We start from the raw sequence: 133830 nt of genomic DNA, 5'->3' as shown, positions 1-133830 counted from the left end.
GAAAGGCTAAGTCAACCCTGAGCCTTTTCAGGATCGAACTCCCGGCAGTGGGCAGAATTTGTCTACAATTCTAACCATTGCGCCATCACCGCCAGTATAGCAATAGCACTTAGACTTATATATCGTTTCATGGTGTTTTACAGCCCTCTCTAAGCAGTTTACAGAGTCAGCATCTTGCCCCCAACAATCTGGGTCCTCATTTGACCGACCTTGGACTGAGTCAACCTTGAGCTGGTCAGGATTGAACTGATGGCATTCGGCAGAGTTAGCCTGCAACGCTGCATTCTAACCACTGCACCACCATAGCTCTTATAGAGGCTACAAGAACAGAATCTCGAAAGCCTAATCAAGTCTGGCCTTCCCTCCCTTTGGGTACCAAAGCGAGTCAAGGCGAAGTAAGTCTTGAATTCTTTCTCAATTCTTCCTCCTGCGCTAAGCACAAGTTTTACCAGCAGTCACCTCTCCTCCAAAACCATGACTGTGCTTTTCTACAGAGGCACCCTGTATGCCTCCTGGAACTTATAGTTTTCCCTGCATGAGATAACAGGAGATGTAGGCCCAGCGATGTGGAGGAGTCCAGCTTGAAAGGGAACCGGTGAAAAATGTGGTGAATTTCTCCTTCTATCCCTGGGTGAATCTTTGGTCTCTCAATCAATTAATAGCTCTTGTAATATTGATGGGGGAAAGAATTGTTCTACTGTGACTTTGCTCAAGCATTTTGCAGCCACTGAGATGCCCAGAATGAATATATCCTCCTCCATCTCAGTTGCGCTAGACTTAAAAGTCATTGAGACGCAGGACAAATCCTTCTGAAAGCCCATATTCCCTTTCTTTTCCCTTTGCTGCTGTGGAAACCCCTTCTTTCTGGTTGCCACAGTGACTCTGAGTCACATGGCCTCCCCCCCCCATCTAGTTGCCATGGAGATTGGATGAAGGATGAAGGAGGCTAAAAATTGGTACTAAGGCCCAGAGACGCTCTGAATTCTGGCAGTAGCCTTGATCTCGGAGACCGGGGTAGAGATGGGGAGGTGGGGAATGGGACTTAGAGATGGAAAAACAGGACGATTCTTTGGGTTGAAGGTACAGATAATCCTCGATTTATGACCGCAATTGAAGCCAAAATTTCCACGGCTAAGCAAGACAGCTGTTAAGCGAGTTTTGTCCCGTTTTACGACCTTTTGTGCTACCGTTGTTAAGTGAATCTGGCCTCCTCATTGACTTTGCTTATCAGAAGGTCACAGAAGGTGATCCCATGACCCTGGGACACTGCAACCGTCATAAATCCGAGTCCATTGCCAAGCATCCAAATTTTGATTAGGTGACCATGGTTATAAAAATGGTTATAGGAAAAACAGCCATAGCTCCCTTTTTTTCAATGTCATTGTAACTTCAAGCAGTCACTAAATGAACGGTTGTAAGTTGAGGATTACCTGCACCAATAGATTGCTTTGTAGTGCAACTCTTCCAAAATTCACACTGAATTCTGCAGATTGGCGGGGGTGGGGAGGAGAAGGTGGTACAGTCTCGTAAACACATCAAGGTGAAAACTCCTCACTTAAATTTCTTTAGTCACTCTTTGGTAACTTGTGTTGCTGGAGCTAAAGAACACTTAAAAGGTGCAAATGCAGCCAAATATTCCTTTTCAAAGGCAGATGTCTCTGTCTCTGTCCGTTTCTCGTAAATATACTTTTTCTCCAAACTGATTGATTCTAAAATCCTGTTCTGCTGCTTTGTTCAATAACAAGATTCAAAAAAAGCCAAAGGACAAAAATATGAAATGGTGACTAAAGACACATTTTAAGCCAGGGAGTGTCCAACCTTGGCAAATTTAAGACTTGTGGACTTCAGCTCCCAGAATTCCCCTACCAGCATGACTTGTGGATTTAGGTTTTGAAGTTTAAGACTTGGGGACTTCAACTCCCAGCATTCCCCAGCTAACATGGCTGGCTGGGGAATTCTGGGAGTTGAAATCCACAGGCCTTGAAATGACCAAAACATCCCTGTTTTTAGACTGTAAGATTCTTCAGAAGTCTTGCAGTTGCAGCAAAATATTTGGATACTAGGTTAGCTTTATTGCATGAACAGAGACGATTTGGCTAGTTTATGATTTCCTAGACAAATCAGGCAATTGATACAGTTTAAGACTGATTCCGGGCTTTATTATTTACTACTATTTAATTATTTGGATTAAATTATTATTTTATTGTACTTGTTTCTTAACTTGTGTTCACCGCCTTGAGTCCTTCGGGAGAATGGCGGCATATAAATACATGTAATAAATAATAAATAAATAATAAATAATCAGTTTAAGTGTTTGTGTAAACCCAGTATTTAGTAATATTTGCATTTGTAGAGGTCAAAAGTGGCATAACATCTTGTTGGTACACAATACAAGTTGGTACACTATTTTTTCTTACTCAATATTTTAATTTTGTCTTTATTCATTTTAAATCCTGCTACCGCGCCAAATTGGTTTATGTCTTGTAATAAAATGGGTCCAGATTCTAAAGGTTCCTCAATAATAAATGCCAGATCATCTGCGAATGCTTGGACCTTATATTCTTGTGACTTAATTTTTAATCCCTTTATTTCCGAATTATCTCTAATTTGGGACATTAACCCAAATTAATGTCCACCGACACTATTTTCTCCACCATTGGTACATTATTTTTATTTATAGAACAAACTAGTACAGACTTGATGTCTTTGAGACGTGTGGACTTCAACTCCCAGAATTCCCCAGCCAGAATTCTGGGGAGTTGAAGTCCACACATCTTAAAATTGCTCAGTTGAGAAGCACCAGATTAAGTAGTCATCTCTAAAGCTGAGATTTGGGACCTACAAATTTTCTTATATTTTACCTTTTTTTTTGCTTCCGGTTAGGGTTAGCTTCTGGCTGAGTCTTGCCTCTCTTGTTATCATATTTTCTATCTCCCACAAAGCTAAAAAAATATATTTTGAGCACTCTTGAGAAATACTGACTCTTGGTCTGATACAAGTAGCAGATGTTCCTTAATAGAGGATCATTTCTCGTTTGTTCCATGAGCTTTTTAAGTGCAAAGATCAGAAACGGAAGTTTTGAAGAAGACTTCTTTGATTGGCAAACCATGTTAGTCTTCCGTTGCGCTTATTCTCTGGTTTATATTTGGCGGTTGTCTGTAGCTACGTTATATATTCTTACGTCTGGGTTAATAGGTAAAAGAGCCTGGTGGCCTCAGCAGACTGATAGCATTGTGATCAACACCAGCTGTCTGCAATTACTGTAAGTTCGAATCTCACTAGGCTCAAGGTCGACTCAGCCTTCCATCCTTTCTAAGGTAGGTAAATTGAGGACCCAGTTTGTGGGAGCAATAAGCTGACTTTGTATAAATATACAAAAGTATGAAGGCTATTGCTTAGTGCATTGTAAGCTGCCCTGAGTCTCCGGAGAAGGGCGGCATATAAATCAATTTTTTTAAAAAAATAGCTGCATTCCCACAACACCTTCAGCCTGAATTAACCCAGTCTCTGATTTGGGTAGTATACTGAACATCACTGAGCTCACCACAGATTGGACCACAACCCAAACCAAGGTTGAAACAGCCCCCAGGTGACCCCCCACCCCGAGATCCTAAATTGACCTGATTAAAATACAGCGTGTTGTGTGAATGCAGCCTAGATGTTGTTTTAAGAATGCCCTTGGTTTGCATTCTGACAAATCTACCGCAGAGACTGGGCTGGGGTGGCTTTGGAGGTTGAATGGGGGGGGGGTGCATTTAACCCCCACTCTGTGGATCGGGGGCCTGGTGCAGAACATGGAAACATGGCGTTTGTGGGTCTGTTTTCCGTAGGGATGAGAAAGGGAGGCGGGAGGGTGGATCCTTTTGATCTTTTTTTTTTTGAAAAAGTTTTATTTTAGATTAAAAATAAAAAAAATAAGAAAAAAAACACAACAATAACATAAAAATATCATCCTTACAAACAATTATAGACAGCATCTCAATCGGTTAAAATCATTTCGTGCTTACAATTCTCCAAATCTCCTCATATAGCAATTATTCTTTACTTAAACTAAAGATAAATATTTAAACATTTCATATATGCTATCTCATCTCCATACTTTTTTTTATCAAACCATTGATAAAATATCTCCCATATCAAATAGTATTGTTTATCTTCCTGTTCTCTTATTTCAAATGTCAATCTACTCATTTCAGCACAGTCCAACATTTTCATAATAATTTCTTCATCGGTAATTATCTTCTCTCCTTTCCAGTTTTGGATCCTTTTGATCTTGAGGTGGTCTACCTGCAGGGGTTGGTGTGCGCACCCAGAAGGGGTGGGCATGGGGAGGGGGGCACTGGGCTGGGCCCAGTAGTGGGTTTCAAAAATTTTTACTATCGGTTCTGTGGGTGTGGCTTGGTGGGCACGGCCTGGTGGGCATGGCAGGGGAAGGATACTGTCAAATCTCCATTCCCACCCCACTCCAGGGAAAGGATACTGTCAAATCTCCATTCCCTCCCCAATCCAAGGGAAAGGGTTACTGCAAAATCCCCATTTACTCCCGCTCAGCTGGGACTTGGGAGGCAGAGAATAGATGATGAGTCAGAATTTTTACTACCCGGTTCTCTGAACCACTCAAAATTTCTGCTACCGGTTCTCCAAAACTGGTCAGAACCTGCTGAAACCCACCTCTGGCTGGGCCTGAAGGGCATCCAGGAGGCTGGGACCCTAGGCCTAGATTTGCCCTGAGGCCCTTGTCTTAAAAAAATAAAATAAAATCGTATGATTGTGATGTATTCCCCATCTGCAGCTTCTGTGTTTTGCATTGGGGGGGCAGAGGAAGGGGGGGAGCTGCCTCAGTCAAGCAGGGGCATCCCCGGCTCCTTCCCGCCCCCCACCTTGGACAAGGTGAATTCTGCAGTAAAAGGGGCGGGGCTTAGCGGTGGGCCGGGGAGGGGGGAAGCGCCCGCTGATTGGCTGGCCAGCCTGCCCTGGTTCAGACAGCAGCGCCAGGAGTGCGCTACGTCCCGTCCTTCTGTGCCTGGCAGCCGTGGGCACAGCATCCCTGGCTGGGGGCGCCGGCAGCTCCCTCCTCTTCCCTTGTCTGTCTCTCGCTCTTCGGCTCCCGGCTCTTTCTTCCTTCCTTCTTTCCTTCCATCCATCCATCCATCCATCCGGCCATCCCGCTTGCCTGCCGGGCGTCTGCTTTCCCCGAAGGGAGCCTGGCACACCCAGGCTGAGACGCCAAAGCCGCCAAGATGGGGGTAAGTCGCAGTCTCTCGTTTTCCCACCCCACCCCCACCCCCACCCCCACCCCCACCCCACGATCCGCATCTGGCTCCTGCAGAGGAGCCCACCCAAGAGGCAGAGGGTGCCCGCTTTGCCACCCGGGAGAAGGGTGGCAATGGGGGCTTGTAAGCCCACGGGGGCAGGTGATGGAGAATGGTGGGCTTCGGATTTCCTTCATTACTGAGAGCAAGGACCCCCGCCCCCAATTTTCCCCCTTCTTTTTTTTTTTAATTTTGATTTATATGCCGCCCTTCTCCGGAGACTCAGGGCGGCTTACAATGCGCTAAGCAATAGACTTCATCCTTTTGTATATTTATACAAAGTCAGCTTGTTGCCCCCACAAACTGGGTCCTCAATTTACCTACCTTAGAAAGGATGGAAGGCTGAGTCAACCTTGAGCCTGGGGAGATTCGAACCTGCAGTAATTGCAGGCAGCTGGTCTTAATAACAGGGTGCTTTAGACCACTGTACTACCAAGGCTCTTCTGCTCTCTCTCTCTCTCCCTCCCTCCCTCCCTCCCTCTCTCTCTATCTCCCCCTCCCTCCCTCCCTCCCTCTCTCTCTATCTCCCCCTCCCTCCCTCTCTCTTTACCCCCCAACCCCCTAGAGATGCTCTTTGTTTCTCTGTGGGGAGGGGGTTGGGTTCTCCCCGGGACCCTTTGCCCCCCCTCCCCAGAGACGCCAACCGTCCCTTACAACGGGGTCCGTCCGTCTCCACAGGACCTGGTCCGGAGATAAGCGTCCGTCTGAATAACCTTGCCTGTGGCTGACTCTGCAATTGGGAAAACGCGCGTCGTTCTTGGAGCGACAGGTGTCTTGTGTGGGGGTGGCTGGGTGGCTGGGGGGGTGGGGGTTGGGGAGTCAGCTTTCCTCCCTGCTGCTGCACCCTCCGGAGAGGCTGGGCGACTGCTTCCCATCATCCTCAGCCGGCGTGCTGCTTGGTTGGGGACGATGGGGGTTTGTAAGCCAACGGGGGCAGGTGATGGAAAATGGTGGGCTTCGGATTTCCTTCATTACTGAGAGCAAGGACCCCCGCCCCCAATTTTCCCCCTTCTGCTCTCTCTCCCTCCCTCCCTCCCTCCCTTTCCCTCTCCCCCTCACTTTCTCTCTCTCTCTCTTTCTCTCTCTCCCTCCCCTCTCTCTTTCTCTCTCCCTCTTTCTCTCCCTCCCTCCCTCCCTCTCTTTCTCTCTCTCTCTCTCTTTTTTTTTCTCTCTTTCTCTTTCTCTCTCTCCCTCCCCTCTCTCTTTCTCTCTCCCTCTTTCTCTCCCTCCCTCCCTCTCTTTCTCTCTCTCTCTCTCTCTCTCTCTTTTTTTCTCTCTTTCTCTTTCTCTCTCTCCCTCCCCTCTCTCTTTCTCTCTCCCTCTTTCTCTCCCTCCCTCCCTCCCTCCCTCCCTCTCTCTCTCTCTCTCTCTCTCTCTCTTTTCTCTCTCCCTCCCTCCCTCCCTCCCTCTCTCTCTCTCTCGACCCACAATGCAGGAGGGCGAATGACGCATTCCAGGCCCTTTCCATTGGCCTCTACTTCCCCCCTTGGCTTCAGACTGTCTCCCCCCCCCCTTTTCATACAGTTTGGAAATTATTTTAAGCCGGGCCCGTCATATCGCCTCTTTTCCCTACCCCTGAACCTCGAGAAGGTTATGTGCGTGCCTAGATAACGTTTGTGTGAGTGTGTCCGCCAGAACCTACGATTGTGCATTATTGGGGTGACAGCGATGGACCCAAATAAGATCTCAAGGACCTGCATTTTCCTTTATGAGACTGGTTTTATTTTATTTTATTTGGAGAGCGGGCCGGGGGTCGGAGAAGAGGGCTGCCTAGGAATCGGGAAAGCCAAAGGTGCTGAAAAGCTAGCAGGGAAGTAGCAGGGCGCTCTGGTTAATCCCCCCTCCCCACCTCCAGGTGACAATATGTCAGCAAAGGGTGATGAACAAATGAAGGAGAAAGATGACTCACTGTCTTGCAAAGAGGGAAAATAAGAAAGGTGTGGAAGGGCGATGGAGAAGACGAAAGAGCAGAGACGGGTTTTTTTTCCTTTTTTTTAATTAAAAAAAAATTGGGAGAGAAACCTGGTTTAAGGGAAGATGATTACACCGAGGAGGGGGGGCGCTCGTCCTCCCTCATTGATATTCAGCAAGGGACGCCAGTCCTGCTGGGAGGGGGGGCGCATCCACAGAGGCTGCGGCAGCCTAAGGCGGCTGTTTCCCCCCTCCCTCCCCCCCCAAATAATTGTGGGATCCCCCCACACGAGACAACCCCCCTCCTTCCCCACCCCCCCTCCTCCCCTCCCCGTTGCTCTTCTCAAAGGGGGCTGCGGGGCAGGTGGGGAGCAGGGGGGCATCGGTGGGGGAAAAAAGAGAGCCCCCCCCCCAGACTGAGATAGAAGATAGAGGGGGAAAAAATCAATGGGCAAGAAAAAAACAATGCAAGGACAGGGATGGGGAGAGGGTGAGGAGAGGGTTGCCTGCCCTAGATATGTGTGGGTAGCTTGAGGGGGGGGGGGGAGAGAGAGAGAGAGAGAGAGAGACAGATGGCCTGGGTCCAGAAAGGCAGCTGATCTGCCTTCAGTCTGATCCCAAGGAGGAAGGGACGCCTGCAGCAGCGGCAGCTGTAACCTTGTAGGAAGGGGAAACAGAAAAATGGTGGCGGTATTGGGGGGGGGAGGGGAGGATGGGGATGGGGGGGGTTAGCATTGAAGTGAGGAAAGGAAATGCATAGGTCACTCTAAGGTGGCTGGAGTCTTCTTTCCCCCCTTATTAACATCCCCCAGGATGTTCCAGGAAAGATTTGAATGGCTGCCTCCTGGCTTCCTCCATGGCTGCCCCCATCCCTTCCCTTTTCCTCTCTCTCTCTCTCCCCCTCTCCTCCCCCCTCCCCATATTTCTATATTTGGTGTCTGCAGCTGTGGGAGAGACATCCTTTGCAGCAAAAAATGGGGTGGGGGTGGGGTGTTTGAGGATCCAAAGGGAGAGGAAGGAAAATAGACCATTGACACCGTAGGGCCCCGGGGAAGGGGATTCCCGCTGGCCTGGGTGAGAGCAAGCAGGACGCCCCTCCTGCCCCCCATCCAATGGCCCTCCTTTCCTTGTGTCTTGGCTCCAGGTTCTGGAGATGTCTTCCTTGTCCTTTTTTTGGGGGGGGGGGGTCTTTTGGAAGGTCTGAAGAAAAGAGGGGATCTCTTATTCCTCTCCCCAGCCTTCCCGTTCACCCGTGTCCTCTTCAATGGGGCACAGTGACCTCCAACGGGCTCCCCAAAGGTCGGCGCAGGCCGCCTCTTTGAGGTGAAGGAAAAAAAAGGGGGGGTGTTTGCCTTTCTGCCCCTCCTCTCCCCCATGGCATGGCCGCTGCAGTTGTCCGGGCACTGCTGCAGCTCTGGCACCATGCCAGGGATCTTACCACCCGCAGCACCGCAGAATCTGGGGGTGGCAGCCAGTCCCAGCTGAGAAAAAAGGGGCCCCAAAGCGCTCGGGTGAGGTGCAGGACCCCCCACCCCCCAAGAGCCCTTCAGCTAAACAGCCTGCTGTCAACAGCCTTCCTCCCCCCCCAAATCTCTAAGACAAGGAAACCCCCCCCCCTTTTTTTCCTCCTTCTCTGCACCGGCGAGTGGTTGGCACGTCTCCTTTTTCGATTGCCTTCGAATAGCTGCCACCAGGAAAAATGGCTCCCCTCCGAATGGCATTTTCCCCCCCCTCTTCTGCACTGCAGTATAATTCCACCCCCGCTTCTGTGTTAGCTATAGATTTTATATCTTCTTCTTCCTGATGTCTTTGCAAAAAAAAGAAGAAGATGGGAGCTCTTATTTATCTGCATCACAAACACACACACACACACACACACACACACACACACACACACACACACACACACAGGGGTGCGCCAAGGTTGAAATAATGTCTCTGCCTTGGTAAGGGCCACAGAATGGCCCTTACCCCCCCCCAGGCTTGCAGGTCCCCCCACCATCACGGACTAAGAACGGGGTTGAATTCTCGGGCCCAAAACCTTGTCCCCCCTGGTCCTGCGGCTGGAGAAGAAGGGGAAAAAAAAACCCAACAACAACAGGAAAAGAGCTGCAGTGATGGATGTGAGATGTCCATCCCTTTTTCACGGTGATCTTTCTGCACGGCTGCGTTGGGTGGGCCGCACGCGGGGGGCCCTGCCATGTGACGACGTCTGAGCTTTTGATATCAACTTCTTAACGGTGATTATGGGGAAGCGTGACCCATCAAAGCAAACAGCAGCGCCTATTCTGCGTACATTCATTTAAAAAAAAAAAATGGGTAAACTCTGCTTATTAAAGAGCGGGGTTAAATTAGACGCTCGGATGTCTGGAGTCAGGTTTTTATTGGCAGGGATTTATATCATGACTGACAATTCCATGATGGGACTTAAGAAAGAGGGAAGCAGTTTTGGTTTTTATTTTTCCTTTGCTGCTCATCCATCCAGCAACAACCCCCACCCTATTCCCAGTAAGGCCTGCTTGACTGAATAAGAGAATAACAGAGTGGGAAAGGGACCTTGGAGGTCTTCTAGTCCAACCCACCACTTAGGCAGGAAACCCTACACCACTTCAGACAAAGGGCTGTCCAATCTTCTTAAAAACCTCCAGTCTTGGAGCATTCACAACTTCTGGAGGCAAGTTGTTCCACTGATTAATTGTCCTCACTGTCAGGAAATTTCTCCTTAGTTCCAGGTTGCTTCTCTCCTTGATTTGTTTCCATCCGTCGTTTCTTGTCCTGCCTTCTGGTGCTTCGGAGAATAGGTTGACAAAACTCCCCCTCCTCTTCTTTGTGGCAGCCCCTCAAATATTGGAAGACTGCTATCATGTCTCCCCTAGTCCTTCTTTTCAATAGACCAGACATATCCAATTCCTACTTAAGATGGCTGTTGGGCCTCTGGGCAAGGACATCCCAAGGTCATTCAATTTCTCCTTGGATATTCTTTGCATGTTTATTGATGGCATCTCATCTTGCTTCTTTCGTGGATAGCAGCCAGGCTCGGCTTCAAAAGGATGCTCGCTTTTCCTTTGTTCACTGATTCAGCCCTGGGTGAATTCAATCCAAAAACGATCGGTGAAATTACCTACAAATTATACATTTCAGAGAGTTGTCTGGTCCATGATGCTAATTTCCCCCCTCCTCCTGTCGTGTAAACATGGCAAAGAATCACAAATTCAGGTGGTCCTTACTGCCACGATGGAGCCCAAAATTTCTGTTGAAATTAAGTGAAACCTTTTAAAGTGAATTTTGTCCCATCTTACGACTTTCCTTGCCACTGTTGTTGAGGGAATCACTGCAGTTGTTAAGTTAGTAACAAACGGTTGTTAAGCGAATCTAGCTTCCCCCATTGAGTTTGTCGGAAGGTTGCAAAATGTGATCGTATCCTGGGATGCAGCAATGGCCGTAAATATGAATATCTGAATTTAGACCATGGAGATGTTGCAACAGTTGTAAGTGTGCAAAATAATCCTAAATCATTTCAGGATCAAACAGCAATGATCCCCAGAATATGGATCCCCTTTTAAGCCAATTTCTCACTGGGGAAAGAAAAATGCATTTTATTATTTATTGGTTGGTTGTTTCACTGGCTTAAATCCTTCGATTCTTCCAGAAAGCAATGCCTAACACTTTCTTCTCCATTTTCCACCCACCCACCCCCACAAGAACAACAACAACAACAGTCTGGAGCAAGTTGTGTTAAGAGGGTGCTAAGGATGCAGTTGAATTGATATTTTCTTGCTCCATCCATTATTTCTCAATAATGGCTGGGGAATTCTGGGAGATGAAGTCTACGTATCTTAAAGTTGCTGGCTGGGGAATTCTGGGAGTTGAAGTCCACACATCTTAAAAGTTGCCAAGGTTGAGAAATACTGTGCTAGACTTATTCCTCACCTGTTCCAGAGGGATATCAGTGGCAAAGGATGCTAGCTCTGAAATTAAACCTTATCAGTGAAAAGTCCTCAAAGGAACCAGTTTCTAAAAAGCAGAAATTTTTCCCTCTGTAATTTCAACTGTGGAGCTTTGTAAGGTAGGCTAATCGTAGGCGAAGGAATGTAACGGAGAGGAACTGCCTTACTTACTTAAGACTACCCTGTAAGATTCATTTGAATTTCTTCCACCCATTGCTTCTTGTTCTACCCTCAGGTGCTTTGGAGAACAGCTTGACTCCCTCTTCTTTGGGGCAGCCCTGAGATACTGGAAGACTGCTATCATGTCACCCCTAGTCCTTCTTTTCATTAAACTAAAAATACCCAGTTCCTGCAACCGTTCTTCATATGTTTTAGCCTCCAGTCCCCTCATCATCTTTGTTGCTCTTCATTGCAGTTGTTAGATGAAAGATGGTCATTAAGCAGATCTGTCTTCATCCATGGCCCTTCCTTGTTGGAAGATGGCTGGGAAGGTTGCACAAAGACAACCTTTCGATCCTGGGATCGTAAATACATTTGCCGGTTGCAAACCAGCCAAATTTTGATCACAGAACCCATGGGGGTTGTTGCGATGGTCGTAAATTTGAGGACTGGTCATAAGTCACCTTTTCGGCACCGTTGTAAATTCGAACAGTCACTAAATAAATGGTTGTAAGTCGAGGACTAGCTGTAAATTAGAAATAGCCGATTCCATCATATTAATATCAACTAAAATTGATCAAGGCTTCCAAACCATTAGATACAAACTGGAGTTGCTTTCATATCCAAATTGTTATTGGGAGGAGAATTATCCACCTAGGGGCTTTTCCCCTCCCCATTTACTGACCTTCCCTGAATTTTCTCTGTTTCCTGTTCAGAACAGCTTAATTTATCTGTTACTTTCAGAACAGGTGTCCAGGTAGTCTCGACTTACAACAGTTCATTTAGAATTTAGTAACTCAAAGTTACAACGGCACTGAAAAGAGTGACTTATGGCCGTTTTTTCCCCACACTGGCAACCTTTGTAGCCTCCCCCTGATCACGTGATCAAAATTCAGACCCTTGGCAACTGACTCGTGCTTACGACCGTTGCTGTGTCCCAAGGTTACGGGATGCCCTTTTGCAGCCTTTTGACAAGCAAAGTCAACGGGGATGCCAGATTCACTTAACAACTGGGTTACTAACTTCTCAGTTGCAGCAATTCACTTAGCAACCGTGGCAAGAATGGTCATAAAATGAGGCAAAACTTACTTAACAAAGGTGGTTGTAAGTCGAGGACCTCCTGTACATGGCAAATTGGGGCAAACTGAAAAACAATTTGAGACAAAGATTGCATTTTTCGATGGGGTGTTTTACTTACGTCTCCGCCGATTTTCTCCATGCAGTACGGGCGCTCAGACAGTTATCGTGTGGCCACCACCCAAGACAAACATGATGACGATTCTTCACCCAAGAAGACCAAAGCTCAGCAGAAGAGTCGGGATCTGGATGATCTCAAGAAGGAAGTGGCGATGGTGAGTGATGACCTACCTTGATCCAACAGAGGTGATTGGGTGGTTGAGTGGAGCTGCAAGAAATGGGGAGTGATGATGACCTACCTTGGTCCAATGATGGCCATGGGGTGGTTGGGTGGAACTGCAAGAGATGATGATGAAGATGGAGGGAGATAGCAGGAGGTCCTCCTAAGTGTCGTCTTTTTGCCATGTGTTTCAGACGGAGCACAAAATGTCCATTGAGGAAGTCTGCCGGAAATACAACACAGATTGTGTACAGGTAAGGACTTTCCAGTTAGGGCTGGTGGGTGTTTCTTATTTTCCTCAAGGACTGGAGATAGGTTGAACATCTACCTGGAGGCTCCATAGCACCATGACCTAGCTGGTGGAGGATATCAGCTGACCAGCAGATAGAGAACTTTTGGGGCAGCTGTGTAATAAAAAGTTTCAATCGGGGACCTTGGAGGTCTTCTAATCCAGGGGTTAGCAACCTGCGACTCTGGAGCCGCATGTGGCTCTTTCATCCCTCTGCTGCGGCTCCCTGTTGCTGGTCGGCTCCACAATTGATAGGGCTTTTGGTTAGGACAGATAGAGGAAAAAGGATGCCACGCTAGGAGGAGACTCTATGGTGGGGGAACTGGACTTCTGGTCAGCAGAGGAAAAAGGATGCTACATTCTGCAGGGCCATTGAAACTAAAATTTTGGGCCTGCAGGAATTCTTGCAAAATGTTGATAGGTAAATCAGATGGTCCAATGCAAGAAAATATTGGAAGGACAAACTTCCTTGGCAGGGGAGATCCCTTGACTATGAAAGGGGTTTTCCACTCATCCCTTTTTTTTAAAAAAAAAATAGAATTATTTTTATAAAAGAAGTTTTGCACAGTATAAAAATACTACAAAAAGTAAAGTGTACTGAGCTCTATGATTTGTCCAAAGATAGAAAAAGTGGCTTATGATTTGGAGTAGTTCATGCTTTTTTTTTACTCCCCAGGGAAAAATATCTTTGGAAGGGTGAAGGGATACAGAGATGTTTCTCTCTGTTGTGGCTTGCCATTGGCCAGCGGAGCTGGCAGCAGATTCGGACAGTGAGGAGGTTGGGGAGGAACATGGGCCAGTCCTAGAGTCTGGGGAAGGCTGTGATGAGGGCTCTGCATCGGAGGCAGAGAGGGGGCCAGGACCGGATGCCAGTTATCAGCTGCCTTTGGAGTCAGACATCAGTGAGGCAGGCAAACAGCTGGAGCCTGTTCCCAATGTGCACATGCGCAGAGTTGCCAGATGAAGGGAACAGCTAAAGAACAAGGGTCGACTTGGGAGTAAGGCCACAGGTGGACGATGAATGGTCCCTCCCAGAGGGAATAAAAGAGGAGTAAAAAGGGGAGTGGAGTTTGCAGGAGACAAATAGTTCGCTTAATTGGTTCGTGACTCTCCGAGACTCTTTGCCAAGTTTTGAAGATATCGGCCTGGCAGCTCTCCAAGCCAGATAAGGTCTGTGACTGAAATTCTCCCTCGAAAGACTTTGCTGAAGGTGAATGAGAGGAATTCACTGTTCGTTTAATAAAAGGGGTTTTGTTGGGACCAGGATTCTGTTTTGTGCTTTTTGGGGGAAGTCTAGGTCAGAACACTCTCCCAGCCTATAGTTTTTTATCCTTTCTCTTTCTCTTTGACTATCAGGGTCTGACCCACAGCAAAGCCCAAGAGATCCTGGCCCGCGATGGTCCCAATGCTCTCACCCCACCCCCAACCACTCCAGAATGGGTCAAGTTCTGTCGTCAGCTCTTCGGAGGCTTCTCCATCCTCTTGTGGATCGGCGCCATACTCTGCTTCCTCGCCTACGGCATCCAGGCAGGAACCGAAGAGGACCCTGCAGGTGACAATGTGAGTGTCAGGTTTCGAGGTGGTCTCAAATAAATTGCATTTCAAACAAAGTCTTTGAAGAAAAATTCCCATTTATTAAGCACGACATTCTACTTCCGACTCATCGAAGCCAACATTGACTTCCAGACCCAAAACCCTCCCTTTCTGTTCCCCACTCCCCTGCACTCATTGGCCATCTTCCAAGTCATTCTACCTCTATTCTACCGCTCCAGCTCAAAGGAATTTCCCCCCTCCCATCCCATCTCCTAGGGGATATTATCTCCAGGGAAAATAAGTAGGTGAAAAGTCAAATGTCCCTTTCCAGATGCCTCCACTTCTTCTTATGTCAGCACTAGAGTAAATGTAGCTTGAAGTGCTGACAGTGAGTTTCGGTGGGATTTACGTGTTTGGAGAGTCTCCTTTTGGGAGGGATGAAGATTGGGGTATCTCAAAGACCTTCTGATGATCCAATCTTTCCTCGTCTCTGTTCTTGGACAGCTTTACCTGGGTATTGTCTTGGCAGCTGTGGTCATCATCACCGGCTGCTTCTCCTACTACCAAGAGGCCAAAAGCTCTAAGATTATGGAATCCTTCAAGAATATGGTACCCCAGGTATGGCCAGTTGTCTTTTATATCGACACCAACGTACAGTAGTGGCCAACATTGTGGAAACCTTTTGGGGAAAAGTGTGTTTTCTAAAAGTAGCTAATAACACCACTTTTTTGGAGTAGTAGTACCATAAAATTATATAACAATGGAAAGATAATTTAATCGAGAATGTAATGCAATAACTTTGATGAAGGATTTGCTATTAGAATAGCAGTTACAGTATAAAGAAGAAAAGTGAAGCACGTAGAAAAAACTAGATACACAAAAATGATCACTATAGAAAAAATTAGATATACAAAAATTATCACGTCAGTTAATCCTTAGTTGGGTAACCTTAAGCATGAATTACAGCCTTACAACGTCTTCCCATGGAGTGAACCAAGTCTTTTAATTCTGCAGCTGTTCTAATGTGAAACCAAGATTGAATCATTGCTTCTAATAAGTTTCTTGAGTCCGCTCGATAGATTTCCAATTGGGTTAAAGTCTGGGCTATTCCCAGGCCATTCCAGCAGTGGAATAGGATTATCTGGTGTTATTAGCCATCAAACCTCAAAAATAAACTTTTCCCAAAAGGTTTCCACTACTGTACAGGTAGTCTGCCAGAGAATTGCGCAGTCGGTGTCCAAATGGCGTCAGACAAGAACTTGTGGCTTTATATAAATAAATATATTTAAGTAAATAAGGAAGGCAAACGGGAGCATTGTCAGGTAAATTGACCCAGCAGGAACATTATGAGGTAAAATGACAGAGAGCACACAGCGCACAGAGAAAAAAAAATCCCCATAAAGTTAGGCCCAAGCCACCTTTATAAGTGATGTATAGGTATTATTTTCATTGCTGGTATCTTTCAGCTCACCTATTTGTAAAATGGGAGCAGAAATTAGGAGCCACTTCAGGGGATTTTGTGAACAGGAATGGGTGACGTAAGGTACCATGCTGAATTTAGTTTTAACCTTGTTTTTCTGGGGTATGTGTGTGTGTTGTGTGAGTCCAGGGCATTAAATTAATTTAGGATCCAGTGTATTGTACAATGTCAAAAGGGGGTTAATCAGAAGTCTGTCTGGTTAAGGCTGTTGAGTGAACACAACCATTTAGAATCTCGGGTTTATGAAATCAGATATGAAACCTTTGCAAATGTTGCACATGTGTTAAATACCGTATTTCCCTGAAAATAAGACCGGGTCTTATATTAATTTTTTCTCCAAAAGACGCATTATGACTTTCTGGTTAGATCTTACTTTGGGGAAAATACAGTACTAAACGCCTCCCTACGGTTGACGATCTTAACCGGGGCTTGTTTTGGGGGTAGGGCTTATATTACGAGCATCCTGAAAAATCATGCTAGGGCTTATTTTCCGGTTGGGTCTTATTTTTGGGGAAACCGGATAATAATAACAAGAATGACACAATGTTCTCTCCTGGAGACAATATGGCAAACTCCAGACGTGTTGAGCCCCCCCCCCCGCCCCTCATGGTACATTCTTAGGCAGTGTGAGAGTTGTGTTGCCAATGAACTTTGGAAAAGGATAGATTTACAAAGAAATATTTTAGGGGAACACGTGTCAGCATGACTGAAAATCCAGAATATATTGTTTTAATGAAGTTTGCTTTTCGTCCCAAAGCAAGCTCTGGTGATCAGGGAAGGGGAGAAGATGCAACTCAACGCTGAGGATGTGGTGGTTGGAGATCTCGTAGAGGTGAAAGGAGGAGATAGAGTCCCAGCTGACCTAAGGATCATCTCAGCTCACGGTTGCAAGGTTGGTGAAAATCTTACTAGTCTTCTTTTCAGCTGTTGTTCCTTTCAGCTCTGGAACAGACTATCAAGCCCCTGGGAATAAGAGCAATTTGCCGGTGTCCTTTACCAACTGTTCTCTCCCATTAACCAAATCTAAGTGGAGAGATCAGATTACCGAGCACAAGATCAATGTTGCGTAGGTCGTATCACTGTACAACCTTGCAGCTCGGATTTCCCTGTTTCTTTTGTTCGATGCGGAGCAGCCTCAGACAAGTGGGAGAAGAATGAATTTTGGATCCTTTTCACAAAAGTGATCAGCTTTCCCGGACTTACGTAACAAGCCCAAACCATCTGTCCTTTCAAATGAGTTGTGACGATTACTCTACGAGATCTGTCAGTTTGTTGACCTGCCAAATTTGAGATAAAACCAGGATAATTTTAACTGTGAACCCTTTCTGGATGGACTTGACATGGCCTGGCATTTTCTCTCTAGGTGGATAACTCTTCCCTGACGGGTGAATCCGAACCTCAGACCCGTTCTCCAGATTGTACCCACGACAATCCTCTCGAGACCAGGAATATCACTTTTTTCTCTACCAACTGCGTCGAAGGTAGGGGCTTCTGTCGGAGTTAGGACACCTTCTAGGCCTGACTAGAAAAAGGGAAACCACATCTCAGTAAAAACATTGCTGTGAATTGATATGAGTTTTCGACCCCAGTCTAGATATCACTGCTACGATTTGAATAGAATAACTTTATTTGACACCTTTCCGGATTATGATCAGATGACCTGTGTATTATCCTTTGTCTGGGAAATTTTGATCCACGCATCTTAAAGTTGCCTAATTTGAAAAACACTGATTTAAGAGAACATATTAGCACAGTATTTTTTTTTTTAATTTCTATTGGCTTTGCGACTGCTAGGGCATATATCTGCCTTAATTTATGGGAATAGAAAATAGAATAGAATAGAATAGAATAGAATAGAATAGAATAGAATAGAATAGAATAGAATAGAATAGAATAGAATAGAATAGAATTCTTTATTGGCCAAGTATGATTGGACACACTAGGAATTTGTCTTTGGTGTATATGCTCTCAGTGTACATAAAAAGACAAGATACATTCATCAAGAATCATAAGGTACAACACTTAATGATAGTCATAGGGAACAAATAAGCAATCAAATCATATCAAGAGCCTTGGTAGTACAGGGGTTTAAGGCACCCTGTTATTAAGCTGGTTATTAAGACCAGCTGCCTGCAATTACTGCAGGGTTCGAATCTCGCCAAGGCTCAAGGTTGACTCAGCCTTCCATCCTTTCTAAGGTAGGTAAATTGAGGACCCAGTTGTGGGGGCAATAAGCTGGCTTTGTATAAATATACAAAAAGGATGAAGGCTATTGCTGAGCACATTGTAAGCCGCCCTGAGTCTTCGGAGAAGGGCGGCATATAAATCAAATTATATATATATATATATATATATATATATATATATATATATATATATATATATATATATATATATATATATATATATATATATATATATATATATATTAGGAAACAGTCAATATAAATCTTAAGGATACCAGTCATACAGTCATAAGTGGGAAGAGATGGGTGATAGGAACAATGAGAAGATTAATAGTAATGCAGACTTAGTAACTAGTTTGACAGTGTTGAGGGAATTATTTGTTTAGCAGAGTGATGGTGTTCGGGAAAAAACTGTTCTTGTGTCTGGTTGTTCTGGTGTGCATTGCCCTATAGCGTCTTTTTGAGAGTAGGAGTTGAAACAATTTATGTCCAGGATGCGAGGGGTCTGTAAATATTTTCACAGCCCTCTTTTCGACTTGTGCCGTATACAGGTCCTCAATGGAAGGCAAGTTGGTAGCAATTGCTTTTTCTGCAGTTCTAATTATTCTTTTAAGTCTGTGTCTGTCTTGTTGGGTTGCAGAACCAAACCAGACGGTTCTAGAGGTGCAGATGACAGACTCAATAATTCCTCCGTAGAACTGTAGGATTGAAGAACTGTAAGGATTGCTAGAGAGGAATCTAGAATAATTCAGTAAGGGCTTACCTAACGTAGGAGTCCACCAGGCTGAGCCTGAGGGAGGTATCAAGCCCCTCATCAGTCTTGAGTCCCTTCATGACAACAAGAGATCTGAGCCCAGCTCACCATGAATTCCGTTGATTCTTATCTACCGGCTATTTGCTTTGACTGTTAGTAGTTCAGGTTCTTGTCGAGACCTTAAGCTTGCAAATACATCTTTATAGCTATTTGAACTGCCTGGATCTTCTGATTCCCCTGGCGCTTGACACCTAAACTCTCATCCTAAATTAGCTTAATGGTTTGTCTCTCTCCTCAAGGAACCTAGTGAGATTTGTAAGTTACAGTTATCAAACAGTAGTTCCTAAATTCATTTAAATATTGCAAGGGACATGGTGGCTCAGTGCTAAGACGCTGGGCTTGCTGATCGAAAGGTCGGCCGTTCAGCGGTTCGAATCCCTAGCACCGCATAACAGAGTGAGCGCCCATTACATGTCCCAGCTTCTGCCAACCTAGCAGTTCGAAAGCACGTAAAAAATTCAAGTAGAAAAAATAGGGACCACCTTTGGTGGGAAGGTAACAGTGTTCCGTGCACCTTTGGCATTGAGTCATGCCGGCCACATGACCACGGAGACGTCTTTGGACAGCGCTGGCTCTTCGGCTTTGAAACGGCGATGAGCACCGCTCCCTAGAGTCGGGAATGACTAGCATGCCTAGTACCTTTAATAGTAAAAAGATCTGAAATGATTCATCGGGGCCTATGCCATAAATACACTCCAATGCTCTTTTAATTAGTTCATCCACAGATTCCAAAATCCAAGGTCTTGAATTAATTAATGGATTGGCCCAAGGTTCGCATATTTGATGTGATGTCAATGGCAGCTTCGGGGGAACCTTACCTTTACCTTATGGGCAGTGAACATCCAACACAAATCAACAGCAGAGATCTCCAACCTGAGCTGAGATTACAACTTCTAGAATTTCTAGCCAGAACGGTCAAGTTAGCTGGGAATTCTAGGAGCTATAATCACCTACCAGATCTGGAAATTGTTAGATGCACAGAAAATTGGAGAGAGAATGCATGCCCACCGATTTGTCTCTTTTCCCACCAGGCACAGCCCGTGGGGTTGTCATTGCCACTGGAGATCGGACAGTGATGGGTCGAATTGCCACCTTGGCTTCAGGCCTGGAAGTTGGCAAGACCCCCATTGCTAGGGAGATTGAGCACTTCATCCAGCTGATCACAGGCGTGGCTGTCTTTCTGGGCGTCTCCTTCTTCGTGCTCTCTCTCATTTTGGGCTACTCATGGCTGGAAGCTGTCATTTTCCTCATTGGCATCATTGTGGCCAACGTCCCTGAAGGACTCTTGGCTACAGTCACAGTAAGTACCTGACAAGAAGTCTACCAAAGAACTTCCTAGAGAAAATGGATGGAAACTAATCAAGGAGAGAAGCAACCTACAACTAAGGAGAACTTTCCCGACAGAACAACTAATCAGTGGAACGACTTTCCTCCAGAAGTTGTGGATGCTCCAATACTGGAGTTTTTTTAAGAAGAGATTGGACAACCATTTGTCTGAAGTGGTATAGGGTTTGCTGCTTGAGGGCCGTAGTGGCACAGGGGTTAGAATGCAGCATTGCAGGATGACTCTGCTCACTGCCAGCAGTTCGATCCTGACGGGCTCAAGGTTGACTCAGCCTTCCATCCTTCCGAGGTGGGTAAAATCGGGACCCAGATTGTAGGGGGCCCTTAGAGAGGGCTGTAAAGCAGTGTGAAGTGGTATATAAGTCTATATCAGTGGTGGGATTCAAGTAATTTAACAACCGGTTCTCTGCCCTAATGATTTCTTCCAACAACCAGTTTGCCAAACTGCTCAGAAAGTTAACAACCGGTTCTCCCGAAGTGGTGCGAACTGGCTGAATCCCACCACTGGTCTACATGCTCTTGCTACTGGACTAGAAGACCTCCAAGGTCCCTTCTGGCTGTTATTCTGTTATATTTGTTAAAAAAAAAAACTACTGATATCTCATCTTGGTTTCCCAGAGGTGGTGATGATAATGATGTCTCAATGTTCCATTTGGAAAAAAAATGATGTGAAGTTGAGCTCACTTTTTGAAAAAGAATAAGGGAATAAAAGAGTTGGAAGGGACTTTGGAGATCTTCTAGTCCAACCCCCTGCTCAAGCAGGAGACTCTATATTTATTTATTTTATTTTTAAATTTCTATACCGCCCTTCTCCCGAAGGACTCAGGGCGGTGAACAGCCACAAGATAAAACACATAAATACAAAAATTTAAAATAGATTAAAAACGAATTAAATAATTTGGCTGAATTTAAAATACCCCATAATTTAAAACAAATTAAAATTTATATTTAAAATTTATATTTAAAAGGGGAGAAGATTTAGGCCAGGCCAGCTTGATGAAATAAAAAAGTCTTAAGCGCGCGACGGAAGGTGCGCAGATCCGGGATCCTCCGTATCTCCGGGGGGAGCTCGTTCCAGATCGTAGGATCTGGATATCAGACAAACAGTTATCCAATCTCTTCTTAAAAACCTCCAATGATGAAGCAGCCACAATTTAAAAAATCTCCAGTGATGAAGCATCCGTAACAGTTATCCAATCTGTTCTTAAAAACGTCCAGTGATGAAGCATCCATAACTTCTGGAGGCAAGTCATTCCACTGATTAATTATTCTGACTACCAGGAAATTCCTCCTTAATTCTAAATTGCTTCTCTCCTTGATCAGTTTCTACCCATTGCTGTTGTGGCCCCGCCCTCTGAGCCTGTCCCATCGGAGGAAGAAAGCTCCGAGCATGAGGAAGAGGAGTCAGCCAGGCCTCCCTCTCCAGGCCCCTCCCCTCTGGCATTGTCTCAAGTGCCGGCCGAGGGAGAGGAGACAGCTGATTTGGATCAGAGTGATGAGGAAACATCATTCCTGGACGCAGGCCTCCGAAGGCGTGATAAACATTTGCAGCAGTTTAGGAGGCGTGCTAGGGATTAGAACTGAGTCACTGGACCACACCCCAGAGACTATATAATAGAGGATGGTGGTCAAGGATCTTTGTGACGAACAAAGCAAACCTTGGATAGTCACTAAAGCCTCGTCCGGAGCTGCTGAGAGAAAGATTTAAAGTGTCGGACATTTGGACTCTTGAGTATTTATCTTTCTGTTTTACTTTGAAAATAAAGTCACTTGGCAGACGGTGTGTCTATCACTGCCAAGTGGGAGATAAGACCTGGGTGCGTTCCAAAGTGTTTCCTTAACCCTCGACTGGCTGTGTTTGTGTGTGTGTGGGTACGGGGACAGATCAATTGCTTCTTGTCCTACCCTGAGGTGCTTTGGAGAATAGCTTGACTCCCTCTTCTTTGTGGCGGCCCCTTAGATATTGGAAGACTCTTGCCTTTCAAGGAAAATGCCAGATTGGGCATCTCTGATGGGAGTCCTTTCCTTCAGCCCATCGCTAAGTTTCATTCCTCCCATTTAGGTGTGTCTGACCTTGACTGCCAAGCGCATGGCTCGCAAGAACTGCTTGGTGAAGAACTTGGAAGCCGTAGAGACCTTGGGCTCCACCTCCACCATCTGCTCGGACAAGACAGGGACCCTGACTCAGAACCGAATGACTGTTGCCCACATGTGGTTTGACAACCAGATCCATGAGGCTGATACCACCGAGGATCAATCTGGTGAGGATTACTGTGGGGAAAGAGACTACAGAGACCCTTTCCCCATCTTGCATTAAGAAGAGTTGACAGAGGACCTCTTTGTAACGGAAAGGATAGGAAGCTGAGGGGGGTTCATGTCTTCTTGGGATCTGTAGCTCGGCTCTAGATCCATGACAGATCCTCCCAGTTTTGCTGTGTAGGGTGAGAATGATGTGCAACAGACTGAGAAAGGCTGAGGTGGAACCTTGATTGAAATCCCATCTTTCTCCTCTTCACGATTTGACCCATTCTCCCTTACTCTTTCCCCTTCACCCGATTTCCCCTTTTCTCCCTGGTGTCAAAGAGTCGGTTTAATGTCAGGATTCCAAGTAATAAATCCATTGCAAGCAAGACCTCGAGGCCATTGAGTTCCTCAAACGTTGCTTTTATTGGATAATATCACATTGGCACATATCTGGTGAAAACCAACTCTAAAACTCCTGTGGTTTTCACCCCATTATTTATTTTATTTTATTTTATTTTATTATTTTATTTTATTTTATTTTATTTTATTTTATTTTATTTTATTTTATTTTATTTTATTTTATTTTATTTTATTTTATTTTATTTTATTATTTAATTTAATTTAATTTAATTTAATTTAATTTATTTGTCAAGCCTATATAAGATAACAGGTAAAAGTATAAACATAATTTGAATACATGAACAGAGTAAGAGTAAAAAAGGAATATTAGGACAGGGACGGTAGGCACGCTGGTGCACTTATGCACGCCCCTTACAGACCTCTTAGGAATGGGGTGAGGTCAACAGTAGACAGTCTAAGGTTAAAGTTTTGGGGGTTTGGGGAAGAAACCACAGAGTCAGGTAGTGCATGCCAGGCATTGACCACTCTGTTGCTAAAATCGTATTTTCTGCAGTCGAGTTTGGAAAGGTTTACCTTAAGTTTGTATCTGTTGTGTGCTCGTATATTGTTGTGGTTGAAGCTGAAGTAGTCATTGACAGGTAGGACATTGTGGCAGATGATTTTATGTACTACGCTTCGGTCATTAAAAGTAAAAGAGTTTCTACTTTCTCAAAACAATCAGTCACATGGTCCAATCATTGTACAGTCTGACAACCGGGTGGCATCACTCTGCCTTCTTCCTTCCAGATGTGACCTTGGTTCCCAAGAGAAAGTATTTTGTTTTGGCTACAACAATCCCTCTATCTCAAATCCCCCCCTTGCCTGACCCTCAGCTCCAGTGTGGCAACACTGAAGCGGACGAAATGGCTTCGGTCAGGACAGCTTCAGGGTTGACACCTGGCCTACAGTTCAAGTGATTTCCTTTCTTAACCTAGAACGTCCCCCCTCACCATCTTCCTTTATTTTTCATTGCAGGCACGGCCTTTGATAAGAGCTCCCCCACCTGGGTGGCCTTGTCTCTTATTGCTGGGCTTTGCAACCGAGCTGTCTTCAAGGGAGGTCAAGAGAATGTGCCCATCCTCAAGGTGAGCGGAGGAGAACCCACTCCTTGTGAGGAGGCATCATCTGGGCCTTAGCGGCATCTAGAAAATTGAGAATGGTCATTGTGCTGGAGATAAGGACAGGTGAAGATGTGAGGGTTGAAGGCCAAGTATAAGGAAAAAGAATGTTCATTTCTATACCGCGTGATGAAATATGAGAACCTGAAAATAGGCTTGCTGGATCAGGCCTCGGTCCAAATAATGAGCATTCCATCTTGGTGGACCACCTGATACATTTAGGAAACCCACCAGTAGGAGATCCAAGACATCCGTTGTTGCTCATCTATACCCTATATAGAAGTAGACTGACTCCATGCCTGAAAGCAGCACTTGGTCATCAGGTCTGGTTCCTTCTGATAGACCAGGGGTCAGCAACCTACAGCTCCGGAGCCGCATGTGGCTCTTTGGGCCCTCTGTTGTGGCTCCCTCCCCCACCATTGGCTGACCCCGCCCTCCCCTCCCAGTCACTCCTCGCCTGGCCTGAGAAGGTAAGGGCGCCGGCGGGGGATGGAGAAGCGGCCAGGCCAGAGACAGAGAGATACAGAGAGAGTGGGAAAGAGAGAGACATAGAGAGCTACAGAGAGTAAAGGAAAGGGAGAGAGGGAGGGAGGGGAGAGAGAGAGATGTCAAAAGAACTTTATGGTTCCTGGTGTTTTTTAACAACTGGTTCTCTGCCCTAATGACCGGCTGGGTAGGTGTGGCTAGGAGGTCATGTGACCGGTGGAAGTGAGTGACATCGAGTTGGCCACGCCCACCCAGGTTTTGTGGCTCCCGGTGTTTTCTTTTCTGTGGGAAACGGGTCCAAATGGCTCTTTGAGCATTTAAGGTTGCAGATCCCTGTGATAGACCTTCCTCCAAGAACTATATTGGACGTTTTTGAACCCATCTAATCTAGCAGCCAATGTTCTCCTGTGGCACCACTTCCTACACTTATGAATGTTGTTAGTTCCATCATTAGGATGGTTGGGTGATGGTGGGTGGTGGGGAGAGAAGGCCAGGCTGCATGTCCAAACACAGAACATTGAAACGATCCTATTTCACCCCCCCACTCCCCAAGCGTGACGTAGCAGGAGATGCTTCTGAATCAGCCCTATTGAAATGTATCGAGCTTTCGTCTGGATCTGTGAAGCTGATGAGGGAGAAGAACAAAAAAGTGGCAGAAATTCCCTTCAACTCCACCAACAAATACCAGGTATGGGTTCTTGAGTGTCCCTCAAAGAGGCCTCTAACTCTAGGGTTGGGTAACGTTTCATATAGACCAGGGGTGTCCAACCTTGGCAACTTTAAGGCCTGTGGACTTCCGCTCCCAGAATTCCTAGTCAGCATAACTGGCTGAGGAATTCTGGGAGTTGAAGTCCACAGGTCTTAAAAGTTGCCAAGATAGGACACCCTTGATATAGACCAAAGTTTTTCATGAATTAAAAGCGAAACAAAACTAATATTGTTCTCAAGGCGTTAAGCAACACTATTAAAAACAAGCAAACTGAAGATGGCTTTTTTAGGCGTAGCTCGCATTGAAAATATATTTTGATTTCCAACGTTGTCTACCCTGTTTCCCCAAAAATAAGACTCCCCGGATAATAAGCCCAATTGAGCTTGTGCGCAACTGCGCTAAAATAAACGCTTCCCCGAAAATAAGCCCTCCCTGAAAATATTTAAACACATGTGCAGCCGATCCCTGCCATTTCCTCTGGTTAGGGTTAGGGAGACAGAGCTGGAAATCAGGTAAGACAGCAAGAGGAGCCCCGTCTTGCTCCATGTATCCCAAAATAATAAAACCTCCTCAAAAATAAAACCGAGCACTTATTTCGGGGTTCAAAAAAATATAAGACAGGTCTTATTTTCGGGGAAACACGGTATTTTCTTACATTGAAAAAATTAAAGAACTGATAATAATTAGAACTATTTAAGTCTAATTTGGTTTTAGAACTAATACCGTAGTAAATACCGCTAGCCCTCGACTTAAAACAGTTCATTTAGTGACCGTTGAAAGTTACACTGAAAAAAGTAACGTATGACCATTGCAGCATCCCCATGGTCAAAATTCAGACCCTTGATAATTGATTCATATTTATGACCGATGCAGTATCCCGGGGTCACGTGGTCACTTTTTTGTGACTTTCTGACAAATGGGGAAGCCAGATTCAATTAACAACCATGTTACTCAGTTAACAACTGCAGTGGTTCACTTAACAACGGTGGCAAGAAAGATCACGAAATGGGGCAGAACTCACTGAACTTAGTTTAGCAACAGAACTCATTAATTGAAAAAGAAGAAAAATGCATAATTTGGAAGCTTGGATGAACTCATTTATCATGAAATGTGGGTCTGGCCAGCTTGTTGTATCAGAACTGTCCCACTTATGGTTCTCCATTCTCAAATTGTGGCACCAATACAGTCCCCCACATTCTGGGAATTTCAGGCCCGTCAGCTTTAATCCCCATCTTTTACGCCGACATATGGGAAGGATTAGCTAGGATTCCCAGTGTGCTATGACCTGGAATAAAATTGGCAAATCATTTCCAGAGAGAGAAGGGGCAGTGTTTCTATGTAATATTGATATGCATGGCCGCTATTGTTGCTTACGTCCAAAACCGGCAAATGTCCAACTCCTGGGAGGAGCAGGGTGCAGTGGGCAGGGCCAGCCAGGAATGGGATTTTGGGGTTCTCCAAACTGCACAGAATCTTAGCTAGAGGTTCCCCCGAACCCTTGCGAACCCCCAGCAGCCCCACCCCTGGTCCTGAGAGAATTTCTGCTCCTGTTGCAGCTCTCGATTCACGAGACAGAAGACCCCAACGATAACCGCTACCTGCTGGTGATGAAGGGTGCCCCTGAGCGCATCCTGGACCGATGCTCTACCATTGTGGTCCAAGGCAAAGAACAGCCTCTCGATGAAGAAATGAAAGAAGCTTTTCAGAATGCCTACTTAGAGCTCGGCGGACTTGGAGAGCGGGTGCTCGGTAGGAATGGCCAGGGAGAGGATATTGGGTTGTTGGAAGGACTAAAGAAGGCAAGACCCCTATGAGTAGAAGGCCTAGATGTCATACAACATCCTGGAGAAGTTAGTGAGGTTTCTTTTTTTTTAAAAAAAAAGAAAAAAACCAGTGAGAAGTCAGATACCCTCTATAGAAACTTAGATATAGATTAACTATTGTGCAGTGGTGCAGTGGTGAGAGTGCAGTACTGCAGGCTACTTCGGCTGACTGCCGGTTGCCTGCAATTTGGCAGATCGAATCTCACCAGGTTCAAGGTTGACTCAGCCTTCCATCCTTCCAAGGTATACAAATATATACTAATTTTGTTAGATGCGCTAATCTAACAATGCTAATCATTCTGATGCAGTAAGATGTCTTTAATCAATGGGCAGCGCTTATGCACACATCCCAAAGAGTAATTAAAAATAGGCAATGCCTCTTAAGATACAAGCAAAATCATTGGCTAAGATCTGGCCATCCAGGTCAAATTTTCCCTGGTTGTTTATTTTTTTCCTGACCGCCTTTTTTCCTTCCAGGTTTCTGCCACTACTACATGCCTGAAGAGCAGTATCCCAAAGGGTTCGCCTTTGACTGCGACGATGTCAACTTTTGCACCGAGAACCTCTGCTTTGTGGGACTCATGTCCATGATTGACCCACCCCGTGCTGCTGTACCCGATGCCGTGGGCAAATGCCGAAGCGCTGGCATCAAGGTAAAGCAGCTGGACAGTCTAGAGCAGGGGTCTCCAACCTTGGCAACTTTAAGACATGTGGACTTCAACTCTTAGAATTCCTCAGCCAGCTTTGGGAGTTGAAGTCCACAAGTCTTAAAGTTGCCAAGGTTGGAGACCCCTGCTCTAGATGAACTGCAAATATTTCCTTGAATGAATAGCGTTCATTGAATTTAGAGATGTAATTCCAGACGTTATCCGGTTTTGAAAATCTCTTTATCTCAATTTTGATATTCCAGAAGGCCAATTCCCTTTCCTAAGCAGCCTTTTTTTATTGTCTCCTAATAGTGAAAAATGGGGACGTGGCGGCTCAGTGGCTAAGACACTGAGATTGTCGATCAGAAGGTCGGCAGTTCAGCGGTTTGAATCCCTAGCGCCGCGTAACGGGGTGAGCTCCCGTTCCTTGTCCCAGCTTCTGCCAACCTAGCAATTCGAAAGCACGTGAAAAATGCAAGTAGAAAAAATAGGGACCACCTTTGGTGGGAAGGGAACAGCGTTCCGTGCGCCTTTGGCGTTGAGTCATGCCGGCCACATGACCACGGACACGTCTTCGGACAGCGCTGGCTCTTCGGCTTTGAAACGGAGATGAGCACCGCCCCCTAGAGGTGGGAACGACTAGCATTTATGTGCAGGGGAATCTTTACTTTTACTTTAATAGTGAAAAGATCTGAAATGGTTCATCTGGGCCACAGAAGGTCACTCAAACACCTATGCCATAAGTACACTCCAGTGCTCTTTTAATTAGTTTATCTACAGATTCCCAAGTTCAAGGTCCTTTGTCTTGAATTAATTAATGGATTGGCCCAAGGTTTGTGTATTTGATGTGATGTCAATGGCAGCTTCTGGCTTGGACCAGACTGAAGATGTAGCAACCTTAAATTGTCTAGGACCTCTTAGAAACCCTTGGAGACCACCTTATCTCCTGTAATCCTTCCAACTCTTAGAAATGAATTGGGTTGGACAACTCATTCTGGTTTATTGGACAGTCTTTGTATTCCCCTTTGATAAACCTGCTTTTCCTCCATAGGTGATCATGGTAACAGGTGACCATCCCATCACAGCTAAAGCCATCGCCAAAGGTGTTGGAATTATCTCTGAGGGCAACGAGACAGTGGAAGACATTGCTGCCCGGCTAAACATTCCTGTCAGTCAGGTCAACCCCAGGTGAGGGGAAAGTAGGAGGGCAGAGGTCAACTTTGTGGGTCTGGGGGAAAAGTAACGGCTTCCAGGACATCATGAAAATCCAAAGGACAAAATGTGGGAAAACAGAGAGGGGGCAAGGAAATCATATGCCCAGGGCTATTTTTCTTGTGTTCGTCACGTTTTGAAATGGCTTCCTCACTGAAGCTAGGCCCATCTCAAGCAACTTTTAGACCTGTGAACTTCAACTCCCAGAATTCCTCAGCCAACTGTGCTGAAGGGGAATTCTGGGAATTGAAGTCCACCCCAGTCTTAAAGTAGCCAAGACTGAACACCCCTGACTTAGACAATACCAGCATTTAAGTTTTATTCTCTAACGGTGTGTCGATGAGATATCTGTTTAGTTGCAGTCTCTCTCTCTCTCTCCTTCATTACTCTGTGTGGCAATTCAATAGATAGTTGTTTGTTGGCATCTCTCAGAGGGCTGTAACCATTCACCCCGATGAAAGGTTGAAATGTAGTTGTCCTGACCTAGGCTTCACAAAAATCACAAAACAGACTCCTTGTCCCGACAAAACCATGTTTTATTTGGCTAATGTGAACTCCTAGCATTCACAGTCAGCAAAGTTGTAGCAAACGACTTTTCAATTCAAGGATGAATTGCAACCACAGACCTTATCAGTCCTTGGAGAGTTGCCAGGCCGAGAGCTTCCAGGCGTAACACTGTACAAGTAAATAGAGCGTCCCCTTGTGCCTTTACTCCTGAGTCGACCTCTGTTCCTTAATTGTTCCCTTCTCCTGGCAGCTCTGGGCATGCATGCGCACATCGGGAACAGGCTCCAGCTGTTTTTCAGCCCCACTTATTTCCGACTCCGAAGGTAGCTGATAACTGTCAGACGGCCCTGGCCCCCTCTCTGCCTCCGATGCAGAGCACTCATCAGAGCCTATCCCAGACTCCAGGACTGGCTCATGTTCCTCCCCAATCCCCTCATTGTCCGAATCTGCCGCCAGTTCCGCTGGCCACTGGCGGGCCACAACAGTTGTGTTCTTGGGAATGCTTAGAAAAAGGCAGGAAGACAAATATAACAAAAACAACATTGAAATGATGAAGCAGAACAGTCCCATAGTTAATTATCTGCATACGGGGAGGTCATGCTTGTCCTGTCTACTGTCCTTTGTCTTCCTAGAGATGCCAAGGCTTGCGTGATCCATGGGACAGATTTGAAAGACATGCCTGCGGAGCAAATTGATGAAATCCTACAGAATCACACCGAGATCGTCTTTGCCCGTACTTCTCCACAGCAGAAGCTCATCATCGTGGAAGGTTGCCAAAGACAGGTAGAGATTGAGAAGGACATCCAACCAACCATGTCACATCTCTATACCTCATGCCCACAAATGGAAAATTTCATTAAACTTGTCCTCTCCAGCAAAGTAGGGAGTTCATACAGCTAACAAAGGACTTTCAGGGCAGAACAGTGCCAGAGGTGTACAAATATGCAACATAAAATGCATGGATTTACACACCTGAGTGATCGAGAGAAGGATTTTACTACTCCCGTAGCCTTACAGATTCCACCAGTTGCTTCTTCTGAATCTCACCTTTTCACAACGGACAGCATTTGGTATGGAAGGGCTAACACGGAAGGGCTAATGGAGACTCTCTTCCCTCGGCCCTCCCTTGACGCCTCCCTCCGGCCTAGCTGGAGATTCCACCCCAGTTGACCAGACACCCTAATGTAGGTTGTTCCAAAGGTGTTTTTTTCAAGAGGCAACTGGACATTCTGGTTTTTCTTTTGAAGACATTTCACTTCTCCTCCAAGATGCTTCTTCAGCTCTGGCTGATAATAGGGAAACTTGTAGATTTTAAACCTGAACTGTTTTTATTAGTGATGATATCAGAAAAATTTGATAAGAAAAGTATGTATTTACCATGTTTCCCCCAAAATAAGACCCTGTCTTATATTTTTTTGAACCCTGAAATAAGCGCTTGGCCTTATTGCCATGCACTCAAAAGCCCAATTGGGCTTATTATCAGGGAATGTCTTACTTTGGGGGAAACAGGGTATCTATCTCTATCTTTCCTTCTTTCCTTCTTTCCTTCTTTCCTTCCTTCCTTCCTTCCTTCCTTCCTTCCTTCCTTCCTTCCTTCCTTCCTTCCTTCCTTCCTTCCTTCTTTCTTTCTTTCTTTCTTTCTTTCTTTCTTTCTTTCTTTCTTTCTTTCTTTATCTTTCTTTCTTTCTTTTTCTTTCTTTCTTGTCTATTATCTATCTATCTACTATCATCTATATCTATCCTTCTTTCTTTCTTTCTATAACTTTTCCTTTCTTGTCTATTATCTATTTTCTATCATCTATCTTACCGTGTTTCCCCAAAAATAAGACCCTGTCTTATATTTTTTTGAACCCCAAAATAAGCGCTTGGCCTTATTTTCAGGGAGGTCTTATTATTTTGGGGTGCATGGAGCAAGATGGGGCTCCTCTTGCTGTCTTACCTGATTTCCAGCTCTGTCTCCCTAACCCTAACCAGAGGAAATGGCCGAGACTGGCTGTGCATATGTTTAAATATTTTCGGGGAGGGCTTATTTTCGGGGGGAGGGTTTATTTTAGGGGGAGGGCTTATTTTGGTGGAGGGCTTATTTTCAGGGAAACACGGTAGTATTACATGTTTTAACAGCAGCGAGGATTATCATCGCACAATATTGGAAAGATGAAGAAACACCTCAAGATGAAGAGATAATTAAGAAGATACTAGACTGCAGAAATGGATAGACTGACATTGCAAATCAAATAGAAAGAAGACGCAGAATATTATCAAACATGGAACTTGTTTTACCAGTGGTTGGAAAAAAGGGGTGGGGAGTAAGAACGGCATTTGTATGGTTAAGCAAATGAAATACCCAGACAACACGATGTTTATCAAGCACTAAGAAATGTAATTAAGAGAAAATTAATAAAATTTAATTAAAAAGAAAAAACATATTTGGGACAACCATGACTTGGATGACTGAGAACCTCCTAGTGTAGGTTGAGTGCAAATATTTCCTACTGCCGTTTCCTCCATCCAAACCATCTCTTCCATCTTCACCCAACCATCTTTTGCACAATAGCACCTGTTCTCCGTTTCTAACCGTGCCTTTCTTTCCCCTTCAGGGCGCAATTGTGGCCGTGACGGGGGATGGTGTCAATGACTCCCCTGCCCTGAAGAAGGCGGACATTGGAGTCGCCATGGGCATTGCTGGCTCAGATGTCTCCAAACAGGCTGCTGACATGATTCTGCTGGACGACAATTTTGCCTCTATTGTTACTGGAGTTGAAGAAGGTAAGCAAGGAGAAGGAGATTGGTTCCCTTCCCGCTAAAACTGTCGGAACTGAGGGTAGATCTCAGTTATGGGTTCTGCTAATAACTTATTTCTGGGAGAAAGATTATACAGGTCGCCAGCGGTGGGTTGTACATTACCGTATTTTTCGGAGTATAAGACGCACCTTAGTTTTTGGGGAGGAAAATAAGAAAAAAGCTGATTGGCAGGTAGATCGGCCACCTTAATTAAGAAAGTTAATTAACAGCCTTTATTTAAAAAAAAAACTGATTTAATTTAGTAAACTAAGGTTTGTACAGACTTTGTGTGTGCTGCGTTCTTTGGGGTCCATAGCTGGGGCAGAACAGTAAATCATGTGACTGTGGGGAATGCTGCAACAGTCATAAGTGTGAAAAATGGTCCTCAGTTTGCTTTGTTCAGCGCCCGTTGTAACTTCGAATGGTCACTAAATGAGCTGTTGTAAGTCAAGGACTACTTAAATATAGCATCAGGATTCAGGGCGGGATTCTACCAAGCATCGCAGCCGATGTATCTCATGCAGTAAGCTCTGAGGATAGGAGCAAGCAATTTATAAGCTGAAAATGGCAGCTTGCCTTGACACAATATCAAATGTTCTCCAAATGTTCTCTAATTTCAACATTCATCGGCCAGAAATCACCTCAGGTATTCGATAAATGCTATTTCTCTTCTTCCCTGAGGCTGCTTACTGGAAAGAGAGCTCAAATATAAGGGGATTGCTATAGGACAGAGGTGTCAAACTCACAGCCCGGGGGCTGGATCTGGCCCACAGGGTATTTAGATCTGGCCCGCAGGGCCACCCTGGAAACAGCAAAGGATCAGCCTGCAGTGCCTCTGCCAGCGAAAACAGACCTTGGGAGGGCCGCGGGCAGTCCTCCTGAGCTCCGTTTTCATTGGCAGAGGGTTGCAGGAAACCGTCGCAGCCGAAAACGGAGCTCGGGAGCCCATTTTCGCTGGCAGAGTGCTCAGACCACCACAGGCACCCCCCCCAATTGAATTATGTTGAGCTGGCCATGCCCCCCCTGGCCCCCCAAGGTCAAACACAACCTTGAGGCGGCCCTCACTTCACAAATGTCTCACTTAGCAACATAAATTTTGGGGCTCAATTATGGTTGTGAGGACTACCTCTAGGAGCGGGTGAGAAGGACTAATCCCGTGCGGGAGGGGAGGAGAAGCAGCTTGTGAGCCGCGCAGTGGTTAGAACGCAGTACTGCAGGCTACTTCTGCTGACTGCTGGCTGCCTGCAATTCGGCAGTTCGAATCTCACCAGGCTCAAGGTTGACTCAGCCTTCCGTCCTTCTGAGGTGGATAAAATGAGGACCCAGGTTGTTTGGGGGCAATAGGCTGACTCTTTAAACCACTTAGAGAGGGCTGTAAAAGCACTGTAAAGCGGTATATAAGTCTGAGTGCTTATTGCTCTTCCTTTTCCCCTTCCTTCCTTCCTTCGTCCCTCCCTCCCTCCCTCCCCCACCTTCTGTGGTGCGTAATGGTCAGAATGCAGTATTGCACTGCCAGGAGTTCGATCCTGACCATCTCAAGGTGGATCCATCCTTCCGAGGTTGGTAAAATGAGAATCTAGATTGTTGGAGGCAAGATGCTGACTTAGAGAGGGCAGTAAAAGCACTGTAAAGCAGCATATAAGTGCTATTGCTATTGTGCCAATGGAGCAGAAATCTAGCTGGCATTGACTTTATGTGGAGCCTGCTTCTCCTGCTCTCCAGCTGTGCCCCATTCTCTCCCCATTTGTCTCACTAGGACGCCTAATTTTTGACAACCTGAAGAAATCCATTGCCTACACCTTGACCAGTAACATCCCAGAGATTACTCCCTTTCTGCTCTTCATCATGGCCAACATCCCACTGCCTCTGGGTACCATCACCATCCTATGCATCGACTTGGGGACTGACATGGTGAGTTCTCCTCCTTACATGTCTTCATCATCCAACATCCAAGTGTTTCATCCTTTGCCTCCTCTTTGCAAGCCTTCTCACAGGTGGAAGGAGGCCCTCCATAGATTCCTTCTGTGCCAGGATTCGAAACCTGAACTCGGTCCTTCATTACAAGGGACAACAGATCTTGGCCTGGACCAGTTTTGATTGAAGGTGTCAAGGAACAGAAACTGTGTGCTTCTTCAGGCAAATGAAGCCAGTGCAAATAAGAGCCAGTTTGGTCTAATGGTTAAGGAGGCGGGCTAGAAACTAGGAGACTGTGAGTTCTAGTCCCATCTTAGGCATGAAAGCTAGTGGGTGACTTTAGGGCAATCATCAGGAGATGGTAAATTCTAGTTCCACTTTAGACATAAAGGCCAATTGGATGATTTTGGGTCAGTGAACAGGATACTGGGATTTCTAGTCCCATCTTAGGCATGAAAGCCAGTGGGTGACATAGGGGCAGTCATCAGAAGATGGTGAGTTCGAATCCCACTTTAGACATAAAAGCCAATTGGATTATTTTGGGTCAGTGAACAGGATACTGGGAGTTCTAGTCCCATTTTAGGCATGAAAGCCAGTGGGTGACATAGGGGCAGTCATCAGGAGATGGTGAGTTCGAGTCCCACTTTAGGCACAAAAGCTGAGTGACTTTAGTCTAATTCCTCTCTCTCTCAGGCCAGTCCATCTCCATAGGGTGGTTGTTATAGGGAAAATAGGAGGAGAAAGAAGTATTAGGTATAGTCACCACCTTGAATCATTTATAAAAAATAATAAAGGTGGAATATGCATAAATAATATGATCATAATAGCACAAAGGAAACTTGGAGTAGGCTAGTTTAATGACTTTCTCTCCCACAACTGAATTTCATGCAAGGAATCTTCTCGCCCACCTTCTCACACTCATTGAGACTTCCATTCCTCAAGGACACGGGTGGGTCCCCAAACCTGGTAACTTTGAGACTTGTGGACTTCCAAGTCCCAGAATCCTTTGTCCTTTAAGAAGTCCACAAGTCTTAAATTTGCCAAGCTTGGAGACCCCTACTCAAGGACCTTGGGAACTATAATTCTTACAACCCAAATTCTCTTGTTTTCTTTGGAAAAACTAGGGCAGCTACATCTAATAGGCAGCTTGAGCCAAGGCTCTCCAACCTTGGCAACTTTAAGCCTGGAGGACTTCAACTCCCAGAATTCTTTGATCTTTAAGAAGTCCACAAGTCTTAAAGTTGCCAAGTTTGGAGACCCCAGCTCAAGGACCTTGGGAAGTATAATTCTTACAACCAAAATTCTCTCGTTATCTTTTGTAAAACTAGGGCAGAGACATCTAATATGCAGCTTAAGCCAAGGGTCTCCAACTGTGGCAACTTTAAGCCTGGAGGACTTCAACTCCCAGAATTCCCCAGCCAGCAAAGAATTCTGGGAGTTGAAGTCCTCCAGGCTTAAAGTTGCCAAGGTTGGAGACCCCTGGCTTAAGCTGTGAGTTTGACTTAATATTTACAATCTGAGCAGGAAACAGAGGCTCCTGTTTCCTGCAGAAGTTGACCCTGGCATGACTTTGAAAAGGATGAATACATGAGTCAAAAAAGAAAGAGAGAAAAGAAAAGGACGGCAAAAGAAGACACAGAATTTGGAGGGAAATGGCCCAAAGGAGCCTGATTTTTCATTCTGGTCCTTGGCCTGGTCTTTCCTCCAGTGGCTGGGATGAGAAGAGCTAAACCTTCAAGTGTAAGACGAAACCTGTGATCGAGCAATCTCCATTCTTGGTTTTCCCACCAGGTGCCTGCCATCTCCTTGGCTTACGAAGCTGCTGAGAGCGACATCATGAAGCGTCAGCCCCGAAACCCCAGGACTGACAAGCTGGTGAATGAACGACTCATCAGTATGGCCTACGGACAGATTGGTGAGTCATGTGTAGGCAACTAGATCAGTGGTGGGTTCCTCCCGGGTCCGCCCGGTTCCGCCGAGCCAGTAGCGGTGATGATATGACGTCACCGAACCAGTTCTGCCCCCCCCACCCCCCCACCCCCGTGTTATTCTTACCTTTATGGTTTATAAAGTCTTTCTCCACTGCCATTATAATAGCAATAGCACTTAGACTTATATACTGCTTCACAGTGCTTTTACAACCCTCTCTAAGCGGTTTACAGAGTCAGCCTATTTGCCCCCAAACAATCTGGGTCCTCATTTGACCCACCTCAGAAGAATGGAAGGCTGAGTTAACCTTCAGCCTGGTGAGATTCGAACTGTCAAATTGCAGTCTGCCGGCAGTCAGCAGAAGTAGCCTGCAGTACTGCACTCTAACCACTGTGCCACGGTGGCTCTTTATAAGCCCCCAAACCAAACCTTTCTCCTCAGTGATTGATATAAATCTACATGTTTGTAAAATATAAAAGTCTCATCAGTCAAAACAACCGTAGCATTGAGCGCATAGCTTAATTAAAACAGGAATACAGTAGTAATAACAATATTTTAGTGACAATAATAATACTGAGCACAGAAACTTCGAGTCTTTACTTATTAGAGTACAATAAACCTTTAAGGACGGCTGGCTGAGGGATTCTGGGAGTTCTAAGAAGTCCACACGTCTTAACGCTGTTGATGTCAAGAAAGGATTTCCTCAACTCTCAAAATTCCTTTGCAGGAATGATTCAGGCTCTGGGAGGATTCTTCTCCTATTTTGTGATCTTGGCTGAGAACGGGTTCCTGCCCTCTGTTCTGGTTGGCATCCGTCTTAATTGGGACGACCGGTCAGTCAACGACTTGGAGGATTCATATGGGCAGCAGTGGGTAAGTAGAGGAAAGCGGTAGAACCACGTAAGGCATCTGGATCACTTACAGAAAGGATGGCTGAGATCCAATCCCTGTTAAGTAGCAGTTTGTTTGGACAAGTCTATAGAACACACTATGGTTTTCCCAGTTGCAATGTATGGCTGTGAAAGTTGGACCATAAGTTGAGTTGGACCATAAGCTGAGCACCAAAGAATGGAGGCCTTTGAACTCTGGTGCTGGAGAAGACTCCTGCGAGTCCCTTGGACTGCAAGGCGATCAAACCGGTCAGTCCTAGAGGAGATCAACCCTGACTGCTCTTTAGAAGGTCAGATCCTGAAGATGAAACTCAAATACTTTGGCCATCTAATGAGAAGGAAGGACTCACTGGAGAAGAGCCTCATGCTGGGAACAATTGAGGGCAAAAGAAGAAGGGGACGACAGAGAACGAGGTGGCTGGATGGAGTCACTGAAGCAGTCGGCATGAACTTAAATGGACTCCAGAGGATGGTAGAGGACAGGAAGGCCTGGAGGAACGTTGTCCATGGGGTCGCGATGGGTCAGACATGATTTCAAAACTAACAACAGCAACATAGAACATGGTGCTAGATGTTTTTTTTTTAGATGTTCTTCCTCCAAGAGTTTCTGCTTTGATATATCAAATATTAATCTGATCACTCTTTACACAATGGTGCTTCATTTCATTTCTGGTAATGGATCAGGGATGTTTACGATTCTAGCTGGCCCCACAGAAACATATTTTATGGTAGCGATGTTGCAACGGGTGTAGAATTGTTATCTTTTAAGGACATTGTTTTCAAGACTGTATTGTGTCACTGCCTTTTGCAGAGAATGAATATTGCACGAGAGAGGGGGGAGGGAGAGAGAGAGAGAGGAAGAGATGCTTTAATTTTCTGCCAATGCTAGATTCTAATTTTAAAAATAATAGAGGGAATACTGTATAATCTAATCAAATGATGGACCCACCAAACAGAACTGCATTTAAACTCCTGTTTGGAGTTTAACTACCGCTCTATGAATGGTTGGCAAATTTTTTTTCTTCCACCTTTATTTCCATTTCCATGAATTGAGAATAAACAAACAAGCAAAAAAAAAGAACGATTTAATAGAGATTTGGGAAATTAGGATAAGTATAAAATCTGGAAGGCACAGGGAAAAATATGGCTGGGGATAAGCTGGAATAAAGTCAAAAACCATCCCCCCCAAAAAGACAGGGACAAGCCACTTTCATTCTGTTACCCTAAGTAAAGAAACAGGGAGGTACCCAGGATGTGACCTTAAACCACAATGCAAGTAACTCTGTTGTTACCTGTATGCAGCGAGAATGAGAGTTAAATGTTGATGTTCCTCTCTGCAGCCAAAGATGCCTTGAGATATGCAGGCTTTCCGTTTTAATAGCTTCCACTCAAGCTGTGTCTTTTTTGGTCTCCATCCTTTGCTGGGTGTTGGCCATTGGAAGGGCGATCGAATTTCAGAGCTGAATTTAGACACCCCCGAGGCCCTAAGCTGCGGGGGGGAAGTTAGAGACGCTGTATTTGGCAAGCGCTAAAAGAGAAGGAAGCTGCGGAAGAGCCAAACTTGGCAACCGTGCTGCCCAGATGCAGAACAAACCCCGTGATGGGCCCAGGAAGGGCCCTCTTTGACACATCACGTCACAAGAGATGTGAAGAGCACGCAAGAACAAAGCGCATCTTATTTAAATCAGGATGGCGTAAGCCATAGAGAAGGCCTGAATTAATGGGCATTGTCATCAATTACAATAAAAGCCCAACCAACGAATCACATTCTGAAATGCATGGAGAACAAAGTTAGAAGGGACCTTGGAGGTCTTCTAGTCCAACCCCCTGGTCAAGCAGGAGACCCTATCCCATTTCAGATAAATGGTTGTTTAATCTCTTCTTAAAAACCTCCAGTGTTGGAGCATTCACAATTTCTGGAGGCAAGCTGTTCCACCGATTAATTGTTCTAACAGTCAGGAAATTTCTCCTTAGTTCTAAGTTGCTTCTCTCCTTGGTAAGTTTCCACCCATTGCTTCTTGTCCTAACCTCAGGTGCTTTGGAGAAGAGCTTGACTCCCTCTTCTTTGTGGCAGCCCCTCAGATATTGGAACATTGCTATCATGTCACCCTCTAGTCCAGGGATGGCGAATCTTTTAGAGACCGAGTGCCCAAACTGCAACCCAAAACCCACTTATTTATTGCAATGTGCCAACACAGCAATTTATTTATTAGTTTGATTTATATGCCACCCTTCTCCGGAGACTCAGGGCGGTTTACAATGCTTTTAAGCAATAGCCTTCATACTTTTGTATATACCTGCTTAGTACGGCTTTTGGCCACCCCTAAGCGGTGTTCTATTTTATACAAAGTCAGCTTATTGCCCCCACAAACCGGGTCCTCATTTTACCTACCTTAGAAAGGATGGAAGGCTGAGTCAACCTTGAGCCTGGCGAGATTCGAACCTGCAGTAATTGCAGGCAGCTGGTCTTAATAACAGGGTGCTTTAGACCACTGTACTACCACTGAGTCTTTGCTGAAGTAACAGCACAATTGTTGCACACTGTGGGGAGTGAGTCTACGAGAAAGGAAGAAAGCAGGAACTTCCATCTTCCCCTTTGCACCCCACCAAGTGTCTAATCTTGAACTGAGAGAGAGCAGGTTGTTATGCAAGAAAGGCAAAGGTGGGCTTCAAAAATTTTAGCAAGGGGTTCTCTGCCCGGTGGCTGGGTGGGCATGGCCACGGTGGGCGTGGCCTAGTCGGCCTCCTCCACCATGGTGTGGGGAGGGCATTTTTGCCTTCCCATGGACTCCGGAGACTTTCCTCGAGCCTCCGGGAGGGTGAAAACGGCCTCCCCAGGCTCCAGAGGCCCTCTGGAGGCCAGAAACTGGCCCATTTCTGGCTTTCCTGAATTTCCAGTAGGCCCGTTTTTCACCCTCCCTGAGCCTCCACGCACATCCTGCACTTATCTGCATCCAAAACGGGCCGCCTGGGGACTCCTGGGAGGGGAGGGGGCGGAGTGGGCTGGGCCAGCCAGGAGTGGGATCTGGGGGGTTCTCCAAACTGCACAGAATCTTAGCTAGAGGTTCTCCCGAACCCCTACGAACCCACAGCAGCCCTGAAGAAAGGAAGACAATTCTGGAAAAGAGTACAGATGTTTGATTCCCTGCTGTTTTCCTCCTAGACTTACGAGCAACGCAAAGTAGTGGAATTCACCTGCCATACCGCCTTCTTCGTCAGCATCGTGGTGGTGCAGTGGGCCGACTTGATTATTTGCAAAACCAGAAGGAATTCCGTCTTCCAGCAAGGCATGAGGTACGGTGGCTGCCGGGTTTCCCGTTGGCCAAAGAAAGGGCATAAACTCCGCAAAGCAACCAAGAAGCAAAGTCGTCCCCAAATCTTAAGGGCGGTGGGGTCTAGTCAGTGAAAACATAGCTTGATGCCCAGAAACTTTTAAAAAAAAAAAATTAAGCAGAAAATTTGAACTTATTTTAAAATGTTTTATTTTTTGCCAGCAAAAAAACGGGATGCAGTAGCAGGCTACAGCCAGTTCTGCTTTCAGGAATGTGTTGTTTATATATTGAATTTATAATGGAGTTGCATGGTGGCCTAGAGGTGGCGCTCTCGCCTCACAACTGGGAAGCTGTGCGTTCAATCCTAGGTAGAGGCAGATACGTCTCTCTCTGGGCACACTGAGAATATATCTGCTGAACAAAACTCCGTATTGGCGACAGGAAAGGCATCCGGCCAGTAAAAAACACTCTGCTTGCTCCAATCAGTTGCCCAGACTCCACCCCGCAAAGGGGTCATTAAATGAAAATGATGATGATAAAGCTGTCCATCTCAACCTTGTGATATTAGGCACCTCACAAAAAAAAAAGACACACAAAAGAATTGTCGATTGCCGCAGCAATCGACAGCAATCGGCAGCAATTGTAATTGGCGATTCCATCTCTCCCTCCCCACTTCTCAGAAACAAGATCCTCATATTTGGCCTCTTTGAGGAGACCGCCTTAGCTGCCTTCTTATCCTACTGCCCCGGTATGGATGTGGCTCTCAGAATGTATCCTTTGAAGTGAGTACCAGCTTTTTATTTTATTTTATTTAGGGTGGTGGTGGTGGTGTTGTGGATTAATTAGACCAACACAACTTTTCTAGGTTAGTCAGAGACAGTATATTGCGCAATAGGTTCAGAGCCAGTTTTACATGAAGCTGTGAACAAAGACAGAACGTAGTTACAATGGTTTTATACCCTTCTAAGACAAAGGATTCTGTTAACTCAGCAGTTTTATCATTGCAGACATTCGTTACATTAAATGACATTTTTCTAATTACAAAGTTTCATATTATTCTTGCCAAACAATCATAATTCTTCTTGTAAATCACCGAAGCATAGTTTCATGGCTGGCCTTGGATTAATAAGTAACTTTTTGTTTCATATGGATGTCTGCATCCTTGACAGATAGGCCCCCTCACTGATATATGTTGCCAAGAATGGAATTTAGCTGACAGTGTAATCTCTGAACAAGGACATTCCTTTCTTTATAATAATGTGAATAAAGAGGGCCCTTCAGTGATCATCCAGCTGGACCCGCATTACCTACATTAGTGGAAAGGGGCAGACTTGTTGGGGTCTAAAGGGCTGGGTGGCCTCTCACCCTCTTGGGCTGAATGTCTGCGTTCTCTCCACAGGCCAAGCTGGTGGTTCTGCGCCTTTCCGTACAGTTTCCTCATTTTTGTGTACGATGAAATCCGCAAACTCATATTGCGCCGTAACCCAGGAGGTGAGAGGGGGCCGGGAGAGCCGGCTGGGGGCCGGGAGGGCCTGAACGGGCTGCCAGGTTTGCAGAAAGGTCCTTGCCAACCTAACAGAAGCTGTCAATCCCGGGGCTTTAAAATAAGGCTTTCTATTTTTAGTTCAAGATTTTTGCATTTATTGGTCATTTTGCAGACAGTCCTAAGCAGAGTACGTTTTTACTTTGAGGAATTCAGGAACTATATGACTCTCCCTTATTGTCCTCTATGCACTTCGAGTCCTTTACTTTCTCTTCCCCCTTTTTCCTTCCTTCCTTCCTTCCTTCCTTCCTTCCTTCCTTCCTTCCTTCCTTCCTTCCTTCCTTCCTCCTTCTTTTATTTCTTTTCCTTTTTCCTCCCTCCCTCCCTCCTTCCTTTCTCTTCCTTTTCTTTCTTTTCCTTCCTTCCTCTCTATCTCTCTTTTCATTTCCTTTTTCCTCCCTCCTCCCTCCCACCCTCTTCCCTCCCTTTCTCTTTCTTTTCCTTCCTTCCTTCCTTTCTGACTTTTTTATTTCTTTTCCTTTTTCCTCCCTCCCTCCTTCCCTCCCTTCCTTTCTCTCTTCTTTTCCTTTCCTTTCTTTTTTTTTCCTCCTTCCCTCCCTCTTCCCTCCCTCCCTTTCTCTTTTTTCTTTCTTTTCCTTCCTTCCTTCCCCTCTCTCTCTTTTTGATTTCCTTTTTTCCTCCCTCCCCCTCTCTCCCTTTCTCTTTCTTGTCTTTCTTTTCCTTCCTTCCTTTCTCTCTTTTCTTTCTTTTCCTTTTTCCTTCTTCTTTTTTACCCCCTTCCCCTTCCCTTGCTCTCAATCCTCTCCCTCCTCCTTCTTTCTTTCCTTTCTTCCTCACTTCATTTCCAAAGGCAAAGCTCTGTTTTGAGGGCAGACGTTTGGGGGGTCCTCTTATCCACCCTATAGAATCGAGAGCAATTTCTTCAGCCATTTTTCTTGTCGTTATTTTCATAACCTTCATCATTTTACCTGGAGGGGTGGGGGTGGGGGTTATAAATAAGGACCAGAGGGAACAGCCAGGAGGGTTCTGGATCCTATTTGAAAGAGGGCACGGGGAGGGGGTGGGCATCGAATGGCCATCCTGCCACGAATGCCTCATGGATATTCCTTTTTTTCCTTGCAGGATGGGTGGAGAAAGAGACTTACTACTGAATCTCTTCCTGTGTCCATTGCTGGTTGCCTCCCCTGCTGGGGGGGAATCTTGACCCTCCCAAATTAATCCTCCCTCTTGCCCCCCCTCATGACTATGAGAGATTACAACACCAGGATCACATGCCGGGACAGAGGAACAACCAAACAAACCTTCCTTCCCCACTCCTTTTTCCCCAGCCCCCCACCCACCCAAATGGAACACCTGACTTGTCCTGTCCTGCATGCATGTCCCAGTCTGGATTTAAGGGAGGGACACCCTCCGCCCCTCCATCCCGCCTCTCACCCACTTCTCCTCTCTGCCAAATTCTGCTTCGGTTTCTAGAGGCAGTCTAAGGGAAGAGGGTCCGTGTATGTGTGTGTGAGAGAGGGAGGGGGGGAAACATCCCATGGGAGGGGTGTGTTGTGTGTTTGTCAATCTTTCTTGACCTCTGCAAAACGTCCAACAACTCAAAATTTCCTTCTGGAGCTGGGATTGAACGCAGGGACCAGCCACTTCGAAAAACAACTTGCCTCGGAGATGAGAAACCAAACAGGGATGGGTGGGGGGGGGTGGGGGGGTTTGGGGGTGGGGTGGGGGGCAGGGGGGCAGGGGGAAGGATGATGACCCAGTTAGCGCTAGTAAGAGATTAGATTGGGGGGAGCTGAATTCCTGCTCTCCTCACCATCCCCACCCACCCACCCTCAACCCCGGCCGTGCCAATATGTGTTCCCCCATTTCCGTTCCCCTGTGTGCAAGTGGGTGATTGTGTACGGGTGATTGTGTGTGATTGTGCTTGTGTAAATGAGAAAGGACAGAGGTTAGCCGGGATTCGTTTCACTGCCCAGCAAAGCTTCCCGGACATCCTCTGAAACTCTTTCATTTTTAGACTAAAAAGCAGCGGGATTTTTTTTTCATTCCCCTTTCCCTTAAACCAGGGAGTCTCCCAACATGGCCGCTTTTAAGAGATTGTGGACTTCAACGCCCAGAATTCCCCAGCCAATCATAGCTGGGGACTTCAATTCCCAGAATTGGAGACATGCTGGCTGGGCAATTCTGGGAGCTGAAGTCCATGAGTCTTAAAGTGGCCAGATTTTGGAGACCCCCTGCCCTAAATCCCTGGAGTCTGACTCTGTAGATGTGTAAATGCAAAACCTAAACGGGGGTGAAACCTCTTTCTCCTGCATGTACATTTGCTCTGCTAGCATCGTGGCAGCCGTTTAAGCCACCTTCCCTCCAGGGGTCTGCCCATCCATCGGAGACCAGACGGCCTTTGGGTGGTTGCCCGCAACCCACCCAAGAGAGGGGGGTGACGTTTCGGGCTGTCTCCCCACCGATGCTTAATTTTGCCCCCTCCCCTCGGTCAGACGCGCTCCTGTTATTTGAGCCTGCGACTTCAGCCATAGCCCCTTCCCCATAGAGCCCCTCTCTAAGCAAGAGGGGGCGGGAGGGAAGGCATCGCTCACTCCTGGTGGGTCGAAGGCGGCTTGATCGCTCTGGGCCTGCCCCACTCATCACACCAACCCTTATATTCTTTGTAAGGTGGGAGGTGAGGGGAGCGGGGACATAAATGTCAGGTCATTGTTTTCTGTCCCATCTCCCCTTCCCCTTTCGGGATCGTGTCGTCGTGTGAAACCAATCAACAACAACAACAACAACAACCCAACCGATTTAACAAATAATTAAAGAAGTGGAATATTTAATATGAGATATGTGGACGCCTCATTGTATATGCCGGGGGTAGGGGTGGGGTTGGATGCGTTGTGAAATAAGAAAGAAAAGGTAGGGGAGATTCCATCCAGTGGTGGGATTCAGCCGGTTCGCGCGAACTGGTAGCGGTGACTGTAGGCCCCGCCCATCCACCCAGATGTAATGCCGTCCTGTTTAACCACATTTTGGAGGCTGTACATGGTAGACACGAGAGAGAGAAAAGAGCATGCGCGGAATGCCGAGCGAACCGGTAGGGAAGGTAAGTGAGTCCCACCCCGACACCATCTATCTGTAATGCAGAAAAAGGGGATGCACTGAGGCCATAAAATTATGGGTTGCGCTGGATCAAAGCAAAGATCTGGAAGAGAACTTCCAAATCTCTGGAAGAAGGAACGGGGGGGGGGGGGAGTGTTCCATTTGAAGACAACCGTGATCTCTAGGCCGAAGGATTTGAACACGGCTCTCCAAAGACTTTCCACGCAATGAAAAACAGGATGCAAGTACTGTGATTATAATAAAGCCAGCCAGAGACACTGAAAGAGAATGGACGGCCATATAAATCCTCTAAATAAATACATTTTAAAAAAATCAATACAATAAATAAAACCCGGAGCCAGCCACTCCTTAAGTGGCTTGCACGTCCTGACTCTGCTGAAAGTGAAGCTGGAGTTGGAAAATTGTGTTTGTTCAAGACTCCTACGTGCCTCTGAACCGCAGCCAAAGAGGGTGAAATGGCCTTGGGGGTGACATTTTAATAATAATAAAAAAGCTGGAAGGGACCTTTGAGGTCTTCTAGTCCAACCCCCAGCTCAAGCAGGAGAACCTGTACCATCTCAGACAGGTGGCTGTCCGGCCTTTTCTTAAAAACCTCCAGTAATGAAGTACCTACAACTTCTGGTGGCCAGCTGTTCCACAGGTTAATTGTTCTCGCTGTTAAGAAATGTCTCCTTAATGCCAGGTTGCTTCTCTCCTTGATTAGTTTCCACCCATTGTTTTTTGTTTTTTTTTGTCCTGGCCTGCTGGTGCTTTGGAAAATAAGTCGACCCAAAATTGATTTTGCTGAAGACAACCCCATCTAGTTTAGAGCTGTCTATAAGGGGGGTGGGCAAAGGCAAACAAGCATCCAAGGAGGAAAAGGTTAGAGGGAATTAGCATCGTCAGCCTTATAGCATTTCGACTCTGGGATCTTTTTCGAGATTTTACCTCAGTTCCCCCTTGAAAGCTATTATCCCGCCATCCTTCTTGGCTTAGCAGTCTGCTGCATTAAGATACTGCTTAATGCGGTTCATGTAATTGGATTAGGGTGGGGGGTTTTTTTCCATCCAGGGTGGGAAGGAGAAGAGGAGAAGGAGAAGGTCATAAGGGAACGGAAGGATGGAGAACAAGACGCAGGCTGCCATGGTGATGATGATGATGATGATGATGATGATGTCCTCCTGCCTGGATTAGGCAGGTCTTGGAGAGGCCTTGCAAATCTTCCTGAGGGTTGAAGAGCTGCTCACATGATCTCCAACTCTGAGTCACGGCCGGAGATGAAACTGCTCTATAAATGGAAACTGTGTGAAATGGAAAGAGCGAAGAAGCACAGGGAGAACTGCAGAGCGAAAGGACGGAGGAGGGAGGGGGGTGCAATGCGTTCCCTCCTTTTGGAATGCAAGGATGATGGGCACTAATCAGTGGAACGACTTTGCCTCCAGAAGTTGTGAATGCTCCAACACTGGAAGTTTTGAAGAAGATGTTGGATAACCATTTGTCTGAAGTGGTGTAGGGTTTCCTGCCTAAGCAGGGGGCTGGACTAGAAGACCTCCCAAGGTCCCTTCCAACTATTCTATTCTATTCTATTCTATTCTACTCTGTTCTGTTCTGTTCTATTCTATTCTATTCTATTCTATTCTATTCTATTATTCTATTCTATTCTATTCTATTCTATTCTATTCTATTCTATTCTATTCTATTCTTTTCTTTTCTATTCTATTCTTTTCTATTTTCTATTTTCTATTTTCTATTTTCTATTTTCTATTTTCTATTTTCTATTTTCTATTTTCTATTCTATTCTATTCTATTCTAATTTTCTATTTCTATTTTATTTTCTATTTTCTATTCTATGGCTGGCTGGGAAATTCTGGGAATTGAAGTCCGCCCATCTTCAAATGGCCAGGGTTGAGAAACAATGCACTGGATTCAAGTAAAAGACACTGTCCATTGCAAAAGGAAGAAAGGGAATTATCTTTTGATATTATTATTTGGAAATTGTTAACGTAATGGGAGGAAGGCCTTTAAATATGTCCTCCATCGTCCATTTATTGAAAACATTGAGCTACCACATCTGAGCCCGTACAATAAATCCTTTTGCCACCTGGTGGTCATCCCAGATATTGCATCCTATTTCTGGTAGCCCCCCCAAAAAAACATTAATGAATCGCACACGCCATTTCCATCTTTCTGAACACCCGAATGCGGAAGCTTGTTGGAGTCCTACGTGATTGCCCTTGAAAGAAAAATCACCGCTCGTTGCAAATAATTAGGCCATCTTTCTTGTGCCTCTCGTGAAATACTCCTTATTTATTTATTTATATTCCACCTTTATTATTTTTATATATAAAAACAAACTCAAGGTGATGAACATACATAATACTCCTTTCCTTCTCTCATTTTCCCACAAAACAACCCTGTGAAATGGGCTAGACTGAGAGAGAGAGAGAGGGACAGACAAGACTCAAAGTCCCACAATTGGCTTTCACATTCTTTTGGTGATTGGCCCAAATTTTCATACCTAAAGCAGGACTAGAACTCACCGTCTGTTGGTGATTGGCCCAGTCACCCAGCTGGCTCTCATGCCTAAAATGGAATTAGAACTTGGGTCTCCTGGAGATTGGCCCAAACATTCATGCCTAAAGCAGATCTAGAACTCACTGTCTCCTGGTCATTGGCCCAAAGTCATTCAGCCATTTTCATGCCACAGGCAGGACTAGAACTCACCGTCTCCTGGTCATTGGCCTACAGTCACCCAGCTGGCTCTCATGCCTAAGGTGGAATTATAACTCACAGTCTCTTGGTGATTGGCCCAAACATTCATGCCTAAAGCAGATCTAGAACTCACTGTCTCCTAGTCATTGGCCCAAAGTCATTCAGCCATTTTCATACCTCAGGCAGGACTAGAATTCACTGTCTCCTGGTCATTGGCCCAGTCACCCAGCTTGCTCTCATGCCTAAGGTGGAATTATAACTCACAGTCTCTTGGTGATTGGCCCAAACATTCATGCCTAAAGCAGATCTAGAACTCACTGTCTCCTAGTCATTGGCCCAAAGTCATTCAGCCATTTTCATACCTCAGGCAGGACTAGAATTCACTGTCTCCTGGTCATTGGCCTACAGTCACCCAGCTGGCTCTCATGCCTAAGGTGGAATTATAACTCACAGTCTCTTGGTAATTGGCCCAAACATTCATGCCTAAAGCAGATCTAGAACTCACCGTCTCCTGGTCATTGGCCCAAAGTCATTCAGCCATTTTCATGCCTCAGGCAGGACTAGAACTCACCGTCTCCTGGTCATTGGCCCGGTCACCCAGCTTGCTCTCATGCCTAAGGCGGAATTAGAACTCGGCCTCCTGGTGATTGACCCAAACATTCATGCCTAAAGTGGGACCAGATCTCCTGGTCATTGGCTGACAGTCACCCAGCCATTTTCATGCCTCAGGAAGGACTAGAACTCACAATCTCCTGGTTTCTAGACGGGTGCCTCAACCACTAGACCAAACTGGCTCCAAATTGCTTTGGAGGACTGGACAGTTTCCTTAACAAAGGATTCAAAAAATAGAAATATTTCTAAAGCCATAAAGCCTAACTTGATGGGGAGAACGAGATGCTCCATGACTCATGATCAGAATAGCTTGCCAGGATTTCATGAAGGCAAAGCAACCCCCCCTCTGCTAAAGCGACTTCTTCTACTTAAAAACCACAATTTAAAAACCTTTCCTAACGTTTTGTTGAAATCTTCTTTCTTGGAACTGAAAGAATGTGGTGGGATTCAAATAATTTAGCAACCGATTCTCCCGAACCGGCTGAGTCCCACCACTGAACTGAGTCTGCGGCTTTGGGCCCTAATCCAATGCAGAAAGCTGGACAATTATCAGCCACGCTGGCTAAGTTTATGGAGGAGTAATTATATACACCAGGAAAGTGTCTCATTATTAATCCTCCTTTGAGGCTTTTCTCTCTCGCGCTCGCTCGAGTGACAGAGGCCGCGTTTGCCCACCGTAGACTTTGCCCCGTGAAAAAAAAATTCTCCGGGAAGCCATGGAGACGTCCCGCTACTATGAACAGAACGGAATGATCTTATCAGGAATGTATTATCTAATATTGCTAGATTAGCCATTGGTCCAACTAGACAGTTCAAGCTCTCCATTTCCAAAACTGAGTAATATTGGATGGGAAATGGAACAAGCACCGTCTTATTTGGACTGTCAGATGCACTTTTTTGTCTCCCAAAAGGGGGTGAAAATGTTTGTGCGTCTTATAGACCGAATATTGCTGAGGCCCTGCCCGCCCACTGGCCGGTTTTTGGCCTCCGCACGCCCCGTTTTTGAGCCTTTTTTCGGCCTTTTTCTGGCCCGTTTTTTCAGAAAAAAAGCCCCCAAAACGGGCAAAAAAAGGCTGGAAAAGGGCAGAAAAAAGGCCCCCCAAAAAGGCCCAAAAATGGGGCGCATGCCACATCTATTCATCTCTGCCCCCTGCCTTTTATCTCCAGAGCTAGGGTGGGGCTTCGCTAGCAGCGGTGGCTCTTCTGTCCCAAGGACCGGCCCATAGATTTCCACTGCTCTCCTCTCCTCTGCCTTCTGTGCATCTGTGCATCAAGCACTGGACCCAGCTGTTCCTCCTCTTCCTCATCAGCCACCTCCAAACCTGGGGACAGTTGACTCTCCATCTGAGGGCTGACAGATGGGACAGGCTCCACCTCTGTCTTTCTCTCTCTGCCAGCTCCATTCCCTCTTCCCCTCGGAGCTCAGGTTGCCTTGATGCTGACCCTGACTCCCATGCCACCTCATTTGATTCGGTTGCTGGAGGGGCCTGCAGCCGACAGGCCACAACAGGTCACTAAATGAACTGTTGTAAGTCGAGAACTACCCATATGCTCAATCGAGGCAGTAATATTGCAGAGGAGACTAACAGGAGCTTTTAAAAAAAAATAACAACATCTCTTCTGTACCTTTGGAAAAGATTTCCGTAAGATGAGATGCCTTTTCATTATGTCTCGTGTGAACCAGCCTTAACGATGCTGGAATATCGAAACATCCCCAAACTATTAAAAATAAGCCCATGTCAAGCGCCTGGATTAATTTTCTGAAGGGTAAATGCAGAGATCTAGCTCGATGGCTTTGCTTTTCCTATATTCCATCTCTGACAGACCAGCGCAGCAGCCATGCACGATACCTGCGAGAGGGTAATTTTGACGCAGCGCTGCTGAATAAGATGCAGACCTTGGCAGGGAATTTAGCAGAATCATCAGGTATAAAAGGCTTGATGTAATCCTGTGGGTCACTGCAACCTTGGGCAGTACCCGTTAAAATTTGCTTTTAAGTTTTATACAAATTGGGCGTTTTTAAATTCGTTTTTTGGGCCAAAATTATTTAATGTACTATTAAATGGTTTTTAACTTTTGTATGATGTATTTTTATCTTGTGGCTGTTCACCGCCCTGAGTCCTTCGGGAGTAGGGTGGTATATAAATTAAATAAAATAAAAATTAAAAAAAAAAACACACTCACAAGGAGGCATGGATGAATGTCACCGTTTCTTTAATGTTAACCAATCAGAGGCAGGAGGAGGCTGAGTGCAGGAGGTTTGCAGGTGGGGCTTCTAAGCTATTGGGAAATGCCAATGATGGGATCTAAAAAACCTACAGAGGAAAGACTCTTAACAGCAGCATTCTATTATATGCTGAATGAAAACAGCCCACGGCCACCGGGAATAAGACTTTTCAGAGATGGAGAAATATCTGAAAAAAATCAGAAATTGGAGAACATCCTCGACATAGGGTTAGCCACGGGGAGTTTTCAAGATTCGGAGGGAATTGCAATCTAAGTTGGCATCCTGAAGTTGAATGAAATAGCAGCACTGAATACATAGGCAATGTAACAGCAAATGGGGGAGGGCAAGGGAGGGAGACATGGATCCAAGAGGAAGGGCTGCAGCTTTTCTTTTCTTTTTTTTTTACACGGGCTCCATCTGCAGGTCGTCGGTCTCCGTGGATTCCAGTTCATGGAAGGCGGCGTGGGAACCAATGACGACCAAGGTGGCGCCTGCAAGAGAACGATAGGAGAAACAATGGGAAAGGAGGCCATGTGGTGATCTAGCTCTTCCTCGTCTCAGGTTCACAGTCATGGGACTTTTTGTCTTAAGAGCTCCTAAGGATCTCTTAGGGCAGGGATGTCAAACTCGATTTCACTGTGGGCCGCATCACGTTTGTGTTTGATCTGGGGGGGGGAGGGCTGGGTGTGTGTGGTCTGGGTAGGCATGGCCAGAGTGGGCGTGGTCAGGGTGGGTGTGGCCAATCGACGTCACTCATATCAGGTTAGGGCTAAGGCAGGACTTCCCTCAGACCCTCCCTCCTTCTCATTATAATCTCCTTCCTTCCTTCCTTCCTTCCTTCCTTCCTTCCTTCCTTCCTTCCTTCCTTCCTTCCTTCCTTTCTTCCTTCCTTCCTTCTGTCAGGTTTCGAGATCGTCTCAAATAAATTGCATTTCAAACAAAGTCTTTGAAGGAAAACTCCTATTTATTAAGCACGACATTCTAAAATCCGACTCCATAGAAGCCAACACTGACTTCCAGACCCAAAACCCTCCCTTTCTGTTCCCCACTCCCCTGCACTCATTGGCCATCTTCCAAGTCATTCTACCTCTATTCTACTGCTCCAGCTCAAAGGAATTTCCCCCCTCCCATCCCATCTCCTAGGGGATATTATCTCCAGGGAAAATAAGTAGGTGAAAAGTCAAACGTCCCTTTCCAGACGCCTCCGCCTCTCCTTCTTATGTCAGCACTAGAGTAAATGCAGCTTGAAGTGCTGACACCTTCCTCCTTCCTTCCTTCCTTCCTTCCTTCCTTCCTTCCTTCCTTCCTTCCTCTTTTTCCTTCCCTCTTCATTCTCCTTTCTTCTTCCTTCCCCTCTTCCCTTGTTTTTCCTTCCTTGCTCTCTTCCCATCTTCCCTTCTTTTTCTTTGTCTTTCCTCTTTCCCTTTCTCCTTTCCTCTCCCTTCTTGCATGCTCATTTCCAGGGTGGCCCCCATGGGCCAGATCTAAGCACCCCGCAGGCCGGATCAGGCCCAGGGACCTTGAGTTTTGACACCCCTGTCTTAGGACAAAAACTGGATGAACCAGAGTAGAAAGGAAAAGGAAGGAACGATTCAAACACACAGTATGATGGAACAGAATCCCAGAGAGCAGGTTTTAACAGGGTTGCAGTTCCTGAGAAGGACCTATGTAAAGTTAAGGTATTCACACACCCCTCTTTTCAAACTGGCATTAAATTGGCATTAGGTTTTCTTCTGCAAGGAAGAAGCAACAGGAGGAGAAAATCAGAACGCTTAATTTTACAATTAGGCTTTGCAATTGTTGCTGTGGCAACAATGAAAATATCCAAAGCCCTGATCAGGGACCATCAGCGGTAATCAAAAAATGGGTTAAGGCCATCAAACATGCATGGTTCAAAATATGAGCAAAGACAGATGAGTAATGATAACAGAGAGTATTTGTAGCTCAGAGCCCTTGGTGCTCTTTGCCAGCACTGATGATGTTCCCTTGTGTGGGAATGAAACGTCTGCGAGAAAACCACCAACCTCAAAGAGCACCAAGGACCCCAATGAACTCCTCCTCCTCCTCCTCCCTTTCTCCTACTCATCCATTCTGCAAACCTCACTCCCTTCTAGCACGGATGATGTTACCTAGTTTGAGAATGAGCCCAAGAGTCTTGGTGGCACAGCAGATTAAAGTGCTGTTAAGTAGCACCAGCTGCCTGCAATTACTGCGACTTCGAATCTCATCAGGCTCAAGGTTGACTCAGCCTTCCATCCTTTCGAGGTAGGTAAAATGAGGACCCGGATTGTGGGGGCAATAAGCTGATTTTGTATAAAAAAGAACACTAATTAGGGGGGGCCAAAAAGCCCTACTAAGCAGGTATATACAAAAAGTATGAAGGCTATTGCTTAATGCGTTGTAAGCCGCCCTGAGTCTCCGGAGAAGGGCGGCATATAAATTGAACCAATAAATAAATAAATAAATAAATGAAATGTCTGCAAGAAAACTACCAAGCTCAGACAGCACCAAGGACTCCACTGATTTCCCCCCCTCCTCCTCCTCCTCCCTTTCTCCTCCCTTTCTTCTTCTCATCCATTCCGCAAGCCCCAATTCCTTCTAGCACTGATGATGTTGCCTAGTTTGGGAATGAAATGTCTGGAAGAAAACAATCAAGCTCAGAGAGCACCAAGGACTTCACTGATTTTCCCCTTCTCCTCCTCCTCTTCCTCCTCCTCCATTCTGCAAACCTCACTCCCTTCTAGCACGGATGATGTTACTTAGTTTGGGAATGAAACATCTGCAAGAAACCCTCCAAACTCAGAGAAGCACCAAGGAGCCCGCAAGGCAGATGAGGGCAGTCCACCCAGAACGGTGGTTTTCCTGTTTACTCACCCAGCACCCAAAAGACGGCTGAGCCGGCGCCTGCCAGCCAGAAGAAAGGAAAAGAGACAGCTCCGGCCAGACTGTATTGATGGGCTGTGCTGAGTTCTTGCCCTACAGGGAAAGACGGTTGAGTTAGAAAGCAGGCTGGGTTCCAATTGTTTTTTAAAAAAAGAGAGGAGCCTGGTTTAGCTCAACAGACAGAAGCACTGTAATTTAACACCAGCTGTCTGCAATTAAAGTAAGTTCGAATCTTGCCAGGCTCAAGGTTGACTCAGCCTTCCATCCTTTCTAAGGTAGGTAAATTGAGGACCCAGTTTGTGGGGGCAATAAGCTGACTTTGTATAAATATACAAAAGGATGAAGGCTATTGCTTTACGCACTGTAAGCCGCCCTGAGTCTCCGGAGAAGGGAGGCATATAAATCAAATTTTAAAAAAAAGAGAGAGAAGGGGGCAGCTTGGAATGCCTGACCGAAGAGATGCCAGCTTTGAGGTCAAATTTTTGCTTTCTGTGGTTTAGAAATAGGTGAGAAGGCTGGAGCCTAGCAAAATATGGACATTTGTGTGCAAGACGGACATGTTCATGTTGGTGCAGCACCATCTGGTGGTTATTCTTGGAACTGTAGCTTTCAAGGACTTGTTGTCAAGAGAATGCTTTTAAGTGAGCTATCTAAGGCAGGAGTGTCCAACCTTGGCAACTTTAAGCCTGGAGGACTTCAATTCCCAGAATTCCCTAGCCAGCAAAGCCCCGTGGGAGCAAAAGATTGCTACTTACCAAGCAGAACAAGCTGTGACTGTTGGGTCTTCAAGTACATGATGTAACAAGCCCCAAAGAACACAGCAAGCGCAATCAGAAGTAAAGGTGAGGTGATGCTGATGGGTGAGAAGGAAAGACCAGTGGGGTTAAATGCATCACGAAACAACACGGAGGAGCACACTAATTTTCTTGCTAATTCCATGGAATTAAAGTTGAATTAATAAAAACCTGACTGAACCCACTTAGAATGGAAGACTTTTGTACATATACACTAGAATAGAATAGAATAGAATAGAATAGAATAGAATAGAATAGAATAGAATAGAATAGAATAGAATAGAATAGAATAGAATAGAATAGAATAGAACCTGGGACTTTATTCATTCATCAGAATAGAGCTGGGAAGGACCTTGGAGGTTGTCTAGTCCAACCCCCTGCTCAGGCAAGAAACCCTATACCCATGATGGCACGCCAGTTGATTTTTGGGGCTTTGGGGCCCACCAGAAGTCGGGAAACAGGCTGTTTCCGGCCTCCGGAGGGCCTCCAGGGTGGGTGGGGAAGGCCGTTTTCACCTTCCCCAGGTTCCAAGAAAGCCTCTGGAGCCTGGGGAGGGTGAAAAATGGACCTATCGGGCCCATCGGTAACCTTTTTGCCATCGCGTGCCAAAAGCAGGAGTAGTGCAGAGGGGTTGCGCGCGCATGCGTGGGGGGGGCAATGGGGCATTGAATTATGGGTGTGGGCACACTCACGCGCAACCCCCTGTGCACCCCCCCACTTTTGGCAAGCGATGGCAAAAAGGTTAACCATCACTGCCTTATACCATTTCAAACAAATGGTTATTCAATATTGTAAAAACTTCCAGTGTTGGAGCATTCACAACTTCTGGAGGCAGGTTGTTCCACTGGTTAATTGTTCTCACTGTCAGGAAATTTCTCCTTAGTTCCAGGTTGCTTCTCTCCTTGATTAGTTTCCACCCATTGCTTCTTGTCCTGCCTTCAGGGGCTTTGGAGAATAGCTTGACTCCCTCTTCTTTGTAGTAGCCCCTGAGATACTGGAAGACTGCTATCATGTCACCCATAGTCCTTCTTTTCATCACACTAGACATACCCAGTTCCTGCAACCGTTCTTTATATGTTTTAGCCTCCAGTCCCCTAATCATTACTTATATATTCGATAGTGTATTAATTCCTTTACAGGTCTTCCTTGGTGGTTATTTTCTAAAAGCTCTACAAATAATAAATAAAATCTATAAAATTGTATATGCCCGGGAACAAAAGGGGGATTATCTACTAGGCCCCGAATTCTCCCTAATGTGTCTGAGTTATAGGCCACTCAGAATCCTTTCCCTTGATGTATATTGTAGACAGGATTTTATCCAAGCGAGCACTGAATCAGTGACATTGCCAAGAACAAACAGAGTCAGGCATCTGTAGCAAACTGAGGTTACATCAAGATGACAAACTGCATGTGGCAATGTCACGATGCAAAACTCACTGCGTATCCTTGCATCCCAATGTCGGATGCAACAATGTAAGTTGTCATTTTCTGCTCCTGATGCGCGCGTTGTGATTTGACCCTTCCTTATCCCCTACGCACCGATGCCCTTGGGCACAGAAATGGGACTCTTCTGCTGATCTGCTTGCGTCTTTAAACATACAACTTAGTACACGGGCGCAAACTACAGGAGGGAATTTAGACAAACACATTTCCCCTTCATCCTTTCCCACAATTGGGTGCTGGAAGCATCTTCTCGAAATGCACGTTTCAAGGGAGCAGAGTTTTGATTGCACGGGTTGTGAGTATTAAAGGTGGTTGCATTTTTCAAGGGATTGCCCTGCACAAATGAAAGTCTGTGGAAAGTATGTGAGCCATGGGGGCGCAGTGGTGAGAGTGCAGTACTGCAGGCTATTTCTGCTGCCTGCCGGCTGCCTGCAATTCGGCAGTTCAAATCTCACCAGGCTCAAGGTTGACTCAGCCTTCCGTCCTTCCGAGGTCGATAAAATGAGGACCCAGATTGTTGGGGGAAATAGGCTGACTCTGTAAACTGCTTAGAGAGGGCTGTAAAGCACTGTGAAGCGGTATATAAGTCTAAGTGCTACTGCTATCTTCCTTCCTTCCTTCCTTCCTTCTTTCTATGGGCCACAGTGGTTAGAATGTAGCATTGCAGGCTAACTTCTGGCCCACTGCCAGAAGTTCAATCCTGACCGTCTCAAGGTTGACTCAGCCTCCCATCCTTCCGAGGTGGGTAAAATGAGGACCCAAATTGTTGGAGGCAATATGCTGACTCTGTAAACTGCTTACAGAGGGCTGTAAGGCACTGTGAAGCGGTATATAAGTCTAAGTGCCATTGCTATCATCAGTGATATTTGCAGTACAGAATCAGGAGAATTCCTCACCCACACAAGTAAAACAAAGAAGCAATCAAATCTACTCACAGGCAATAGACGATAAGTCCCAGGAAGACAAAGACATAATTGCTCTGGAAATATTCCACGTTGCGGACAAGCCGTTTACACAGTTCCCCAAAATTCTGAGGCTTTGCAAAACGCCTCTGGTCCACGAAGTTGGCCCAGGGGCGAATGGTAGCCCGACGCTGATCTAGCCATTCCTTAGCTGGGCCTTGGGGCAAAAGTGCTGGGATGTTAATCCTGGAAGGGACAAAGTCAGAAGGCCAGGAAAGAATTAGAAGAATGATCTTCATATAAACATGAAAAAAACAAAAACAACCCACCTTTGGGACAACCATGACTTGGATGACTATCTCCATAGACCCCAGCTCTTTTTAAAAAGCAGCGTTCCAGCTCCGTTGTCCTCAGAATATTAAATGACAATTCCTCTTGAAGAATTTCACTCAAACAAATCGGCCATCGACAGGCCAATAGCGATAAACAACGTTTATACACCATTCCAAAAAGACAATCAAAATGCCAGAAAGGAAAGAAAGAGACCCAAACATTTCCTCACCAGCAATCAACACCCAGTTGAGCAGAAATTAACACCAAGATTAACACTAGACCAACAATAAAAATAAATAAACAAAACCCCAATCAAATCCTGCTCCCTTCTAGCACGGATGATGCTACCTAGTTGGGTAACGAAATGTCTGCAAGAAAACAACCAAGCTCAGACAGCACCAGGAACCCCACAATTCCTCTTGAGCCAGCATGTCTCTTAGCTGTGATGGCTGGGAAGGATAGGAGTTGTATGCAACACTTCAGCTAGGAAAAGCAAAATGATTTTCTCATAACTTACTTGTTGCTCAACAATGCTCCTGTGGTCTCGACTTCAGTGGCTGCATTAAAGAGATGTTCTGGTTCAGTTTTACCAGCCATGGTAAATTAAGACTGAGAAGCTGTACAGAAAGACAGATATGGGAGTCAGGCACAATACTGATTGGTTGAGGCTCAAAACCGACTCTGAATGCCTCATGATGTTATCCACAGTAATGATTTCATTTAGAGGCCCATTCCCTTCCTTTACATAATTGTCCCTTTTTTCAAGAGGCAACTGGACTTTCTGGGTTTTCTTTGAAGACGTTTTGCTTCTCATCCAAGCAGTTTCTTCAGCTCTCTCTTTCTTGGATGAGAAGCGAGACGTCTTCAAAGAAAAAACAGAAAGTCCAGTTAACTCTTGAAAAAAGAGCACCTTTGGGACAACCATGACTTGGATGACTGAGAATCTCCATAGACTTCCTTTACATACTTGATACATTGCTGCACGACAGACCTTCCAGAGTGACATCAATGCATAACCTCACCTCACCTGCTATGAAAGCACATCTTATTCGTTGCTTGCTAGCAAAAACAAACAAACAAAAAAAAAAACAGGCTTTGGCTCAAAGTCATCCAAGCCAGCTTTCATGCCTAACATGGGACTAGAACTCACAATTTACTAATGATTGGCCCAAATCCACCTCACAGGGTTGTTGTTGTAGGGAAAATAAGAGGATGAAAGAAGGTATGTTGGATACATTTACCGCCTTGATTTATTTGTAAAAATAATAAAGGTGGGATACAAACAAACAGACAAATAAATACATCCCCCAGTTGCTTTCATGCCTAAGGTGGAACTAGTACTCATATTCTCCTGGTGATTGGCTCAAAGTCACCCAGCCGACTTTCATCCTAAGGGAGAACTAGAACTCACATTCTCTTGGTGATTGGCCCAAAGTCCCCCAGCCAGCTTTCATGCCTAAGGCAGGATTAGAACTCACCATCTCCAGGTGATTTTGCCCAAAGTCATTCAACTTGTCTTCATATCTAAGGCAGGACTAGAACTCACCATCTCCTAGTGATTGGCCCAAAGTCCCCCAGCCGGCTTTCATATCTAAGGCTGAACAAGAACTCACTGACCCCCAGTTTCTAGCCTGATGCTGGCACCATTTCACCATATTACCTCCCATCAGGCAGTTGCACTAAAATAACACATAAAATACACCATTTTATAATCTCTCGTGTCTTTAGTAAATACCCCTTATCTTCTTCTTTCCTTGCCCTTCCTCTCTCTCTCTTTCTTTAAAACAGCTAATATGGGCCTCTGTCACAGGCTTTTATCCGGCCAGCGCTGGAGACTGGATACGCCCCATCCTTTGCACCCCCTCTCAGGATGAGCCCACCGCCCCATATGGGGCGCCCAATTCTAAACCGAGCTCATGGTTGGGCTGTCCCCTGAATCCAGGGTGTGTCTCCCAGGTTTCCGTCCGCAAACTGGCAAAAAGAACTTGGCCGCCCCGTAAAACCGTTTCTCTTCCCAGGCATCCACGACCAGGGACAAAAAAAAAAGGTCCCTCCGATGCTGCGCGGTCCAGTATCTCCTGCATCCGGGGTTGCCCCTGGCAACAGAACCCCGCTCACCTCTTAACAGAACCCAATGCAGCTCCTGGGCGGAAGCGATCGGTCTGCGTGGCAAAGGGAGGGCGGGGTGGAGCGCGGATGTTTACTTTCCTAGGCGCGGAGCCTACTGGGAAATAGAGTCTTTTGTTGGCCGCCTACTGGCGAGCTCTGCCATTTGCGTCAATAGCAGCCCGTAGCCAGTTTTTTGTTCTAATATCTATCCTTGAAAACAAATAATGTTTATTGACCGTGTTTAATGCAGAGCAGAAAATAACAGGATCACGCCTTTCCTTTTCTCCAACCCGCTGCTCTTACCTTGAAAGCTATTACTGACTCAGGATGATGGGTGGTGTAGTCTTGGACATTTGCAAATAATACTGACTGAGATTTGTCATTGCTACAGCAACTGTTTTGTTTTTTTTAATTTGATTTATATGCCGCCGTTCTCCGGAGACTCAGGGCGGCTTACAGTGCGTTAAGCAATAGCCTTCATACTTTTGTATATTTTTTATACAAAGTCAGCTTATTGCCCCCACAAACTGGGTCCTCAATTTACCTACCTTAGAAAGGATGGAAGGCTGAGTCAACCTTAAGCCTGGCGAGATTCGAACTTACTTTAATTGCAAACAGCTGATGTTAAATCACAGTACCTGTCTGCAGAGCTATCCAGGCTCTGTTAGCAATGATATTCTAGTTCACTTGCTTTGTAAAAAAAACACATATTTTGGTTCCCGGGACTCCACTTCCTGTTCTGTATCTGTATCCTGGTTAAATAGTTACGAGCTTTCAATTTTAAAGTCAGAATAAACGCATGCGTGGTAAAATGCTAACCGTGGGTTGTTAGTTATAATCCTTATTTTTATAACGGCTAGATTCAGGCATGACTAATTCCTGACGTAAGTGTCTTCAGTTCTGCATTTTGTTGTACGCATTCAGCCAATTGCAATATGGTTAGGAAAATCTTATCGTTATTTTTTCCAGTCAGCAGATGAAATCTTGTTTTTCTTTCTGTCAAGAAAACCAGAACAAAAACTGGTTGGGCTTTCTGATTCATAACTTCAGCACAGACATTGTAGAAGAACTGTGTTAGTCTACAGAGGGGTTTCTGGCATTGGCATCCTTCAGTCTCAAGAGACGATGGTATCGTGCTCTGGAAAGAGGTCCTAAAACACCATCTAGTGCAGTGTTTCTCAACCTTGGAAGCTTGAAGATGGGTGGATTTCAACTCCCAGAATCCCCCAGCCAGCGCTGCTGGCTGGGGGATTCTGGGAGTTGAAGTCCACCCATCTTCAAGCTACCAAGGTTGAGAAACACTAATCTAGTGTGACTAAAAAGGCCAATTGGAGAGTTGCAATCCCTTCCACGCTGAGGGCAGATATATTCTGTCCCCTGCCCAGCCCCCAGATTTCACTGGTTCCTGGACTGCCTCTTTGCCTTGGCCTGTCGAATAAGGGTCTCTCGAATTGGAGGAGGCCATGCTGCGTCTTTAGCCTCCAAGCTGAACGATCGGAGGTCAAGGTTTCCCAGTTGTTAATGTCCATTCCCAGGGCCTTTAGGTCCTTCTTGCAGATATCCTTATATCGCAGCTGTGGTCTCCCTCTGAGGCGCTTTCCCTGCACTAATTCTCCATCCAGGAGATCTTTCGGAATCCGACCATCGGCCATTCTCAAAAGTGTTGAAATGTTCAATTATAGCCATAAAAATCAACTGATTTCGACACATTTAATGGAGGAAAAGAACAACCCAGGAGGGGTTTTCTCAAACATAAACACATTACCAAGCTGTCCAAAGGCACACAGCAGTTGCCATTTCCAAAAGTAGCAATTATTTTTAAAAAAAAAAAAACGAGCAGAGTCTTAGATCAGGATTTATTAGGACATAGATTTCAAGGTGGAAATGACAGAGGGAATAAACATTAAAATCCCTGCTTATTGAATATTCCTCTTTTGTTAGCACCAAGAGGCAGCTTGAATCTTCTAGTTCAATCTAGGGTCTCTCCAAAGTTGGCAATTTTAAGACTCGTGGACCTCAACTCCCCAAATTCCCCAGCCTGCATGGAAGAATTCTGGGAGTTGAAATCCACAAGTCTTAAAAGTTGTCAAGTTTGAAAACCCCTGGACCAGACAGATCAGATCTGGTCTGCAAGATTCTGGATGACCACTAGATGACACCAGAGAGAAAGAAAGCAACTTCTAGAAGATAAGTATGACTTATCATTCTTACTCATAATTATATCTAATCCTTACGGGGTGTAAAAAATTTAAATCTCATTTCTCCTATAATATATGTGTGTGTGGTTATGGGTTTGGGTGCATATTCTTTTTTTTTTTTTTTTGCAGGATTTTGCATTGTGGAGTTTCAAACTCTAGTCAACAAAGAGATAGGAAAATTAATCCCGTTGTAATCTTCTGTCCTCTTTTTTTTCTCACTTCAGATCTGTCAGCGCTAGCTTTGTCCCCCTTGACTCATTTCTTCCACTCTTCCTTTGCTTTCTCCAGAGTGAAGTCTGGCCACCTCTTCTCTGTCTTCTCAGTTCCTGTTCAACTCTCTTGCCATCTGACAGAGTCCACACAGTGGGCAGCACGACATGATCATCCAGTCTTCACAGATAGACCCCTGGATGGAAAAAAAAGGGCTGAGTTAAAACAGGGGGGTCGGTGATGAGGCTGGACCTCATGATGAGAATCAAGAAGGAAGGAAGGGAGGGGGACAGAAGTGTTATTCAGCCGGTTCAGACCGGTTCGGGTGAATCGGTAGCAGAAATTTTGAGTAGTTCGGTGAACCGCTTGCTCCCGCTTGCAGAGATAGTGGGGAGCAGGCTGCTTGGTCGAGCCTCGCCACGTAACGGAAGCTGTGTGTGCACGCGTGCACGGAAGCCATGCACGCGCGCTCACATTTTCGGCGAACCGGTGGTGGAATAATTTGAAACCCACCACTAGAGGGTGACTTCCTCTTTTGTCTCTTTAGGGAAGAAAAGAGGCATAGTTACATCCAGTCACAGCCACCATATATCCCCAAACTCAATTTGCATTTTTATTTTTGACGTTCCGCCTTTTACCTGAATACGGTATTTTCCACGCACTCCTGTACGGAGGGCGATCAGAGACCCTGGCAAAAATGGGAGGCAGAAGGATTCCCCGGCTTGTTCCGAGACCCGACAGGCAAGAACACAGGGTATAAAAGTGGCACAAAGACCTGGAGAAAAGGAAGGAAGAGGGTGTGAGGTTCTCTCCCAAATTCCTTGAGAGACGAATAAAAACGACAGACAACTTTCTTCCCCTTAGATATCTACTCTCCAAGCTGTAGTTCAGGAGTGCCCAAACTTGGCAACTTTTAAGACTTGTGGCCTTCAGAAACCGTTTCTGGATTTTGTGTTTGAGGTGGGGGGGGGGAAAATAAAACTTTGATTTTGGGTTTTACGATGAATAGGTTTGCTGTTACAGAAATGGCTCGTTTAAACTATTACGTAAAAGTAAAAAGTTGAGCCTTGATGTTATTATCTTATTCTACTGCACCAAAGGGAGTAGGAAGTCAACACCTTTTCTTTCTTTTTTTCCCTTTTTCCCACACTTTTCCCTTCCCTTTCCCCCCCCTTATTTTCCTCCTGTCATCTTTTCTATTTTTGTATTATATATTATAAACTAATAAATAAATCATCACCATCTCCTTTTTCTGACCCCATAATCCCTTGCGGGGTGGAGTCTGGCCAACTGAATGGAGCTGAGTGTTTTAATGACCGGATGCCCTTCCTGTCGCCAATGCAGAGTTTTGTTCAGCAGATATATTCTCATTGTGCCCAGAGAGAGAGAGAAATATCTGCCTCTACCTAGGATCGAACACACAGCCTCCTGATTGTGAGGTGAGAGCTCCACCTCTAGGCCACTGCACCACTCATAAACTAATAAATAAATACAATGAAGAAAACTGTAATGAATAAAGATTTGTGGACTTCAATTCCCAGAATTCCCCAGCCAGACACTAAACAACCATTACTTTAATGACCGTTTGAAGTTACTAGGGTGCTGATTTATGACCGCTTTTCATAGTTACGACCCTTGCAGCATCCCCATGATCATGTGATCAAAATTCAGACACTTGGAAACTGGCTTTTATTTATGACGGTTGTATTGTCCTGGGATCACGGGATCACCTTTTGTGACTTTCTGACAAGCAAAATCAATGGAGAAGCCCGACTCACTTAACAACTGTCTTGCTTAGCAATTGAAATTTTGGGCTCAATTTATGGTTGTGAGTCATGGACTACCTGCATTTATGATTTGAGCTAGGGTATTTGCGATGGAGTTGAAAGAGTGGTGCAGTGGCCTAGAGGTGGAGCTCTCGCCACAATCAGGAGGCTGTGAGTTTGATCCTAGGTAGAGGCAGATATTTCTCTCTCTCTGGGCACAATGAGAATATATTTGCTGAACAAAACTCTGGATTGGCGACAGGAAAGGCATCCGGCCAGTAAACACTCAGCTCCATTCAGTTGCCTAGATTCCACCCCGCAAGGGATTATGGGGTCATTAAACGATGATGATTTGAAGTGGTTTGGGGTGGAAAAAAAGCCAAAATACAATTCACAGAAAAGGATTGCGCATTTGTGGCTGCCATCTTGACATGTTTGACCCTTTCATGGTCCTTGCTTTTCCCATGTAAAGCCCAGCCATGAGAGATCCCCCTCCCCCATGCCTTTGCATCCCCAAATGCCTCCATTACTCACAGATGCCCATGTCAGAAAAGCAGTCACACAGCTCTGAATTCCAGCTTCCTTGATTATTGAACGTGTAGCTGGTGCCTGCAGGTTGCGGCTGAGCATCAATGATCACCTCCGATTGATAGGCCATGTTAACCCTAGGAAGGAAGGAAGGAAGGAAGGAAGGAAGGAAGGAAGGAAGGAAGGAAGGAAGGAAGGAAGGAAGGAAGAGGGCCAGAAAGACAGGAAAGAGGAGGAGGAGGAGGAGGACAGGGAGACCAATTATTTCGATTACCCCATCAGCTCCAAGAAATCTTTGGGTCTTGAGAGACTTGGCAACCAGTTTCACAACTGGCAACATTTCTTCCCATCCCTCATCATCCTTTTTTAACGACCCCATAATCCCTCGCGGGGTGGAGTCTGGGCAACTGAATGGAGCTAGCAGAGTCTTTACTGGCCGGATGCCCTTCCTGTTGCCAAGGCCGAGTTTTTTCCCCCAGTGTGCCCAGAGAGAGAAATATCTGCCTCTACCTAGGATCAGACTCTGTCAACCTTTCTTCCCATCCCTGCGACATTAAAATTGTGTCCTGACAGTTTGTCACCCTTGCCAAGCAGCCCAGACACAAAGCTCACCCAAAAGTATTAGCTCCAACTTTTAGAATCTCTTTTGAGAGATTAGGATTACTGTCACTACCCCCCACCCTTCCTATGCCCCCTCATTCAGGGCACCTTGTGACAGCTGATGGGAATGGTCAGCCTATACACCCTTTGTATGATTGATAAATTAACAGGGTTGGAAGGAATCTTGTACGTCATCTAGTCCAACTCCTCTCACGCAAGCAAGAGAGTCTACAGCATCCCCAACAATTGGTAGTCCAATCTCCTCTTGAAAGCCTCCAGTGATGAAGCTCCCACAACTTCCAAAGGCAACTTCTGTTCCATGGGTTGATGGGTCTCACTGTCAGAAAATTTCTCCTTATTTTTAGGTTGAATCTCTCCTTGATCAGTTTCCATCTGGCCTTCGGGTGCTTTGGAAAATAGCTTGACCCCCTCCTCTCTGTGGCAGCCCCTCAGATATCGGAAGACTGCTATCCTGTCTCCCCTGGTCCTTCTCTTCACTAGACTAGCCACGCCCAGTTCCTGCAAACCGTTCTTCATATGTTTTAGTCTCCAGTCCCCTAATCATCTTGGTTGCTCTTTTCTGCACTCTTTCTAGAGTCTCAACATCTTTTTTATAGTGTGGGAGATGCACGCGCCAATCCAGAAGTGATTGGGCCTCCCCTGGCATTGCTATTCAGGCCATGTTGTGGCTGTGGTCCATTCCCATGAGCTCTTCTTTTGAATTCTTCCCCACCGGGGAGGGGGGAATGTGAGAAGTTTCTCCGAGAGCAATCCCATTTGTGCTCCAGTCCATCCCCATGAATATTTTGCGCAAGGCAACACACCTTTCTCTGAACGGTACAAGACCTCGATTGTAAATATCTGTTTGAAGAACAGCTTTGAGACATAAATATTCCCATCACACCCAAGAGAAGCTGATAGTCATAGAGCAGGAGAGGGGGAAAAAATCACCTTCTCAGAGCTACACCGGGGAAAAGGAAGGGCCTCTTTGTTTTAATTGTTTGTTTTGTGGTAGCACCGTGGTCAAACTGGAGGCGTTTGGACAGCACTCAGTTAAGACTTGTTTGTAATAAAAAAATCAAGCGACACAGATGCCCTGGCATATTTATTTCCCACAAACACGAGGTGGGACAGGTAGACCAGCTGCTGGTTCAGTTCAGGTAGGATAGGCTGTTCTCTACCATGCCTGGTTTTTGGGGAGACGTTTTCAAATCATGCATGCCAAAACAACTAGACACTGTTTTAAAAAAAACTCATTTTGTTTACTTTGGCACATATGGTACTGAAATAAAACTTAACCTGGTTTAACATGATGGCTTATCCAATGCATCTGAGGACAACACGTAGGCTTACACAACACCATCATAACCCATAAACTAGACAAGGCCAGTTTAGCTCAGCCTGGTGGGTTTTATGAGCTCAGCTAAATTCCTCTGCCAGCCCAGTAAACTTTGGTAACGACGCATCTGCAAACAAACATCCCAGCTCAGGGAGCTCCACGGACATCTGAGTGTCTGGGATGGTGGTTTGTGAGCAAGAACTTCCCTCTACATCCATAAAAGATAACGATAAAGGTTCCCCTCGCACATACATGCTAGTCATTCCTGACTCTTGGGGGCGGTGCTCATCTCCGTTCCAAAGCCGAAGAGCCAGCGCTGTCCGAAGACGTCTCCGTGGTCATGTGGCCGGCATGACTAAACACCAAAGGCGCACGGAACGCTGTTACCTTCCCACCAAAGGTGGTCCCTATTTTTTCTACTTGCCTTTTTTACGTGCTTTCGAACTGCTAGGTTGGCAGAAGCTGGGACAAGGAACTGGGAGCTCACCCCATTATGCGGCGCTAGGGATTCGAACCGCTGAACTGCCAACCTTTCAATCGACAAGCTCAGTGTCTTGGCCACTGAGCCACCGCGTCCCTTTTCTACATCCATACCTAACCCCTTTTTGCAAATCTCGTGGCCAGGTCTGTAGTGGTCCCTCCTCCAATGAAACGTTGAACGCTTATGACGTGGGGCCTAATCAGGTGTGGTGTGGTTATCTGAATCGAAAGGAATGGTGAGCAGGAGAAAATGGAAGGGTGGAGCTACACACCCTGAAGGGTGGGACACCATTTCTTTGTTATCCAGAGTTTTGGTCATGCGGGCGCTGATAAGTTTGAGTTTCTGCAAATAACTTCTCCTTCCATTGACCTCTACCAAAATAAGAGCCAGCGTGGTACAACAGGGAAGGTGCTGGACTAAGGAGACCCAGATTCTACTCCACCCACAATCCATATGAATGAGCAATACAGGTACTTCTCAACTTACAACATTTCGTTTAGTGACCGTTCAAAGTTACAACAGGACCGAAAAAAGCAACGTATGGCCATTTTTCACACTTACAACCATCTCCACAGTGAGGTGATCAAAATTCAGCCACTTGGCAACGGGCTCATATTTACGACGGTCGCATTGTCCCGGGGGTGTGTGTGTGTGTCACGTGATCCCCTTTTGCAATCTCCTTCTGACAAGCCAAGTTAAGGGGGGGGAGCCAGATTCACTTAATAACCATGTTTACTAACTTATAACAAATGCAATGATTCACTTAACAACGGTGGCCAGAAAAGTCGTAAAACGGGGGCAAACTCACTTGACAAATGTTTCACTTGGCAACGTCATCTTTTGTTGTGTGCTCAGTTGTGATCCTAACTTGAGGGCTACTTATATTTTAGCCTCAGAAGTGGGTTTCACAAAATTTTACCACAGGTTCACCGGCAACGTCATTTTTTGTGTGTGCTCAGTTGTGATCCTAACTTGAGGGCTATTTATATTTTAGCCTCAGAGGTGGGTTTCACAAAATTTTACCACAGGTTCGCCGGCAACGTCATTTTTTTTGTGTGCTCAGTTGTGATCCTAACTTGAGGGCTATTTATATTTAGCCTCAGAGGTGGGTTTCACAAAATTTTACCACAGGTTCGCCGCGCACCGAAAATGTGAGCGTGCGCGGCTTGCTCACGTGCATGGCTTGTACACATGTGTGCGGCTTAGAAAACATGGCTAAATAGGACAGCATAGTGCCCGGGTGGATAGTGATGATTTTTGCCATCCCAGATTTAAAAAACAAAACAAAATGGGTGCCAACATTTGAATAAGTTCAAATCTCACCAGGCTCAAGGTTGACTCAGCCTTCCATCCTTTCTAAAGTAGGTAAATTGAGGACCCAGTTTGTGGGGGCAATAAGCTGACTTTGTATAAATATACAAAAGAATGAAGGCTATTGCTTAACGCATTGTAAGCCGCCCTGAGTCTTCGGAGAAGGGTGGCATATAAATCAAATCAAAAAATAAATAAAAAATAAATAATAAGGCCCTGCTGCCAAGCTTCAGGATTTCACAGACAGTTGGTTCTCTCTCCATGATCACCTTCTGATCTCTACAGCATAGACCTCTGAGAAAAGGAAAAACGCTCCAATTGTTTTCTCTCTTGCTCTTTCTCTCTCTCTCTTTGGTTGCTTTTTAAATTGCTCACTGGTAACCTTGTTTTAGGAGAAGTGAATTCATGAAGATATATCTGTTATAGTAAGAGAAAACCCCAGGCTACAATAACCAAGTTAGCCTCCAAGGTTCCACGAGATTTTCATGAAGAGAGAGAGAGAAAAAAAAACCCTATTGCAATCAATGGGAATTAAACATTTAACTGAGCTTTGGGTTGCCTACAATCGATGAGCTTAACATCCAATCCTAAAAACATTCAGTTGAAAGAAAATCCCATTGATTTCAAGGCAGCTCACTTCTAACTAGCGCCTCGTCCTTCGGCGCCGCTGAGTTATGTGTTGTTGGGTTGTTGTTGGGGATTTTTTTTTGCATTTGTAGTGCGGCTTCTTCGCGGCACAGGCTGACATGAAGGCAGCCCCCTGAAGTTTGCCTTCAGCTTCCAGTTCCGTTTTTTGTTTTTAAGAAAACATGTTTTGCAGACTTCTACAAAGCGTAATGGGGTATTTTTTTCCCCTCACTCTTGCTTGCTACCGTATTCGGTAGATTTTCCTACAATCCTTTTTTTTCCACAGATAAAACTTAGCCAAGTTGAATAACGAATCTGTACTACATTCATCATAGAACAGAACAGAACAGAACAGAACAGAACAGAACAGAACAGAACAGAACAGAACAGAACAGAACAGAATAATGGAATGAAGAATGGAATGGAATGGGATGGGATTCATTCTCACCGGCAGAAAACTGGGTTTAGATGAACTCCAGCAGAGTCATCTTATGTCTTTGGAGGATATTCTCAATCATACAGGTCATGGTCCCTAGCTGATACAACAAAGGTGATTAGGGGACTGGAGGCTAAAACATATAAAGAACGGATGCAGGAACTGGGTATGTCTAGTTTGATAAAAAGAAGGACTAGGGGCAGGGGTGAAATGCTCTCAGTTCGGACCGGATCACCTGATCCGGTAGCGATGGCGGCGGGTGGTTCGAAGAACTGGTAGCAAAAATCCTTGCCCCCCTCCAATGCGCAGCTGAGCTGTGCGATCATCAGAGGATTTTTTTTTTTACTTTTAAAAGCATTTTTTCTACAACCTCTTCGGCTGAAAAAATGCTTTTAAAGGTAAAAAAAAAAAGCCTCTGATGATTGCGCGGCTCAGCTAGGATCGTCAGAGCCTTTTAAAAGCATTTTTTAAACAACCTCTTTGGCCAAAGAGGTTGTTAAGAAAATGCTTTTAAAAGTAATAAAAAGAGAAGAAGTTGGCCACGCCCACCCAATCACATTACCCCCCACCAAACCACCCCCACAGAACCGGTAATAACAAATTTTACATTTCACCACTGACTAGGGGGTGACATGATAGCAGGGTTCCAATATCACAGGGGCTGCCCCAAAGAAGAGGGAGACAAGCTATTCTCCAAAGCACCTGAACAAGAAGCAATGGATGGAAACTAATCAAGGAGAGAAGCAACCTAGAACTAAGGAGAAATTTCCTGATAGTTAGAACAATTAACTAGTGGAACAACTTGCCTCCAGAAGTTGTAAATGCTCCAACACTGGAAGTTTTTAAGAAGAGGTTGGATAACCATTTGTCTGAAGTGATGTAGGGTTTCTTGCCTAAGCAGGGGGTTGGACTAGATGACCTCCAAGGTCCCTTCCAACTCTGTTATTCTATTCTATTCTATTCTATTCTATTCTATTCTATCCTATCCTATCCTATCCTATCCTATCCAGTTTTCTGCCGGTGAGAAGACGGAAATGAAGATTTGATGAACATCATGTTAACACCAGACCAACAATCAAGTATAAAGAATACCTCAATCAAGGAATTGCCAAACAAGTCAACAGTAAGCAGCCCAACCAAAGAACTTCTACGACAATCCCCATCAACACGACAGGACAAGCCAGTAGAACAGTGGTGAAATCCAATTTTTTTTACTACCGGTTCTGTGGGCGTGGCTTGGTGGGCGTGGTGTGGCTTGGAGGGTGTGGCTTGGTGGGCGTGGCAGGGAAAGGATACTGCCACGCCCACCAAGTTCGAACCGGGAGCATTTCACCCCTGGGAAGGATACTGTAAAATCCCCATTCCCTCCCCACTCCTGGGGAAGGATACTGCAAAATCCCCATTTCCTCCCCACTCTTGGCGAAAGGATATTGCAAAAGCTCCATTCCCTCCCCACTCCAGGGGAAGGATACTGCAAAATCCTCATTCCCTCCCCACTCCTGGGGGAAGGATATTGCAAAATCTCCATTCCCACCCTACTCCAGGGGAAGGACACTACAAAATCCCTATTCCCTCCCCACTCCTGGGGGAAGGATATTGCAAAATCTCCATTCCCACCCCACTCTGGGGACAGCCAGAGGTGGTATTTGCTGGTTCTCCGAACTACTCAAAATTTCCGCTACGGTTCTCCAGAACCTGTCAGAACCTGCTGGATTTCACCCCTGCACTAGAATATAAACTAAGAGCAAACTCCACTCCTAGTCCTGATGAGGTTCCCTAGTTGGGTAATGAAACGCATGCAAGAAAATAGTCAAGCTCAGAGAGCACCCAGGATCCCTCAAGAAGATTTAAGGCATCAACCCTTTCTCTATCTATCACCTATCTTATCATTCTTCTCTTCACAATGGATCCACCCTTTCCTTATTCTTCTTTCTACTATTAACCTACTCCCCCCCCAAAAAAAAAATCCGTGTTGTTTCTAGTTTCTTTTAACATAATAAACTACAAACCACGCAGCTCAATTTAACCTAACGTAATCTATGAGCTGGAAACGAAACACACAATTCTAGAAGGTAGCTTCAAAGTTTTTCAACTACTATTTATTCTTCTTCCTGCTCCAAAAACCAACTTGGCATCCACAGAGGATTTGCAAACATTTCCACACAGGCTTACGTTCTCTTACCTGTATTTTTCTTTTTTTAAACCCCGAACCGAAACCTCAGATTTCTCTGATGCCCAGCTGTCTCTAGGCAAGAAACTCAGTTCCGTCAATGGCCATCTGTTATATAGACTTTATTGCTAGGGCGGAGAATGTCGGAGGGGCTGTGCTCAGAATGAGTTGATAGGGAAAGCATGAGTAAATCAGGTGGGGCAACTAGGTGGTGAAACGGAAGCCCAAGATTGTTAACCTTTGTTAAACAGAGTGGAGGGATATGATTTACAAAGAAAATCATATCCCAAGGGGCAGAGGATGTTATCTCTGGGGTTTCCAACTTTCCCCCTTTTAAAATAAAAAATGGCTTGCATCTTCTCAGAGAGATCAGCTGCCTGGTCTATGGATATCATGGTTTCTTCTCGCCGAATGATACCTCCAACACACTCATATAATGGAAATATTGGTATTGCGGTTTAACGTATTTCGAGGTTTGAGAAAGTTGCCCTGAGCTGCATATGTCAGCCCTGGAGGCCATCTTTTTCTCTGGATCTTCAGGGCTGCCACCCTTAGCGCTATGGGAAACTGGGAGGGAGGATTGCATGGAGTTGTAGAGATATCTAGCCATAATAACATTCTTTTCTCTGGGAGTCAAGGACATTCAGCCTGCACCTGGAGTGGCGTGACTGGGAGCAGTGGTGGTATTCAGCCGGTTCTATCCAGTTCTGGCGAACAGGTAGCGGCGGCTGCTGGAGGTTCTGCCTACCTGCCCGGATGTCATCATATCCCGTTTTTGACACTCTGTGCATGCACGGAAAATCCTGCGCATTCACGGAGGTGGCACGTGCGAGCAAGCGTGCACGCATCACATTTGCGAACTGGCAGTGAAGGTAAGTGAATAGCACCCCTGACTGGGAGGCATCTCCAGTTGGGATGGTGCATTGATTGGACCATGTGATGGACATGTGGGGTGCAGGAGGAAGGGACTTAGACTTCCCTTTGGGTGGGGAAAACCTGGAAGCTTTCAGATTCGGGTTTTCCCAGATGTGCCAATTTGACATCTCTAATAAAATGGAACTTTGAGGAACATCTAGTCTTGGAGTTTTCTTTCGTTGGGGGTGTTACTTGCAACCCTGACAGCATAATCTGTAGCAGTCGGTAAATATTTGTGTAGGCAAAGCTTTCTTTTTTTCCCATTGCTAAACTTTCTGGACTTTGGACTGTCAACTTATGTGGTTGAGAGACCAGCGACAAACGGTGTTTACTCAGGGATGCAGAGAGCAAACATTAAAAAGTGAAGATATTGTGGATTAACTCAACCTAATTTTCTAGATTTGCCTAACTGCAGAGAGCCCTAAATGGCTGCAGGCTGAGCTGACATAACGCCCTCAGCATCAACTAAAACCAATTCTATTTAAGCTATTTAGCCTGCAACTCTCATCGGTCCTTAGCTAATGTCCCTGATGGTAATGGTATTTATTTATTTAACAGAATACAGGTCGTCCTTGACTTACAACAGTTCGCTTAGTGACCATTCAAAGTTGCAATGGCACTGACAAAAACCCACTTAGGATCCTTTTTCGCATTTGCGACCATCAGCATCCCACCCACCCACCCAACCCCCGGTCACGTGATTTACATTTGGATGCTTGACGACTGTCACTGACGACTGCAGTGTCCCCGGGGATCACCTTTTTCCAACAAGCAAAGTCTATTTCTCTATTTCTCCAAAGACATCTGGTTTTTCCTCTACTTTTATTGCTGAACTGGTTTGCCTTCCAGAAGTCTTCAAGGCTGTAAAACATTCAGCCTCTATTTCTTCGTTTGTTCGTTTGTAAAATTTATTGGGCTCCCCTCTTAGCACGGGGTAACTCTGGGCGGCCTACAATCTTTAAAAAAAGAAAAGAAAAGATAAAAACGATGCAAAACCTCAAAGGCATAAATAAAATATGGTAATTATTATTATTATCACTGTAATCATTAAAAATAGCTCTCAAGTACCAATCCCAGAATTTTCTTTTCTTTTTTCTTTAATTGTGGAAAGAGAAGGCAGATCAGAAGAAATGGAGACCCAGGGCCTCTCTCTCTCTCTCTCTCTCTCTCTCTCTCTCTCTCTCTCTCTCTCTCTCTCTCTGTGTGTGTGTGTGTGTGTGTGTGTGTGTGTGTGTTAAGTGTGTGTGTGCGTGCGTGCACGCCCGTGTGCTGGCATTGGTGAGAACCAGCGGCATGTCAAGCTGTCAAAGATACAGAAAAAAAGAGAGATAAATGAATTGCTGGGGCTCCAGCACGAATAAATGAACTCGCTGCTTTTCTGGGCAAAAGGGTTATGTGAGGCAGACGGAAGGAGCAGCGTTCCCTCCCCGTGGGGACCCCCGAATGGGCAGGGGGGAGGGAGGGGGTGCCCGCCAGCCCATCTGACAACGGAAGAAGAATGGCGGATGAAATGAGCACAGATAGGCCTGATTGGGGAGGGGGGGAGACGGGGATGGGGAGGGACGCTTAAGCCTGACACGGACAGGGAAAGCGATGGCTTGTTGGTGTATTATTTGTCTTTTGGATTATTATTCTTTGTCAACAGCCTCTACTCTCACTTGCTTCTTGGGGCTGGGCGTCCTGGGAATCTGAGATTTGCTTCCTAGGAAGGGCGAATGTCCATGGAATAATTTAAACCCAGGGCTTAATTTTGGCTCTTTTTGTTGATTACCGAGAAGGGTTGCTGATCAGAATAGAATAGAATAAAACAAGGATAGGATAGGATAGGATAGGATAGGATAGGATAGGATAGGATAGGATAGGATAGGATAGGATAGGATAGGATGATAGGGAGAAGAGAAGAGAAGAGAAGAGAAGAGAAGAGAAGAGAAGAGAAGAGAAGAGAAGAGAAGAGAAGAGAAGAGAAGAGAAGAGAAGAGAAGAGAAGAGAAGAGAAGAGAATTCTTTATTGGCCAAGTGTTATTGGACACCCAAGGAATTTGTCTTCGGTGCATAAGCTCTCCGTGTACATAATAAATACATTCATCAAGAATCATAAGATACAACGCTTAGTGATAATCATAGGATACTAAATAAGCAATCAAATCACACTAGGAAACTAAATAAAACAATATAAATCGTAAAGATACAAGCAGCAAAGTTATAGTCATAAGTGGGAGGAGATAGGTAATAGGAAGGATGAGAAGAAGAATAGTAATACAGTCTTAGTAAATAATCTGACAGTGTTGTGGGAATTAGTTGTTTAGCAGAGTGATGGCATGCGGGGAAAAAATGTCCTTGTGTCTAGTTGTTCTGACGTGCAGTGCCCTATAACGTCGTTTCGAGGGTAGAAATTGAGACAATTTAGGTCCAGGATATTCCTTGATCACCATTGAGCTCAACATTTCCGTTGTTAAGTGAAGCAGTTGTGAAGTGAATTTTGCCCCATTTTATGACTTTCGCAGTCACAGGGGTTAAGTGAACCCCTGCAGCTGTTCAAGTCAGTAACCCGGTCGTTAAGTGAATCCGTCTTCCCCCGTTGGCTTTGCTTGTCAGAAGATCGCAAAAGGGGATTGTGGGACCGTGGGACCCTACGACGGTCATAAATAGGAGTCAGTTGCCACACGTCTGAATTTTGATCACGTCCGTATGGGGATGTTGCAATGGTCGTAAGTGAGAAAAACGGTCCTAAGTAACTTTACAGTGCCATGGTAACTTTGAATGGTCACTAAGTGAAATTGTTGTAAGTTGAGGCCTACCTGTACTTCTCTGTCTACCAGTACAGGTAGGCCTCAACTTACAACCATTTGTGTAGTGGGCTTTCTGAACGGTCTATAGCAGTGCTGAAAAAAGAGACTTATGACCGGTGCTCACACTTATGACCAGTATCCCCACGGTCACATGATCAAGATTCGGATGATTGGCAACTGGCACATATTTACGACGGTTGCAGTATCCTGAGGTCACGTGATTGCCATTCGCATCCTTCCCAGCCAGCTTCTGGCAAGCAAAGTCAATGGGGGGTGTGGGACGGGAGGGGGGAACCAGATTTGCTTAACGACCGTGTGATTCACTTAACAACGGCAGTCAATCACTCCACTGTGACAAAAATGTCACAAGATGGGGCCCAACTTAAGAGCCGCTTTGCTTAACAACTGAAATTCTGCTCCCCGTGGTAGTTATAAGTCAAGGACTTCCTGCCGATTTGTAGCTCAGGGTTGAACTGGGAGGGAGCGTGGTGCTCTCTGGGCTTGGCTGTTTGCTTACAAACCTTTCATTACTCAACTAGTAACTACTCTGTGTCCTTCACGAAATCAAATTCCTGTTTCGTATATCTTGGCTTGGCATATCAGGGTGTGTTGATACCCCAATGCTCCTCCTGCCATCCAAGCTGCCAAATTTGATTCATTTGAGAATAAAAGCCCTAGGACCAACCCCCGATTTCTTTGCTTTTTATGATCTGGATTATTTTTATTTATTAAATTTATGGGCTGCCCCTTTTTTTGCCGTCAAGTAAGACTCTTAGAATTATACCGTTTCTTCCTTTGACTGTTGAGTGGACTTGGAAGTCCTCTCCGTTAAGGCTAGGCCGTTTCAATCGCCTTCCCCACCTTTTCCGAAATGCCAAATACCAGGACTCAAAAACGGGCAGGATCATAGCTTCGAATCCAGCCCAGGAGAATTTAAGCACAAAAATCAGGACGGTTCTGTTGAACCGGCCTTCTTCAGTCCTATCTGATACGCATGTGAATGGGGGAACACATGGGGAGGGGAGGCTGTTCTTCCCCCAACCCAAAAAAAGAAATATTCTGGACTGGTGCTTTACTCCCCAGTCACCCCCTTTCCTCCTCTTTTCTAATTCCTCCTTGCTCTCTCCCCCCCCCCCCTTCCCTTACCTCCCAGGCTCCCCCATGCATGAAAAGATCCTTATTTAATTTAGTCGCCACGAAAATCGATTCTGCCATTCGATACAAAATAAGAATCAAGCAGATTAAGGGACGGAAATTAACTCTGAAAATATTTTTGATGGAGTGCCTTGTAGTCTCCCCGCCAAATGGAGTGCAAAGTGGAACAAATGACGGGCAGCTACTGCCGGCGACAGGAGCTTTCCATCTTCCCATTATCCACTAATGGGAAAGGTCCCGCTCTCAAGCCTTGGCCCACGGATTAATCACAACCCAGTCTTTATGAAGATTTATTTCTCCTTGCCGGCAGCCCGCGCGCGCCGGGGATGAAGTCATAACGCTCGGGGGAGTGCGGGGCTCCTGAGAGGAGGAGGAGGAGGGAGGAAGTGTTTAGAAAGAAAGAAGAGGAGAAGAAGAAGAAGAAGAAGAAGAAGAGGAGCAGCCAAGGGGAGAGAAGGAAGAGGGTGGGAGGCTAGGGGGCATAGATAAATAAAGAAAAATAAAGAGAGAAAGAGAGAGATGGTGGCTAACAATAGAGAAACAGAGAAGCACAGAATCATAGGGCTGGTGGAAGGGACCTTGGAGGCCTAGTCCAGCCCGCTGCCCAAGGCAGAAGACCTGAGAGAGGGGAGCCAGGAAGAAGAAGGGGACCAGGGGAATAAACCAAAAAGAAGGATCCGGGGAGAAAGAAGGGAAATTAAATATGAGAATCAGAAGTTTGACTTCCGAAGGTGGCAAGGAAGAAGGAGGAGGCCAGGCCAAGGGGCGACACCACTGCCCTGGTGGAGAACAAAATAACAGAATAATAGAATCAGAAGGCACCTTGGAGGTCTTCTAGTCCAGCCCCCTGCGGAAGCAGGAAATCCTACAACATTTCAGACAAATGGCTGTACAATTTCTTCTTAAAAACCTCCCATGTTGGAGCCCCCACAACTTCTAGAGGCAAGCTGTTCCACTGGTTAATTGTTCTAACTGTCCTGTTCGTGGAGATTCTCAGCTATCCAACTCTTTAATTCCAGGTGGCTTCTCTCCTTGATCCGTTTCCATCCGTTGCTTCTTGTCCCGCCTTCAGGGGCTTTGGAGAACAGGCTGACTCTCCTCTTCTTTGGGCAGCCCCTTAAAATATTACACCCGTACATCCTTGCCAGAATTATGTAGCTTTGCCAAGGTTGAGATGTAGGGATGTGCCCAGGACATGATGAAGAATAGCAAAACGGCAGCCGCAATGGGGCAGTCTTTCAATTTTTCACCATATCCTGCAGAAACGTGTAAACGTGGAAGTTGGCTTGTGCAAAGAGAGCGAGCAAGGCCCAAACATCAAGGCATGTTGGTTGCGTTTAAGCCATAGTCCCAGCGATGCTCAGCTGGGTTGGTTTGTGGTTCAGCAGGTTGTCTTGGCAAGTTGGGGCTTATAAGTTGGGCCCATCCTACACTGTGAATACTGCCAATTATTTGTGTTGTGTGAACCCACCACCCAAGACATGATTGTTCTGTCCCCGTCCCATATGCACACACACCAACAGACGTCCAAGAGTTAAAAACCAAACCAGCTGACAAACTCCTTATGATAACAGAACTTGGCAGCAACCTAGTGGCTGCCTGCCAAGAGTTTATTACTCATGAAGGGAAGAGATAACTTCTCTCCGCTTCTGGTACATCAAAGTAAAATGTTCAATAATTACAGAGTAACTTAAGTCCAAATATAATCCAGCAAAGCCTATAGCAAAAGTCCGGCAATGCAGAATGGCGTGGAAGCTTTCAGCTTTGTTCGTCACAAGGCTTGACTGGCCACCACGCTCCCTTTTATATCCTGTGGGGTGTGATCCAGTGACTCAGCCTAATCTCTGGCACACCTCCTCTTTTGTTGCGTGCGCTTATCTCTCTGACGCTGGCATGGATCCAGCCAAGACTCATCCCTGTCACTGTCCAACTGCGCCTGCGCGGGGATACCTGGCTCCTGGCCAATCTCTTCTCTGTTGGGAGACACCTGAGGCATTGCCAGAGAGGAGGGTCCTGGAGAGGGAGGCCCAGCCAACTCCTCTCCTTCCCTTTTGGAGCCTTCTTCCTCCGATAAGATGGGCTCGGGGGTCGGAGCCACAACAATGATGTCCCCATCTTGGCTCTCAAGAAGCCCCAGCTTTTTTAATGTAAATACACACAAGCTTTGTTACTTGGTATTAATAAATTTAATACTAAATTCACAGTTTCCCATGTGAATTAAAGAGGCCTAAACTGTAAGCAAGCAAAGGCCTCTTTGCGCGTAGGGGTGTGTGTGTACACACATCTGCATGGATATGCACATACCTGTGTGTGTGGTATGTGTGATATTTTTTTTGTCTTCTTTCCACACTTGTTTGTGACGTTTTCTGAATTTAGCATGTACAAATGTAGCTTGGTCTCTGTCCAGATGTGAGTCTATTCCATGGAACTGAAATATGCTGTACATACTGCCCAAGAATTGTCTTGCAAGTTAAGGCTTCCCTTTACTATAAGACTATAAATAAAAAATATTTTATCCCTAAAAAAAAAGAAGAAGAAGAAGAAGGCTTATTAGGCTGGGGCTAAAAACATGGATTTGGTCCCTATGATCAAGTTGCTTGGCTATGCCATATTAATTAGATCCACACAAGTACACTAAGACCAAGATAGAATAACCCACTTTATGGCTTAGTTAGCTGGTATCTAGAACAAGCCTCGGGGTTCGTTTACGACAGGAGAAACTAGCCGAAATTGGTGAAATTGAGTTGAGACATCAAATTAGATAATAAATATCTATGGAATTAGCCAAGAATGAGTAATGGATAGATACTAGTTGCGTTGCTGCTGAGTTTAGATGTTCTGCTACATAGATAACAACAGCCCCCTTTGAAGTGGCATGTTTGGGGAGCAAAGTCTGAGGCCAGCCCACTCCCTGTTGTGCTAGTTTGGAGATGTTTTCAACTGAAGGCCTCCAAAAATGCAACAAAAACTAAGATAAAAAAGAAAGAAAGAAAGAAAGAAAGAAAGTTGGCAGTGATAGATCGCATGTTGTTTGAAGATCTGGGTCCAGCTGGGGCCAAGGGATCTCCATAGACAAAACCAGAGACATCCGTTGGGGCAGAGTGTCCCCCAGTCAAGATGGCAGCTGTGGCAATGTATCCGAAAATGGCCGGGTTTGGTGGCACGTCTGTTTCCTCCATCTTGCCCTTCTTGTCTGCTCTGGCTGACCTCTCCACTTCAAGTCCCAGAATTCTCTGTTCATGTTTTCAAAGAAACCATGGTTTATGTCGGGAAACGTATCTGCCAATTTCTTTACAAAGTTCTTGAGATTCTTTTAGTTTCTTTTCCCCAAGTTACAGTGGTGTTGGAAAAAAAAAAACACTCACAACTGGTCCTCACACAATTGTCGTAGTATCCCCATGGATGCATATCCCAAATTCAGGCACTTAGTACCATCTTTACGACAGTTGCAACGTCCCGGGGTCATGGGGTTGCCATGGGAGACCTTCCTAGCCGGCTTCTGACAAGCAAAATCGAGTGGGTGGTGGGGGAAAGCCTGATTTGATTAATGACCATGTGATTCACTTAACAACTGTGGCAAAAAAAAGTGATTAAATCGGGCACAATTCACTTAACAACTGCCTTACTTAGCAAATGAAAATTCTGGTCCGGGTTGTGGTCATAAGGCGAGGACCATCTATAGTTGAATTAGTCACACTTTGAACTGAATAACAGAATAACAGAGTTGGAAGGGGCCTTGGAGGTCTTCTAGTCCAACCCCCTGCTTAGGCAGGAAACCCTACACCACTTCAGACAAATGGTTATCTAATCTCTTCTTGTAAACTTCCAGTGATGGTGCACCCACAACTTCTGGAGGCAAGTTGTTCCACTGATTAATTGTTCTCACTATCAGGAAATTTCTCCTTAGTTCTAAGTTGCTTCTCTCCTTGATTAGTTTCCATGCATTGCTTCTTGTCCTGCCTTCAGGGTGCCTTGGAGAATAGCTTGACTTCTTTGTGGCAGCCCCTGAGATATTGGAAGACTGCTATCATGTCTCTCCTGGTCCTTCTTTTCATTAAACTAGACATTCCAAGTTCCTGCAACCGTTCTTCATGTGTTTTAGCCTCCAGTCCCCTCATCATCTTTGTTGCTCTTCTCTGCACTCTTTCTAGAGTCTCAACATCTTTTTTACATTGTGGCGACCAAAACTGGATGCAGTATTCCAGATGTGGCCTTACCAAGGCAATATAAAGTGGTATTAACACTTCACCAGTGGTGAATTTCAACATTTTTTACTATCGGTTCTGTGGGCGTGGCTTGGTGGGTGTGGCATGGCTTGGTGGGAGTGGCTTGGTGGGCGAGGCAGGGGCAGGCCACTGTAAAATCTCCATTCCCTCCCCACTCCAAGGGAAGGTTACTGCAAAATCCCCATTTCCTCCCGATCAGCTGGTACTCGGGAGGCAAAGAATAGATGGGGACTGGGCTAGTCAGAGGTGATATTTACCGGTTCTCCGAACTACTCAAAATTTCCGCTATGGGTTCTCCAGAACTGGTCAGAACCTGCTGAAACCCACCTCTGCACTTCATGTGTTCTTCACTTACTTACCCTTCTCCCTTAGAGTAAGGGCTGCTTGGCTAAGGTAAGCCCCATTATATCATTATTAACTGGTCTCAGATCTCCTTCTATGACCCTGTTTGATTTTCTCTCCCTCCCGTAGCTGGGCTGAGCATCTCCCCCCCCTTCCTTTCCCCTTTTAAGAACCTGTCTCCGGCAGGACTTTGGCTGATCAATGGTTTATTGCGAGCCCTTGCTCTCTCTTCAATTTCCTATCCATCCCTCAAATCCCGGCAGGATCAGAGAAACGGATGGATCTTTAAGCAGATCCTATAATGTGCCAGGTATCTGGCAAGCTCTTGTTCCCCGCTCTGTCATTTCTCTCCCTCCACCCTTTGATCTAAGAAACAACAGCCCATTTTTCTTGCCAGGGTTAGTCTACGTTTTACCTCTCCTGACAGATGCAAACTTAAAAAAGGGCTTTCATTTTTTTTTTTCCAACTAGCCCCTGTTTCTCCCAAAGGCTCCATAAGGCAATTTTTTTTCTCAGCCTTTTAAAAATCATCATCATCATCATCATCATCATCATCATCATCATCATCATATTAAAAAAAAACCCGAAACATATAATTTATTGACATTGCGGTACCAGGAGATGCCAGAATCGAAGAAAAAGAACTGGAAAAAAATCATGAAATATCGCAACCTGGCCATTGAAACTACACGGCTATGGATGAAACATATAACAGTGATACCCATTGTCATCGGGGCACTTGGTACCATGTCCAAGAATTTTACAAAACACATCAAGAAATTGCAGCTTCCTGCAATAACACCAGCAGAACTGCAAAAAACTGCGCTACTCGGAACATCGTACATTTTAAAAAGATCCTTGGTTGATACGTAGGACGCTGGCAGCAACCCGTATCAACCATTAGCACCAGTCAATGGTATTTGTGATGCATTTTTGAATGTTCAGTTGACTAAGTTTCATGTTTAATGAATAAAGTAAATAATAATAATATTTGCTGCTCAAGAACAAACACTACAAACTGAAAGCGGAGATACAAAAATCCACCAACAATCCAAACTGCCGACTTTGCAATGTCAAAGTTGAAACTGTTTCACACTTAGTATGTGAGTGCAGCAAAATCGCGCAAACTGATTACACAGCTAGACATGATTGAGTTGCTAAATTAGTCCACTGATCATTATGTAAAAAATACGACTTACCTGTAACTAAAAAGTCATGGGAACACAAAGTGGAAAAAGTTACAGAAAATGAGAAAGTGAAGATCTTGTGGGACTTTTGAATACAGATGGATCGTCATTTGGAACACAACACGCCAGATATCACAGTTGTCGAAAACCGAAACGGACAATTTATTGGCATTGCAGTATCAGGAGATGCCAGAGTCGAAGAAAAAGAACTGGGGAAAAAAATCACGAAACATCGCAACCTGGCCATCGAAACTACGTGATTATGGATGAAACATGTCACAGTGATACCCATTGTCATCGGGACACTTGGTACCATGTCCATGAATTTTATAAGATACATCAACTAATTGCAGCTTCCTGCAATAACACCAGCAGAACTGCAAAAAACTGCGCTACTTGGAACATCGTACATCTTAAGAAGGTACTTGGTTGATACGTAGGACGCTGGCAGCAACCCGTATCAACCATTAGCACCAGTCAATGGTATTTGTGATGCATTTTTGAATGTTCAGTTGACTGAGTTTCATGTTTAATGAATAAAAGAGATAATAATAAAAAAATTCCATGGTAGGCAAAAAGTCTCTTGGCTTCTCAGGTCATGTCAAACCAGGGTTAGTTTAACTCAGGGGTCAGCAACCTGCGGCTCCGGAACCGCATGCGGCCCTTTGGGCCCTCTGCTGTGGTTCCCTGTCAGGTGATCCCACCACTGGCTGGCCCCGCCCCTTGCCCTCCCTTCCCAGTTACTCCTTGCCTGGCCTGAGAAGGTAAGGGTAACAGTGGGGGATGAAGAAGTGGCAGATACAGAGAGATACAGAGAGAGGGGGAGAGAGAGTGACATACAGAGATACAGAGAGAGAGAGGGAGGGAGGGAAGGAGGGGAGAGAGAGAGATGTCAAAAGGTTTTTGTGGTTCCCGGTGTTTTTTAATAACTGGTTCTCTGCCCAAATGACCTGCTGGGTAGGCGTGGCTGGGGTATGTGTCATGTGACTGGTGGAAGTGAGTGACATTGAGTTGGCCACACCCCCCAGGTTTTGTGGCTCCCGGTGTTTTCTTTTCTGTGGGAAACGGGTCCAAATGGCTCTTTGAGTATTTAAGATTGCAGACCCCTGGTTTAACTGATGGTCGTTAATTAGAACACGGTTGGGTTCATGCAACATGCTAAGCTGTCGTTTTAATATCGCTTGTTTGACCGTTTTCATACATGTGCCATCCCATGGTTTACAAAACAGGTTGTCTCTCACACATTCTGCTAAGTTAGAACGTAGTTGCTTGGTGTGACATTGTGTCAAGCTGCGGTCCTGCAGGGGGAAAAAAAGCATGGCAATCTTTAAGGATAACCGAATAACAAACGGCTGTCCAAACTCTTCTTAAAAGCCTCCAGTGTTGGAGCATTTACAACTTCTGGAGGCAAGTTGTTCCACTGATTAATTGTTCCAACTGTCAGGAAGTTTCTCCTTAGTTCTAAGTTGCTTCTCTCCTTGATTAGTTTCCACCCGTTGCTTCTTGTCCTGCCCTCAGGTGCTTTGGAGAACAGCTTGACTCCCTCTTCTTTGGGGCAGCCCCTGAGATATTGGAACACAGCTATCATGTCTCCCCTAGTCCTTCTTTTCATTAAACTAGCCATGCCCAGTTCCTGCAACCGTTCTTCATATATTTTGGCTGGATCTCCAAGATTATTCAATTAACAGATGTTTACAATTGTTAATGTTCACACAATCACACAAACATCATATTTCGTTTCTTCTAGTTGGCAAACCTTCCAGTATATTCTCCTGCATATTTTTTTGGATTCCCATGAATTCCTTCGATAGCAATGATAACTAACAACCAGGGGTGAAATCCAGCAAGTTCTGTCAGGTTCTGGAGAACCGGTAGTAGAAATTTTGAGCAGTTCAGAGAACCGGCAAATACCACCTCTGGCTGTCCCCAGAGTGGGGTGGAAATGGAGATTTTGCTTCAGTATTGAAGCAAAGATTTTATCATCCGAATTTAGCAGGGATATAGGCCTATAGTTTTTAACTTGCTGTGGGTCTGTGTCAGGGTTGGGTTCTAAATTTTTTTACTACTGGTTCTGTCGGCGTGGCTTATTTTGTGGGTGTGGCTTGGAGGTCATGTGACTAGGTGGGCGTGGCTAGCTGGTCAGAGTCATTTCTGGAAGGTCGTATCGTCACCGCTACCGGCTCGGCCGAACCGGACTGAACCGGGAGGAACCCACCACTGGTCTGTGTCTTCTTTATGAATCAGTGTGATATAAGCCTCAGTCCATGATTGGGGTATTGTTTTATTTATCATTACTTCATTCATAACATCCAAAAGTGGGAGGCATAAGGATTCTTGTAATGTCTTATAATATTCAACAGGCAAACCATCTTGGTCCTGGTGTCTTTCCATTTTTTTGTTTCTTAATTGCTTCTGTTAGTTCCATCATTTTATTTTTCCTTTCGTTGACCCTTCGAAATCCAGGCAAAGACACCCATTTAACCCTCATTCATATATGTAAAATGAATTTTTTTTATACCCCTCTACAGAAGGGCTGCCGTTGCTGGGGTGGGGTAGGAGAGGATAAGGCGTATAATAAACCGTGCTAGATATTAGCAAAATAACTCCGAGGGATGTCCCTCCCCAAGATGGGGCCGTAGAAGGAGGGAAGCGCAATTTTAGAAGATGAAATACAGAAAGGTAAAAAGCAAAACAGCGTGTTAAAAGGAAAGGCCTTAGGCGCTGCTGTTTTGACAAACCAACCTCTCTCATGTGTTTCTCTCTAAACCTGTGAAGAAACATCTATAATGTTGAAACAATTCAGCGTGTTGAGGGGTGGGGGCGGGAGAGGACAGGAAGAATAGATATCTCCCACTTTTGAGAGAGGTCAAGTGAATATTATTTCTTAAACCTTGGGAGAAAAAAACAAGCTTTACAAGGGTTGCCAAGAAAAGAAAGCAAATTTAAAACAAGCCGAAGCCTTCCAAGCAGGGGCGAAATCCAGCAGGTTCTGACAGGTTCTGGAGAACCGGTAGCGGAGATTTTGAGTAGTTCGGAGAACCGGCAAATGCCACCTCTGGCTGGCCCCCAGAGTGGGATGGGAGTGGAGATTTTGCACTATCCTTCCCCCTGGAGTGAGGAGGGAATGGAGATTTTGCGCTATCCTTCCCCCTGGAGTGGGGAGGGAATGGAGATTTTGCAATATCCTTCCCTCAGGAGTGGGGAAGGAATGGAGATTTTGCGATATCCTTCTCCCTGGAGTGGGGAGGGAATGGAGATTTTACAATATCCTTCCCCTGGAGTGGGGTGGGAATGGGGATTTTGCAGTATCCTTCCCCCTGGAGTGGGGAGGGAATGGGGATTTTGCAGTATCCTTCCCCTGGAGTGGGGTGGGAATGGGGATTTTGCAGTATCCTTCCCTTGCCACACCCACAAAGCCGCGCCCACCAAGCCACACCACGCCCACCAAGCCACGCCCACAGAACTGGTAGTAAAAAAATTTGAATTCCACCACTGCTTCCAAGACCTCTTGGGCAGAAGATTTTTAAAAAGTGCAGAATGCATTTGGTTCACTTGTGCACTTTTCTTATTGTCCGAAGCTGAGGATTGTCTTCAAGGGATGGTCGAAGAAAGTCAACTTATTGGTCATGACAGTGACCAACAATGGAGAGCCAGTTTGATGTAGAGGTTAAGGTGTTGGCCTACAAACCAGGAGATAGTGAGTTGTAGTCTGACTTCAGGCGTGAAAGCCTGCTGGGTGATTTTGAGCCAATCACCAGGAGATGATGAGTTCTAGTCCTACCTTAGGTATGAAAGCCGACTGGGTGACTTTGGACCAATCACCAGGAGACTGGGAGTTCTAGTCCCACCTTAGGCATGCAAGCCAGCCGGGTGATTTTGGACCAATTACCAGGAGACTGGGAGTTCTAGTCCCACCTTAGGCATGCAAGCCAGTTAGGTGACTTTGGACCAATTACTAGGAGACTGGGAGTTCTAGTCCCACCTTAGGCATGAAAGCCAGTTCGGTGACTTTGGACCAATCACCAGGAGACTGGGAGTTCTAGTTCCACCTTCGGCATGCAAGCCAGCCGGGTGATTTTGGACCAATTACCAGGAGACTGGGAATTCTAGTCCCACCTTAGGCATGCAAGCCAGTTAGGTGACTTTGGACCAATCACCAGGAGACTGGTAGTTCTAGTCCCACCTTCGGCATGCAAGCCAGCCGGGTGACTTTACACCAATCACCAGGAGTCTGTGAGTTCTAGTCCCACTGTAGATGTACTTTTCAAGATTTAGCTTTATTCTCCTTTTTTAACACGCTTGAATTCGACAATTAAAAGCAACTCTTATATTTTTAACCATGACATCATAGGAAAAACAACTGTTTGACTTGGTGTCACGACAGGGCACGTCTTAAAGCCACACTAGCTAAAATTTTGTGATGGCACACAGCTGATAAAAGAACAGAAGATGCTCTGTAGGAACAATCTTACATGAAACCAACCGACAGCACGGAGTCTTTTGTGTTACCTGCAAGAGCGGTGTTTTAACCAAGTATGCCAAGCCCCGGACATTTGGAAATTAAGATCAATGGCAACAAATTCCAGAGAAAACAATGCAGAATTCAGACAACAGTGGAGATAATTGTGGGTCAAAAGCTTTATGGTTTCAAAAAGCTAGTTGATTATACCAATAGAAGAGGATGTTTGCAACTGAGGGTTGAACTGCGGAGTCCTTGGTATATAGCTGTTCCCAAAGAGGTTTGTTACCTCCGACTAGTCTGATTTTGATCAACCAACCAACCAACGTGTTTAATTTTGTGCTGCTTAATTATTATTCGCTTGGCAGTTCTCAATGAAAGCAGTTCACAAAAAAGCACCTTTGGAAAAGGAAAACATGAAATAACAGGGAGAACTTTATGAAATTCTCCTGAAAGTGAGAAAGACATCTTGGCTTTGACGGTGTGCAGCAAGATGACAAACCTGCAGGTTAGAGTCGCAAAAAATCCTCGTCTTCTCCAATGTTTTACAGGCATTCAGCTTTCATATATAGGCAGTCCCCGTTTAACAACCACCACTGGGACCTGCAACTCGGTCGTTAACTGAAACAGTGGCTAAGTGAAAAAATCACAAGACAGGCCTTACAATTTCACACGCGGCAATGCATACCAGCTGCAAATGGTCGCTAGATGAGGATCACCTGTAGATTGGGAGCAATTCATTCTGGGAGATAGCAGAAGAGGGAGGGAGACAAAGAAGCAGTGACAATGAAGAGAAAGAACAAGAAAAAAGGAGGCAAAAGAGAAAGAAAGAGAGAGGGGGGAAAGAAGAAAGGAAGGAAGGAGGAAGGAAGGAGAAAAAGAGAAAGAAAGAAAGAAAGAAAGAAAGAAAGAAAGAAAGAAAGAAAGAAAGAAAGAAAGAAAGAAAGAAAGAAAAAGAAAGAAAGAGAAGGAAAAAGAGAGGAAGGAAGGAAGGAAGGAAGGAAGGAAGGGGAAGTAGAAAGAAAGAAAGAAAGAAAGAAAGAAAGAAAGAAAGAAAGAAAGAAAGAAAGAAAGACAAAAAGAGGGAAAGAAAGTGAAGGGAGGGAGGGAGGGAGAGAGGAAGGAAGGAAGGAGAAAGAAAGGGAGGGAGGGAGGGAGGAAGGAGAAAGAAAGGGAGGGAGGGAGGAAAGAAAAAGAAGGCAGGAAGGAAGGAAAGAGAAAGAGAGAAAGAGAAAGAGAAAGAAAGAAAGAAAAAGAAGGAAGGAAGGAATGAAAGAGGAAGAGAGAAAGAGAAAGAAAGGAAGGAAGGAAGGAAGGAAAGGAAAGAGGAAGAGAGAAAGAGAAAGAAAGAGAACGGAGGGAAGGAAGGAAGGAGAAAGAAAGACAGACAGACAAAAAGAGAGAAAGAAAGAGAAGGGAGGGAGAAAGAGGAAAGAAGGAAGGAGAAAGGGAGGGAGGGAGGAAGGAAGGATCACACTCCGGGTTTCTGGAGAAGTCCGCTCCTGATGTTTGAGAGGCTCGCTCTGTGCCATGATTCCTTGTGGCCACACGATGGCGCTCAGCTGACGAGTATCCGCAGGGAAAGGCGCCTGACTTCAAAGAAAAGGGGAAAAAAGCTGGATTTTAAAAGGACCGAAGAGCCCTTCCAGTTCTGCCTGGTAAAATGGTTTTGCTTTTATGGGAGACAGAGATACAAAAGAGAGCAGGTTTTTTTTTTCTCTCCTCATGCCCCTCTAGGGCGAGATTGAGTGGCCCAGCTCTGAAACCAATCTTGGCATTCCTCAGGAACTATTTTGTGGCCATTTGCCAGTAATCAGGCACCCATTCCTAGTTTACTTCTCTCTCTGTGTGTTTTTTTCCTTGCATTATTTCGTGGTTTGCATTTGGCTTGCCCCCTCTCTCCTCGGCCACCCCTGAGTGTGTGTGTACCCTTCCTCACAATTGCAATTCCCCATAACACACCAGGCAGGGAATTTCTCAGAACATTGGCAGTAGAAAGGGTGTTGGCCCTTTCACCCACTGCAATCCACCCGTTGCAAGTAGATTTTGGGTTGCAAGAAAATTGCCCAGCTAACCCTCCCAGAAACAAGACCTTTTGCCTGCAAATTTCCCCCCAAGTAGAGTTGCTAGGAAAGGGTCTGGCTGAGTCCACGATTAAAAACCAACATTAAAGATCGCAAATGCAAGGAGAAAGGGGAGACGGGGGCCCTTTTCAAGTGCGTTGCCCACACCTCACAGTAAAAAAAAAATAGGTTGGGATTTGAAGCCCCTGGGGTCCTGGTTGCCATCTTCACTTTTTTGATCTCACACACACACACACACACACACACACACACACACTCCTGAGGACATACCTGGAGCAAAATTTCTTTATAAATTTCATTGGAATTAACCAGTGGCAAATAAATGTTGCTATTGAAGCCAAAAAGCAGGTTCCCAGATCGCTTTTGTGGCATTAATCGCTGTAGATAAGCAATCTCACTCACAAAGGGTTGCACAACAAGCTGCTATTAGAAACACAATTACAGACTCCAGTTGAGGCTAGTTGCAAAGCTTTAGAAGTATGTCTCTGTGTGTGTGTGTCTGTCTATCATCTCTCTCCCCCCTCTCACTATTATTACTATCTATCTATCTATCTATCTATCTATCTATCTATCTATCTATCTATCCATCCATCCATCCATCCATCCTCTATCATTTATTCACTCTCTATTAGATATCTATCTATCTATCTATCTATCTATCTATCTATCCATCCATCCATCCATCCTCTATCATTTATTCACTCTCTATTAGATATCTATCTATCTATCTATCTATCTATCTATCTATCTATCTATCTATCCATCCATCCATCCATCCATCCTCTATCATTTATTCACTCTCTATTAGATATCTATCTATCTATCTATCTATCTATCTATCTATCTATCTATCCTCTATCATTTATTCACTCTCTATTAGATATCTATCTATCTATCTATCTATCTATCTATCTATCTATCTATCTATCTATCTATCTATCTTCTATCATTTATTCACTCTCTATTAGATATCTATCATCTATCATTATCTATCTATCTATCTATCTATCTATCTATCTACCTATCTATCTATCTCTATCATCTATCTATATCTTATCTGTCTGTCTGTATCTATCAATTTGTCCATTTATCTATCTGTCTGCCTGTCTGTCTGTCTATCTATCTATCTATCTATCTATCTATCTATCTATCTATCTATCATCTATCATCTATCTATATTATATCTGTCTGTCTGTGTATCTGTCTATCCATTTGTCCATCAATCCATCCATCCCATCCATCCATCCATCTATCGATCTATCTATATCACCTATCTATCTTTAACAGCTCTGGAAAAGATAGAACAATCTGTGGCACATTCTTTCTTAAATTTTCCAAAAAAGCTTTCTCCAGTTCAAAAAAATATTAAAAATGCTCCAGTTGGGTCTAGTCATCTTGCTTATGGATAACTTTAAAAAACATCCAACAATATGGGCTTTCATGCCTAAGGTGGGACTAGAACTCCCAGTCTCCTGGTGATTGGCCCAAAGTCAGCCAACTGGCTTTCATGGCTAAGGCGAGACTTGAACTCACTGACTCCCGTTTTCTAGACTGGTGCTTTAACCACTGGATCAAACTGGAGATAGATAGATAGATAGATAGATAGATAGATAGATAGATAGATAGATAGATAGATAGATGATAGATGATAGATAGATAGATAGATAGATAGATAGATGATAGATAGATAGATAGATAGATAGATAGATAGATAGATAGATAGATATTTGCTTCTTTTTTGTTTTGTGGCTCAGTCTGTGTTGTGAGTTTGACTCCAAGGACTGTATATACCCAGATGAACTAAGTATCCAGGTGTGGTCCTGAAGGCATAAGCACCCACAGGAGGGACTAGTGATGTCAAGCACATCATAATGTCAGCATCCAAATAATGTGAATTAAGTAATTTCCTTTATTTACATGAAGGTACCCATCATGGCTTGTATTAGACACTTACGTATGTCGGAAGGTCATAATTGGCAGTCACGATGCCCTGGCCAGGATGCTGCAAGCATCGTAAATAATGCTGGTTGCCAGGCACCTTGAATGTTGATTATGTAACCATGGGGATGGTGCAATGGTTATTAAGGGCAAGGACCAGGGGTGAAATGTAAAATGTGTTACCACCAGTTCTGTGGGCGTGGCTTGGTGGGGGGGTAATGTGACGGTGGGCGTGGCCAAGTTTTTTTTTTTTTTTTTTAACTCTTCAAAGCATTTTTTCTAGTGCTTTGAAAAGCCTCTGCCGATCAGGCAACTCAGCTGGGATCGTCAGAGACTTTTCAAAGCATTTTTTTTAACCACCTCTTCGGCCAAGAGGTTGCAGACAAAAATGCTTTGAAAAGCCTCTGACGATCCCAGCTGAGTCGCACGATCATCAGAGGCTTTTTTTTTTTAACTTTTAAAAGCATTTTTTCGTAGGAAGAGATTGTAGAAAAAATGCTTTTAAAAGTAAAAAAAAAAAAGCCTTTGATGATCGTGCAACTCAGCTGAGCATGGTGGGGCGGCACAGGGATTTTTGCTACCGGTTCTCTGAACCACCCGCTGCCATCGCTACCGGATCGGGTGATCCGGTCCGAACCGGGAGCATTTCACCCCTGGCAAGGACCCGGCATAAGTCATTGAGTTCAGTGGAGCTGTCACTTTGAACAGTTGCTAAACGAACGATTGTCAGTCGAGGACTCTCTGGGGTGGATCTCCAGCTAATCTGGGAGCAAATGTACAAGGAGTTTTGAGCCTTCTCTACTTTCCAGTTCATGCAAACTCTTTCAAGATCATCAGTGACTCCAAGCCTCGATCCGACAAATTCACACAGCTCTTCATTTCCCAGAACAACCCAGATACCATCACACGGGGGTGGGATTCAAAGAATTTAACAACCGGTTCTCTGCCCTAATGACTGGCTGGATGGGCGTGGCCATGGTGGGTGTGGCCAGGGGGTGTGACAGGCAGCACTTGGCCTCCTGTACCCCCTTGGGGGCAAAAATGGGCCGCAGGGAGGCCGCGATGCACACACACCCCCGCACCCTGTTTTGGGCCTAGTAGGCCTCCCTGCAGCCTCCTGGGAGCAAAAACGGGGCACGTGGGGACTTCTGGAAGGGGCAGGGAGGGGCAGAGCCAGCCAGCATTTTAACAACTGGTTCGGCCGAAGTGGTGTGAACCGGTTGAATCCCACTCCTGCCATCACAAGCCAATATGGTGATCCCCAAATAGGATGTGATCCCCAAAATCATGCCTGTCCTTCAACCAAGGGAGCCTCTTCTCTTCCAAAATGGACAGGTTAAGAAGCTGGTCGAAGGGTAGTCTGGAAGGAAAAAAATGAGAATGTGGATTTTTTTCCCCTCCCCCACCCCCGACATGAACTCAATTTTCAGCATCGAAAATAAATTTGCAGGCCGAATGTGAACCCTGAATGTTAAGCGTCTGTTCCTGAGTCATATTTAGCGCTTGGGTTTTCTTGGTCGCTCTGAGGGGGGGCGAGAGGAGAAAACGAAAACAAATTACCCCAAAATCAAAAATCCCTGATTTCACTTAGTTGGTTTGCATGGGGAAAAGGACTTTTTCAGGATTTCAGGCAGGTTGGGGTGGGGGATAGCCGTAAACGTTGGGGACCACTGTTATAGGGTCTCCTGCTTGAGGGGCTTGTCTATAAGACCTCTAAAATCCCTTCCAGCTCTATTCTGATTGACTTATTTCCTGTGCAAAATCGTTCAGGAGGCCCTGAACAAGCCAAGCCAAGTCTAGCGCAAGACGTTCATAAGACTTTCTATTCTTTTTAGGAGGTGGAGGAGGAGTGGGAAACAGGGTCACATCAAGGCAACCTGAGAGCTCGGAGGGGGAAGAGGGAATGGAGCTGGCAGAGAGAGAGAGAGAGAGAGAGAGAGAGAGAGGCGGAGCCTGGGCCATCCGTCAGCCCTCAGATGGAGAGTCAACAGCCCCCAGGTCTGGAGGTGGCTGATGAGGAGGAGGAGGAACAGATGGGTCCAGTGCCTGACGCGCCGATGCACAGAAGGCAGAGGAGAGGAGAGCAGTGGAAATCTATGGGCCGGTCCTCAGGATGGAAGAGCCACTGCTGCTAGGGAAGCCCCACCCTAGCTCTGGGGATAAAAGGCAGGGGGCAGAGATGAATAGGTATAGCAGACAACTGTTCATCTCCCAGACCGGCGGACGTGTTAGCCTGAGAGAGAAACTTATTTTACTGGGGCTGCTGGCGCTCCTAATAAAAGAATTGTTGCTTCAACAGGAGCCTGGATAGCTCTGCAGACTAAAGCACTGTAATTTAACACCAGCTGTCTGCAATTAAAGTAAGTTCAAATCTCGCCAGGCTCAAGGTTGACTCAGCCTTCCATCCTTTCTAAGGTAGGTTAAATGAGGACCCAGTTTGTGGGGGCAATAAGCTGACTTTGTATAAAATATACGAAAGTATGAAGGCTATTGCTTAACGCATTGTAAGCCGCCCCGAGTCTCCGGAGAAGGGCGGCATATAAATCAAATTAAAAAAAAAAAAAACTACAGAGGGTTTGTCATGTTTGGGGAGCTGGGTCAGAATTCTGACGCTTCCCGGAGACCCACCACGTACCGGTGCCTTTATTGCGAAGCCGATCAGTTCTTCTCCAAGCTGCTTTTCCCAATGCTCTGAATCCTTAACTCGAAGGGACAATCGACACTCCCAGCTGCCAAACGCAATGCCTGCGGTGGGTCTGGGCTGTTGTTGATCACGGTGAACCTTTCACCGAAGAGGCTGTTCTCTTCCCCAAATCCAGATCTTCCCCCCCCCTCCCCTGATGTTCTGCCACAGGCGAGGCCGCCAGGAAACTTACTTCGTCGCCCGGCCTTAATGAGCGGAGACAGTGTGCCATTGTGGGAGGCTCCGGCGGCCCTGCCTGATTGATTCCTGTTTATTATCTATTAAGAACAGTCGGATAGTTTGGGTAACACATCAATTCATCAAATGGCACCATCATGCAAATTCCCTAATAAAAACATTTTACTCGTAAATGGTCCCGAACTAATTAACTAAAGTGTTAATTAAAGTGCGGCAGACAGGGATTGTAATCAAGACGTGAGGCTTTATCCATCTTCGGGGTTATTGATAACATCCTTGGCTCATTGATTGATTGGGACTTTCGGCTGTCGAGAAGCAACAGGGATGGATGGGTGGAGAGACGGGAGAGGGAGAAGTGGAGGAGAGGAAGAAGGAGAAGGAGAAGGAGGAGGACCAGAGGACAGAGGAAAAGGAAAGTTCGGGGCTATAGAAGGTGACGTTGGGGAGAAAGGAGCAACTCGGGGAGGATGTTGAGTGAAAAGTATCGGGAGTCCTCGCCTTATGAATTTCAGAATTTCCATTGCTATGCCAGGAAGTTGTTAAGTGAGTCATGGCTGGTTTTACGACCGTTTTTGCCACAGTTGTTAAGACAACCATTGCAGTTGTTAAGTGAATTGTAGGAGAGGACCAGTCTGATTAGCCAGAAACTAATCAAAGAGAGAAGCAACCTAGAACTAAGGATAAATTTCCTAACAGTGAGAACGATTCATCAGTGGAACGACTTGCCTCCAGAAGTTGTGGGCGCTCCATCACTGGAGGATTTTAAGAAGAGATTGGCCAGCCATTTGTTGGAAATGGCCTAGGACAGGGGTGTCAAACTCAAGGCCAAATCCGGCCTGCAGGGTGCTCAGATCTGGCCCGTGGGGCTGCCCTGGAAGCAACAAAGGACCGGCCTGCGGTGCCTCTGCCAACGAAAACGGAGCCTGGGAAGGCTGCATGCGGCCCTCCCGACCTCCGTTTTCACTGGAAGTGGGTTGCAGGGGCCCCTCACAGCCGAAAACGGAGCTCGGGAGCCCATTTTCACCGGCAGAGCGCTTGGGCACTCTGTGCCCCTGACATGAGTGATGCCGAGCTGGCCACGCCCACCCTGGCCACACACAACCCTGATGCTGCCCTCAATGAAACCAAGGTTGACACCCCTGGTATACGATCTCTTGCCTGAGCAGCGGTTGGGCTAGAACAGCAGTCACCAACTGGTCCACGAGGAAATTTTGAAGGTCTGCATAAAAATTATTTGTGCGCGCACGGGCAAACCGGTAGCAAACTAAATTGAAACCCATTACTGGATGGGGGGGATAGATGATAGACAGACAGACAGACAGACAGACAGACAGATAGATAGATGAATGGATAGATGATAGATGGATGGATGATGGATGGATGGATGATAGATAGATAGATAGATAGATAGATAGATAGATAGATAGATAGATAGATAGATAGATAGATAGATAGATAGATGATGGATGGATGGATGGATGGATGGATGGATGGATGGATGACTGATAGATGGATGCCTGGATGGATGATGGATGGATGGATGGATGGATGGATGGAATCGATGGATGATAGATAGATAGATATAGATGATGGATGGATGGATGGATGGATGATAGATGGATGATGATAGATAGATAGATGATGGATGGATAGATGGATGATAGATGGATGGATGCATGAATGGATGGATGATAGATAGATAGATAGATAGATAGATAGATAGATAGATAGATAGATGATGGATGGATGATAGATGGATGGATGATAGATAGATAGATAGATAGATAGATAGATAGATAGATAGATAGATGATAGATGGATAGATGATGGATGGATGATAGATAGATAGATAAAATAGATAGATAGATAGATAGATAGATAGATAGATAGATAGATAGATAGATGATGGATGGATGGATGGATGATAGATGGATGGATGATAGATAGATAGATAGATAGATAGATAGATAGATAGATAGATGATAGATGATAGATGATAGATGGATGGATGGATGGATGGATGATGGATGGATGGATGGATGGATGGATGATAGATAGATAGATAGATAGATAGATAGATAGATAGATAGATAGATAGATAGGAATACTTTGATTAACCAGGATAAGATGGATGGGTGGGGGGGAACCTTAAGATCTTCAGAAGCCTTCATAGGATGAGATATTATGGAAAGCAGGAGAAGAAACAGAAAGCCTGAAATCTAGGCCAGATATTTCAGTCACTTTTGCATTCTGCAGTTATTTTTAAGATGAAAATTAGAGATTAAACACATCCATTAGTCGTAATAAAAACCCAACATCCAGGAACAAAGAAAAACAAGAGTTAGTTTAATCCCGCCTGCCTGGGAGGAAGATGCCAGAACTCCTGGGATGTTTTGAGAGTCAGAGAGTTTGCCCCCATTTCTTTGGGTCCATTTGAGTTTGTCTTTGTTTAAACTGGATGCCACACAATTAGGATTATTTTTTAAACCTCTGCATGCTGACCTCAAGAAAACGACAACAACACTAATAACAACGAGCAGAACCTGACAAGTTTTTGGTTAAGCATCTATTTGAGTGTGCTGGTTGTTATCTTCTCATAAGAAAGCACGGAAGCGCAGTGGAAATTGTGATAAATGAAGGGGAGATAATGGGGAGAGTCCTGTCACCGATGCAAAGCCCAGGGAGAGAGTTAAGGATGGAGGCAAATCTTGATCAAGCCCAGAGGTAAAAGGACCGTCCTTTCGGGATGCAATTAAACTGGCTAGTAGAAAAGAGCTGGAAATTTAATAGAAGAAATGATCAATTAACACTGAAAGATACTTAATTAAAAGGAGCAGTGCTGGTAGGGAAAAGAGAACAGATGAAGGAAGGGAAGGAGGAAAAAAGGGAGGGAAGGAAGGAAGGAAGGGAGGCAGGAAGGAGGGAGGGTGGGTGGGTGGGAGGAAGGAGAAGGAGGAAGGAAGGAGAAAGGGAGTGAGGAAAAAAGGAGGGAGGAAGGGAGAGGGAGGAAGGAGGGAGGGAGGGAGGAGAAAGGGAGGGAGGAAAAAAGGGAGGAAGAGAGGAAGGAGGAAGAGAGGAGGGAAGGGGGGAGGGGGGAGGAAAGGAAGGAGAAAGAGGGAGGAAGGAAAAAAGGAAGGAGGGAGGAAGGAAGGAAAGAAGGAAGGAATGTCTCCCTTATATCATGATTTCCAAGTTGAGATTCCAGCTCTTGATCTGCCAGTCTATTAAGACTGGGCTGTGTATAGATCAAAGAACCAAAATGATGGACACAAGCATGCAATCAAATCCCTCCCTCCCTCCCTCCCTCCCTCCCTTCCTTCCTTCCTTCCTTCCTTCCTTCCTGCCTTCCTTCCTTCCTTCCTCTTATGCAACACACAAAATAAGCACCCTCTTAATTTTTTTTAAATTCTTCCCTGCTACTCCATATGGTAGCGGGTCAAAAAACAATGTGATGGCACATAATCCACGAAGTGTATGACTCCGTATGTATTGTATGCCTGCGTATACATTTTTAAACTTTCTGCTGGTTAATGACCACAATAAAGTGATTTATTTATACACATTTTTAAACAGTGGGATAAGTTTCTGCGTCGACACACTTCTGTCCTGGGCACCAGAACCAAACCCAGTTCCACAGCCTTGGCAGATGCTGTTACACCATTCCATATATTTTTCTCTTAACCAGGGCTAAAAATGCTTTTCTAGTGCTTTTTAAATATTAAAATATTCATACCACAAATTACAACTGGAAGAAACAGACCATAATGCATTGATAGGTCTTCTTTCTTTCTTCTTCTTCTTTCTTTCTTTCTTTCTTTCTTTCTTTCTTTCTTTCTTTCTTTCTTTCTTTCCTTTCTTTTCTCTTTCTTTCTTTTCTTTCTTTCTTTCCCTTTCTTTCTTTTCCTCTTTCTTTCTTTTCTTTCTTTCTCTTTCTTTCTTTTTTTTTTTCTCTCTCTCTCTCACTCCCTCCCTTCCTTCCTTCCTTTCTTTCTTTCTGCCTAAGGAACAAGGGTTTCCCCCACTTCTGGTCCAAAATATTTATCGCTACATCACACTGGTTCCTTTATACATATGACGATTGACTGACTGATTAATTGATGGATTAATCGATTGATGGAGTTCCATTTCTGTTCAACATGGAGCTCCGTTCCCGATTGGAGGGGCGGTTGCATTTCCCAGGTGAAACTCCTTCCGAATCCGGTGTTTGGCTTATGTGAGCAAACTTGTCATTAAATTTAACCAAGGAAAACAACCATACTGGGCCTTCCATTGATCGAGGCCTGGCGCATGTGAGGTTTGTAAGCAAGTTAATTAACCTGAATCAAAGGGGTGAATTTAATGTGGTTTTGTTAATCTGTGTTAAGCCCCCTGTGTAGACGTACTCTAAGCAGATCAAAAGTGCCTTTTCTTTCCTATCCCTCTCTCCAAAGTAGAAGGGGTTTTATTCCAAAAATCACTCTGTTTAGAAGGTAGGTGAGGGCTCAGGTGGTTTTCATGCCTAAAATGGTACTAGAACTCACTGTCTCCTGGTAACTGGTCCAAGGTCACCCAGCCGGCTTTCATGTCTAAGGCAGGACTAGAACTCACAGTCTCCTGGTAACTGGTCCAAGGTCATCCAGCCAACTTTTGTGCCTAAGGCAGGACTAGAACTCACTGTCTCCTGGTAACTGGTCCAAGGTCACCCAGCCGGCTTTCGTGCCTAAGGCAGGACTAGAACTCACTGTCTCCTGGTACCTGGTCCAAGGTCACCCAGCCGGCTTTCGTGCCTAAGGCAGGACTAGAACTCACAGTCTCCTGGTAACTGGCTCAAGGCCACCCGACTGCATTTCATGGCCAAATGGGACTAGAACTCACAGTCTCCTGGTATCTGGTCCAAGGTCATCCAGCCAACTTTTGTGCCTAAGGCAGGACTAGAACTCACTGTCTCCTGGTAACTGGTCCAAGGTCACCCAGCCGGCTTTCGTGCCTAAGGCAGGACTAGAACTCACTGTCTCCTGGTACCTGGTCCAAGGTCACCCAGCCGGCTTTCGTGCCTAAGGCAGGACTAGAACTCACAGTCCTCCTGGTAACTGGCTCAAGGCCACCCGACTGCATTTCATGGCCAAATGGGACTAGAACTCACTGTCTCCTGGTATCTGGTCCAAGATCATCCAGTCGGCTTTCAGGGCCAAAGTGGGACTAGAACTCACTGTCTCCCAGTTTCTAGCCTGGTGCCTTAATCACTAGGCCCGTGATGGTGAACCTATGGCATGTGTGCCCAAAGTGGCACGCAAAGCCATGTTGCCCAGCACGCGCGGCTTTGCCTGTTTGTCTTCCGGGTTTCTGGTACGCATGCACGCGTGACAATCAGCTGTCCATCGCGCACGCAGCAATGCCGAAACCGGTGCACACATGCACGCCGGCCAGCTGATTGTAGGCAAGCATACGCTCTAGAACCCGGAAGTTCAGCTTTTCCGGAGCTCGGCCCCCAATGAGCACACGCCCGAGACATTTATGAGTGACCTTTTCGGCACTTGGTAGGCCAAACCTTATTTATTTTTATTTTATTTATTTTATTTTTATTTTATTTATATGCCGCCCTTCTCCGGAGACTCAGGGTGGCTTACAATGCGTTAAGCAATAGCCTTCATACTTTTGTATATTTATACAAAGTCAGCTTATTGCCCCCACAAACTGGGTCCTCATTTTGCCTACCTTAGAAAGGATGGAAGGCTGAGTCAACCTTGAGCCTTGGCGAGATTCGAACCTGCAGAAATTGCAGGCAGCTGTGTTAATTACAGGGTGCATTAAACCACCGTACTACCAAGGCTCCTATGCCCTTGGGTAGCCCTTTTCCTTAGCAAATTGGCCACCAAAGACGCCAGGCTCACTTCGCTCGCCTCTCCCAAGGCTATAACCACCCCACTTGTATGATTAGAGCAGATTTTAATAGTAATTAAAACAAATTACTGGCAAGATCATATGCTACTATGTAAATTTCTCTCCTCCTCCTCCTTCTCCCCCCCCCACCCCCACCCCCCTTGTCTTTTTGTTCTTTAAAGCTGCTTCTCTTGACTGGCTCTGATTGGAAACTGTCTGTTTATTTATTTTTGAAGGGGTGGGGGGTGGGAGATTTATATGCGAGGGGAAAATCCTTTCCTCCCTCTTAGCATCTCTGCTGCTCCTTTGACAGCTTAGCTGCTTTCCAATTTCGGTCCCGGGTTTTCCTGCCTCGTCCTCCGGGGCCCCTAATCCCATTTTTAGGGATGAAAATTAGGGCAAATACGTGCAAGTGGGATAGGAAATGGAGATGTTCTTTCTAGGGGTTGCAGATGTGATCGTGCTGGAGGGAAGGGAGGGTTTGTCAGGGCTCATAATGAAGCGAGGGATAATTGTGGATTTACAAAACAGAGGAAAAAGGGGGGAGGGAACCTCAATTAAGTTGGGAAGGAAGAGGTGGAAAAGAATAAATAGGGATGGAATCACCCAGCTGGGATCAGAAAAGGACCTGAGCTCGGGTTCCAATAGAATCTCATTCACATTCTCCCTCTCCCTCCCTCTCTCCCCCTCTCCCTCCCACCATCAAACTATCTATCTGTCTGTCTGTCTATCTATCCTTTATCCATCCTATCTCTCTCTGTCCATCCAATCCATCCTATCAGCCGTCCATCCATCCATCCATCCATCCATCCATCCATCTATCCAATCTATCTATCTATCTATCTATCTATCTATCTATCTATCTATCTATCTATCTATCCATCCATCCATCCATCCATCCATCCATCCATCCATCCATCTATCATCTATATCTATCTATCTATCTATCTATCTATCTATCTATCTATCTATCTATCTATCTATAAAATCTATCTGTTTCTATCTCTCTGTGACTCTATTATTTATCCATCTATCCATCCATCCATCCATCTATCATCTATCCATAATCTATCTATCTATCTATCTATCTATCTATCTATCTATCTATCTATCCTTTATCCATCCTATCTCTCTCTATCCATCCAATCCATCCTATTATCCATCTCTCTCCTCTATCCATCCATCCTATCTATCTATCTATTTATCTATCTATCTATCTATCTATCTATCTATCTATCTATCTATCTATCTATCTATCTATCTATTCTCTGTCCACCCTATCTATCCAATCCATCCATCCTATCACCCATCCATCCATCCATCCATCCATCCATCCATCAATCAATCATATTTAAGAACTGCTCATCTACCTCACAGAGGGTCTCTACGCGATGTACAATAAAATATTAACAGCATAAAAACACTACGTAAAGTTGAAATGCAACGCCTTCTCCATCTGCGCCAAGCAGGGCTGCCCGCTGCTGGGGGAGGGAGCATCAAAAAAGCCAAGATGGCGGCCACCATTGTGCCATAGAAGCCACGGCCTCCCCCCCCCCGTTTTTTTTTTGTACATGGCCCAGGATCGCCTTCCAGAGGAAGGTTGTGAGCCCTTTGCTCAGTTCTCCCCTTTTTATATATCTGTGGGTTTTATTACATTGTCAGCCGCCCGGAGTCGCCTCAAAAAACACAAGATGGGAGGCATGCGAATTTAATCATAAATACTTGTTTTTTTGTTTTCATTTTTTTTAAAAATCTCTCTTTGCCAAAGCACCCAAATTCGGGACAGAAAATCACCATCATCTGGACCCGTGTTTCTCAACCTTGGTAGCTTGAAGATCTTCAAGCTACCAAGGTTGAGAAACACTGATTTGGACCATTACCTGACTGAAAATTTGGCCAAATCTCTTTGGGAGGTTTAACAAAAAGGAAGAGGACGGGGCACCCCGTTTTGACCCCACCCACCCACCCATGACCTTGCTTTCCAGAACAGACTGTTCTCTTCCAGAACATTCCATCCTTCCATTTCTCCCCTGACAGACACCCCAATTCCCAGATTTTATGTGATGAACCCTCTCCCAGCTCGCCCCCCACCCCCCACCCAGGCCTGGGTGTTTTTCCCAGCGCCCTGAAAAGGGGATTAAGTTGTCAGTTGCTGGTGGTTGAGAGAAAGGGGGGGGGCGCGCAGAAGAGATCAGCTGGCAGCCTCCCCCTTTTCTTCCTCTCTGCCCCCCCCTCCCTCCGCCCCTTGTTTGTCTCTCTTCTGTAGTGTTTGTTAAATTAGCCAGTGAGTTGTTGTCATTCACGGGCCAAAGAAACATCACAAATAAGACAACTCTTCGCTTCGTCCCTCGGCCCCCCTCCCAAACCCCCCACCTACCCACCCACCTGTCCACCATCCTCTTTCGGGCCTCCTCTCCTCCTTCCTCCCCCCCCCTATACAGACCCCAGCCCAAAGTCCGAGCCCATAAATAATATTCAAGCGGCTCTATTGTTAAGTTGCGGAGAAAGCTCTGGTTCCCGGCGACCCCCGCCGCCTCCCCCATATATCACCCGCTGACAGCAGCAGAAAAGCGGCGAATTAGCACCTAAATCGAATATTGATCAACTCCAGAGTCGGCTCCACTTCGCTGCCCGAGCAGGGGCTCACGGCTCGCTCCCCCACACCCAGCTCCAGCCCCCTGCTTGTCCCTCCCCACCCTAGGGCCGGCCACCACAGCTGCCCAGGGACAGGAGAGACCCCCACCCCAAATCTCCAGGCCCGCGTGGGTAGGGGGTCTTCCTGGGCTCCAAAGGGAGGGGGAGTTGGGATGGGTGGGGTCCCCTCTGCCTGTCTGTCTGCCTGCCTGTCTGCCTGTCAGTTGGGGGAGTGAGGGCCTAGGGGTAACTCTGGGTGTAAAGGAGAGGCAGGAGGGTGTAGTTAGTGAAGGCACCCGACTGGGGAGTGGGAGGGGGGTAGAAGGAGGCTGAGGTCCTCCTCTGGGCACCGAAGCCGCCTGGGTGACTTTGCCAGCCTCTCTTGCAGCCTGGGACTGGGAAGCCCTAAAGGGCCCTTCAGCAACCCGGCACTGGACCAGCCTGGGGGTGAGAGCAGTTTTCCTTCCGCAGCAGGATTGGTGCACACACACAGAGAGACATACAATAACAACCATCTTGTTAATGCATGCCCATCATATTTTCTTTCTATGTCAGGGTCTCACACTTGGTGGCAAGGTTGCAAATCTAAGCCTGTCCCTCCCTTCCCCTCCCCTCCCCTTCCCACCTCCTTTATTTCTCTTTCCTTCCCTTCCCACTTCTTCCTTCCCTTCCCTTCCCTGACTTCCTTTCCTTTCTTTTCTGTTCCGTTCCTTTCTTTTCCCTCCTTTCCTTTCCTTCCCTGACTTCCTTCTTTCTTTGCCTTTCCTTTCCTTCTTTTCCTGCCTTCCTTCCTTCCCTTCCTTCCTTTCCTTCCCTTCCCTTCCCATTTTTTCCTTCCCTTTCCTTCCTTCCTTCCCTTCCCACTTCTTCCTTCCCTGACTTCCTTCCCTTCCCTTCCCTTACTTTTTTCCTTTCCCTTCCCTTACTTCCTTCCCTTCCCACTTCTTCTTTCCCTTCCCTTCCCTTCCCTGACTTCCTTTCCTTTCCCTTCCCTTACTTCCTTCCCTTTCCACTTCTTCCTTCCCTGACTTCCTTCCCTTCCCTTTCCACTTCTTCCTTCCCTTCCCTTCCCTTACTTTCTTCCTTTCCCTTCCCTTACTTCCTTCCCTTCCCACTTCTTCCTTCCCTTCCCTTCCCTTCCCTTCCCTTCCCTGACTTCCTTTCCTTTCCCTTCCTTTACTTCCCTTCCTTCCCTGACTTCCTTCCCTTCCCTTCCCACTTCTTCCTTCCCTTCCCTTCCCTTACTTTCTTCCTTTCCCTTCCCTTACTTCCTTCCCTTCCCACTTCTTCCTTCCCTTCCCTTCCCTTCCCTTCCCTTCCCTTCCCTTCCCTTCCCTTCCCTGACTTCCTTCCCTTCCCTTCCCTTCCCTTCCCTTCCCTTCCCTGACTTCCTTTCCTTTCCTTTCCTTTCCTTTCCTTTCCTTTCCTTTCCTTTCCTTTCCTTTCCTTTCCTTTCCTTTCCTTTCCTTTCGACTTGGTGGCTCAGTGGCTAAGACACTGAGCTTGTGGATCACAAAGTTCGGCAGTTCAGCGGTTCGAATCCCTAGTGCCGCGTAACGGGGTGAGCTCCGGTGACTTGTCCCAGCTTCTGCCAACCTAGCAGTTCGAAAGCAGGTAAAAAATGCAAGTAGAAAAATAGGGACCACCTTTGGTGGGAAGGTAGCAGCGTTCCGGGCGCCTTTGGCGTTGAGTCCTGCCGGCCACATGACCACGGAGACGTCTTCAGACAGCGCTGGCTCTTCGGCTTAGAAACGGAGATGAGCACCGCCCCCTAGAGTCGGGAACGACTAGCACATATATGCAAGGGGAACCTTTACCTTTACAAACCTGGGACTTGCGTTTTCAGAGTATGGGCTTTTGCAAGTGCTGTTGATTTGTCACAATCAGAAAGCTTGCCGTGATTGACCCAGACAAGGCTCCACGGAGAGGGCTGAATCCGAAAAGCGGTACCATCATTTTGATTGCTTTCCGAAGAGACCAGATGGCTCAACAGCATGCCACCTTCAGCCGGGCTGCTTGCACTTCTTCGTGTGGGAGCTGCCAATCTTTGTGTTGATGGAAAGAAGTCAGATGGTTTTAAAAAAAAATAAAATAAAATTAATGATTAGATGCAGCCTGGGCTCCGTTAATCTAGCATTCTGCTTCCAACAGGGAACAGCCGAACATCCTGGAAATTCACATATGAGACACACAGAGGTTTTCCTCCGAGAAAGTTTCACCAGGAACCACAAAAGTTCTCCAGAATTTTTGGAACTTACAGGTAGTCCTCGATTTACGACCACCGCTGAGGCCAAGATTTGTGTCGCTGAGTGAGAATTTTGTTCAATGAGTCCTCTTGCCACCGTTGTTAAGCGAATCACTGCCGTTATTAAGTGAGTCACATGGTTGTTAAGTGAATCAGGCTTCCCCATTGTGACTTCGCTGGTCAGAAGGTCGCCAAAGCGGATCACATGACCCCCCCGGGGACGCTGCGACCGTCATAAAGATGAGTCAGTGGCCGAGGGTCTGAATTTTGATCATGTGACCAGGGGGATACCCGACAGCAAGACGGGCATTATTAGAAGATCTGAAAGTCCAGGCTGAACACGAAGCGCCCAGAGAAAATCCATCTGTGTGGTCATTAAAAGTTGACAGGAAGCAACAGATGGAAACTAACCAAGGAGAGAAGCAACCTGAACTAAGGAGAAATTTCCTGACAGTGAGAACAATTAACCAGTGGAACTGCTTGCCACCAGAAGTTGCGGCTGCTCCAACAGTGGAGGTTTTTAAGAAGAGGTTGGACAACCATTTGTCTGAAATGATCTCGGGCAGTGATGGCTAAACTTTTTGCCCTCACGTGCCAAAAGCGGGGGGAATGCGGGGGGGGGGGTTATGCATGCACGTGCCACACCCATAATGCGATGCCCCCTGTGCATGCGTGCGATCCCCCCAAGCTCCCCCCACCCTCTCTGCGCAGGCGTGCATGATCCCCCATGCTCCCCCCATCCTCTCTGCTCTTCGGCTGAAGAGGTTGTAAAAAAAATGCTTTTAAAAGCCTCTGACGATCCCAGCTGACTTGCCTGATCGGCAGAGGCTCAGCTGGGCAATTGGGGGCGGGGGGGTAGGCAGGGATTTTTGCTACCAGTTCTCTGAACCACCTACCTCCATCACTACCGGATCGGGCGATCCGGTCTGAACCGGGAGCATTTCACCCCTGCTCTCTGCGCATACGTGCACGAATACCCCCCCCCCGTGGCCCGTTTTGGGCCTGGCAGGCCTCCCTGAAGCCTCCTGGGACCAAAAACAGGCCCCCGGGTGTCTGTGTGTGTATGCCACACACACCCCCGGCGGCCCGTTTTGGCATTGGAGACGCACTGCTCCAGCCGCATCACCCTACCCCTGTGCATGCGTGAAAGACCCCCTCCTACCTCCGCACATGTGGGCGAGACCCCCCCGTGCATACGTGCGTGTCTCCTGCATGTGCCTCACCCCCAAGCCAGAGACCTGAAAATCAGCTGGCTGGCGGGAGGCGCGCGCGCATGTGTGGTGGAGCTGAGCTGGGCGACGGCTCGTACGCCCGCAGAGAGGGCTCCATGTGCCACCTGTAGCACGCGTGCCATAGGTTCGCCATCCCCGGTCTAGGGTTTCCTGCCTGAGCAGGGGGTTAGACTAGAAGACCTCCAAGGTCCCTTCCAACTCTGTCATTCTGTTATTCTGATGGCACCAAACATCACTCAATCAATTCCCTAAACATTTTAAAGCCATCTTTGATGCCAAGATATATTTTTAAGCCTAGTTTCCCCCACCCCACCCCCATACTTGATTCTATTTATATATTGGATGGCCATGAGATATTTGATTTCTTTTCTGCCAGCTGCCAAAATCCAAACGCCAAAGGCCAAAAGATCTTCCGGGCATACTCAAAATGCAAAAATTTCACAGGCCGCGTAAGATTTGATCCTTGGATTTGCCTGTTTTTTGTGCTTTGAATGATATCGTTCAAAATCTGCCACATGCAAATGAGTTGCAAAGACATCTGCAGAATTCCAAATTGCCTTCCTGCTGCAGGTATAATAGCATTCAGCACCACAAATTTGTGCTGGTGTACATCACAAGCATCCCAACCAGGGATGAAATGCTCAATCCGGTAGCGATGGAGGCGGGTGGTTCGGAGAACCGGTAGCAAAAATCCCTGCCCCCCCCCCCCTCGATGCCCATCTGAGCCGCGCAATCATCAGAGGCTGGTTTTTTTTTACTTTTAAAAGCATTTTTTCTACAACCTCTTCGGCCAAAAAATGCTTTTAAAAGTAAAAAAAAAAAAAAAGCCTCTGATGATCGCGCGGCTCAGCTGGGATCGTCAGAGCCTTTTAAAAGAAAAAAACCCTTTTTTTCTTTTAAATGGCTCTGACGATCCAAGCTGAGTTGCCTGATTGGCAGATGTTTTTTTAAAAAGCCTCTGCCAATCAGGCAACTCAGCTGGGATCGTCAGAGCCTTTTGAAAGCATTTTTTTACAACCTCTTCGCCAAAGAGGTTGTAAAAAAAATGGTTCTAAAAGTAAAAAAAAAAAAATTGGCCACACCCACCCAGTCACATTACCCCCCCTCCACTAAGCCACGCCCACAGAACCGGTAGTAACAAATTTTAGATTTCACCGCTGATCCTAACACCTTGTAGTCAAATTCGTACACGGGTAGTCCTCGATTTACAAACTCTTCACTGAGCGACCGTTGGAATTTTCCACAGCACTGACAAAAGCCACTTAATGCCTGTTTCACTCTTACGACCGTTGCAGCATGGTCCCATGGTCACGTGATTGAAATTCAAATGCTTGGCAATGGACTCCTATTTATGATGGCTGCAGAGTCCTGGGGAACATGGGATTCCTCCCTTTGGGCGACCTTCTGACAAGCAAATTCAATGGGGAAGCCAGAGTCACTTCAGAACCACGGTGGCTAACTTAACAACTGCAGCGACGGTATCGAGAAAAGTCGTAAAATGAGCACGTCAAAAAGAAATGTCTTGCTTAGCAATAGAGGACTACAGGATTACCTGTACTTATTTGTACTTATGCAAAAAATACAAATAAGTACAGGACTACTTATACTTGAATTTATGCAAAAAAAAAAATACAAATAAGTAGGGAACTACTTGTACTTATTTGTATTTTTTTTTTGCAGAGAAAGGATTAAGCAACGCACCCACAGTGATTCCTTTCCCAGAGGGGTACAGGACTGCCAATTCCTGCTTGCTTTGCCATTGAAAGCGCAAATAATTGACGGAATCCCTAAGCATAGGCACAGCTATTCTCTATTTTCCTGGCCATTATTCATTCACTGGCCTAGAGGGAGGAAAAAAATCTCAGCAAATAGGCCTTGTTGTAAGGCCAGCAAACTTGGGATGAAAGAGGCAGGAGCATATTGTCCATCAGATGCCCATTTGTGCCAGCCTCCTGCCATGAGTCCCTAAGAGGGGAACCTACTTATGCTGGATGGGGAATTTTGGGAGTTGAAGTCCAATCATAATGGCTGGGGAGTTCTGGGAAGTGATCCAATCATGGTGGCTGGGGGAGTTCTGGGAGTTGAAGTCCAACCAAGTTGACTGGGGAATTTTGGGAGCTGAAGTCCACCGATGCTGTCCACATATCTTCAAATGGCCAATTGTGAGAAACTCTGCTGAAGGGAAGACGAGCTGCAGAGTGGGAGTTTTCTCAACCACTTTGGTCTTGACCCAAGCAATCCCGAGCTGTTTGGATTATCCTCTTCTGCTGATCTGTGGAGCAATCTTGACTCCTGGGCAGCCTCCATGGGCACCAGGCCCTTGTAAGATATGAAATGAGATTAGGATATATGGATTGGCCAATTTATGCCCTTGAGACGGGGCAGAATCAATCAGCAATAATTACATTGGGATTCCACTGTGATGATGAGCTATTTGTCCAGAAGACAACAAGTGGCTGTGTGGTGGAAGGAGGAGGAGGAGGAGAAGGAGAAGGAAAAGAAGAGAAGAAGAAATAGAAGGAAGAAGAAGAAAGAGGGAGGTGAAGAAGAAGAAGAAGAAGGAAGAAGAAGAAAAAGAAAAAAGAAGGAAAGAAGGAGGAGGAGGAGGAGGAGGAGAAATAATAAGAAGGAAGAGGGAAGGAAGAAGAAGAAGGAAGAAAAAGAAGAAGAAGAAGAAGAAGAAGAAGAAGAAGAAGAAGAAGAAGAAGAAGAAGAAGAAGAAGAAGAAGAAAGAAGGAAGATGGAAGGAAGACGGAAGGAAGAAGAAGAAGAAGAAGAAGAAGAAGAAGAAGAAGAAGAAGAAGAAGAAGAAGAAGAAGAAGAAGAAGAAGAAGAAGAAGAAGAAGAAGAAGAAGAAGAAGATTCTACATCCATTCTTGAGTTTTCCTCCAGAGGAGATCCCTAAGAGGGTCAATCTTTTATCTTTTTTTTTCTATGAAGTGCCCAAAATTTAAACACGGGTTGGGCTGAAAAAGGCTGGCATAGATTTCAGGCCTTGGTACAAATGAGCTTTGATAGACCCATCTTCTCCTACTGTGCATATACACACCGTGATCAATCTCTCTCCCCCCCCTTTTCCACCTCCCACCCCCCCATCTCATTAAGTACCCATGTAAATCAGCTGTCGCGGCAAAGCTAGCAAATTGTAGTGCTAAATTTAATGAGGATAAACAAAACAGGGACCATCGCTCAAACCCTTCCTGGTATTTACTATTGGTACAACACGCATACGCAGAGATCCTTTTGGAGCTGATGCATCATTAAGACTTGTCTGTAACTTTAAAGGCAACTAAGATGTTCATTTATTACTGCGACTCCCCTTCCACATCAAATCCAACCTGAAGCCCGAACAAGGAAACAGAAAACAATGGTCCATCAACAGCCCCTTCCTCACCAATCTCCCCATCCTTTTCAGCTGTTTTCTCTTACTATGTATTTCTTAGTAACTCTGTGCACAAATGACAGCAATGGACCAAACCACGGCCCATTTACCATGGCTGGCTGGGGAATTCTGGGAGTTGAAGTCCACACACACTGGCTGGGAAATTTGGGGAGTTGAAGTCCAGCCATGCTGGCTGGGGAATTCTGGGAGTTGAAATCCCATGTTGGCTGGGAAATTTGGGGAGTTGAAATCCCTTGTTGGCTGGAGAATTGTGGGAGTTGGAGTCCATCCATGGTGGCTGGGAAATTTGGAGAGTTGAAATCCCATGCTGGCTGGAGAATTGTGGGATTTGGAGTCCATCCATGGTGGCTGGGAAATTTGGAGAGTTGAAATCCCATGCTGGCTGGAGAATTCTGGGAGTTGAAGTCCATTTATGGTGTCTAAGGAATTCTGGAAACGGAAATCCACGTATCTTTAAATGGCCAATTTTGTGAAACTCTGCTGAAGGCAGAACAAATTGCAGAGTAGAGGGTTTTTTTTTTCTCTGCTCCACCAATATCTGAGAAAAGTTGCCATCCCCTCAAATATTGGAAGGCTGCCATGTGTCTTACTTGGGATTAAACATGTTTTGTTGCTGAGAAAATCATACCACCTTTTTTTTCAAGTGGAAGTGAGACAGGATTATTTGCATGACCAGCTGGCTACCTTCTAACTATGAAAATAAGAAGGGACAATGCATGTGCTCTGCGCATCACCCTGATAGAGCCCACACATACCAATTTCAGCTGAGAATTCCAAGCAGCACCGGCCTCCCCAGGTCCATTAGCTCCCCATCCATAGAAAACCTAGTGCGTAAGAAAGGGTGCTTAACCCTTCCCTCATTCGTGCGCATTCTCTAACATTTGTGACTTTTTTCTAGTCCTTCCTTAAGGCTGGAAGTTAATGCATGTGAGAGAAATCAGCAGGAGGTGGGGAACCTTGCATGGTTTATCAACAGGTATAGCAAAGAGAAAAGATATCACTTTATAAGCAAGGGTGGGCTGCTGGGGGTTCGGGAGAATGTCTAGCTAAGATTCTGTGCAGTTCAGTGACCCCCAAATTACACTTCTGGCTGGCCCCGCCCACCTTGTCCCTCCCCTCCCAGGAGTCCCCACACAACCCGTTTTGGATGCAGGAAAGTGCAGGGTGTGGGTGGAGGCTCGAGGAGGGTGAAAAACAGGCCTACTGGAAGTTTGGGAAGGCCAGAAGTAGGCCCGTTTCTGGCCTCCAGAGGGCCTCCAGAGCCTGGGGAGGCCATTTTCGCCCTCTCGGAGGCTCAAGGAAAGTCTCTGGAGCCCAGGGAGGGCAAAAACGCCCCCCCCAGCTGTGATGCAGGAGGCTGACTAGGCCACGCCCACCATGGCCACGCCCACCCACCAACCAGGCAGAGAACCCCTTGCTAAAATTTTTGAAGACCACCCGTTTATAAGGGAAGGGAAGGGAAGGGAAAAGGAAGGGAGGGAGGAAAGGAGGGAGGGAGGGAGGAAGGATCAGAGGGAAGGAAGAAGGAAGAATCAGAGAGAAGGAAGGAAGGAAGGAAGGAAGGAAGGAAGGAAGGAAGGAAGGAAGGAAGGAAGGAAGGAAGGATGGATCAGAGGGAAGGAAGAAGGAAGAATCAGAGAGAAGGAAGGAAGGTAGGAACGTAGGGAAGGAAGGAGGGAGGGAGGGAGGGAGGAAGGAAGGAAGGAAGGAAGGAAGGTAGGAAGGATCAGAGGGAAGGAAGAATCAGAGAGAAGGAAGGAAGAAGGAAGGAAGGAAGGAAGGAAGGAAGGAAGGAAGGAAGGAAGGAAGGAAGGAAGGAAGGAAGGAAGGAAGGCGGGCCCAAAGCACCAACTTGGACTTTAAATTCTGAAGTAGAAATGTGCCACAGCAACCCTTAGAACAGTTTCTCAACCTCTAGCTAGAATTCTGTGCAGTTCACAGAACCCCCAAATCCCACTCCTGGCTGGCCCCGCCCACCCCACCCATCCCAGGATTCCCCACACGGCCCATTTTGGATGCAGGTAAGTTGCAGGGTGAGTGTGGAGACTCAGGGAGGGCCAAAAAACAGGCCTACCAGAAGTTCGGGAAGGCCGGAAATGGGCTCATTTCCGGTCTCCAGAGGACTTCCGGAGCCTGGGGAGGCCATTTTCACCCTCTTGGAGGCTCAAGAAAAGCCTCCGGAGCCCGGGGAGGGCAAAAATGCCACCATGGTGCAGGAGGCAGATTAGGCCACACTCACCATGGCCATACCCACCCAGCAACCGGACAGAGGACCCTTTGCTAAAATTTTTGAAGCCCACCCCTGTGTAGATGTTGAGGGACACCGTTTACTTCCTTTATTTGGTTTCTCAAGTCACACCGAGACCCTTTCACAATTGGTATCTCCTCTTTCAGGCCTCAGTCCTTCGAAATATGGAACCACCACTTTGGAGCTACCATTATTCCTTGGTCTTCCTGGTCTCCTGATGGACAACCCACCCAGTTCCTTGGATGGCCTGCAGAAAAGACCCTTGTGGGGCTCCAGGTGACAAAGTAGGACCTCTCTCCCTACATTCCCGTCGGCCTTCCGAGAATGCCGGCCCGGTTGTGCAAAGGACCCTGGGTGGCCTGCGCCCGACTTGGCAGGTGGGGGTTGGGGGTATGTGTGGAGAAGGTGGGGTTTCCGCCAATTGCGCCAACCTATTTGTATATTCCAAGCTCATGAGATACATTATTCGGGAGAAAATGAATCTTTCATGACTGATTTGTCGCCGCCTCTTCTCCCTCCGTTGTTGTTTAATGTTTCAATTTGGAGGAAGCAAACATTCAATCAGGCGGATTAACTGTTTAATGTGTACCATCACTCAAGCTGTCGGCTGGAGGGCAACGCACAGCGACACCCGAGCAGGCCAGGCCCTGCCACATTTAGGCGAGGAGTCAGCATTGATCCACCGCCTCCTTTGTTAAATGAAACGCCGTGGGACAGAAGCAGAAGCAGCTCCCTGCCCCAGGAGACTCGGCAGCGCAGCGGCGTCGGATCGGCGCGATGGGGAAGGCAAGAGACTGGCAAGGTCTACCGTTGCTGGCCTCCAGCGTTCATCTAGATTTTTACAGATTACAGATTAACAGAGTTGGAAGGGACCTTGTAGATCATCTAGTCCAACCCCCACCCCCCACCCAAGCAGGAGACTCTACTCCATTTCTGACAGATGGCAGTCCAGTCCAGGGTTGAGTTACTACCGGTTCTCCCTGGTTCGGGAGAACCGGTAGCGGAAATGTTTATGTGAGAGCAACCGGTTCTCTCCGCCCGTCAGCTGGGCCCTCCCACTATACCTACCTTCATTCCTTCGTTTTTAGCCCAGCTGAAAGGCACGGCAGAGTGGATTGCCATGCTTCACCTGTTTTGAAATCCAATGCGCTTGCGCAAAGCGCAATTCTGGCGTGCGGGTGAATGAAGTGAGCATGTGTGTGCCGATTGCACACAAAGCGCATGCGTGAAGCGAACTGGTGGTAACACCGGTTAGAACCCACCAGTGGTCAAGTCTCTTCTTGAAAGCCTCCAGGGATGAAGCTCCCACAACTTCTGAAGGCAACTTCTGTTCCATTGGTTGATTGTTCTCACTGTCAGAAAATTTCTCCTTATTTCCAGGTTGAATCTCTCCTTGGTCAGTTTCCATCTATTATTCCTTGTCTGGCCTTCAGGTGCTTTGGAAAACAGCTTGACCCCCTCCTCTCTGTGGCAGCCCCTCAAATATTGGAAGATGCTCTCCTGTCTCCCCTGGTCCTTCTCTTCACTAGACTAGCCAAGCCAAGTTCCTGCAACCGTTCATTGTATGTTTTAGCCTCCAGTCCCCTAATCATCCTGGTTTCTCTTCTCAACATCTTTTTTATAGTGTGGTGACCAAAACTGGATGCAGTACCCTAGGTGTGGTCTTACTAAGGCTTTATAGAGTGGTATTAGTACTTCCCTTGATCTTGATTGTATCCCTCTGTTAATGTGATTTAGGATTGCATTGGCTTTTTTGGCTGCTGCCGCACGCTGTTCACTCATATTTAACTGGGTGTCCACTAAGACTCCGGGATCCCTCTCACAGTCACTGCTATTAAGCCTGGTTTCTCCCAGTTTATATGTGTGCTTTTGGTTTTCCTTACCTAAGTGTAAGACTTTACTTTTCTCTACATAGAATTTCATTTTGTTAGATAGGGCCCAGTGTTCAAGTCAGTCGAGATCCATCTGGATCTTGAGCCTATCTTCTAGGGTGTTAGCTATTACTGCCAGTTTGGTATCATCTGCAAATTTGGTGTGTTCCCCTTCTATTCCCTCATCTAAGTCGTTTATGAAGATATTGAAGAGTACTGGGCCTAGGACAGAAGCTTATGGTACCCAACTGCTGGGTCTGTTTGTCCTACAGAGCAGTGGTCCCTAATCCCCAGGCTGCAGACTGGGTCATAGCCTGTTAGGAATCGGGCAGCAGAGCTGGAGATGAGTGGCAGGTAAACAAAACTGTGCATACACAGTATCTAGGTTACATGTTCCTCCTCTTCCCAGCCCGTGGAAAAAATTATTGGCCAAAACAACCATTCCCTGGTACCAGAAAGGTTGGGATTGGTACCACAGAGGAGAGATATGGTTCTAGAACTTGGCAGAGATATCTTGCAAATGCGGTTGAGCATCATGGAGATGGGACATCCATGATTGACCCCAGACCAATGTATCTCAGTCTCAGTGATTTGAAGATAAGTGGACTTCAACTCCCAGAATTCCCCCAGCCAGGTGTGTTGTGTCCCTGAACCAATGTTTCTCAACTTCAGGAACTTGAAGATGGATAAGTAAAGGTAAAGGTTCCCCTCACACATATGTGCGAGTCGTTCCCGATTCTAGGGGGCAGTGCTCATCTCCATTTCAAAGCCGAAGAGCTGTCCGAAGATGTCTCCATGGTCATGTGGCCGGCATGACTAAATGCCAAAGGCACACGGAACGCTGTTACCTTCCCACCAAAGGTGCTCCCTATTTTTCTACTTGCATTTTTTTTTTTTACGTGCTTTCGAACTGCTAGGTTGGCAGAAGCTGGGACAAGTCACGGGAGCTCACCCCATTACGTGGCATTAGGGATTCGAACCGCTGAACTGAATAAGCATTCTTAACAGCCTGCCAGAATTCCACAGATAAGATAGTCAGAGTTTTACTGGAGTTGGCCGAAAGCCCAGAAGCAAGGTTGCAGAGAAAATCCCAACGCGATGATTAGCGAACTAAAGTTGTTTCCTGCAGCTTGTTGCAAGCTGCGTCCTTTCTTAAATAGGCGAAGGGAGTGGCCAATTTGCCCCAAGCCTTACTCTCGAGGAGACCTCCTCCTGAGGAACCACTCCTGCCTTTTGGAAGCTCTGCACTCCCGTGCATTGAGAAGAGGCTCCTCCTCTTCATCCTCTTCACTTAAAGGAGCCTCTGGAAGTTCTGAAGGCCCTGGCTGAATCCCTGCCTCTGGCACCACATCTTCTTCAGCCTCCTCGCTGTCCGACTCGAGCGCCGTCTGCACAGGCTGCTGGCGCAGGACCACACCAGCCTCCTCGTCGTCGGGATCAGCAACAATCCACGGAGGCCACTGGCGGGCCACAACAAGTTAACAATTACACCGGTTCACTTAACAACTGTGGCAAGTAAGGTCGTAAAACGGGCAAAACTCTGCCCATGTCAACCTAACCCATGTCTTGCTTAGCAACCTAAATTTTGGGTTCAATTGTCATCGTAAGTTGAGGCCTACCTGCACTTGCCTGTTTCCAACACGGAGCGCTGAGAACTCCGTCTTGAAGCTCGCAGGCAGATTCAGAACAAATTGACACAAGAAATCAGATTGCGCCCGTAATCCCAACAACCGGCTCACAGTAATTGAATGGATGAATTACTCCCTTTTTCCAGCCTCACACAATCTATTCGGGCATCAATTAAGCATCGTTTCCACAACATGTTAAGCTACAGAAACGCGACAGCCAAGGTTACTCCGCTGATCCGGGGTTTTAAGCATGTTGAGAAGTTGACCTGGTTGAGAGAGTTTTGGGAATCCTAATCCTGATTACCACCACTAGATGGCAGTAGAGAAAACCTGCAAACAGCGCCCTTCTTAAAACAGGATTTTTCAAGATGAAGGTAATTTTTTTTAAAAAAAATAATAATAAACTGGGGCCCAGAGGAGCTTTGAAAGCGAAGATTGCACGGAAGTTTTGCACAGAAGCAAAAGTCCAAATCTGAAAAAAGTCACGTGAGATGGAGACAAATTCCTTGTATGCCTAATCACACTTGGCCAAATAAAGTCCAGGTAGTCCCCAATTTACGACTTCAATTAAGTTCAAAATTTCTGTTGCTAAGCAACACATTTAAGTGAATTTTGCCACATTTTGGGACCATTCTTGGCACAGTGGTTAAGGAAAACACAAGCAGTTGTTATGATAGTCACACACGGTTGTTAAGTGAATCTGGCTTTCCTATTGATTTTGCTTGTCAGAAAGTCACAAAAGTTGATCACATGACTCCGGGACACTGCAATCGTCATAAATGTGAGTCAGTGGCCAAGTGTCTGGATTTTGATCATGTGATCGTGGGGATGCTGGAATGGTTGTAAGTGTGAAAAATGGTCATAAGTCACTTTTTTCAGTGGCGTGGTAACCACAAACAGACACTAAATGAACTGTTGAGGACTACCTCTGTTCTCTTCTGTTCTGTTCTGGCTGGGTTTAAGCACCATACCAATCTCAAATTCTGTTTTTAAAAAAAACTCACATTGACTTTGGGCCAATCAACAGAAGACAGTGAGTTCTAGTCCCGTTTTAGGCATGAATGGAAGCTGGGTGACTTTGGGCCAATCGCCAGGAGACGGTGAGTTCTAGTCCCACCTTAGGCATGAAAGCCAATTGGGTGACTTTCGGCCAATCACTAGGAGACGGTGAGTTCTAGTCCCACCTTAGGCATGAAAGCCAATTGGGTGACTTTCGGCCAATCACTAGGAGACGGTGAGTTCTAGTCCCACCTTAGGCATGAAAGCCAATTGGGTGACTTTCGGCCAATCACTAGGAACTGGTGAGTTCTAGTCCCACCTTAGGCATAAAAGCCAGTTGGGTGACTTTCGGCCAATCACCAGGAAACTGAGTTCTAGTCCCACTTTAGGCATGAAAACCTAAGTAATAAAGGCAGGATTACAATCCAATAAATAAACAAGTAAATAAATACGATGGATGCTGCATCCATCCTTGCTTAGCAACAGAAGTTCCAGTCACAATTGTGATCATAAGTCAAAGACTACTTTTACCCAGAAAAATCAAATAAATAGATGGGCATCGGTAGGCAATGGAAGGCCATTTTAACAAGAGATGTCCTGGCTAAGCTGTGGCCCGGACACTGTGGCTTTGCCTCGGCTTCACAAGTGTACCCTTATTTAGTTCAGCTCATTGCAACGCTGAACAAGACTGATCAGGGAGGAGATGGCTAAAGAGAGATGTGAGCTGAAAGCACATTGTGAGCAGATGTGCTCTCCCCGGACAGACAGAGCTTCCAGGACCCTTTCCAGATATAAAGAAGAGAAAGGAGACCATACAGATAGCACAACGGTTGCAAGTGTGAAAAATGGTCATAAGTCCCCTTTTTTCAGGGCCATCGTAATGTCAAACGGTCACTAAACAAACTGTTGTAAGTCAAGGACTACCTGTAAGGTTCTGCAACCTGCAAGAGCATTTGGGTTTCCATTTAGCAATGGGGAGGCCTCTGTATGTGTGTGTGTGTATGTGTGTGTGTATATAAGAGAGAGACAAAGGGAAAGGAAGGAAGGAAGGAAGGAGGGAAGGAAGGAAGGAAAGAAAGAAAAAAGAAAGAAGAGAAGAGAAGAGAAGAGAAGAGAAGAGAAGAGAAGAGAAGAGAAGAGAAGAGAAGAGAAGAGAAAGAAGATTGTACAGATGCCACAATGGTCGCAAGTGTGAAAAATGGTCATAAGTCCCCTTTTTCAGGGCCGTCGTAACGTCAAACGGTCACTAAACAAACTGTTGTAAGTCAAGGACTACCTCTACTTCCCTGGCTTGATTCCAGGTGTCCACTTTAACCTGCTTAGGAAAGCAACAAAAAAAACGAACCAAAAACGAACCACTATATTGTCGTTTTTTTTCCCCATCCCGGAGTCTGTTTGTTTGTTCGCTTGCTTGCTGGGGATTTTATGCTCCTTTGTACCTCGGGCGGCACTTGAACTGCCCAATTGAAAGGAGCGAACGAGACATGTTGGTGGCTAGAATTATGGCACCCAGGAGACAGATTGAAGGAAAGAGGGATTGAGGAGGGGAATCTGAAAAGAAAAGAGAAAAAAAAATAATAAAAATAAATAAATAAAAAGAGGTGAGGGAAATAGAGCGATATGGAAACAGGGACAGAGAAAGGCAATTGCTGTGTTGATAGCTGAGCTTGATGGCTACGGTGACAGGCAAATAGCCAAGTGATTGCAGTCTGAGATATTACAGGATCCTCTGACCTCTCAACATAACCAGTTGGGGGGGGTGGGGTGGATGTGGGGGGGGGTGTTCCTTGCTTCCAGCTTTCCCCAACGCTCCCTCACTCTTGGGAATGACCGACGATTCAGCACACTGACCGAGCCCGGTAAGGCTGGAAGAAGTCCTTCCCCATGGGGTCTTTTCTCTCAACCTGCAAGGGGGATACGCGACATACTTCTTGAGTTAGCAAAGAGATATACTTGCAGACGTAAACTATGTGCTTTCGATGGGGCAACACACCGAGAAAGGAAATTTAAGGAAAGATATGGAGCCACTCATTTTCAGTCACTCACAACTCAGGGCTGTAGGGTGCTTGTGTAGTCGCGGAGTCGTGTCCAACCCATCGCGACCCCATGGACAACGTTCCTCCAGGCCTTCCTGTCCTCTGCCATCCCCCGGAGTCCATTTAAGCTCACACCAACTGCTTCAGTGACTCCATCCAGCCACCCTGTTCTCTGCCGTCCCCTTCTTCTTTTGCCCTCAATCGTTCCCAGCATTAGGCTCTTTCTCCAGTGAGTCCTTCCTTCTCATTAGGTGGCCGAAGTATATTTGAGTTTCATCTTCAGGATCTGGCCTTCCAAAGAGCAGTCAGGGTTGATTTTTCTCTAGGACTGACCGGTTGGATCGCCTTGCAGTCCAAGGGACTCACAGGAGTTTTCTCCAGCACCAGAGTTCAAAGGCCTCCATTCTTTGGTGCTCAGCCTTTAGTAACTCTGAATGAGAGTGAACAAGTCTAAAGTTAGGTGTAGATAAGATAGAACAGGAGTCAGCAATCTGCGACTCCAGAGCCGCATGTGGCTCTTTCATCCCTCTGCTGCGGCTCCCTGTTGCTGGTCAGCTCCACAATTGATAGGGCTTTCGGTTAGGACAGGTAGAGGAAAAAGGATGCCATGCTAAGAGGAGACTCTATGGTGGGGGAACGGACTTCCAGTTGGCAGAGGAAAAAGGACGCCGTGCTAGGAGGAAACTATGATGGGGGAACCGGACATCTGGTTGGCTCCAGAATTGAACTGGAGGGCTTCTGGTTAAGACCTTTGTGGCTCTTTGAGTGTTTAAGGTTGCCGACCCCTGAGATAGAAGAACGTGGCTTGGAAGTATTTGCTTGGGATAAACTCACTGGCCTTCCAAGCTAGAATTTCAGTGGCAGCTGTCTGATGGAATAACAGAATAACAGAGTTGGAAGGGATCTTGGAGGTCTTCTAGATCGAGCAGGAGCCCCTATACATTTCAGACAAGCGACTGTCCAGTCTCTTCTAAAAAATCTCCAGTTTTGGGGCACTCACAACTTCTCAAGGCAAGCCATTCGCTGGCTAATTGTTCTAATTGTCCAAATTTTTTCCCCCTTATTTCTAGGTTGTTTTTCTCTTTGGTTAGTTTCCATCTGCTGCTTTTTGTCCTGCCTTCAGGTGCTTTGAAGAGGCTGACCCCCTCCCTCTTCTTTGTGGCAGCCCCTCAAAAATTGCAACATTGCTATCGTGTCCCCTTATAGTCTTCTTTTCGTTAAACTTAGATATACGCAATTCCTTCATTCTAAGTTCTTCATAGCATTTAGCCTCCAGTCCCCTAATCAACTTTGTCGCTCTTCTCTGCACTCTTTCTAGACTAGCGTCTCAACCTCTTCTTTATATCCATGGATGTTGACTTCAGTTCTCCATTGTCACTGGAAGAATCTGGTTTGCCGAACCGGTTGTTCCAAGGACTGGCTCACCCCCGCCCACCCCACCCTGCCCCTCCCAGGAGTCTCCACGCGGTGCCCGGAGGAGGCCGTTTTCATCCTCCTGGAGGCTCCAGGAAAGCCTCTGGAACCTGGGGAGGGCAAAAAATGGGCCTACCGGAAGTACCGGAAATCCAGAAACGGGCCCATTTCCGGCCTCCGGAGAGCACGCGACGCGAACCGGTTGCTACAACCGGTGAATCCCACCACTGACATAGAAGTCATTTCTTCCAGTGATGATGTCTACGGTCTTTTTCAATATATCCATTATAGCCAGTTTGGTCTAGTGGTTAATGCACCACGCTAGTAACATGGTTGTCAGAAGCTTGCAAAAAGTGGGCACATGACCCCCGGAACATTGCAACGGTCACAAATACATCCCAATTGTCAAGTGTCCAAATTGTGACCACGGGGATGCTGCAACAAGTCGTAAGTGTGGAAAAGTCCCTTTTTTCGGTGCCATTGTAACTTGGAATGGTTACTACACAATAAATTGAGAGCTACCTGTAAAACATTTTTCACCTGTTTGCCATTTCATTGAAATCTGCTGTTTGTTTTCCTTTGTTCATTTCATCTCCAATATTTTGCTTCTGCCTTCCCTGGCATGGAATGGAATCCAGAGGGATTTTGACTCAGGAACCTGTTAAATATCGGCAGTAATCGTGTTTCCTGCTTAGCTGTCCATTTTTCTTAGAATTATGTGGGGGCGCCAGAAAGAATGAACTCTAATGGGAGAACTATCTATGGTCCTCTTCTCCTTAGCATCGGTGACTCCTTCAGCCAATCATTGACCCGGATAGACCCTCCTTAGTAGATTCAGTTCCAGTGCAACATTCGACAGAACCGGTGGAGCCTTAAAACAGCTGGATGCCTTTCTCTCCTAAACATCTGTGGCAATGGTGGGTTTCAAACTTTTTTACTACCGGTTCTGTGGGCGTGGCTTGGTGGGTGTGGCTTGGTGGATGTGGCGTGGCTTGGTGGTCATGGCTTGGTGGGCGTGGCAGGGGAAGGATACTGTAAAATCTCCATTCCCACTCCACTCCAAGGGAATGTTATTGCAAAATCCCCATTTCCTCCCAATCAGGTGGGACTTGGGAGGCAGAGAATAGATGGGGACGGGGCCAGTCAGAATTTTTATTACGGGTTCTCTGAAGTACTCAAAATTTCTGCTACCAGTTCTTCAGAACCTGCTGAAACCCACCTCTGATCTGTGGGGTGGCCTACCGAACGGATTCCCAAATAGTGTACAAACTAATAAAGGAGAATATTTATAGCCTGGGGTTGAAATGAGGCATCCTTGGCACTCTCTGAGCTGGGTGTTCTTGACCAAACTAAGTAACATTATTAGTGTCAACCCTGAAGTGAACCTGGCTGAGGCCATCTTGGAGTCTTCAGGGTTGCCACACAACAGAGGGAGGGAGGGAAATAATTAGATGGGGTTTTGTAGCCAAAACAGTAAAGCTTTCCTGTGGGAACCAAGGACATTCTCACAGGTGGCTTGGTCAGAGGAGGAGCGAAGTAACCAAGCAACCAGCCAGCCCCTGGATTGGACAGCGTGACCAGGGGACTTGGGGGAAGGGGGAAACTTTTCCTTCTTAATTAGGTGAAAGCCGCGGGAAATCTCAGAGTCGGCTTTCACCAGTTGTGCCAATATGATGCATCCGATAAAACCGTTCTTTAAGGAGATTGCCTGCCTCGGAGTTCTACATTCTATGGGTGCATTATTTGGAACATTGACCATCAGTTTTAGAAGGGAGGGCTGCTTGTGGAGTGAAAAAGGAAGAGGAGGAGGACTGTGAGGTCTTCGGTAGTCTCTGAATTTCTTGCAGACATTTGATTACCAAACTAGGTAACATCATCAGTGCTAGAAGGGAATGGAGTTTGCAAGGAGGAGGAGGAGGACTGTGAGGTCCTTGGTGCTCTCTGGGCTTGGTGATTTTGTTGCAGACGTTTTATTACCACACTAGGTAACAACATCAGTGCCAGCATGAAACATCTGCAAGAAAACCACCAAGCCCAGAGAGCACCAAGGGCCCACCTCAAAGTGCAAACTCTCCACTGCTTAATCTCCAGTTGCAAAGCTGAGTTACATCCTAGCCACTGGGCTAGTTTCGGAAGCGTTCTTCAAAACAGCTGCTGCCTTTCTCATTTCGAAGCCCTCCGATTGAAGGAGAGAGCTACTCCTGAACAGCAGAGCCCTCAATAGCTGCTAGTCATAAAAGTGTCATGGAGCTTCCTTGTACGGTGGCAGTATACCCCCAGGTCTCAGTTCCAGGGAAGCAACAGTGGACAAAGATCTCTGGGGTTTTTGGAATTATCTGACTGGTTAAGTCAGATGTTAAGTGTGTTCTGTCCTCTGAAATTATACGTCAAACCTGCTTAAATATCCTCCTCACTAGGACATTAGTTAGACTAGTTAGACTAGACTAGTTAGACTAGTTAGGACACTCACTAGGACAGCGGTTAGAGGAAGAGGAAGACTGGATGCAAAGGGCCCAGGCTGATTAGAAATTGCAAGCTGGGATTTGAAGATGGGGTCCTAAATATGAAAAGATTACTACATGCTTTGGAAATCCATTGAGGAGTGGAAAAGGGAGGCAGGGAGACATGGAGGGCAAATATTCTTTTAAATGTAAGCCAAGCAAAGGCGCATTTTTATGCACATGATCATAATAGCCAGACCCATTTTCCTGGGATGCATATGGCATCAAACAATTACCAAATTGCACTGCTGCTTAAGCAATAATCTGGAGATAGTTGGGTTTTTTTTCCGGTTCTGGACACCAAAATAAGACAGATAGATAGATGAGAGAGAGAGAGAGAGAGAGAGAGAGAGAGAGGGAGGGAGGGAGGGAGGGAGGGAGGGAGGGAGAGATTGAGATAGATAGATAGATAGATAGATAGATAGATAGATAGATAGATAGATAGATAGATAGATAGATAGACGGATGACAGACAGACAGATAGATTATACAGAAATTATGATAGATAGATAGATAGATAGATAGATAGATAGATAGATAGATAGAAAGAAAGAAAGAAAGAGAGAGAGAGAGATAGGAGTGGAGAGGAGAGGAGAGAGATAAGATGGGTGGATGGATGGATGGATAGAAAGAGACAGACAGATAGAAGAGAGAGAGCAAGTGATAGAAATACAGAGATATACAGAAAAGATGATAGGTAGGTAGATAGGTAGGTAGATGGGTAGATAGGTAGATGAGAGAGAGAGAGAGAGAGAGATAGGATGGGTGGACAGAAAGAGACAGACAGACATATAGACAGACAGACACAGAGACAGATAGGAGAGAGAGAGAGAGAGAAATACAGAGATATACAGAAATGAGAGTGAGAGACAGAAAGAGAGAGAGAGAGAGATGATAGGTAGACAGACATGTGCCCCATTGTTAATTGTTTACAAAGATCAGATGCACGGGGTGCATCCTAACCCCCTCCCCCCACCCATCCCCCCACCCAGTGGAGTTAAATAGCTTCCCTCCCACTCTGGGGCTGGAAAGGTTATGCGAGATGACCTGTCCCTATGATAAATGACCACGTTTCATATCGTACGCCTGGATAGCCATAAGCTGGCCCTTACATCCAGGGAAGCTCCTCACAACACTCCCGGTGGATGCCACCTCTGATGCACATCCGATGCACCCCTTCCCGGTATGGCCGCCTCTTGTGCAACGGCAACTAATAACCAGAAGACCGCAGAACCGGTAGTAACAAATTTTACATTTCACCACTGGAGTCAAGTACAGATAATTCCTCGTCTTACAACTATTTGTTTAATGACCTTCAAAGTTACCACCAGCGCCGTGAAAAGCGACTTATGAGCGTTGCAGCACCCTTGTGGTCATGTGATCAAAATTCTTACCAAAATGGTAAGAATATTGGAAACCCACCGCTGGTAGTATTCAAGGTCTAAGACTGTGCGAATGTAAAAAAAAAAAGGCAGAGTCTGGGGCAGTGGTGGGTTGCCCCCGGTTCAGACCGGTTCGCAAGAACCGGTAGTAAAACCAGTGGGAGGCCCCGCCCACCGCCCCGGTTGTCGTCATCGGCAATCTGCACATGCGCAGAAGTAAGGCGCAAGCGCGAGCGAAGCAAGCACGCGCACAATCCTGTTGCGAGCCGATAATAAAGGTAAGTAGAACCCACCTCTGGTCTGGGGGGTAGGGTCAAGAAAGGAATCAGCCTGGAATCCTTGCATCCACACAAGTGATGCCAGTCCAGCTCCCCTTGAATTCCGTCAACTCTTATCTAGTGCCAATTTAATGCTGACCCTTAGTTGACTTGATTCTTGGGTACAGGCAGGCATGAACAATAAACTTTCTTAACTGGAACTTAAGAGCCTTGGTAGTACAGGGGTTTAAGGCACCCTGTTATTAAGCTGGTTATTAAGACCAGCTGCCTGCAATTACTGCAGGGTTCGAATCTCGCCAAGGCTCAAGGTTGACTCAGCCTTCCATCCTTTCTAAGGTAGGTGAAATGAGGACCCAGTTTGTGGGGGCAATAAGCTGACTTTGTATAAATATACAAAAGGATGAAGGCTATTGCTGAGCACATTGTAAGCCGCTCTGAGTCTTCGGAGAAGGGCGGCATATAAATCAAATTTAAAAAAAAAAAAAGGTGTGGCCCTGATTCTTCATACCTGACAAGCAAACCTGGTTTTAAATTCATCCTCAACTGCGGAACTGTCTCAGTGGCTGACTTTGGGGCATTCACTCTTTTTTTAAAAAAAAAAATTGATTTATATGCCGCCCTTCTCCGGAGACTCAGGGCGGCTTACAATGTGTTCAGCAATAGCCTTCATCCTTTTCTATATTTATACAAAGTCAGCTTATTGCCCCCACAACTGGGTCCTCAATTTACCTACCTTAGAAAGGATGGAAGGCTGAGTCAACCTTGAGCCTTGGCGAGATTCGAACCTGCAGTAATTGCAGGCAGCTGGTCTTAATAACCAGCTTAATAACAGGGTGCCTTAGAGTATTTTGTTCTGGGAACAAAATGGAGAAAGGGGCCCTAACTGATGCTCCTGGGACAAAGGTGGAATTATTACTAGACATCATCCCATCCTCTGTCATGGATCGGTGGTTGATTTTCTTAGGATTCGCCTTCTGTGAAGAAAGCAACAAGGCCACAGCCTTGGTGGATGTTGTGGTGTGGGCTCTGGAGTTAAAATCTGTAAGGAGATGGATTTTCCTCTGAGGTGGTAGAAGATCTTAGTTGTAGCACCCTTCCTGCTTTTCTTGAGTATTGTCTATCTCTGCTTTCCCTTATATTGTTTTAGTTGTCTAAAGCAGAGGTCTCCAACCTTGGCAATTTTTAGCCTGGTGGACTTTAAGCTGGCTGGGGAATTCTGGGAGTTGAAGTCCACCAGGCTTAAAGTTGCCAAGGTTGGAGACCCCTGGTCTAAAGCCCTTTATTTTTTCCTTACTTCCCTTTCTACATCTCTTCTTTCCTATTTCCTACAGGAGATGCCATCCTTCTATTCATCTCATGTTGCCATCAAAAAAGCATCTACCCCATCATGTCCATGGTCTCTCGTCTTCCTAAGCTATAAATATGGACCAGTATAATGTTATTTTCAAGTACACCATAGTCCATCATTCTTTCTTTTTGTACTTTTAATATTTACCCATATCTCATATCATCCAAATTGGTCAGTTCAGACCGTCCGTCCATCCATCCATCCATCCATCCATCCATCCATCCATCCATCCATCCCTTCCCTTTCTTTCCTTCTTTCTCTCTCTTTCCCTGCCCCCTCCATCTCTCCCCTTTCTCTTTCCCTTCCTCCTTCTAACCTTTCTCCTCACCCCTCCCTCCTTCTCTTCCTTTGTCTCTCTCTCTCTCTCTCTCTCTTTTCTCTCTCAAGTGTTTTCAATTTTATTCTGAGTGGAATTAACTACCCCTGATGTCAAATTGCCGCCGAAATCGATAATAATATCTTTACAAAAGAGGATATTCTTCTCTCTCGGAACGGCCCCTGAAAAATGGAAAATTTAGTCGAAATTGATTCATTACTTGACACTTTATAGGACGGGCCTGCTATTGATCGGAGCCTGTCATGTCCTATCTGCCTTAATCGAAGTTGAAGTCCAGTGTCGATGGTGGGTATTTTTCATAATTCCAGGAGACCAGACAGATACAAAAACACACACACACTGACTCTGCTCTCCACCACCTTCTGCAGGAAAAGAGGAGGGGGGAGATATCTTCCTGAGCCCCCCCTCCCCAAACAGACTGCCCTACAGAAGGAAAGATCTTCCTTGAAATACACAAACCATTCCTTGCACACCCAGTTCTGAGAATTTCTGTCACAATTCCCCTCTCCCGATTAAAAGAGGTGTGTGTAAATTTCTCTCCCTCACACTTTCTCCCTCCCTTAGATCTGCTCTTATTTGAACGTGTGTGAGAGAGAGTGTTTGTGTTTTTGTGTGTGTGTTTGTGTGTCCGTGCAAGGGAGAGCTGGATGGGACTGTTTTGTTTGTTATTGTGGTTTTCTGGTTTGCTAAAGGAAAACTATGAAACATTTGCTAGGTAGAGGCAGCAAAACACAACAAGTGTGCAGATAAATAACACAGGCACCTACGTGTGGGCTACTATGCTGTTATTCACACACTCAGCTCCACTGAGCCCCTTACACACTCCTCAGCCTGGGCACACCCAAGCCACAGGATCACTCCTAAAGATTTACAACTTGTGTTTTTACTCTGTTCCAACATGTTGTCCTGTAACATGCTCAAGCCATTTGCACGGAACTCATTTACACACCGGGCTTCCCCTCACACACTATATTCAGTATTTTCACCAACATAATGTCATCCTAGGAAGCTTCTTCACAAAGAGGTTTTTTTATATATTGACTCAAGTGCACACTTTTCCATCCCCAATTTTAGGCAGGCAAGGTCTCCGAGAAACTCCTTTAAAACACCTTTCTGCTCACAGATACCTCACTCCCAAGCATGCCTTTACACACTTGTTAGGCTCTTACACGCCCTTCTCCAATGCACCTGTCTCAAACGCTCAAGTTCATCTTTCCTATTCACCTTTCCACCTTCTCAGGAAGGTATTTTTTTTCCTGACATATGTCTCTTTAATACACCCAAGCAGATATTCTTTCTCTCTCTCTCTTTCTCTCTCTCTCTCTCTCTCACACACACACACACTTCCTTTTACACAGTATTCTCTGACACATACATGCCTCCTAAAAACACCTCCTCGCTCACATCATCTTTACACACAGTTGACCTTTTCCCTTGTCTTGTCTTGATCCACCCACCCACCCACACCCAGAAACATACTTTTCTCCTAGACTCAGTCATTATTTCCCTCCTTTGTAGACCCCAAGGGCCCCCACACACACTAACCCTTCCTCCTGGACTCACTTCCCACTCAGAAGAGCTTCTCCAACTTGGTGCCCTCCAAATACATTGACTAACAAGGCCTAATGGGGTGTTGTTGTTTTTTTTCCTGAAGGGGATGGTTACTGCCATTCAATGGCCCTACCTGAAAGACTCAAGATGGAACTTCCTGCATCTCCTAATTCACTAGGATGTCAATAAGACTTTGGAAGTTAATAAGACTTTGGAATTCCTTTTCTTTTGTTTATTTCTTCTCCTTGCAGTCTTGACCCTTTTTTTTTTCCACCCAAAGGCTCTGGTGTCAAGGTTGGTTTTGCCTTTGTTCCTCTATGCACACGCATACACACCCACCCGATCCCCGCCTTCACCCTCTCCAAAGGATTTATCCTCTCCTATATCCTTATATTATCCTTCGGCACTTTGATCTCGAAAGAGCCTGCACATATATTTCCTCTTCTCTCTTGGATTCTCACCAATTGAACCCAGCCCAGATTTTTTAAAAAGAGAGAGAGAGAGAGAAGAGAGAGAGAGAAAGAAGGGTGTGGGTGTTGTATACCTATAGGGAACACAAAAACGCCCACACCTGCACACATAAGAAGGCCCACACTCCAGTGCAAGGGAAAATATCTTGGGTGCAGTTGGCAGTTTCTTCAGCACCCTCTGGAGTGAGAAAGCGGTCGATATTTAATTGTTATTGCAAGCAGGGAGTGCAGGAAAAGAGAGAGAGAGAGACACACACACACACACACAATCTCCTGTGGACCATTTGTATGTGCATGTCGCGGTTTGTTGGTGCAAAGGTGGGACTCATGTGCCACAACTTGCACACCCACGCAGGTCCGTGGCTTCCTGAAAGAAGCCTGGCTGGCTTAAAAAAAAAGGACTTGGAAATAGCAGGGCAATTGCAGACATCTGGCCTGCCCAGAACGCTAGTGAGACTTTACTCTCCTGTAAAAGGGGGCACTTTTGCCGTGTAAATTAATACGACTTTTACCTTACTGGAAGATTCAACATTGAAGCTTTCGTGGTTATGATGCTCAGATAATACTCTGGTATATATCACAATTCAAACAGAGGAGCCGGCTGCATTCACCAAGAGTTGCTTCAAAAATTCAGAATGTCATCCTCCATCCCTTTCTTATTTCGGTTCCACCAAGCTCTGCCCCCCACTTCCCCCTCCCCCCCAAAAAAAACCCTCAACAACCAGTCTAATACTGGACAGTCCAATTCAAAATGGGAGGTTCGGGTGGTACTTTACTGAAAGCAAGAAAGAAAAATTGAGAGTTCTTTTTGGCTGGCTATGCAAGCCTGATCCTGTTTGGAGGCCCAGTCTAATTTTTAAAGGGGTGGGGTGAGCGAGGCACTCTGTACGTGCTCAGAAACCACCCTTTCCTTCTGGAAAAGGCGAAATCCAAGTAGGATGGGATTTGGGTGAATCCTGAGGCCTCTACTTCTGTTGCAGACAATATTATGTTCAAACAGGGTCAGTGCCAGGAGGTGGACTCTCCACTCCTATGGTAGCTATCACTTGGTATTGAAGCGGTGGGACCCCTTCTTTGTCCTGTCCCCAAAACTGCGAGGGGGAGGGAGGGGGTTTGAGGAATTTTGAGCGCTGCATCTAAAGACTTCAAACTCACCAAAGGCGATAAAAATCGGTTGTTGGTCTCAGGTGCCTCAAGCCATCCATCAAAATTTGAGGGAAAGGGAAGAGAGGGAGGGGGGGTTGTCAGAATTGGAAAAAAAAGGGGGGAGGGAGGTTGGCCACACATACACACACACACTTACACACACACACACACACTCACACACCCAAGCCTGCCCGCATACACACCAAATCCCATTTTCTGCAAACAGGTTGGTGGCTCGTAGCCCCTCTCTCTTTCTTTCTCTCTCTCTCTCTCTCTCTGTCTAAATGAAATCAGTCATTTTCATCAAGTGCCCAGCCAAATATTATCCACAGTCCATTCAGGAGGATCGAATCTTATTTAGAGTCGCGATTCGACATCTGTTTTCAAATTTGATCAGCTATGAACTTTATTTTCCGAGTTTGAGGAAAATTATATTCCATCGATCCGAAGCACTGGCGTAGCCTACATATATCCGCCGCGCCCCCCCCCCCCCAACACCCGCCCGCCTCGCCTCCCTCTCTCCCTCTCTCTCTCTCTCTCTCTCTCTCCCTCCCCGCTATCGATGGGAAAGAGGCGCTTGCGAGAGACACACCGCCAACGAGACACTTCTTCGTAATTCTCCCGGCCGCACAACCCAGATCTCTTCCCCTGCTCGCCCTGCCTCTGCCACCCTCCATTTATGCCTTCCTCCCTTCCCGGCACCCCTCCTCTCTTTCTGATTCCTTCTGGGGCTTTTCCCCCTTGGCAGACACGCGCGCTCTTCCTCGCCTTTCCCTCCGATCCCTTCGTCTGCTCCCAAACCCCGCTTCTTTAGCCCGAGTTTGCCCGCCTCGCTCCTTTGCTTTGCCTGGTTCCCTCGCCTGGCGGCTTGCCCTGTTCTTACGCAACACACCTTCCTTCCTTCCTTCCTTCCTTCCTTCCTTCCTTCCTTCCTTCCTTCCTTCCTTCCTTCCTTCCTTCCTTCCTTCCTTCCTTCCTTCCCTCCTTGACCCTTCCTTCCTTCCCTTCCTGACCATTCCTTCCTTCCTTCCTTCCTTCCTTCCTTCCTTCCTTCCTTCCTTCCTTCCTTCCTTCCTTCCTTCCTTCCTTCCTTCCTTCCCTCCCTCCTTGACTCTTCCTTCCTTCCTTCCCTCCTTGACTCTTCCTTCCTCCCCTTCCTGACCCTTCCTTCCTTCTTTCCTTCCTTCCCTCCTTGACTCTTCTTCCCTTCCCTTCCTGACTATTTCTTCCTTCCTTCCCTCTTTCCTTCCTTCCTTCCTCCCTGACCCTTTTTTCTCTTTCATTCTTTCTTTCCCTTCCTTCCTTCCTCCCAAACAAGAGGGTTGGGTGGTGGTGGAGCAGCTCTTCAAGCTTCAACATTGCCCCCACCTCAATCTCTGAAGACGCGCCCCCCTCCCCATTTTCTCTCTTCCCCCCCCCCCACCTCCACTCCACGCCGCCCGGACGTCCTCCAAAACTCCTCAACGCACAGCCTGGATGGTGAGAGGCGCGAACGGTGAGTAACCCGACTTGGGGAAAGTTTTTCCAAGTATGTTGCCCGGAGGGCTGGAGGAGGGGGGGTGGGGTGGGGGTGGAAAAAGTTGAGCCACTGGGTTTAATGGGAGGGGGGCGGCTTCTCTCCTTTCCAGGCGGGGAGAGGGGAGAGGTGCTTTTAGGTTTCCACAGTGTGGCAAGCTGGAGGGCGGAATGTCTGTGTATGGGGGGGGGGTCTTGTCTCTCTCTCCCCCCCCCCCCCTTTCCAGGTTCTTTTACTCTTTCCAGCACTTAACTTGCTCCGACTCTGCCTCTTCCTTGCCTCTTCTCCTCTGCCCCTCCCTGCCCCCCCCCTTCCTCCGGTCTCTCTCTTCCCCATGTCTTTCCCCCCTCCCTCTCTTCCTCCTCTCCTCTCCTCTCTCTTTCCTTCCTTCCTTTCTCTCCGTCTCCCATCCTTTCCTCTGCTGGCTGGCTGGCTGGCTCGCTTCTTCCCCCTGTCCTTTCCCATTCCCTGCTCGCTCACTCACCCTCCCCCCCCCTCCCCTCCTCCCCAGCTAACTGGAAGCCGGTTTCCGTTTAGATTAAGGCAGGGAACCTAATTCCAGGGCAGGGGATCGAAATTTCTGGCAACAAAGGGAAATAGCGTATTGATCAGAGGCTCCGGAGATTAAGAGACAAGTGTGTGTATCCATCAGCGCTAAACTGCCTCCCTGCGCCTGCGAGGCGGACGGGCTGCGGACGCGCCTGGCATGGCAAACGCGGCGGCGGCGGCGGCGGCGGCGCCCCTCCTGGAGGGCAAGGAGAGGGAGCCGCGGGGCCGCCGGGCGAGCGCTGGGGGCCCTCAAAAGACGCCAACAAGGGCCAGATCGGGAGACAACCCCCCCCCCACACACACACCCGGTTAAGGGCGAACCCGCGGGGAGCAGCTGGTCGGGGAGGGGAAGCAGGGTTCGAGTCTCGCCTCCGCCGGCAGGAAATCTGGGCAAGAGGTTTGTGCGTGGAAAATGCCCCCCGAGACCCCCCCCACTCGACCTTTCCGGCTTAGGGGACGGTCCTCTCTTCTCAAGGGTCTTCTGAGGCCTAAAACCAGGGGAGGGGCTGGGTTCAGATTTCGCAACTAGATTAGGGGTTTTTTTCCCCTCCCCCTTCTAATACAGTACGTGGAGAAGGGGAGACCCTTAAGAGGGTTGTGGAAAACCGCGCCCTTCCCCCAACCCGGTTCTGTTTAGAAGTGTTTGGGCCACAACTTCCAGAATCCACAGTCGGTGCCCCCACCCCCACCCCACCCCGTGGGGCCACGCATCTAGAGAGCACCGGTCTTGGGAAGGGAGGCTTTAAACGGTCTCCTAGGGCAGCCCCAACCCCCCTCCACACACACACACACACACACCTCCTCGAGGAAAGTCCCACTGTGACTTAACTCCCACGGAAGCGCGCGTGGTGGTGTTGTAGCCTAAGGAGAGTTAGGTACAAAATACTCGGGAATATTGCAAAAATGGGACTTTCTTCTGAATAAACGCATAGGGGGGCTTGGGTTGTTCTTCCTACCCAGACCCACCTCCCCGCGGTGAATTTTCCCCCCACTCACAAAGTATTGGGTGTAATGTATGCGCGGGGGGGGGGGGTAGGCTTAAAAAACGGAAAATTATTGGGGAGAGTGGGGACAGGATTCTTAGAAAAGCAAAGGTGCAAAGGCAAAAGACCCTGGCCTATTTATAGCATTTTATGCCTTGCTTTTCTTTGGGTGGGTGCGTGGGTGGATGCGTGGGTGTCTGGAATCCTTGAGGGTCCCGTCCAACTTTATTCCCCCACCCCGCCGCCCCGCCCCTGAAACACCACCCTTTTGAAGCTGAGAAGAGTTGCGATCGCCTTAGGGGAGAAAAGAAAAAAGTCAAATTTAACTCGCGTGGAAAGATCTCCGGTTGAAGGAGAGTAATATTAGCCTGGTTCCGTCTTCCCTTCCCGAAGGCGGAGGGTCTACCGGGAGTGAGGGGGTTCTTGCATGCTGTAGGGTGGGCGGGCGGGGTGACAGATACCTGCAAGGGCGGGAGGGAGTCGGGGAAAGACCGGACAGCAGGAATCGTGGCGCATCCTTGGTGGGCAGGAGGCGAGAAAACTGGGCAGGGAATCCACGGGGACACGCGAAGATCCCAGTTCCTTCCTTATCCTCCAGCTTCCAGCCACGCCACGAATTGATTAGAAAGCCCCGTCGCCGACCCAGTCTAAATATGCCCAGTCTTGTCTTCAGGTGCGGTGAAGGTTGTTGGCCTAGGAGGCCGTGAGTTCGAATCTAGCCTCCAGCACGAAAATCGGCTGGGTGACTTTGGGCCAATCAACCAGGAGATTGGCCCAAAGTCCCGCCATAGGTAACGAAAGCAGGGTGGGTGACTTTGGGCCAGTCCCTTTTCTTTCCGTCCAACCTACCTCACAGGGTTGTTGTTCTGGGGGAAATAGGAAGAGGAAAGAGTCTTAGGGTAGGTATGTTCGCCGCCTTGAGTTACTTATGTAAGGTAATAAAGGCGGGATAAATATATATATAAAATGCAATAAATAAATAACAGACGCTTTGAATGGGCAAGGGAGAGGGAGACGGACACAGGCAGGTGAATTATACCTCCTGTTTTCTAACGTGAAGATGCTCTCCCGTCTCCTTGCTCCAGTCCTTCCATTCACACGTGCAAAGGGAAGGTACCCTGAACTTTGCTAAAGTTTTCCCACCTGAAGGTGATGGGGGTAGAGAGAAGCTGGTGGGGAAAAGACAGAAACTCCCCCGCACCCACCCACCCCAGTGCTTCGGGGCTTAAAACAGCACCTTCTCCCCGGTTTCTCCCCGCCGTTTGGAGAACAGATGCTGGCGGTGGAGGGATCTTTCGGGGCCACAGAACGGGGAGCGCGCCTCAGTTTCCAAAGCCAAGACTGGATTCTCCCCTTCCCCTCTCAATAAACCCCCGGGCCTTCCCTTCTTCCAACGTATCCGGTAGGAGAATCTTCCTTCTAAAAGTGAAGCCGCGAACCTTTCAACTCTGGGAATGAAAGGGCGGCTTAAATGGGAAGCGTATTTCCAGTGGCGGGGAGTTACGGCGGCTTGAAGCCAATCATCAACTCTTTTGAAAGACAGGGAAAAGGGCCTAGCGGAGGAAGGACAGGCCGGGCCAAAGGCCGGCTGCGAGATAAGACAAAAGGGGGTTTGAAATATCTGAAATATCTCTGAAATGGAAGGCGAATCTCTACGAGGGGTTGAATTTAATGCGGCCGGGGGACGATCGCGTTAAGGGTTTCTACCTCTACGTCGGATCTTGAGACGGTGCAACAGGAGGGCGGGCGGGACGGTAAGTACGAGCTTCAGAGAAGCTTCGCCCAACCCGCAATGCCTCGACTGCGGTTTCTTTCCCCCGCGTTTCAGCGGTCGTGGGAATCCGCGTGGGCGATTGCGATTGCAACGGCTAGATTCGGCTTCACGCGTTGTCCCGATGCCGGGCCATTCTCGCGTCCCTAACAAACCGGGGTTAAGCGAAGCAGATACCGGCGTCGCTGGAGCAACAACAGCCTGGCTTTGCAAATCCGTGCCTTGCACGCGCGCTCGGATTCGGCGAGCAAAACCCGAGCTTCTCCTGAGCTTTTTAATCTCGGGGAAGGGAGGGAGGGAGGGAGGGAGGGAGGGAGGGAGGGAGGGAGGAAGGAAGGAAGGAAGGAAGGAAGAGTCAAGGAGGGAAGGAAGAGTCAAGGAAGGAAGGAAAGGAAGGAAGGAAGGAAGGAAGGAAGGAAGGAAGGAAGGAAGGAAGGAAGGAAGAGTCAAGGAGGGAAGGAAGGAAGGAAGGAAGGAAGGAAGGAAGGAAGGAAGCCAGCCAGCCAGCCAGCCAGCCAGCCAGCCAGCCAGCCAGCCAGCCAGCCGGCCAGCACTCGAATCCAACCCCACCATAGGACGCAGGGATATCCAGACGTCCACTGTCTCCCCACCCCCTCCCCGGCGCGCTTATCCTTCCGAGGTGGATAAAATGAGGAGCCAGATTGTTGGGGGCAAGAGGCTGACTCTGTAAACCGCTTAGAGAGGGCTGTAAAGCGGCATATAAGTCTAAGAGTTATTGCTATTAGCGGTTTCAGCCAAAAAAAGAAAAGAAAAGAAAAGAAAAGAAAAGTGTGTGTGTGTGTGTGTGTGTGTGTGTGTGTGTGTGTGTGTCACTTTTAGTGTCTCTCTCCGGATCCCGAAGTTACAGCAGCTTAGATCGCTTTTACTCGCGCAGTTTTTTTCCCCTATAGCAGATTCCGGTTTTGCAAACCCGGGTTAAGCTCGCCGCCTCCAAACTCCGCAGGGCCCGCTGCTCTCATTCCCGGCTAAAACGGGTCGTGTGAAAGTTTGGCCTGGCCCCGGTTGATCCTGGATGTCGAGGCTTTTGCGCGCCCAGCTTCGAAGGTTTTCAACCCAACCCAAACCTTGATTGTCAAAGCACAACACTGTGATGAACGAGCCTCCCTTGGTGCAGCCCCCCCACCCCCAAAACCCACACAGAATACACCCATCTCAATAACTCAGAAGAAAAGGAAATCCATAGTGAGTAAATCACTAGGATAACTAACTAACAGAAACTACTTTCTGTTCACACGGCTCTGGGCTGGCGGCCAAGCAAAAGAAGAGCTCCCCTCCCCCCCCCCCTCCCCCCCCCCCCGGGGAAGGTTGGCTCTGGCCACCGGTGCCTAGTAGGCAGTCGGTTATTCCGGAGTTAAGAGAGGGAGAGATCCGCACAGTCTCTCGCGCACAGCGCGCACCGAGCGCATTGCGCACCGCTCTCGGCGCGGACGGAGAAGACCAATTCAACCAAAGGGATGTAGTTAATTCGTAACCGATCTCCGGAGCTGGAGAGCGAATCCGATTTGATGGCGTGGCCGGATTTATTTTATTTTATGATGATGTTTTTTTAAAGAAGGGATCAAGAGACACGTATCCTAAGAACGTATTGGGTACAGTCTGCAAGAGATGGGGGCTTCCCAGGGGGAAAAGCGGGGGTCTGAATCACTAAAAGAGGAAGACGAAGGGAAGGGGGGGAAGGCTGGGGGCGGCGTGGGGCAGATTGAACGCCCCCCACCCCACCCCACCCCACCCCCGGCTGCCCCTTCAAGCGCCGGACTCCTTTCCGTGGTGCAACGGAACAGGGCTAGGAAAGAAGCGGTTGAGGGAACCGATGCGCAAGATTGGGGGGGGGGGATTGTGCTGAAAAGAGGCCTTCCCCGAGCGAAGGAGGTCCAGAGAGCGGTTGAGGCTAG

At 46.4% G+C, this 133830-nt stretch overlaps 3 protein-coding genes across 4 annotated transcripts; 1 reads left to right on the top strand and 2 right to left on the bottom strand.

The window, feature by feature from the left end:
* The first annotated feature begins 12546 nt into the window (after positions 1-12546).
* LOC139321115 (sodium/potassium-transporting ATPase subunit alpha-3) lies at positions 12547-43443 on the top strand. The gene is made up of 22 exons (XM_070949737.1): positions 12547-12681; positions 12881-12940; positions 14332-14535; positions 15013-15126; positions 16746-16880; positions 17352-17469; positions 20020-20288; positions 22395-22593; positions 23951-24060; positions 25133-25267; positions 26845-27037; positions 27589-27764; positions 28810-28946; positions 30110-30260; positions 32075-32243; positions 34015-34169; positions 35964-36087; positions 36829-36974; positions 40155-40285; positions 40944-41045; positions 41663-41754; positions 42890-43443. Exons 1-22 carry the CDS (start codon positions 12547-12549, stop codon positions 42916-42918), a joined length of 3084 nt encoding a protein of 1027 aa, XP_070805838.1. The 3' UTR covers positions 42919-43443.
* Positions 43444-50381: 6938 nt separating this feature from the next.
* On the bottom strand, positions 50382-58957 carry LOC139321005 (prenylated Rab acceptor protein 1-like). 2 transcript variants are annotated; one of them, XM_070949596.1, is made up of 6 exons: positions 58885-58957; positions 57284-57383; positions 56467-56679; positions 54050-54147; positions 53286-53387; positions 50382-50902 (listed from the first exon to the last, which is right to left on the bottom strand). In XM_070949596.1, exons 2-6 carry the CDS (start codon positions 57361-57363, stop codon positions 50814-50816), a joined length of 582 nt encoding a protein of 193 aa, XP_070805697.1. In that variant the 5' UTR covers positions 57364-57383; positions 58885-58957; the 3' UTR covers positions 50382-50813. The 2 variants fall into 2 exon arrangements, with proteins under 2 accessions (XP_070805697.1, XP_070805698.1); XM_070949597.1 differs by lacking the exon at positions 58885-58957 and adding an exon at positions 58502-58727.
* A 1614-nt stretch (positions 58958-60571) lies between these two features.
* On the bottom strand, positions 60572-70608 carry LOC139321183 (cornifelin homolog). The gene is made up of 4 exons (XM_070949827.1): positions 70554-70608; positions 63584-63714; positions 61922-62058; positions 60572-61479 (listed from the first exon to the last, which is right to left on the bottom strand). The coding sequence occupies exons 2-4, from the start codon at positions 63705-63707 to the stop codon at positions 61393-61395; spliced, it is 348 nt and encodes a 115-aa protein (XP_070805928.1). The 5' UTR covers positions 63708-63714; positions 70554-70608; the 3' UTR covers positions 60572-61392.
* Between the last annotated feature and the right edge of the window lie 63222 nt (positions 70609-133830).

Source organism: Pituophis catenifer, unplaced genomic scaffold (assembly GCF_029215685.1).
Source record: "Pituophis catenifer annectens isolate HBS135680 unplaced genomic scaffold, rPitCat1.0.hap2 SCAF_9, whole genome shotgun sequence".
Classification (NCBI taxonomy): Eukaryota; Metazoa; Chordata; class Lepidosauria; order Squamata; family Colubridae; genus Pituophis; species Pituophis catenifer.
The sequence above is the reverse complement of the archived record's forward strand: the minus strand, read 5'-3'. Positions and strand labels throughout refer to the sequence as shown.

What these genes read in the sequence shown, in the direction of transcription:
- LOC139321005 (XM_070949596.1), bottom strand. Translation starts at nt 57,363, where the DNA reads ATGGCTGGTAAAACTGAACCAGAACATCTCTTTAATGCAGCCACTGAA. An exon ending in GGAGCATTGTTGAGCAACAA is followed by an intron (nt 56,680 to 57,283) that starts GTAAGTTATGAG and finishes TGTCCCTTCCAG; the next exon opens with GATTAACATCCCAGCACTTT. An exon ending in GGACTTATCGTCTATTGCCT is followed by an intron (nt 54,148 to 56,466) that starts GTGAGTAGATTT and finishes CTCACCCATCAG; the next exon opens with CATCACCTCACCTTTACTTC.
- LOC139321115 (XM_070949737.1), top strand. Translation starts at nt 12,547, where the DNA reads ATGCAGTACGGGCGCTCAGACAGTTATCGTGTGGCCACCACCCAAGAC. An exon ending in TCAAGAATATGGTACCCCAG is followed by an intron (nt 15,127 to 16,745) that starts GTATGGCCAGTT and finishes TTCGTCCCAAAG; the next exon opens with CAAGCTCTGGTGATCAGGGA. An exon ending in ATTCATATGGGCAGCAGTGG is followed by an intron (nt 36,975 to 40,154) that starts GTAAGTAGAGGA and finishes TTTTCCTCCTAG; the next exon opens with ACTTACGAGCAACGCAAAGT.
- LOC139321183 (XM_070949827.1), bottom strand. Translation starts at nt 63,707, where the DNA reads ATGGCCTATCAATCGGAGGTGATCATTGATGCTCAGCCGCAACCTGCA. An exon ending in CTTTTCTGACATGGGCATCT is followed by an intron (nt 62,059 to 63,583) that starts GTGAGTAATGGA and finishes CCTTTTCTCCAG; the next exon opens with GTCTTTGTGCCACTTTTATA. An exon ending in GTGGAAAATACCGTATTCAG is followed by an intron (nt 61,480 to 61,921) that starts GTAAAAGGCGGA and finishes TTTTCCATCCAG; the next exon opens with GGGTCTATCTGTGAAGACTG.